The sequence below is a fragment of the Sebastes umbrosus genome, chromosome 10 (genome assembly GCF_015220745.1).
Source record: "Sebastes umbrosus isolate fSebUmb1 chromosome 10, fSebUmb1.pri, whole genome shotgun sequence".
NCBI classification, from domain to species: Eukaryota; Metazoa; Chordata; class Actinopteri; order Perciformes; family Sebastidae; genus Sebastes; species Sebastes umbrosus.
This window is the reverse complement of record NC_051278.1, coordinates 29,013,844-29,133,359: the sequence shown is the minus strand read 5'-3', so window position 1 is coordinate 29,133,359 and position 119,516 is coordinate 29,013,844. Positions and strand designations below refer to the sequence as shown.

The window sequence follows — 119,516 nt, the reverse complement described above, 5'->3', positions numbered from 1 at the left end:
GGTGCTCCCTGCCTCTAGAGGTGCTGGCCCTCAGAAGTATCCAGCTTCTTTAGGCACTGGTCAGGTGCATTCATATAGAGCAGATCACTGTAATCCAATAAAGATGAAAAAAAAAAGTTGCTGAAATCAAATGTTTCCTCGCCTGGAGGGAGAAACAGGATTTGTTTCTAAAAAAAGAACCCCAATTTAATTTTTAGTTTGGAAACCAGGTTTTCAATGTGTGATTTGAAAGACAATTTCTGATCAATAAGGATACCTAAATACTTATATGTTGGGACCATTTCAATATCTAACCAGTAGATAATGAATGACATTAAGGGTGGCTGTGGCTCAGAGGGTAGAGCAGGTTGTCCACCAATCGGAAGGTCGGTGGTTCTATCCCCAGCTGCTCCGGGTCACATGTCGATGTGTCCTTGAGCAAGACACTTAACCCCAAATTGCTCCCGAAGGCATAGCCATCGTATGTGAATGAGTATTTAGATCAGATCCTGATGGGCAAAGTTGGCACCTTAGCAGCCTCTGCCATCAGTGTGTGAATGGGTGAATACTGACATGTAGCGTAAAGCGCTTTGAGTGGTCGGAAGACTAGAAAAGCGCTATATAAATGCAAGTCCATTCATTTACCATTAATAAATGGTAAATCTCTGGTAAACTAAGCTGCGTTGAACACTATACTGAAGGTTATTTACCAGCTGCTGATACAGAATAAACCCGTGATTATGCAGAATGAACATATCTACATTTCTTCACATCTACTGGCTAAACATCTGTTCAAATTCTAAACCGCAGATAAAGGACTCAAGCATGTACAATTATTAAGAGACCTGTTCTTGACCTCTTATATATCTGTCTATCTGTCACCTGTGTGTTTCCCACCGCTATGTGGGCAAATAAAACAGCATCTGGCCGGAGTATTTAAAGTAGTGCTGCATGCGGTGCTAGTGTTGGTGCATTACCTTCTTGTCTGGCCTCAAGGTAAGTACACACAGCATGATCCTGTTCATTTCTTTGCTTCATTTCTCTCTACAACCAAAAATGCTCATGGGACTTTATGTCCACAGATGTCACAGACGTGGACTCTGCTCTGTTTCCTCATCGGCACAACATATGGTAAATTTAGATTTTCATTTATGGATTAACTGAAATGACAAACTAAGTGAGCAATAGAGGTGGAAAAGGTAGTATGTTGTTGTTGTTTTCCAATTGGATTTCAAGTTGCTCATGATTTCCTGTATTTCAGAATTTCAGACCTCTTAACATACAGGTTTCCTCTCTGTTTCTCCTTAAAGAGGGGTAGGCAGAATATTTTTGGCATCATTGTGGTCATTTCAGAGAGAGAGAGAGCATTCCTATTGGCTGTGCTCCAGCTGGTGGGCGGTGCTTGGTATTTCTTCAACAGATCTCAACATGGCTGCCGGGTCACAGACTTCCTCATTTTACAGCTAAACAGTACACTACAAGATGTTTCTGAAAACATCTTAGGAGAGAGCTAGGCATTACAGTAACAGAATATTGATTCATATTTGATCAACGCTGCCTAGTTTGATCGTTTGGTCGGAGTCTGCCAGTGATTGACAGGTGATTGGTTGTTTTCCTCCGGTGTGAGAAATCTTGCAGATGCCGTTAGGAGCACTGGAGGACACCGGAGGACACAGAGGGACATGATTTTTTTCAGATTACCTGTCTCATGTGTCAGGATATAGTGACCGTTTTATAAAAATAACTTTTTTTAATCATATTTGCTCAATTTCTACCCACTGCAGTTTTAAAGGGGACACACACACACACACACACATATATATATATCTATATATATATTTATAGATATATATAGGGTTTCTACTTGAACATGTTTACATGCTTTAATGTTATTAAATATGGTGCACCTTTGCAAAGGTAGTTCTGAAGCTGTGGGTGGTCTATTCTAATGAGCCTGCATGTGACATAAGAAGGGGAGCCCACAAAAACTGACTGAGTCGTCTTATTTCACAGTTTGTGGGTTGGTAGGCACTCCAGATACACAGATGGATGAGAACAAGCACTGAGAAAGACTTTTTCATGATATGTCCCCTTTAAATAGCTTTAGTTTGAAGTGTAGTTGTTCCAGCTCTTCATTGAAGCTATATGACATTTACACTGAGTGAAATATTCAGACCCAAGAGTCCATGTCCTTTATGGATGCACAATTCAATCAAACGGAAATATTCTAAATGTCTTATGGATTATTTTTTACACATTAAGCCTGACATATTATTTGGTATGTTTCTCCTAGAAACCTTCAGATAAGACCAAAATAAACAGTTTATTTTTTTTTGGCAGTGTTCACACTTGGCAGTACAAACCATTTTGATAATGAGATTAGGCATCTGCAGCCAGTTTTTGAAGTTCCCATTTCATTTCTTACCAAAAGGCATTTGTGTGGCACATTTTGAAAACTGAATTAATTGAAAGGATAATATTTTTTATCAAAACTGCTTGAGTGTCATTGTGAAATTTCCTCCATGTGGGAGAGTGAGGGGTTTTATCTTAGTGGTGTGTTCTCCGTGTCCACAGCTGCCGAGGTCTGTTTTAATGAGCTGGGCTGCTTTGGTGACCTGCCTCCCTGGGGGGGCACTACTGAGAGACCAGTCACCGTCCTGCCATGGGACCCCGAGGTCCTCGGCACCCGCTTCCTCCTCTTCACCCCGAGGAACCGCTACTACCAGGCAAGAGAAGCTTTTATTTTCTTTTGCTTGGTTACAGCTAACCAGATTGTGAATATGTGAAAACTCCACTGTGGGGATACAAGTGAATCAATTAAAACTCTATCTTAAAACAAACTCATATGCCCATATGTACATTGAAAGAGTTATTGGTTGCTGAAATTTCTCCAACTGGCCCCAAAAGGATCCCCTTCTCGGATATGTCTACGTAAGTGATAGTGGTCAAGATCCACGGCCCTCCTTCTGTGGCAAAAAATACATTCTTAAGTTCAGATGGAGTCTTTTTAGTATGAAATTCTGCCTTTGTCTGTCATTGATGAGCTGTGGCAGAGGGACAATAAAGCAAAGAAGGACTTTGGTTTCTAAAAAGACCACAACTTTGGAAGACTTTGCTTGTCTAACTCAGACTGTTATAAACTTTAGGATTGTTCTTGTTCAAAATAAGTCAGTGTTGTTGCTTTAAGAAGGAATCCCTTTGCGATATTGTGTTTTTATGATCCTGTATCGATTCTCAAAAACACTGTATCAATTTCTTATTAATGGTTTACATGCAAAGACAAACTCAGTCAACACTTTATTTCATTTGCGAAGACATGCATCCTCTCAGTGTATGTGCCCTCTCAAAGTAGTGCTACACCTTTGATTAGAAAGTATTGAATAAATTCACTAAAATTAATCAAAAATAATCAGTAAAATTCATTTCAGATAGAAAACAGATTTATATTTAGTAAGAATCTGATCAAAAGTAATTTAGATTCACTAATTATCTGAGTGAAATTGATTTATATTTACTGAATATCTGGATGAAATCGATACAAGCTTACTAAATATCTGGATAATTGGATTTAGATTCACTAAATAAAATAAATGATCTTAACTCTGTATCACAGGACTTAAAATGTATTCAATAATATTGAATGTCACTTTGTTGCCATCATTTGACTATGTCTAATCTACTCAATATCATGCCTTCTTGGTGCCACAGTTTACTCTAGTTGGGTAAAAAAAGATCAGCATGCATAAAAAGTACAGCAGGTAAACATTCATTTGAGCATCTTTGTCTAAATTTATATTTATAACATATGGTGCTGTGTTATTTCGCAATATATCGCCTTGCTTACAGTATCGCAATATATTGAATTGTAACCCCTTTATCATGATATCATCAGCGTATCGCCGGATTCTTGCCGATACACAGCCTTAGTTTTAATGTACATATGAGCATGTGAGTATTATATTGAGACAGAGTTATTAAAAAATGCAAACCCATCCTTTAAGCTTTCAATGTACTCATCTTTGCTTTTCTATTGAAACTGTCAGGTCATCAAGGCTGACAAAACCATCGAGGCATCAAACTACAGCGGCTTGAGGAAGACTCGATTTGTCATTCCTGGTTATTTGAAAGAAGGAGATGAGGACTGGCCACAGGAGATGTGCAAGGTAAGAAGGCACACTTTGAAGAAACACTAATGTGAAGAACAAACAATGACAGTTTGAACAAGAGGCTTCATTAAAAGAAAGCTGTGGGTGTGTTAGGTTGACCTTCAGGACCATATTACAGTGACCCGAGGAGGCCCCAGGTCAAAAATGGGGATGAGGTGTATGCCCCTATTGACCCCTCGTCTCTCTAATCAGTTTGTGGTAATCTGATGTAGCACAAATTTGTTTAGTAATAAGCACTGTGCAAGCACAATATACACTACCGTTCAAAAAGTTAGTAATCAGCTCTTCTGTTAATGTTCTTAATCTTTCCTTCATAATAACTACAATAACAGAGACACCAAATGTTTTATTTACATGTGAAATAGTTTTAGAGTGAAATGATTCAAACTTTTATTTGGTCGATGTCCCCACAGTGTTGCATGATGGGAGAATACTGTTGAATTTGGATGTTGAATTAGTTTTTTTAGTGTCAGTGAGCCTCGATCATTATTGAACCACAGCGGGTCAACTGGGCTCTAAATACTGAGTTAGTCCCTCTGCAGTCTACTCAGTGGTTAGACTGAAGAGGGTTATGTTCAGCTGATATTCCAGTAGTGTTAATGTAGCACCCTGAAGCATAGTATTTCAGTTATTTCATATTTCTTGCTGATTTTTATATCAGTGTGTCAAGTTAAAAGAATTTGCTTTAAATAAGCGTTTTAAGTTAATTCAGATTTTGTATTATTACAATGGTTAAAAATATTACTTACCTGTATGCCTTCTTACTGTGAAGGGAGGAAAATAGTTGTACTTACCCTTAAGAACGAGAGCGCTGTCGCTTTAAGAAGGGGAGTCACGGAGACGTGCTGTATGCAGGCTGAAGGAAAATCTGCCTGCTCTGAACTGGGATTTTGTTAATAACAAGTTGTAAAACGAAGATGGACGTGTCTTTTGGCAGTTCATTTTGAGGGCACAGCACTAACCCTAGACTAACCTTCTGTTTCTGCTTTGCTAAAGCAGAAATAATGCTGAAACAGGAAGCTGTTCCTCTTTAAATCTGCACACATTTTGATGTTTATTTTATCATTAACTTGCTGATTTATTGTGTTCTGATTCAACTAGTGCTCAGAGGGATCTTTGTCTCTTACACTCGTCAGTCTGGTTGAACCATTGGACAGCGTTTTGTCTTCCATGTACTAAACTAAATAACATCTATTAGTAAAGAGAACTTTCTACAAGCTAAAAGCATCAAAGAGCATTCAGACGTAGAGTAGTCCTCTCACACATCTTCAAGTTTTTTCCAACTGCGGCTTTTATCCAGGGTTAAGTCCTTTTTATCTTTTAATGATTTTGAAAAGGTAATGCATGCTTTTAACACAACACGTCTTGATTATTGTAATGCACTTTACGTTGGTGTAAGCCGAGCCTCTTTGTCTCGCCTGCAGCTTGTTCAGAACGCGGCCGCTCGTCTTTTAACTGGTACACGTAAAACATGAGCACATCTCCCCTATTCTAGCTTCTCTTCACTCTGTGCGTTTTAGGATTGATTTTAAGATTTTATTATGACCTTTTAAAACCACATCTTTTATCAAGGACACTCAGATCAACTGACCAGTTGCTTCTGACTGTCCCGAGGTCAAAGGTCAAGCTCAGGGGTGACCGAGCCTTTACAGTTGCAGCTCCAAAGCTCTGGAACGCTCTGGAAAGCTCTGCCTTCACATGTTGGGCTGTCCCCCACACTGCCTGTCTTTAAATCAAACCTCAAAACACAAGTTTTACTCCTTGGCTTTTGGCTCGGCATGAGAGTTGCCTTTTTTAATCCTTTTTCCTTTCCTATTGGTCTTAATGCTTTTATAATTTTAATGTCCTGTTGGTTTTAAGTTGGTCTTAGTGTTTTATTGCGTTGCTTTTTTATGTATTTATGTATAATTGTACAGCACTGTGGTCAACTTTTGTTGTTTTTAAATGTGCTTTATAAATAAATTTGGATTGGATTGGATCTGACTGGACACTACCCAGCTTTGTGGCAGTAGACTCCAAACTTTACAAAGTATGTCTATAAAAATAAAGGCCATACAACTCTATTTTAGCTCTGGGTCCCTCTACCAGAAATGCCTTCAAGATGAGGTAACAATGCACAATGCGCTTTAGTGTTGCATACAGTATTAACTGATTCCACTCCTGGAGGGCACCGACGCCCTCAGCCGACTTTACTGTCTTTAGGAGGTACAGCCTCCTAAAGGCTCACTTTTAGAGTGAAGATAGTGGTATCATATGAAACTAGAAACCCTAAGCAATCCATTGGTACCAACCATGTCATGTTAGTTTGTCAGGAAGGAGGTTAGATAACACTAAACATCTAGGCTAAATTCCGGCTAGGAAATCTGGCATCTGGCAAGATATGTGAATGAAAATGGGTTCTATGGGTACCCACGAGTCTCCCCTTTACAGACATGCCCACTTCATTATAATCACATGCAACGGTGTGTTTGAATATTTCTGCATATAGGGGTCCCTTAACAGTCTTGAATTACATAAATTGGGTATCACTGTAAAGCTGAGACTCTTGTGGATCCAATGAGCCCGACTGTATTCATGTGTGATGATGTTAGTCCCCATAGGAGCCATTTCATTGTAGTGAGACCATTTTTTTTTAAACTTGACCTCACTGTATAAAATGACCTGTGGTGGAACTTCCGGTCGATAGGCAGATGGAGTAGACGCACTAGCCGGTGCTCCGGTAAACTTTTCATTTTTATACCATCCAGCCCTCTAACTTCCACGCCAAAACGAAACCTTTTTTTTTATTTATCTAATTTTTCTCCTGACCGACCCTTTTATTTCTCACAATGACTTCAAAAGGAGCCAAGGGGAGCAAAAAAGAAGATGCTAACGTTAGCTTAACACTGGAGGCTATCACCACGCTGCTTGAGCAACACCGTGATGCGCTAGCTACTGAGTTCAGAACATCATTCAGCCAGCTGGACTCAAAACTAGACCAGACACGGCTCACAGTGGAGGACCACGGCCAACGTGTCTCCTCCTTGGAACTAGCTGCAGAAGACCTCAGCCAAAGAGTCGTGGATCTGGAGAACGTGTGCACCACCCTGAGCGAGGATAATGCTAGGCTAAAGGCTAAAGTTACCGACCTGGAGAGCCGAAGCAGGCGCCAGAACATCCGTATCCTGGGTCTCCCGGAATCCATTGAAAGCGGACGCCCCACTGAATTCTTCTCAAATTTGCTGCGCGAGGTGTTCGGTACCGAGACACTGCCATCCCTCCCAGAACTGGACCGGGCCCACCGCTCCCTAGCTGCTAAACCGGCCCCCGGACAGCGACCGGGCCCGGTTATTCTCCGCCTGCACCGGTATCAGGCAAAGGATCTGCTCATCAGAGAGGCACGGCGGAGAGGTAAACTTGAGTTCCGTGGCCAGCCCATCCGTGTTCTGGAGGACTACTGCCCTGAAGTTGTGAACCAGCGGGGGGAATACAGAGACGTGATGGCAGAACTTTATCAACTGGGACAGAAGCCTGCTCTGCTCTACCCAGCCCGGCTCCGGCTGACGCTGTCCAGCGGAGCCAGAAAGTGGATCAGCTCAGTGGACGAGGCACACAAGTACATCAGCAGCCTCCGCAGGTCACCGGAACATTCATAAAGGGACTCTTTAGTAACTATGGACCCACTGGATGAGAGGTAGCACTGTCTAGAGCCCTACCAGTTTACACGTAGTGCGGCGTATGTTAACTGTCACGTAGGTTTGTTTACATCGGTGAACATGTTCATTTATCCAGACTATACACGTGTTTTTGTGCTGCCCTCTTGTTAGGCTACATATACAGACAGTTGCAAACATTTACAAGCAAACATTACTTTATTTAGCCTGGTTCTACACTGGCTCTTTGGAGCTGTTATCACATATGACAGCTTTGCCCTCTCTGAGTGTGATGCCGTTTCAATTAGAATCTGCGCTAGATTTTAAAGGGCCAGTTGAACAGTTAGTTCACATTTCAAGCTGGAATTATCATTTTAAAGACTGGTTATTCTACGTTTGTTAGTACTTAAGTGGGTCTTGTCCTGTACCGTTAATTCAACTATTTAGCTATCTGGTATGGCACAAGTGAATCCATTTTTTTTCCCTCTCTCTTATTTCTGTCTACTTTGAAATCACAATTCCATATGACTGTCTGATTCCTGCTTCTATGGTTTTGGTGAAATTTTGTTTTTAAATTTGATTTCTGATTTCTGAAACTCGTGCTAGAGCTTCCCAGCTTCCACAGTTCATAAAGTTGATTGTTTAAGCCAAAATATTGTTTAAGAGGTGCTTGTAATCTACTTTTGTATGTATACCGGAGCAGCAGTTAATTTAGTTTAAGACAGGAAGAGTTGTTGTTGTTGTGCAATGTTTGTTCTGAAGAGCTTGCTGCTTTCTTTTTTAGCAGTTTTCTTGGTTGGGGAGGGGGGTGGGGGGAAGGGATATGTCACTGCCAGTAACACCTTAGTAACTTACACAAACCTATTACTGTACACTAGTCACTCCTGGTCTCCAATGACCTGCTACAGCTGTATCTTAAAGCAACCACTTGAATACTGTGCTCACGTCCTAACCTTTTTAGTCAAGCTGCATGGATAGGCACTTAATACTACAGAGCTGGAATGTCAAGGGTTTGAACCACCCCATTAAAAGAAAGAAGGTTTTCTCACACCTCAAACAACTTAAAACAGAAATAGCCTTCCTGCAAGAAACCCATATTCGCAGTTCAGACAGTGGTCGCCTTCTGTCAGGCTGGATGGGGCAGAAATTTCACTCCGCTTTTCAAGCCAAAGCCAGAGGGGTTTCAATCCTTATCAGTCAAAGTATTTCCTTCGAACCACACAATGTGATTGCTGACAAGTTCGGTCGATATGTTATTGTATCTGGGAAATTATATGACACACTGGTAGTGCTTGTGAACGTGTATGCCCCTAACTCAGATGATGTAGGTTTTTTCGAACATTTATTTTCTCTGCTGCCAGACCTCAACACATACTCTCTCATACTTGGTGGTGATTTCAATTGTTGGCTAGACCCAGTTTTAGACCGATCTTCCACTAACCCCAGCACAATAAGTAAATCAGCCTCTTTCATTCAAGCCTTTCTCTCTGACTACGGTGTCTGTGATGTGTGGCGCTCTCTACATCCAAACGATAGGGAATACTCGTTTTTCTCGCACGTCCATCATACATACTCCAGGATCGATTATTTTTTTATCGACAACCAACTAGTCCCGCTGGTTCAGTCCTGCACCTATCAGAGTATTGTCATTTCAGACCACGCTCCTATTGGTTTGACCATGTCCCTCCCTGGCCTCCCACAGAGGAGCAGGCACTGGCGGTTTAACTCAACCCTACTGTCTGACGATAATTTTGTGAAACATATGGAGAAAGAGATAGCCTTTTTTCTTACTACTAATATATCCCCTGAAACCTCTAGCCTAATTGTATGGGATGCTCTTAAAGCTTATCTTAGGGGGCAGATCATAGCATACACCGCTCAAGTGAAGAGAAAATCCTATAAAGAGCGCTTGGATCTGGCCCACCAAATTGGAGAGATTGACAAACAATATGCTCAGACTCAAAGTCCAGACCTTTATAAAAAACGATTAGAACTCAAAACCAAATTTGACCTGCTTACAACTCACTCAACTGAACACTTGCTTTTAAAAAACAAGGCCAGGTTTTACATATATGGAGACAAATCTGACAAAATGCTAGCCAACCAACTCAAAGGCTTTAAAGCAAAACAAAATATCTCTAAAATCCGAATGTCAAATGGTCACATAACTTCAGATCATTCACAAATTAATGAGACATTCAGGGATTTTTATTCCCAGCTTTACACCTCAGAGTCTCAGGCCGATTGTAATGTAATTCTTGACTTCCTGCACAGTCTAAATATTCCCCAACTTTCTTTGGACTTCAGGAAGAGACTAGAAGAGCCCATATCTCAGGCAGAAATAGCTTTAGCAATTTCCTCAATGCAGTCAGGTAAGAGTCCGGGACCCGATGGTTTCCCAGCAGAATTTTTTAAAAAGTTCTCCTCGCTACTTTCCCCACAGTTATGTTCAGTCCTATCTGAATCCTGTAGGCAAGGTTCCCTTCCTCAATCATTTACCGAGGCTTGTATCACTCTCATTGCTAAAAAAGGTAAAGACCCAACCGAATGTGCCTCCTACAGGCCTATCTCCCTCTTAAACACAGATGCAAAAATTTTGGCTAAGGTCCTAGCCCGTAGACTGGAGAATGTCATTCCTACAATTATATCCGAAGACCAAACTGGCTTTGTCAGGGGCAGACAATCGTACTTTAACATACGACGACTATTCAATATCATCTACTCTGCCTCTGAGAAAGTCCCTGAGTGTGTTGTGTCTCTCGATGCGGAGAAAGCATTTGACCGTGTTGAATGGAACTACTTATTTGCTGTTCTGGACAAATTTGGTTTCGGCCCGAAATTTACCTCGTGGATTGAGCTACTATATTTGCATCCCTCAGCCTCAATTCGTACTAACTCCCAGCAGTCTAAACCATTCAACTTACATCGTGGAACCCGTCAAGGGTGCCCTCTGAGCCCCATACTTTTTGATTTGGCCATCGAACCGCTTGCCACAGCCTTCCGCAGTTGCAGGGACATATCTGGTATTTGGAGGGGCAACACAGAGCATAGGGTCTCACTTTATGCTGATGACCTCTTGCTCTTTGTCTCAAACCCGGGTACCTCACTACCCCCCGCTCTGTCGTTGCTCAATCAGTTTGGTCAATTTTCGGGATACAAATTAAATCTCAACAAAAGCGAGCTTTTTCCCATCAATGATGAAGCACGAGCCTTAGACCTCACCAACCTGCCTTTCAAAATTGAAAAAAATAAGTTTTCCTATTTGGGCATCTCAATTACTAAAAAGTACAAAGATTTGTTTAAGGAGAATTTTATTGCTCTGTTAAACCAGATTAAACAAACACTGAAACAGTGGTCACCTCTGTCCATGTCTCTCGTGGGTCGTATCAATTCCATCAAAATGACCATCCTACCCAAATTTCTCTACCTCTTTCAGGCCCTACCACTTTTTATCCCCAGATCTTTTTTCAATCAACTTGATTCAATTATTTCCGCCTATATATGGCAGGGTAAGCGTCCCCGTCTTAACAAGGTTCATCTCCAAAAAACCAAGGCTACTGGTGGTCTGGCACTTCCAAATTTCTGTTTCTATTATTGGGCTGCTAACTTGCGATGTCTTGCGTTTTGGTCTTACTTTTACAATCAGCCCGACTGTCCTTACTGGGTAGCAATGGAACTCCACTCAGACGATAACCTGTCTGTTCTTGCATTGCTTGGATCCTCGCTTCCGCTCCCCTCAATGAAATCTATCGGGAACCCGGTAGTTAAACATTCTTTGAGAATATGGGCTCAATTCAGGAAATACTTTGACTTGGACAGCTTCTCTACTCTAAGCCCCATCGCGTCAAATCATCTTTTCAAACCATCTATTCAGGACCCTGTTTTCCAAGAATGGCACAGGAAAGGTATTGTGCGTTTCAAAGATTTATTTGTAGATAATACTTTGGCATCATTCGAGCAGCTAAGCAAAAAATTCAGTCTTCCTAAGTCCAACTTTTTTAGATATCTACAAGCAAGGCGCTTTGTGCTCTCTCAGTTGTCCGGCTCCTCTGCATCGACAGACACGACAATTGTCAATACGATCCTTTCTTTAAATCCATCACACAAAAGACTTATCTCCACTCTCTATGGCATGATATCAGACTTGAAGCGTGCCCCTATGGACAAGCTCAGAGCAGCATGGGAGGAGGACTTAGGCCTCTCTCTATCACCGGATACATGGAATTCCATACTGAAGCAGGTTAATTCATCCTCTCTATGTGCTCGTCACTGCTTACTTCAGTTTAAAGTGGTGCATAGGGCTCATATCTCAAAAGCCAAACTGTCTCGCATGTATCCTGAGATTAGTCCCAACTGTGACAAGTGCAAAAGCAGTGAAGCCTCCCTTATTCACATGTACTGGTCATGCCCTAGTCTTACAAACTATTGGACGGAGATCTTTCAAACTTTATCTCAGGTGTTAAACGTCAAATTAGAACCAAACCCTCTGGTTGCTCTGTTCGGGGTCACCGGAAGTGAGACGCAATTAACTGCAGAAAAACGACGTACCTTATCCTTTGTTTCCCTTCTGGCTCGGCGAGCAATCCTGCTCAGGTGGAAGGGCGCTGCCCTTCCCACTCACACACAATGGTTGGCGGACATCATGTCTTGCTTAAAGCTTGAGAAAATCAGATACTCGCTTCAATATTCACATGGGAAATTCCTGAAAGCATGGGGCCCTTTTTTAGATACATTCCAGACACTGTAAATACTTGATTACCAAGTGCAGCTTGATTACATCACACGGTATTCAATCATTCATCGCAAGTCATTGGCGTGACAGTTAGCTTCCCATATGGCGTGCTGGCAGTGACTGGGGAGGGATTGTTTTATTGTTTGTATAAATCCTTTGTTTTGACTTGTTTATTTGTTGGCATTGGTGCCAGCTGCTAATAATGTATACTAATACCTGTCATTCTTTTTTGGTTACCGAATAGCGCTGTACCTTTGCTATATACTGCAAAAAAAAACAATAAAAAGATCTTGATTTAAAATGACCTGTGGAGACCTCTAGGATAATCACAGCCTCATGAAACTTTACAACCACAAACTAGAGATCTATAGAGCATTCAGAGGATGGATGGCTTTCCTAGCTAGATTGACAATAAGGGGGTTTCTGAGCAGTTTACACAACAGAAGTGCTCGCAATCCAATCGCCAAAAAATGCAATTCTTGCAGAAAGCTCAAAGTTTTTGCCAACCAAATCACAGAATGGCTTTTTCTCTGGTGTTCCTCAAGGTCTTGGTGTCTTAATGTGATATTTTGGAGGGATTATTGATCATTTTTTATCAATTCTCAAGTGATAAAAATAGGGTAAATTTATCAACAAATCTGTGTAACAAATGGTATCAACCCAAAAAATGCTGAATGAGAATGGCCATCATATACTTCCTTCATAATATTCTAAACCCTTATACACGCTCACAATTAATTAATTAATGTTTATTTCTTATTTATGACTAGAACAACTTAACACACGGTGCTGAGCTGCATCTCAAATTAATCTCCAGGTTCCCAGCTTTCAAACAATGTACACCACTTCTATGTGACATCTACTGCTACTTGTTTACTGCTTTAGGTCATGGTGAAGTGGGAGAATGTGAACTGCGTTGCTATGGAGTGGAAGAAAGGTGTGAAGACTCAGTATGCCCAGGCTGCCAATAACGCCAGGGTGCTGGCTGCCCAGGTGGCATCCATGATCACATTCCTCATGGTAAATACAGCAGTGCGTGGCAGAGTGTAGCTATGTCTATACTGTGAGTATTCCTTTTCAAAGGGAAGGAGTGACATTGACACAAGTGTTGATGGGGTTAGGCTAGCAGTTTCCCCTCGCTGCTTCCAGTCTTTGTCCTAAAATAGATTAAAAACATCCTGGACCTATCTCTGTAGTAGACACAATAAGATAAAAGTGATACTTATATTCCATCTGACTCCAAGTAAGACAACATACAAACATATTCTCCTAACTGTTGGCCAGGTTCCTTTAAAGGAGTATTCTAGCAGTTTAGTTTTGTACTTCTGTTAAGAACAGGAGCACAGGATGTATACTAGATACATCCTCATACACAGAATGTTTGTATGTGAAACGTTGTCATATTACTGCCTCCAAACAGCTGCGGCTCAGTGAAATCACAGAACATAAACTTAAAATACAACTGGAAGCTGAGATGGACATACTGCACGTTGTATGTATGAATGATAGTGTGGTAGGTAGATAACAGTATTTGTGAATTTAACAAGCATGTCGCATGACGCAGGGCAACTTCAAGCAAACGGCTGATAAGTTCCATATTATCGGACACAGCCTTGGAGCTCACGCTGCCGGAGACATCGGCAGCAGGGTCGCCGGCCTCGCACGCATCACAGGTAAACCTGCCTTTATTATGTTAGCTGAAGTCACTGCTTTATATGCAGCCCCCCAGGGGGAGCTGAGTTTCTATACAATTCTGTCTGTCCTTGTACATGTTTGATTATTTGATAATGACACTGTTTTTTAGAAATGAGCTCCAGTAACAGGATGAGATAGAATATAGAGGCTTTCCAATAATCTATCTGTGATTTTAATACCTTTCTCTCTCTGCTCAGGACTCGACCCATCTGAACCTTACTTCCAGGGCACCAGTGCCTCTGTCCGCCTGGACACCAGCGACGCCACCTTTGTGGATGTCATTCACACAGATGGACTTCCTTTCAACTCCAAACTTGGTACACGATGACACTGATCACAACGAATGAGATCAAAGTTGGCAGAATGACTTCACGTCTTCTACTTTCTAAAACTCTAGTCCAAATTAGTAGTATATACGTTGTAGTCGTTTTACAATGCTTACAGAACAAAATGCAAAAACAATATTCAGCACTGTACAAAACATTTTACGTCAATTTCAGTTCGCCATATGTATGCTATTTATGAAAGTTGTATAATAGAGTTGAAAATAAGGGAGCTGAGGGTTTATCATCTTCATCAAATTTTGGTCAAGTCTGGGAAAAAAAACATGATTTGTGTTTCCATCCTGTCAGGTCTGGGGATGTCGCAGCCTCTGGGCCACATCGACTTCTACCCCAACGGAGGAGAACTGATGCCCGGCTGCTCCGCCAACAGAGGCCGTCCCTCTGACCTGGATGCCATCTGGCAGGGTGAGTTGAATCGACGCATTTTAATAGACAAAATGGAAACGCAATGATCACAATGGTGATTTTAGTATAGTCACGTTTTTTTCTGCCACACAAACAAGGACTGCAGTCCTTCACACTCTGTCATGTTGGCTCTTTGGCTTTCGTTCCGTTGTTGTGTCTAGTTGTTAGTGCTGGTTCAATAAAACCTGCATAAGCTACTGTCAGAATTCAGACAAATATTTTATCATCTAGCATGTCCATGTGGTGTAGATCTGAACTAACTAAGAGCTGCTATTGGAAGAATTGACTGATTTGAAGAGTTTTGAAATGAAATGATCAGGTCAATGGGTGTTAGTGATGAGTTTACTCAACTCATCGAAGTAAATTTATAAAGCATATTAGCAGACTTCCCAGCACACATGGTTTGAGAGTCAAAAGTCTCCGGAGATTTTATACTTTGAAGAAAACACATGAGTTGGAAACCTGCTGTCTTTAATACATTTTAAGCTAATTCATGTTTGTTTCTTTACATAATAATGAAAACAATACTAACCACGATGAAGGTTAGTATTGAATTCAATCCAGATCACTGAGTGCTGCCTAATGTGCTATTTCTCATAGAAAATTCCCCTCCCTCCAAACAATTGTCAAACAAAGAACTATTTCTGCGATTCAAATTGAAAAAATTAAAATGAACATCAGATCTGACTATAACATATTTATATGTAACTAAACAGCTGTTGATTCCACTGAATATCTTACGTTTATTAGGGCCCGAGTGCCAGGGGCCAACAGTGCACATTTTTGAGGGGCAAATGAAATTGAAATTTTGTGTATCTGTTATTCAGAGTACCCTCACTGATAGAATTACAATTCAGCACCACTAACTACATCCTCCAAAATGATCTCTTAAACATTTTAAAAAACTGAACATTAGAACATCAGAACATTAAGGACTTATTGCAGGTTTTTATTGCAGTCTAATAGTGTCGTATTATGACCGTTGATATACTATTTTGATATGCTCTACTACTACACACACTACACTTCCAGTGTTCTCAAGTCTACGGGCTTCATCAAAGGCACGCTTACTATACATAACTCAATGACTCATGCAGTACATCCTATTTTCTCAACCATGTAACTTACAATGCAGAACCCCCCTGTGGAACATTGGAGTTGTCCCAACGGAAAAAAAAACCCCGTAAAGAAACCCCAGGCAGAGTTATTCCTGCTGGACCTATCTGAGCAAATATTTTCTAATATGGATGACGACGGCTCTCCTTTGACATGTGCCGCTGAGTGGCAAGGCTCAAGTAGCAGCATTGGTGCCATGCCTGGGTCTGGGGTGGGGGTTGGGGGGGTGTTGGCACAGCTGAATCTGCTACTTTTGATCCTATAGATAAGAGAGGGAGAGTGGGAGCCAAGGGCTGCATAGCTGGAGGTCTTGGATCGCCTGCCTTGTGCTGGAAGAGAAAACAACAGAAGCTGTGACCTCTTTCTATATGTATCTGTCTCTCCCCGACGCTGTTCCTCCGTCACGCATTCTTACTCTGACTCTAAGATTATTGTTTTACTGGTGCTGACTTTCAACACTGTAACTAATTCCTAAACTTATTTTCAGTGCTGATTTCATTCCGAATTATAGCAGGACATTTTTATTATACTTGAAAGTAATTCTCTCAGTTGAGAGCTTCTCAGTCCTCTAAATCGTTCTGGTGCTCAGCGATGCATAATGACCCCGATTCTAGAGGGTCACCTAGCTATCCGAAATTTAACACTCAAATCACTGAAAAACACTTTTCAGTTATTCCTCCTCTTCCCCTGTCATTTCCTGTTCCAATCTTTTGCCAGGTACCAAGAAGTTTGATGCCTGCAACCACGTCCGAGCCTACGAGTACTACACCGAGAGCATGGCTAAACCCCAAAGCTTTGTGGGATACGCCTGCTCTGACAAGGACAGTTTTGCTGCCGTAAGTCTTTTTGGTTCAACTAAGAGTACTCCACTTGTGTTCCATTGTTTGCCAGCTTTACATAATGAGATGGACAAATATCTTTGTCGGTTGGTTCATGTTCAGTCTTCTCTAAATAACTGAGTGACCTGGAAGTATATCACTTGTGACCGTGGTAGAATTCACTGAGTGCTCAGAAATATAGCTTCAATTCTTCCTTACTACCTCCTTCAGCCTCAGTAACCTTAATAACCTGTTCTAGGAAATACAAGACCATCCTGTCATAAAACTTAAATCAGTGTTTAATGTTTTTCTCAGTAGTGTGGTTGTCTTCCCTCGATTTCTCTTTTACATTTTGCCTTGACCTTATCCATGGAGGAAGAAGTATTGTAATCCTTTAGTTAATTAAAGTAGAAGTTTACTTCAGTTAAAGGGACTGTTTGTAACTTTTTAAGCGTATAAATGTACCGGGTCGGCACATATGCGCGCTCGCATATGCGCGCTCGCATATGCGCGCTCGCATATGCGCGCTCGCGTGTGGCCACTGTACTCTCCTGCTCTGCCTGCTCGCCTTCACTCAGACAGAGCGCGCGTTCTCGCGTACTCGCTCCACCTCTAGACGTGAACGCGCGCTCACTCCACACTGCAGAAGAGTTAGTTTAGCTCTGAGAATATCTAGTGAATGTACAGTGGACATTTGTGCAGAAATAACTGCTGCAGCTCCTCCAGACCAACAGAGGTTTCCCGTGTCTTGTGAAGTGACGGAGCTCCTCAGCGAGTAACGTTATCGTCTCGTTACCGACCGGGTGCCGGTGTCTTCGGCTGCCGGCTACGGTCTGGAGGCGATAACGTAACTCGTTGAGGAGTCCGCTGTCTCAGCCTGCGCTGAGGCAGGAAAAGCCAACACTAGGATCAGCATTGATTCATGGAGAGACCTCCGTCTGGTCAGCTAACATTACTGCCAAGCAGCTGAAATATAGAGTGATATTGTGGTTTTAGCTGACGTGTGTCGCCTCACTGTTTTGAGCGATGCTCGTTCATGTCTATTTAGAGCGAGCAAGCGCGAGCCCGACGCTGACTTTCATTGATTTCAGGGCCACAGGTGTCGCTGTTAACAAGCATTTCTGAAAGTTACAAATAGTCCCTTTAAGTAGCAGTAACAAAATGTAACAATTCTTCATTACAATCAAAAGTCCTGCATTCACGCACCACTGGTCGTTGCCTCCTGACCCACTGCAGAAACCGTTTCATGAGAGGCTGACCAAAGACCGGTCCTGTCACCAAAACTGTCATGGCAGGAAGAAATGGCTGCTGCATACTGTACAATTTAATAGTGGTATGAGACCAAGCCCTCTATCCATCAAACAGAACAAAAATCGATGGAGATCCCGCTCTTTCTGCCTGTATAGTCTGCAAATAGTCTTGTTGCAATTGTTTACTAGCGGATCTTACCTCTCCAACATGGTGGACACGACATACAGCGGTCCGTGTGGGTGTGTCAGATCGATTCGCACGAGCACAACTCAACTTGGTGAGCAGAGTTACCTGTGAGAGTGTGTCTATCCTCCAGTGCTTGCTAAGCAGACACTCTGGCTGCGGTCGAAAAGGCAAAAAATTACGTCCTAATGTCTTTTCCTGACCACTTTTCCTTTGACCTTCGATGGCAAACGTCATGAGGTCAAGGAAAGAAGTGAAGGAGAATTCAGAAGGACTTAGGAAAAGACAACCGTAGGCTCCGTAATTATGATGCGACGGCGGCGGATGTTAGTGACGTGAAAGAGAGATACTGCAGGTGCTTCTGCTGCTGGAACACTTTACATCAACATATAATAAAAGATTATCTGACCTTAAACCTGGACAACCGGTGAAAAATATCACTTCATTACCGAGACTGTAACTGAAATAAACAAAAGAATATATGATAAATATTGAGTTAATTGTTGGAGTTATGGAGAAGGGGTAGGACCATATATTTCTTCCAACTTCTTTTCGGACATTTAATATTTATTTAAGTTGATTATTTGTTAATTGATTGTTTACTGTTCATTTATTTGTTATTCTTGTTTTGTTTTTTACTGAGGTATTTGTTACAAAATAAATAATTAATTAAAATTAAAGTGAAAGTAAATGGTTGTCACTGTCCACTCATAGTATACATGAATCCCAATTAGTGTATGAGCGTATGAAAATAAAATGCAAGATAAGCATATCGTTTGTTATCAGGATGGCCAAATGGTGCTTCGCTTTAAATGCTGCGGCCGCAAGGAATTGTGGGACGTTATTCTCTCTTTTCCCTTTGTAAAGGATGGACAAGTGTATCCTTAGCTAAAGGAGATAATAAAGGAAGCATTGAAACTCCTGTCCTTAGCATCTAGAGAACTCGAACAGCTCTTATCACAGCTGCTACTGAGATACTTCCGGGTCATTTCACTCCGTTAGGAACCTTCCTAAGTAAAAAGGACTATCTGACCGCAGCCTCGCTCTCGTGTGGCGGCTCCTCTGTGTGCTCGCTGCTTAGTTCTATACATGCAGCAGGTGTCATTCTTTGCCTCTCCCTATGTTGTGTTTCTGGCTTGCAGCAGCCTGTACAACTCTCTGTTGTTGAATCGATCCGTGAGGACTTCTATTGTGCAAGTGGCAGTTAAAGGTCCCATATTGTAAAAAGTGAGATTTTCATGTCTTTTATACTGTAAAGCAGGTTTAAGTGATATATAAATACTGTGAAAGTATCAAAACACTCAATCCATGGAGAAATACATACAGCCCATATTCAGAAACTGTGAGTTTGAAACAAGCCGTCAGGATTTCTGTCCATTTGTGATGTCACAAATCTACAATATTTAGACAATTTCACAGTTTTAAACGTAAACACACTGAATGTGTCCCAGTTTATTTCCTGTTGCAGTGTATGTGAATGAAATCAACAGACAGGAAGTAAACATGGACCCAAGCTGTTTCCTAGCAACGCAATTCCGTCGAAATGCGCTAAAATGGAGCGTTTCAAACAGAGCGTGAATACCGATTTATTCAGACAGACAGTACGAGAAAAATAATGTGTTTTTTGAACATTAAATCATCTAAACTTGTTCTAGTAGAAACCCAAAATACAAACATGAACCTGAAATTAAGCACGATATGGGACCTTTAATATCTGTGCACGTGAAATAATAATATAATTTGCTCATGAGCATGTTTTATTGAACTTGCGACATATGACATAAATCTGATGCCATACTTAGTGCCTGGTCAGACCAGAAAGTGGCACAAGGGAAATTCAGTCATTGTGAAATAGTAGGTGGTCCTGGAAGCATGGCGACGTACATGCAGGGCTACTTGGAGAGCTACTGGCAAGCTAACCAGTAACGGTCAGTGTATTTAAGAGGCCACCGGCTCTTGTCTCATTACTGACGTCAAACCACGCCACATCGTACTCCAACACACGACAGGGTTATGTATCTAACTGGATGGTGCAGCACTGCTAATACGAAAGCTTCTATTTGGTCCCTCTGGTTTTAATTTCTTAAAAGCATGTCAAAGTTCACCACAGTTGTGAAACTGTGAAAGATCTCACCTCCACGAGCGAATCATTAATTAAATGAATTGCAGCGATTCCACTGAAGTGATTGATATATCTGCTGTTATAAATGCTGGCATTATCAGACATTTAGTGAGTGGCGTCGATTTTTGTCACCGGTGACCATACAACACAGCTGAAATTGGATACAGTGGATTCAAACTGTTATCGTACAACAGGACAGTTGTTACAGTTGCAAAAACGTTTTAAAAAAAAGTTTTTTTAAAGAGCCCAGCAAATCGTCTGGTGGTATGGGCCACAGACGAGGCATCTGAGAGGCATCTCGTGTTGTAAATTTAAAAAAGTGACTCAGAAGGAGAAGGGGGCCGTGTCTCCGCCGTCCCAGCATGCGTATGGGACTGCCACCTGTTGCTGTATGACACTGATATGGCTGTGAACCATTTCTTTGGTTTTAGAAGTTGATTCGGCAAGATTGGATTTTTGGTTGCAGCTGAGGGGGCGATGTAAATGGGCTTCCCTCATGTCTTCCACGGGGAGGGCTTGTATCTGCAGCTGTTGGCGTTAATGACAGTTTATCCCTGCTTTGGACACATGTCCCGATCAAAGGAAGGCCGGGGGAGCGCCGAGGCATGACCTCATATGACAGCACCTCCTTGTCGTTCACCTCGTAAACGCTCGCTGGTGTTATTCCTGCAGAACATAGCTGACAGTCACAAAGTCAGCCTGTTCCCACACGGCGCCATTCTCCACTTTCATATTTATAAGGTGGCAATCTGCAACATTTTAAAGGAGTATAGGAGGGGGGTGGAATCTTTTAGGGTTGTCACTTTTCCCTGACTATTCATTGACTCATGCACTCCATCACAGGGTGAGCTCATTTTTCACAACTCACCATGTCCTCCTTGTCTCCACAGGGAAAGTGTTTCCCATGTGTGGACAACAAATGTCCTCTGATGGGCTACGATGCTGACAAGTTCACTTTGACTGACGGCATTTCAAAGACAAAGTACTTCCTCAACACGGGCAGTTCAAAGCCCTTTGGCCGTAAGTAGCCTGTCCTTCCTTGTAAGTGTGACTTACACATAGGCCGTAAGAACTATCTAACACAGTTGAGATCTCACTGTGAAGTACCACTGAAACCACTGTACACTGTACCATTTTCCACTCCGGTAAGCGTATAAAGTCCTTTTCGATCGAATTTGGGCGGAGTCATAAATGTGTTGTGATACATGAAAACAACACAATTCTTGTAACGCTCTCTGGTTTGCATCTCGGAGTGGTGCTGTGAACTGTGAGTGATATGTTGCCTTTGACTGGACCTCTATATCAAACTTCAAGTATTAGGCGTTGCACACTTATGACCAAAAGAGCGCAGGGCACACTTACAGGATGTGCCACGATATTGAGTGAAATCTATGCCACATTACCCTTCCAAAATATTAAGTTGTAGTATATGTATATGAATAGACATGAATGATTTTAACAGTGAGCACATACAGCTACAGTTAGCCCCATGAGGGAAAACGGTGCGCTCACAACCTGCACTGCTTAATGCAAACTAAACTATACAGTATAGTACTCAAGAGAATTTGGAAAAGTGTTCAAGGTTGTAATACTTCCATTTCTACGGAGTCCCCCTAGACCTCTAGGAGAACATTTTTTAACTTGTTCCCTCAAGTTAGTAACTCAAGGAAACGAGTTACTTCATAGTGCACTTCCTCCAATCATTCCTGACAGTCACGTCATTGACTTCGGTAAAGTTGGAAAGATATTGACAGATTCAAACTTCCTGGATCGATCAACTTTTATAAAGTGCAGTGCCACCAAAAGGTCTTCACTTAATTAGTAGTCACATTATGGTTAAACTACAACGCTTATTTTGGAAAAAATGTGATTTTGTGTAATTTTTTTTTTTTTTTTATTGGGAAAAATATTCATTAACTTCACTGTTATAAAGTGTAGTGCCACCAAAATTATGCAAAAATCATATTTTTCCAAACTAAGTGTTGTAGTACAACCATGAGGAGACCACTGATGTGTGAAGTCATTTTGGTGAAGTTATGGAATATTTTTTTAGCATCTCTTTTCGGCGTTGCACTTTGTAGACGGTCCCTGACAACTCATCTCACAGCCGGCTGCACATAGAGACTGATGTGATGTGTCCAGCTATTGAGGACGGCTCGTTGTGATTAAAATCAGGTTGTAGCTCGTTGTCTACCTTACTACGGTTACCTGTAGAAAGAGACGTTGTTTGTGTTTTAACAACGTTTCTGTTATGAGTTATTGATCCAGGAAGTTTGAATCTGTCAATATCTTTCACACTTTACCGAAGTCAAAGACATGACTGTCAGGAATGATTGGAGGAAGTGCACTATGAAGTAACTCTCACTTACTAACTTGAGGGAACGGGTTAATAAAATTTTCTGCTAGAGGTTTAGGGGGGCTCCGTACATTTCCATTGCTGTTTGGTAGATAATTAAATAAATAGTATATTAATGCAGAACTGGCAGGAGAAAGCATAAGAGTTTTGTCAATGTTGGAGAGCAAGGCTGTGGCTATTTCCTGGAATGTGCTAGTACAGACACAGTACATACCAAACTTGAGTTACTTAAGTATCAATACAAAATATTTGTTTGCCAGCAATATGCTGTCGATTTTCAAGGTTTTCACTCCAACCACAATATGTACAGTAGATAGCAGGTGGCCTGAAGATAACCTGTTTTCTCCCTGTGTTCTTTGATAATCCCCACCATGGAAAATGATGCAAATATCAAGCTGTCACTTGTCTACATACTATGTCTTTCCATCTCTAGGTTACAGCTACAGAGTGACTATTACCCTGGATGGTCCCAGCTGGTCTACCCAAGGCTTCATTTATGTGGCACTCGCTGGAAAAAAAGTCAGCACCAAGGAGCACCGGCTTCATAGGTAAGAACATTAGAATATTGTTTTGTGGAACACACCAAAGGTTTTTTTTTTAGTCCATGTGACACCACTGGTTCGGGAAGTTGCTGAGTTGGACCTGCCTCTTTTGTCTGGATGTTGTGTTTCTCTTCGTTGACCAGGCCTGGGAACTTGAACAGCTCTACCTCTACTCTTATCTGACCATGTGACTCCCTGGAATCACAACAGCTCCAGCAGGGGACCCCAAACTTCCCTTCCCCGGGCCACATTAACCAGCTCTGACTGGGGGATCCCGAGGCGTTCCCAGGCCAGTGTGGAGATATAATCTCTCCACCTAGTCCTGGGTCTTCCCCGTGGCCTCCTCCAAGCTGGTCGTGCCTGGAACACCTCACTAGGGAGGCGCCCAGGGGGCATCCTTATCAGGTGCCCGAACCACCTCAGCTGGCTCCTTTCAACGCAAAGGTGCAGCGGCTCTACTCCGAGTCCCTCACTGATGAATGAGCTTCTCACCCTATCTCTAAGGGAGACACCAGCCACCCTCCTGAGAAAACCCATTTCGGCCACTCCAAGCGGAGGCAGTGGCAGTTCATGCTGGGAAGTTGATTTTCCTCAACAAAAAACAATTATCCGCTGAGTCACAGAGGTCTCTTTCCCAATGTAAGTCTATGGGGAAAAATGATGCCATTTTGGGTCCAATGGCATCACGTGACGGACACTGAAGTTGCAGTACTGCCATTTGGCCACTACGAAAATTGGCATCAACGTCTGGCACTCTTCCTGGGGGGCTTGGTTTGGAGAGAGGAGGCATTTAAGACTCCACCAATGGACTGGAAGCCGTTTGCCTCAAGAGATGAGGGCTGACAACCCTAAGATGGCACTGGCCACGTAATGTGTGGGAGGGAGCAGCTGATTGACAAAGCGCTCTGATGCGATTGCTTCTTAAGTTTACGTAAAACAGAGTAATGTAAAAGTATTCAGTTTGTTGTTGAAATCAACTTTGAACATCCCAGAAGTGGAAAACTCTTTATCCAGTTCCACAACTTGACTTTTGCATTTTGTTTCCACAGATCAAATATAAATGAGATGAAATAAGATGAAATAAAAAAAACATGTACATAATATGACAGTTTAGTTGGTGCAAGTCTTTAAATTACTTTTATTAGTGCAACATATTGACTGAGTGTATGTAATGAGTGAACAACACATCACCACCCAGCTCTGTTATAGTAATGGTGCTCAGTTTGATTGAGATGTGTTGTGACATTTCTCCAGGGGGACACTAATGCCTGGACGGACCTATGAGCTGGTGCTTGACGCCGAGGTGGACGTGGGCGATGTGACCGAGGTGAAGTTTCGGTGGAACAACTACATCATTAACCCCTTGAAACCCAAGTACGGTGCATCCCAGGTGATGCTGCAGAGGGGAAAAGACAACAAGATGTAAGTTTGACTTTTCTGGCGGCACCATCCACACGTTAATGTGACACGACGAAGAGTGAAAATCAAGCAGACCTACACAGTAATATCTTGTTAATCATATCAGCCATATTCTCCAAGACAGTTGATGGATATAGGGAGACGGTTTGATGGTACAAGCTGTATATACAGTTAGGGATGCACCGATACCACTTTTTTTCAGACCGAGTACAAGTACAAGTACTTACATTTGGGTACTCGCCAATACCGAGTACCGATACGAGTACTTCTCTGTGCCAAAAGACCCTAGTTAACAGCCAGCTGGAAGGTGTGAGCAACATACGGCAGGCCGGGGAGTCCCGCATACGAGGCGGTGCGCCACGACCGGCTCTAGTTCGGCTTGGAAAGGCTCGGGGCGAAGGTGCAACCCGGGACCGTGGCCAAAGTGCTCGCTGCGCCCTCTCTCCCCGCCGGGGAGGGACGGGGCCCCCTGCTCCCGGTGTGACTGTCGACCGCTGTGTCGTGCCCCCAGGGCGGGGCTCGGCCCACATAAAAGGCGCCAAGGGTCTGCGGCGATGTCTGCAACCCACCCAACCCGTCTTGAAACACGGACCAAGGAGTCTAACACACGCGAGAGTCAGAGGGTGCAAGCAAAACCCCGTGACGCAATGAAAGTGAGGGCCGGCCCGCAACGGCTGAGGTGGGAACCCGGCCCCGCGGGGTCGGGCGCACCAACGGCCCGTCTTGCCCTCACCGTCGGGGAGGTGGAGCGTAAGTGCGTGCAATAGGACCCGAAAGATGGTGACGAGAGGTTAACATCACGCTTTGCGAGTACGAGTACATGAGTACAGTATCGGACCCGATACCCGATACTGGTGTGGGTATCGGTGCATCCTTATATACAGTAACATAATAATAACATATAATGATTGAATTGCAAAATAAGCAGTAGAACAATTGCTCTTGGCATGTGATCTGCTATTTTTTTTTTTTTTAAAGCATGCTCTACAAATCAGTAAAGATGTAATGGTAAAGGTAGTATTGCTGATTGCTGAGATTTCTTTTTTTAACCAAAACTGAATATATATTCATAAAATACAAAGTTTTCTGATCAGAAACTGCCGTCAATATGATACATCTAACATTATTCCATTAGATATTTGTTGAAATTATTATATCTGTTTCATTTTTGGGACATGTATTAGATGTTTACCAATGAAAATACAGTGACAATTCAGTCAATTCGGGATGATGACTGCTAAATGATAACGGTAATAATGAGTCAACAAAGGCGGTGGAACGTGTATACTGTAGCTTTATTTAAGACAGCAGTGATTGGTAGAACACCACAAGAATCCATTGCCCCACTTGTTATTATCATAAAACAATTTGATCGGTGACTGCTGTTAATAACTCACTCTGTCTCTCTCACAGTTGTTTCTCTTTTCTGTCTCTGCCCTCATATTTACTTTGCCTGTATCAGCTGTCAGATCATCAAGTTGGTGCTGACAATACACCTCCTAGTGGTAACATGAAGAGTCACAGGATGGGGATGGGACTGTGTTTTCAAAAATGTTTTGTTGTTTGGGATTCCACACCTACGACGGTGTATTAGGGCCACATTAAGGAAAAAAATCAATCAATCTGAGATTACGAGAATAAAGTCATAAGTTTAAGAGAAAAAACAGTAATAATATTATAAAGTAGTGATTTTCGTGTTATTTTAGAGGGGAAATAGTGTGAAAATGAGGAATGTGGAGCATCTTGTGAAGTTATACTTTAGTTTAGGTTTCACAAATAACCAAATACTTCATCTTTTGGCACATCAGCAGCACATTATCATCAGTATCAGGACCTTGAAAAGATTGTGCAAGAAACTGCGTTTATTCTGATGAAAGAGCCACACGGACCTGATGGGGAAACTGCCTCTTTTGTGGAGGAGGAAATTACTTTTTTTCTCGTAAAGTTATGACTTTATTCTCATAATATTGTCTTTTTTTCTTGTAAAATTTGACTTTATTCTCAGAATATTACGACTTCTTTTCTGGTAAAATTATGACTTTATTCCTGTTATATTACGACTTTCCCCCCCCCCTCAATGTGGCCCTAATACTCCTTCGTACACACCCCCCAACACTGTATCTATAAATATATATGTATATATATATATATATATACATATATATTGATGTCAGAAAAAAAGGAAAAAATTGCTAAATATATATACATATTGTTAATGTTATTATTAATTAATGATGGAGGATTTAAGGGAATCTATAGGCAGAAATGGAATATAATATTATAAGTAAGTTTTCTTTAGTGTGTAATCACCTGATGATACGAATCATGTGTTTTCGTTAGCTTAGAAAGAGTCGTTTATATTTACAGAGGGAGCGGGTCCTCTACACGGAGTCCGCCATGTTTCTACAGTAGCCCAGAACGGACAAACCAACAACTGGCTCTAGAGAGGGCCATTCGCGTTTTTGCGTGTTTTCATGTCGGCCACTGTAGTTCTCCTACACGCTTGGCACACGGGAGAGGCTTCAGTTGGTTGCAATCTGCAACCTCACCGCCATATGCTGCCAAATCCAACACAATGCACCTTTAATATATTTTACATGTTACACTGACCAAGCCGGAACAAATGTACTCTCAGTCTAATGCAGTCCAGTTCTGGGATATAAAGTCTACTTCTATAATGCCTATAATGTGTTTTTGTTGACGCTGTCATAAAGGTGTTGATTCAATTCTGTATGTTTGAGCATTGAGGTCATAGTGGTGGTGTTGTACTGGACTGCATCATATCCAGTGTTTCTAATATTCTGCTCCCCTCAACTATATAATTAGGGTCTCCGAGACCCCAAACAGAAGTCATTTTCTGTTTCTTACAACATGTCATCAGTATAAAATCAAGCTGCAGTACATGTCATAGACCAGCTTTAGCCACTAGAGGGCAGCAAGAGCCTGAGCCTGCCCGTAGGGCTCTCTAGCAGATAAAAGTCCATACTTAAACAAAAATATTCATTCACATTGTCTCCTCCAATGTCTCACTCAGTCTTTTCTTCTGTCACAGCGTCTTATTCTGCGGAGCAGTGAACGTGAAGGAGAATGCGATCCAGCAGGTGCTTCCATGCCCAGTTTAAGCCCTGACCACCGTGTTACTCAGGGTCTTTCAATAAAGATTTTCTCTCATTTGATCCTTTGTGCTGTGCAGAATGTAATAGCTTTATAAATATCAGACAATGAAGCAGATCAACTGGGAGGTCGACAGATTAAAATGGAAACAGAAAAGGAAGGTGCTGATGAACTGATGTAAAACTGCTTTCCTATACGGTATTTTTTTATTTAACCCACCACAATGAGATGCAAAAATGAATACAAAGATACGCCAAATGACTACAAAGAGATGCAAAACATCCACAGGAGACACAAAGCCAAAACCACCTCAACGACATGCAAACCTTCCTGGAAAAGGTGCAAAATGACCACAAAGAGATGTGAAATGACTGCAAAGATGCAAAATGGTTTAAAAGAGACTCAAAACGACCACAAAAACATGCAAAAGTATATGAGGGGCCGTACAAGACATAATTCATTCTTGCACTCACACACACACCACACACATGCATTCCCCTTTCACATACATATATTTTCACCCACACAATAATATATGTATGTGTGAGAAGAATATATGTATGTGTGAGAAGAATATATGTATGTGTAAGAAGAATATAAGTATGTGTGAGAAGAATATATGTATGTGAAAAGAGAATGTATGTGTGTGTGTGTGTGTGTGCAAGTAAAAAATGATCTATGTGAAAGGAGAATATATGTATGTGCGAGTGAAAATATATGTATGTGAAAGGAGAATGCGTGTGTGTGTGTGTGTGTGTGTGTGTGAGTTCAAGAATGAATCATGTCCTGCATGGCCCCTCATAAAAGTACCATAAAGACATGCAAAACGACTACAAAGAGACGCACAACATCCACAGAGAGACACAAAAATGATCTCAAAGAGACTCAAAAGGACCACAAAGGAATGCAGAACTACCACAAAGAGACCCAAAACCAACACAATGAGATGCAAAATGAAAGCCATGACATGTTGTGTCTCTTTCAGTCTTGCTCCTATGTAGGAGGGGTGGGGGGACATTTTACGTCCGTGCCTGTTGCCTCATAATGTGCCCATGCAACACACACACATAGCAAGTCCCTGCAAAGCCACGACACAAACACACGGACTGATAATGTATAATATATCCTACTTATTTACTTAAGTTCGCTAGTCGATTCTCAAAAGAAATCGGAGCCGGGACCAAATCAGGGAGTGCATCTTTAAATGTACAATCTCCATTGATTATTTATAGTACTACTATTACTACTTTGTAGTAGTCTGAGGATGCACATACATTTAGATGACACCTTCCATGACAACTTCATTGCTATTTATAGTCCCCCCCATTACTGCAGTGTTATTACTGTCACTTTACCAGGCTCAACAAGAGCAGCAGTACGGGATACTTCATATGACCAACTGTTAGCGTCCCCTTGTCTTTCTCTCTCTCCACAAAGCTAACAGTTCCTCACTGCCACGGCCTGTCAGGACAAGGAGAGGGTAAATATTACCCTTATTAATGTTGAAAGACATCAGGCTCCATTTGTGAAAACACAAATCAACAGTAAATTACATGGTGAGATCAGTGCTTTCTGCTGCTCATTTGGATACAGAATGGTCCCGGACAAAATCCTGTCTAATGTGTCACATATATCTGTAATTCCAAAAGGCCTCTACGTGTGTGCGTGTGTGCGTGCATGTGTGTGTGTATGTGCGTGCGCAAAGCACTTATTAATCTGTCCACGGCCTTTCGCTGGCTTATGAAGTCCTGATTGTGTGTCATTGTTTTGGCTTCATTTATTTGAACACACACCCCGTAATCACGCTCGCAAATATACGGCTTTAAAAAGGCGAGCTGCCATTTTCATCATGGCACTAACAAAGTGCATTTGAAATGGCTCTGACTTCCCCGGAGCCGAGCCATCAGCGCTCGCACAATACCAATCAGAAGGGAAAAACTCTCGGCTTCACAAAGCTTCAAGCTTGACTACATTAATAATATTAATAAAACAGCAAATTGAATGTGTGGGCTAAGAGGTGGGGGGAGAAAGTGTCTTGAAATCCTCTAAAGACATCCGTCTTTGTCTCTGACTCTTGTTTCTCTTTTCATTATTGGCTCATTGAAAGTGAAGGCTAATGACAAAATAGCGGGCTAATTCCTGTAATTATGTGTGTTTGTCAAAGGAAATTTGCGAATGACAGCGCTTCTTTTTCTGATCTTTAAGCCAGTAGCTTCGGGGGTGGCATTGTTACTAACAAAGCATTTATAGACAGGTCATGAATTAGTGAGGTATAGATGTAGGCGGCAAGAGAAAAATAGCTCCCCTGGGGAAAGCTTGCACAACAAACTTAACCCCTGGCCGTTAGCTGCATTGTATTGTTGTCAAGAACAATTCTGCATGAACAGAGAGGGAAAGAATTCATATGCACGTTGTTGCAAAGTTGAGGGAAAAAAGCAAGAACTGAATGTCCAATAACGAGGACGTAACACAATTGATACATTATGAAAGACAATAGTGAAAGGAGCGGAGAGAAACAGTAAACTGCCAAAAGGCTTTGAGGATTTCAGTTGTTCAGTGTCTGCCTGAAGCTGTCGCATGAAGAAAGGTTAAGTCTATTTCACCTCCATAGTAAAACCATTTTGAATACCACAATATTTTTGACCTTCAGAATAAATTGATTCAGCAGTAATATGAGAGGACACAAAGGAATTTATTATGGTGAGCAGGAAGGAAGGTTGAATAGGGGCTGATCGTTCAGTACCGTGTTATTAAAGGACCAGTGTGTAACGTTTAGGGTGGATCTATTGGCAGGAATGGAATATACTATTAATAAGTATGTTTTTACCTCTGCCAAGGCTGAAGGCCTAGGAAGGAGGTAATGTTTTCACCGGTGTTGGTTTGTTTGTTTGTTGGTTTGTTTGTTTGTTTGCTGGTCCGTTAGCAGGATTACTCCTAAAGTCCGAAATGGATTTCTTTGGAGGGGTGGGGTGTGGCACAATGAACAATCCATTTGATTTTGGTGGCGATCCGAATCATGATCCAGATTCAGGATTTTTTTTCTGTGAAATTACAGTTGAGTTCGACCAAAGATATATTTTTTAAATCCTCCAATTATACGTAGTCATGGAATTCATTTCCACTGTTACGCTGATGATACTCAGCTGTATGTGCCTATAAAGGCGGATGATCGATCCCAAATTATTATTATGATAACTATGTGAGATCGGCAGTTAAGAATCTTGGTGTTCACGTTCGATTCAACTCTTTCAGCAGATTAAAGATATCACCAAAATCACCTTCTTTCACTGACGCAACATTGCTAAAATCAGATGCAGAGATCCTATTTCACGCCTTTCTATCATCCAAACTGGATACCGTTTTGCTATCAGGTCTGCCCCATTCTAGTACTAGAAATCTTCAAATGGGTCAGAACGCTGCAGCAAGAATCTTAACTAAAATATTTGATATTACACCAGTTTTAGCTTCATTGCACTGGCTCTCGATCCATGTCAGATCAGACTTTAAGGTGCTTCTGCTGACCTATAAAATTGAAAATGGACATGCCCCTTTGATCCCCTTAAACCGTATGCTCCAATCAGGACTCTCCGCTCTCAGAATACAGGGCTCCTGTCTGTCCCCAGAGTGAAAAAGAAGTCAGCAGGCCAACGGGGCCTTTTCTTATCGAGCCCACTTCCTCTGGAATAACCCCCCTATAGACATCAGACAGTCTGATTCTGAGGAAGCCTTTAAATTCAAACTCAAAACCCATCTTTTTGCCCTAACTTTCAATTAGTTAGTTAGTGGGTCAGTCTCAGTGTATAATCAAGCCTAGCAGTCCTGCTGACGAGAATATTATTAACTTTAAGCCACTGCCTCTCAATAACCTTCTGTTGTTTGTGACCCACAAGAACTGTGTGAAGTTTTTCCTCATCTGTTGCGAGGGTCGTACTGTAAAGGACAGAGGGGGTCGTATCCTGTACAGATTGTAAAGCCCCCTGAGGCAAATTTATGATTTGTGATGTTGGGCTATACAAAATAAATAAATTGACCTGAAAATTGACTTGACTAATGCTGCCCTATGTGAAAGTATTATTTTCACATACCCATGCAAATATCTATGCACGATGGCTGTGCATGTTTACTGTTTACAAACATGTCTGGTTCCTGGCTAGGTCCTTTCTGTTTAGTTAAGTTAGTTTTAGTATAGCTCTATAGGAACCTGAAAGTCTGCCTGTGACTCACAAGCTTCTCTGACAAGCATAAACACTATTAAATAGACATGAAGTTGCAGTGAGCGTATACACCATATTCAACAGTCTGAGAACACGCCAAAGTTTGTTTGGAGTATACTGCTCTCAGTCTGCCTCATTCAGTCAACACCAGCCTGAATGTGTGAGTGTGTGTGTGTGTGTGTGTGTGTGTGTGTGTGTGTGCATGTTAAGTGTTCAGGTGTAAAGGTACGCCTGAACACTTAAGAAGGTTACACAAATATTCAATTCAAACAAACAAATTTTAATGAACTTACATTCGGTCTGTTTTCAACCAAGTGAAACTTCAACAAGCACAAAGTGTGTCAAGCCCCCTGTTATCGTCCCATGATTTCATTGGTTAGTCATGTAGCTCTGAACCCCGCCATTAACTGGAAGAGAGCGTGCGTGTGGGAGGGCAGCCGAGCCGGCAACTAAAGGGCCACTTGGAGAGTTCGGGTCCCTCCAGATTGCCGTAGCAACTACTCTACTTCATAGCTATTTGAGGGAAATCGGCCACACCTATTCAACCCTCTCACCCTGTCTCCACAGTCCCCTTCCCCTAACCCCGACACACACACACACACACACACATACCACATCCAAGCTAAAAACAACCTTGCCCTGTAAAGGGTTGAGTGGCTCTCTACCGCCACTTCTGTAAGAATAATACACTCACTGCGTAAATGTATTCTGGTTACTGAATAAGTGCCTGTGTTTAGTTTCATATTCCACTGGCTGAATCACTGGTGGGGGTGTTTTAAGGGGAACTAAAAGAAGAAAAAAAAAACTGGGTTTAATGGAAACGTGTTGGGAGGTTTTGTAGAAACAACAAAGGGAGGTTTTTTTTATTATTATTTAGAGGCTTTGCAGTTAAGTCACAAATCTACTTGCAGCCACGTCTGGCACCATCATTAGTAACTCATCCAATAGAGAACTGGCTGAATGATGTCTAATTTAACAAGCAGGTAGGAAAAAACAGAGGACCAGAGAAGGCCTAAGCCTACACGGTAAATTGCTTTTTATTCCAAAATACGTGTCAGATATAGCTTGAATTTTAATCTGAAGTTTAGTCGTTTTTTTTAGGTTCATTTAACACGATGTACTGTAGCTAATGTCCACACACCAGCCATTACTAATGCCAGATTTGCTGTGTAAATAGACTTTCAAAGACTGCCGTCAAGAGACAAAATCATAAAATGATGTATTTAGTTGTGTTGAGATGTTGTACAGATTAGTATGGCAATGCAGTCTCTTGTTTTCTTACTCTTGTTCTACGCATCCGTTGTCCAAAAAGGGAAGCGTTTCCAATATGGCTGCCAACAGGACAACAAAGAAGATCTCCTGGAATTTAATGAAATGACTCTGGAAATTCATCACAGGCATAAATATTATAGACGTTGTCTACTATATGAAACTATGTCAAAAATTACAAAATGTTAAAATTGAACATTTCTTGTTAGCAAGCTACCGCATCAAACTCTTATTCTATTCCAAAAGGAGCAATATCATCTTGTGATAAATACATAATGGATCAGTTATTACGACACTTTGGTAGATGTCGGTGTGCCTAATCTCTCACTAATCTCACTAATATATTGGGTAGATTATATCACTTACATCCATTGAAGGCTTTTGACCCATCTGAGGCCCAATCATAAGACTTTCATCAATTACAAACAAGTATTTTGAAAACTATTTGTGCTCATCTGTGGATCTCATTCCTCATTCGGTCCACTTGGTGGCAGTGTTGCCTCATAAGAATTCAGTCCTACATTAAAGTAAAAATTGAATGATTGTGTAATCCAGGATTAAAAGACATATGATGTCAACATGGAAACTGTGAGGCTTTCTCTTTGGTTTCCAATCCAATCAGATTCAAGACTGGAGAGCTGAAAATGATCCACTTTTTTTTGCATTGTTTCTTAATGACAAAAATGGACCACCATCCTTTCTAGATTTGAGTGTAGCAATTGTTCATGTAAGCAGCACTGTAAATTCCACAGAGTACACTGATGTCATGTCTTTTCTGGGGTTTCAGGTTTTAAGTACATGGAGGAAGTTTAAATTTGGTGTATGTTTTATCCAGTATATACATTTTTTATCCAGTATTTGCGTCTACTGTTTGGCCAACAAACAAATAAAGGATTCATTAATTCCTCGCCAGAATTTAATTCCTGGCAGTCTGCTCCAAATTAACCATTTACAAACCCAATGGATGATCTAAAAATTGCATTCACAAAGCTGAAAATGGGACTGTTTTACTCATAAAAAGTTGTTTTGCAGATGCATAGTTTTTGAGAAAAATGTATATAATATAACTGAGAAGTTAACTGCATAAAAATAAGTTAAAAACCCCCCCAAAAAGATAGTATATTTTGCACTCTGCAGCTCACGTTAACAGCTGCGTCTGTGATGAGGTTGATAAAACCCTGCAAAGTTAAGCGATGTGGTTCCTTGAAAAAAATCCACAATTTTCCCAATTTTTTTTTCTTATAAATTTGTGACTAAATTGTCAGAATATTACCCCTTTCCCCCTGGCCTTTTCCCCCACAATTACCCTAATGGATGACTGCAGTATAAATGTAAAATCCTGGCCGTGGCCATGCATGATCGGATCACTAAATGTTCCTTCTCGCCTAACTCTGTCGGATTAAATGATCAGAAAACACCACACAAAGGACTGTTCTTTGAAATACACATACATTTTTATTGGTGACAGTCGGGACAGTGAATACCTGGCATTGATCAAAATACACCCATTACTGTGTGAAAATTGCAAGAGAACAAGACATTTAAGTAACTCAAGATTTAAAAAAAAAAAAACTGCTTTGCATCGTCAATAAAGAGCTAAAAAGAACCAAGTGTACATTGTGTTGCGTTTCAGAGTGGCTGAGATGATCCTAACTATAAACTCAATCATTCTAGCGGTAACATTTTCGTATATTTTAGATAGTGTTAAGCAGATACTTGTACATGATGCAAGCTGGCTAAAACTGCTACCTCAAATCACATCAACTTGAACCGCTCCACTTCAAGGATGATTGACCGAAAAATTTGACATCTCAGCCGAAATGCCAAAATGCTGCCTGACACACACCGAGAATAGGAGGCTAATGTCAGCTAAACACGTCTTCATATCATTTTTATCATAAAGCTGCTACATAACAGTATCCTGTGCACCGCATAATACTCAAGGTTGCACATTGTAATTACCTAAACCAAAGAAAACAATAGAAACATGGTGTTATTATAAATCCTTCCACTTGATATCCATCCATCTGTGAGTACAGAGATGTGTTAGAAGGAATAAAAGGTTATTAGGTTAGTTTTCAGTAAAGTACGTGAAGTACTGCTCCGCTATGGTAAGTTATGAGCTGCCGTCAGTTAGGATGCATTAGCATCAACTGCATCAGCTCAGAAAGCAGCAGGGTATTACACACACAGCCCAGCCGGTCTCCAGCACTGTGATACGGCTGAGGAGCACACAGGTTATTCCAGAAAACACCATCATCATCATCATCATCAGTGGTAAAACCTTGATTTTTGTGTTATTAGTAATAGCAATCAGACTTCTTGTTGGTTGCTTGTTGTTGATTAGTCATTCCTATGTGAGGCATGCAAAACATGCATTGCAGAAAGAGTGCCGAAGACAGCATCTTGTGCGACTTTGTACATTGACACTGAAAAGCGAGACAAGCCTTGATTCACAGTTCAAAGAAAGAATCGAAGAAAAATGGCTTTAAAAACCGACTGTTAGAATGTGTTGTTAAGATATCAACGAGATCCCGGAAACACTAGAGCACAAAAGTTCTAATCTACCTGTGGGGGGCTGCAAGTCAACAACAATGACTCAAAGATGACCTTTTTCTTGAGCCAAACTAGCAAAACCATCTACACAAGGTTTATTGTTCTTCCAGGATTTATCACGGTGATATGTTGCCTCTTTACTGGATGTTTTAGTGTCGAGCTTCCAGCTAATCGGCGAGCTCAGAGAGTTGAACAACATCTGCCTCCCTGAATTGTGTTAAGATATGGTGACACTCGTGGTCAGGTTGAACTGGAAGTATCCAACTGTACAGCACAGTACTGTAGTGTACTGTCACAGCAGGAGGACGGATGGATGTGCGGCATCCCGTACGAAATCAATTGAACTTTGGAAGCTAACGTGCTGTATAGCCGGTAGCATTTATGTAACAGCACATTTTGGGAACCAAAATCTTTTCATTTCAATGGAATCGGCGCAATCAACGGATTCCCTCGTGGAGGCAAAGTACATTTGCTTGAACTCTGACGGTCTCGGTATGCTTCACACTAAGTGCTTTCTGCATCGTCCAAAAGCAATTTTTGTAACTATCCTAAACAGACAATCATGCCCACTTTACGCAGCAATTAGTAGCGTTGCGACTACTTTGGTCACACCATGAAGGACTTCAGGGAGAGACTGTCGGCTAAGACTGTCCCCCTGAAAGGACAAATTATTGCACCAACTAAAACAAAGTTCTTGGACAGAGTACGAGGACGCTGTGACCTTTGCACCGTGGACAACAGCAGACTGCTTTGACAGTTGTTGACCAAACTGGAGGAAGCTATCGTATTAACTGTCGCACCTTCATGGATGAAACTAACCACAACCAAATGTACCCGCTGCATGATGTGGTCTACTACATCACCAAGCTTGTATTTTTTTTTGTTGTCTACCAATGTTTTTTTCTCCTGGCTGCCAGCAGAGGTCAATTAAGATAACGCACAGCAATGCCCCGTTAATCCAAACCTGTGCAGTATTTTTTTCACGAGGATGTCGGGCGAACACGACGAACATTTAGATGCCGGCAAATGCCTTTAATGAATTCACAATCAGTGCGATGCTCAGTGATTACGTCTGAGGTCACACATCCATAAAGCTAAGCGTATTGTTATGGAGGGTGCATGGAGGAATGCGGTGCACGCTCTGATAGATTAAATGAATCTTGACATCACATTTTTACTCATTCTAGGCACTCTTTTACTTAAGACTTTTCATAATTATCTGGAAATGTGGCTTTTTTTTACTCGTATGATTATTGCTGACTATGCCTCAGTCTTTAACAAAGAAACAACCATTTCTAAATTAAACGGCTTTGCAGTAAGGTGGGATATATATATTTCTTTTACTGAATGTGTAATAAATCATTATGAAATCCCCACAGAACTTACTACTCTACAGTACTGAAGGAGACTGGACACATTTAGATACGGCTACCATTTCAAACTTGAAATGCTTTTTTTTTTTTAAGGACGGAGGTATTCAAGTTTCTTTTGTGACTGCGGAAAAAAAAAAAACGGAGTAACAGGCGACATCCAATCTCTCACTGTGAATGAACGGAGCAATCAAACCTGCCTCGGCCTCTCATGCTACTGTATGGCTGGTGAGAAAAAATGTTGAGATGTCCATGTGGAAAGCACGCATACATAAACCCAATCACACGCTCGCACGCTCGCACGTACGCACGCACGCACGCTCGCACACACACACGCACACACACACACACACACACACACACACTCTTGGTTCTAAAGCTGCAGAATCAATGCTAAAAAATCTGTACAATATTTAAATACTGTATTTACAGAAATAAACATACTTCATCGTTTGTCTCGACTGGCCTGCACCTTTCGTACAGAATCACACCTGGATTCTAAAGATTCAAGCTGGCCGAGTGGCATTTTGTGTCCACCATCTATCTAATAGTCAGAAGCATAAAGAAATAAAGGCAACAGTTAAGCGCATTTTGATGGCTGTACTTCAGATTGAGCTTGCGGCATGTTTCACATTCCTGGATTCAGATTTTAATGTGGATGATCTTAAAGGAACATACTGGTGGTTTTGCACGATTTGTATGTACTTGACATTATTGCCGGTGATTCTCCAAAGAATATTTCCTATCCTTTATGGTACCGACGGTTATGCTTCAGTACTCCGGAAGTACTGGAAAATGGACCGTCATTTCGTAACACGTATCGACACTTTAAAGAAAGGGTCTCCTGAAAGTCAATAGTCAGTTTGCAGTATGTTAACTAGGGATGTTGATAATTAACCGTTTAACCGACATTAAGAATTTTGACCGATTAAATGGTTAAAAGAAATATTAAAAATTAAATAAAAAGCTGAACAAAACTCAGAGGAGCGGCTTGTCACTTAAAGGAGAACAGCTGGTCCACCTTAAAAGGTCAGCCCACCTTAAGTGAGCCTGAGCCGGAGTTTTTGCTGTTAGCTTCGAGGCTAACCCCCTTCTCTTTAATCAGCAGGTGGAACTTGGCTCGGGTCTTGAGGTGTTGTAGCATTTTTTCACTGACAACTAAACTGTACACACACTGCACTGCTACGTTAAAACTATAACGTTACTGATAACTTTACACTCACTACTAAAACCGTGCAGCACCCCTGAATGCAACACACTAATCTTGTCAGTTAATTCAATGATTGGTTAGTGAGGGTCGGCTATCAGTATTCAAAATTAGCATCCCTAATGTTAACCGAATGGACGTATGTTGTTTACAGCTTGTTTCGCTGCCCCCCAACGCCCCCCCCCCCCCCCCCCCCCCCCCGAGTTGCTAAAACTGCCCCACAGTCAACTCTTGCTCCCCTCGTCATCCACAGCCATACAGAGCTTGTTAGGCTCGTAGTTCCTTATTATGAACAAGCTAAAAATGGAAGCTAACTGTATGTTGCCGTTTAGCCTAATTGGCCATGTATCTTTAGGAGTTGGAGTTTTGGACTTAGAGGCTGAGACCAACTAACCTCTCCCCCCTCTATAGGGCTAAATGACGATGCCAGTACCAATGCCAGTCCCCTTAAAGTGATACCGATACCATACCCATCATGTAAATGGAAGCTGTGCATGTGTCCCACTGGCTAGTGTCCCACAGTGCTCATACAGGGGTTAACCGCTGATAACGCCGTCCCCAGACCCACAGAGGCTGGATTGCGTTGTTGCAACACCCACCGGTCCCCCCCTCGGGTAAACACTGTTAGCTCTGTCAGCACTGTTGCCGTTGCTAGCGCTGTCCGTGCCGCTGGTACTGTTAGCTGTTAGCCGCCAACTCAAGACATTTTCGTGTTCAGAGCATAGACTGTATATAAAGTTGGACGTGTCTGCGCGGTAGTGATCAGGCGGTGCGAGCGGCGGTATCGAGGTCAACCGCCCGAACCGATCGTGAGCCGAGCGGCTGTCAATCAGGACGTCTCACCCCCTTTTTTATAGAATTAAATAGCTAATTAAAACCAAATTATCTACTTTAATGAACTACCTACAATGACAGAAACCATCTTTGGGAAAAATGTATTTGACGTGTACTTTTTTTTGCCCATGTCTTATCCACTAACACGGATGAGGCGGGCTTTATGAGCTATAGTGCAGCCAGCCACCAGTGTCAGCTGTCATGTCGTCCATCCTTATATATACAGTCTACGGTTCAGAGCCGTGAGCAGGCCAGCAATCCCGGCCGTACAGGGTGTAGCTGCTGCATAACCACACAAATAGTCTTTTTTTTCTAGATTTGTGCACAAAAAGGATCAATTGCAGGTATCGTTTGACTGGATACCACTTGGTACCGGAAGGTATCGAGTACCTACACCCAGCCCTACCCTTCTACTACTGATACCTGTCGACATAACAGAACTTTGACGAGAAATGAAGCTGACTACATGTTACTACAGTGGATCACTATTAGGCTGCTAAAGGCTTTCTGGAATGAAGCAAATCAATAAAAAGTAAAATAAAATGGTGTGTTTTGGAAAAAAGGCTGGCAGTAGCGTGACAGATTTTACACTACGTTTAACGGGTTGAATCGTGCAAAACCACCGGTATGGCCTTCAGAACTGCGGTGCAGTGGAGCTGATGGCAATTTGTGGAGCACATGAAGAGTATTAAGACCTTCCATCCGAGCTTGATGACATGTTTGTAGTGCAACGGATATACGATGACCTGCTGTAATCTGACAGAAAGAAACTGAAGCATGTAAAGATGCATTCACCATTCATGTTAGTGTTTTGTATGTTATACTGTATGTATATATGTATATATATTTTTCTGGCTTTGAGAGAGCCCTTCCTCTGGAGAGAAGATTTGAAAAGCTGTCCTATAATATAATATGGCTGAGAAGTGAATGAGCCTTTTATCTTTTCCTGTCGGGAGCTCTTCAGCCTGTAGCTGCAGCCTCAGCGTGGGGTAGATGGGATTGTGATGAGGGTGTGAACACAATGGAGCTCCTCAGTAAATACACTACAGGGTCCTAAAACACGCTCAACTCATCCAGACTGTCTTTTTCTTTTTCCTTGTTGTAACATGGATTCTACAGTTGAACGTCAGCCCCAGTTAAAGGTGAAGTTTGGTGAACATTTCATTCAAACCGTCTACGACCCACACTTTAAACTGATTCATTATCATTAACTACTTTCCAGTAAATATCGCCAGCTTCTTGTGTGTGTGTGTGTGTGTGCGTGTGTGTGTGTGTGCGTGTGTGTTTTCCATTGCTTCCAACAATTTTTAGAACATTAGCTCTCTCGTTCCCTTCTTTAATGGCTGAGGAAGTCAATGCTAGCTTTAACGGTGCGTCCGGTGGACACATCCACGGCCATGGCCCGAATCTCCGTGTCGCCGAACTGCATGAGCGTCTGGATCTCGCGACGCGGCGCCGTGCTTTCCGTTCCGCTCACGTCCAAGCGAAGTGTCCCACACTTCCTGACGCCGGGCTCGCTGATGAACCCGGCCTTCTCCTTCTCGGAGCAGTAGACGTGGATGACGATGACCTGCTGGGAGGGCTTGGCCGGCGTGTAGCTCCGCTTCACCAGCTCGCCCAGCGCCACGGATTGGTCGGCGGCGATGAAGGTGTCGAAGACGTCGGTGCACCAGCGCGTGCCCTCCTTCACCAGCAGCTTCTCCTGCGGGTGCTTGCCCTCCACGAAGCGATTGAGGACGCCCACTCCGTAAGTGAGGGGCGAGCGGCGGACTTTGATGATGCTGGGGTCCAGGCCGAACAGCACGGCGCCTTTCAGGATGGTGAGGCCGACGTCGTGGGGGATGATGATGCGGCTGCGGCCCTGGAGCATGTTCTGGACGGCGTGCTGCAGCAGGGGAGACTCGGCGAAACCTCCCACTAGGAACAGGAACTTGATGTCGCTCACCTCCGGCTTCTCAAACAGCTCAGCTGGAGGAGGAAAGCAGAATGTTATGGGATGGAGTACATGTACTCTGAGTGACTATTAGGCCCTGTTCAGACCTGGTATTGGTCCAAACACAAGTGGACAGTACGATTTAATAATATAGCTGCACTGCTGAACCTCTGACAGTCAACGTCACAGCTGGATGGGTCAGGTGAAGTCTGTTGACCTTGTGACCACACACACACACACAAACACACACAGTGTGGAAAAAGCATGTTGCCAGCACTAGCTAGCGGAGTCCAGGATTAAAGCTGAAGTAGGCGAGATTGAAGCAAGTATGATTAAAAAAAGTTATTTTTATAAAACGGCCTCTGTGTCCTCCGGTGCTCCTAACGGCATCTGCAAGATTTCACAGACCGGAGGAAACCAAGCAGTAAGAGCTGATCTGAGGTCTGCTGTCCAGCTGCTGTCTATGAGAGCCGGCTGTCAATCACTCGCGAACTCCGACGTAACGGTCAAACTAGGCAGCGCTGATCAGATATGAATCAATATTCTGTTACTGTAATGCCTATTTCTCTCCTCAAATGTTTTCAGAATCATCTTGTAGTGTACTGTTTAGCTGTAAAATGAGAGAGTTTGTGACGCCGCCGCCATTGTGGAATCTGGTGCCAAGTTCCGGTCACATGACTGGAGCACAGCCAATAGGAACGCTCTCTCAATGAAATGACCTGTGATTGGTCAAAGTCTCCCGTAACGGGACTTTTTAAAAAGCCTGAAAACAGAGCCATGAGGAGGAGCAGAAGTCTAGTTATCTCTCAGAACACTTGAATTATAATATGCTGAAGGGTTATTATGGAATTTTTGCCCAATGATGCCAAAAAAATATACTGCCTACTGACACTTTAACAGACTGGGTGAAGATTTTCTGACAATATAGCAAGAAACGCACGCGGTGACATTTTTAGACGGTTTGTAAACAATCCAACAATTTTGCCAGATTATTTCAACCACTTTGTTAGTGACTCCGGCACCTGAAATGTCACTAATCATCCCTCCGTTTCGGTTAATTTTGCTTTTGAGAACCCAACACCCATTATAGAGATATCACATTCACGAGAATGGGTCGGACGTACAGTACAGATGTACAGACGGACAACCCAAAAACATCATGTATAAAAACGCAAAATTAAGTGAAATACAAGAGACGCTCTGCTGACTCAGTGAGCTTTGGCGCCGCATTTCGAAGCGCTATATATCTATCCAATGGTGGTAAATGTCTTGCCTTTTTTAATTTTCCGTTGGCTTTGCGGAAGTTTGTTGCTGCACTTTGATCAGGTCATCGTTAAAGGTGTTCCGATTGGTCAGCCGCCGATCTTTATCGGACGATATTTGTTCTAAATCATTTGATCAGTGGTCTTTATAAAGGCCGATCAGATGACACATCGATTCTGATTGAAACATTTTAATACTCTCCTCCGTACGGCGCATTTTACACCTAAGGAACCGTAGTACCAATCGCAAACATATTAAACATATGTAGCTTGTGCACATAAATCCTGCTACATGTCTGTTTCACTCCTATTCACTCCTAACAGGTCGAGACATTCAGTACATGTTTTATCAAATCTGACTTCAGTGGTTTAATATTGGTACAATTGGTTCTATTCGCTTGTGGGTTTTACATGGAGTATTTGGGAGTGATTTCTCACTCTAGGGCTTAATGAACTTGAGAAATTGAGAATTTGAGTACATCACATGGTAAACAGTGTATGATATATAGTTTTCCATACTTGCACAACTTAAGAGTGAAGACACAATGACTACTAGTTATAGCTTAACACTGAATGATCAACACCTTTTCATTTGCTGCTACACAAGACTTGTTTGACCACAGAGGTGACAGATGTATGTGTGTGTGTGTGTGTGTATGTTGAGGTGTTGAAACGGAGCTTACTGAGATGCTGGATGATGTGGTCTATGGTGGGCTTGAAGAGGGAATTCATGGCGTCCGGACTCATCCTCAGCATCCCCTGAGACGACCATTTCACAAAATCCACACTAGGATAAGAGGATGCGACAGTATATGAATATATGAACCAGTATAAGAATAAGTTTACCTGCAGTCAGTTCTGATTCTCATGTGCCCATTGTAGGCGCTTTCGGTGGTGGACACGGGTCAGCACGGGGCACCCTGACCGGTCTGCGGCTACGCAGCCCCATACACAACAAACTGCGATGCACTGTGTGTTCTGACACCTTTCTATCGGAGCCAGCATTAACTTTTTCAGCAGTTTGAGCTCCAGTAGCTCTTCTATTGGATCAGACAATACGGGCCAGCCTTCACTCCCCACGTGCATCAATGAGCCTTGGGTCTGACCCTGTCGCTGGTTCACCGGTTTTCCTTCATTGGACCACTTTTGGTAGATCCTGACCACTGCAGACCGGGAACATCCCACAAGAGCTGCAGTTCTGGAGATGCTATCACCCAGTCGTCTAGCCAGCACTATTTGGCCCTTGTCAAAGTCACTCACATCTTTACGCTTGCCCATTTTTTCTGCTTCCAACACAAAGTTCAAAGGTCAAAAATATTCACTTGTTGTCTAATATATCCCCCCCACTGCCAGGTACCATTGTAACAAGATAGTCAATGTTATTCACTTCACCTCTCAGTGGTCTTAATGTTATGGCTGATCAGTGTAGAGAGATAGATTGTTTATTAGCCTCACGACCAAGGGCGGTGGAATTTGGAAAGACACATGAATACAAATACATAAATGGACAGCAGCAGACAGTCATGGTAGTAATGCATGTCAGTGGTGTGTTAGGAGGTGGGAGTTCAGAGTCCTGACGGCTGATGGAAAAAATACTGTTTGTGAAGCGTTTGGTCTCAGAGGACGGTGACCTGTAGGTCTTTTGTAGCTTCCTCTCGGATGCGTTTTTATAGAGGTCGACGCCCAGAAATCTCCCGAACACAGCGACATAAGAAAATCCAGGCAGAGGGCTGCAGAGGTCTCTGCAGATACAGACACCGCCACACACTGCCAGCGGGTCACAGTGATGATTGAGAGGGAATATTTTTATATCAGTCTTTACGTTGTTTTCTAGGAAAATCCTACTCATTCTGTCTTTTACCTTTTTTTTTTACCAGGATAGGGGTCTAATTGAGATTAAAAATCTTTTTTTTCAAGAGAGTCCTAGCCAAGATAGGCGGCAACACAAGATACAACCAAATGCTTTTAAACAGACACAAAACGGAAGAACAGACAATACTACAATATATAACAAAAGTGGAGTAAAAGCCACACATCCAAAATATCCCTTCAAGTACCGACATCCCACGACTGTCTCCAGGTCTTTCAAAATGGATTCAAAAGCGTTTTAAGAAATCAAATCGTGGAGTTTTAAAACATTCTGCAATATATTCCAGTCTGAGGGTGTATAGGAATACCTACCTACGGACAACATATACAGTAAAAGTCCTGTGACAGCACAGAGCACAGTCCAGAACTCTTCACTGGAGGGGCACAGAGATCGGATCGGTTTCTATCTTTTGATTTTAGTACACTAAAACTTGTTAGTTTGAAATACATACGGCACTGCAGCATAATATGAGCAGTAGATGGGACTTGTGTTAGTGTCCAGGACGAGACACTTAAAGGTACTCAACACAGAATCCAGAGCATTTCTATTGCTTCCGCATGGCTCTCAACATGGCTCTCAACATGGCTCTCAACATGGAGACGGCTGAGCTGGTGGCTTGCAGCTAACGTGCAATGTATTGATTCACTATACTAGACATAGTTGTTGGAACGTGTATGGAATAGCCTTGCAAAGCCACACTACAGATTAACACGTGGACACTCAGGAATCTGTGCAGTCTGGACAGATCGATGAGCAACTATTTACGAGAGGTGTTCTTGATGAAGCATGATTGTGCAACTGCGGAGCTTCAGATGTGTTCATAAAGTGAATTTGGTGGATAGATTGAGAGAAATATGGTACTTTCAGATCAGCTACTGCTTGAAAACTAGAGACATACTTGCTCTATATGGAGCAGTGTCAAAGCTATTTCCCTCGGTCCTGTCTCTTGAGGCCATCTCTCTATGCTTGATGCAGTCTGTCTGTCCAATCATTAATCCTGAAAGAATCCATAGTGTCCATTTACTCTGATCCCACGTGTGTGATTCATGTACAGTATGTGCACATGTAAGTGTGTGATAGTGCTAACGACGGCCCCTCCCAAGGTTTTCCAGCACGATGAGACAGACTGAGTAGTTCCAGTTAGGCGTCAGAGGAGCCTGGGGGGGGCTCTGAGGAGCTCCAGTTTCAGCCATATAAATATCTTTTAATGTCCCTCACTGTGGGATTATGAAAATCCACACAGACATGAGACAGGGCCATTAAAATCTAGACTCCATGGTGGTCCCTGACGTCAGTCGTTATGGTACTCTAATGGCAGGAAGTGAAAAGTTATATCACCCTTTATATCTTCTCTGTCTAACACTGGGTTGGTCTAACCGGGCATTAGACCTGTATTCCTGTTCAGGGTGATACAGACACTCTGGTGTACAGACACACTGTTCCCTGGTTTTCTGTATGTACTCACTTGCTTTTGCGCAGGGCGTGCTCCACGCTGTGGCCCCTGAACTTCTTGTAGTAGTCAATGAAGGAGAAGGGCAGGTTAATATTGAGGGGGTTGGTTCTGTCGGGGGCTGCAGCCCTCTTCCGAGACTCAAACGCAATCATCAGGTCCACCCAGGCGGCCGGCCTCTTGATCTTAAACTGGTCGATGAAATCCTGGCCAAAGATCCTACACAGCAGCTTCTCAAATTCATAGTCGATCCCGATAGAGCCGTAGGGACCGCCTGGGAAAAGAAGAGGGGAAGGGGGTTATTGGGATTGTCAGTCAAATAAAAACAAGATGAAACCTCAGCTGCATAAAGCCGTGCCCTTTTTTACCTGAGGCCTTGTACAGCTCCTTTAGATGTCCCTCTGGAAGACGGATCTGATGGACGGTCAGGTCCACTGTCCCTCCGCCACAGTCCACCACCACATAACGGTCACCTGCACAGAGAATACACAGAGCTGGAACACGGTGTGCAGTGAGCTCCGGTGCAATGCTTATCTAACAGCATCCTTCCTGACATGCAGACGCTGCCTCGTATCTACCACTACTCTGTTTTCAGACACATTCTCATGGGAGGCGAGACGTGACTCTTTGTGACACTTCAGCTACTCGAACCAGACCACAGAGAGGACTGCTGACCCACACCTCTGTGTCTGCAGAGTCAGACAGTGATGATGGAAGAAGAGAAACTGGATGAGGGGAAAGACTGGGACTCAGGGTCGGCTTTGACAAAGACAAGATGGTGGACAGCAGCTGACAGTTTGGACATCAGATGATCCGCACAGTGCATTTCTTTAGAACTACATGTCACAGAAGTTAACTTGGGTGTGCAGCTGAAGGTGGCTAATTACGTATTTTACTCCAATAATATCTCTCTTGAAATACAACTGAAAAGTTGACTTAATGGGTTAGGTATGGTAAGGTAGTAAGGTTTTAGTGAAGATGCGTGTGTTTGGGGAGTAATGAGCGTCCGACTGGAGTTTGTAAACGGATGTTTTCATATAGTTTTTGCTGTTGTTCAACGATTCAATTCATCATAAGGATTTACTCCGTTTTTCTGATTCCCCGTTCATCATGGAGGCATGACAGAAATACAATGTTTTCTTCAAGATTCAAGTTAACACACGGTGAGCCATTGATATAAATACGGTCATTTTGGAGGTTGAAGTATGCATAAAGACTAACTTCGGTTTGTTGCAACTTTGAGTCAGAGGTCTGTACTACGAAGCAGGATTTGGGGTTAGCGAGGTAACTTCAGGTTTAACCCTTCAGGGTTTTCAGTCCTACGACAGTGGATCACTTCTTACCAGGGTAGATCGTCACCATGGTAACTTATGCTGAACAGCTAACCCGCTCCGGAGCAGGTTATGTTACAGGAAAAGAGATCAACTCGTATAAAAGCACCGCCTGCTGACCAATCAGAGCTCAGTGCACAGGTCGTATGATAATATTACACAAATACAAAGAAGTTTAACTCATAATCCAGGCTAAAAACAACACAGTTTAAACTGATAGATGCAGGAAGGACATCTGGCTGTATGCTCTGAGTGTTTACCGCCATGAATTATGTTTTTATATTTATTTTTGTACTTGCTCTCAAGTCAGTTTCACACCGCCTGAGGGGGACGCAGCTGAAAGAAGGCTGAAATAGTCCAACACGGCATAACAATACTTAAGAGCGTAATGAAGTATAATCTTTTCATTTATTATATTCTGTAAGCATTTTATACATCACTGCCCCATCTAGACGACTATATCTGACTTTTGAGTATTGTGTTAAATTGATAAATCTTCTAATTTACGCATTCACACATCGTAAATGTTTTCTTTTGCCAGCTGTCCTTCCTGCATTTGGCAGCTTCAACCATGTTATTATTAGTCTGGATTATGTGTTTAACTTCTTCATATTCGCCTAATATTATAGTTTGCTCTTGGTTTGTAAAATCTGCCGCTCTGCTGACAGTAGACTTGTCCATGTTTGTGATTGGTCAGATGCTGCAAACCCCGCCCCTTTCATGTGATCATCATGCTCATAGCCAGATGGAGAAACCCTGGGTTGATTTACCGAGTTGATAACCAGTGTCGTAGGACCGCTTAGCGGGATCATGGTTGTTAGGGTTAGTTAAGCCAGATAAGGAGAAGATACCCTGGGTATGTTGAACTCGCTTCGTAGTACAGGCCTCTGGCCATCAGTTCTATCAGTTATGATAACACTGTACGTTGATCACCACAGTGAAGTCCCACAAGACAATGAACAAGCAGTCAGACGATCAGACAGGCTGTAAATAATCCAACAGTTTATCCAGATTATGTACGACATGAAATGTTGCTTATAATCCTCCATTGCACAGGAAAACTTGTGTGCGCAACTACGTTAAGTCTGTAAACTGTGATGGATGTTTTCAAGCAGTTTGCATAATAATCTAATATTCATCTTCGTTTTCTCTTCCAAATATGTTCGACTAACCTGAGAGCTTGTTTCCAACCTGTCTGATCACCTGCCTGTCGGTGTATCTTGACCTGTATGACCTATTTTTAGCAACATTGCTGTGTTGCCACATCTCAGCAATTACTTGGGTGAGTACAATGTTTTCATAAGTTACAGAACCAATGGCAAGCACTATGACAGTGAATCTGTAATAAACCGTCGTATTCCTTCCAGGACTTTAGAACTAAACTGAAGAATACATACATGGCCTCTGTACATTGAATTTGAGCTAAGCGGAACTACTTTTGGTACAATCAAAATAATTATCATACAATGAAATAAAACATGAAAAATAGGATTAAAAAAATTAAAAAACAACATTTCTCCAAAAATCTAGCATCTAAAGCTAGTAGCTGATATGACAGATTTGCAGCAGAAGGAAACAGCAACAGCATTCCCCCCTAGAGGAAGAGGGAAGGGAAATCATATGAGACGAGTAAAAAGAAGAGAAAGACTCTACCTTCTTCCAGCTCCGACCAAAGCTCCCCTATGACATTTTCCACCAAAAAGGTGCGGCTCTGCCGGTTGCGCCGGACATTCTCCTTGGCTGGTTGTTAACAGAGAGAGAATGTTGTGGTGAGTGTGGTGAAGCCGTGAAGCTCTGCTGTGTGGCTCATATACAGTGGTGTGTGAGTGAGGCAAGCAGCAAGCAGAGATGCACACTATGTATCCACACTATGAGCAAGACTTATATAGAGTGTTATACTTTATACTTATAATAATAACTTATTCAATCTATGATGTGTATTTTCAAGTACAGCTGAATTTATATGGGAAATAGATCATTTGCCTGTGTGGATTGTATCAGCCGATTAGACTGTTGTCAGGCTATTAAATAGGCCTTATCAGTCGCTATAAGCCCCATAGATGTGGGTCACTACACCCACTAGTAGGTTTTTAATCATCTATTCGCATAACCCTAACCCTTTTGTTGCCTAAACCTAAAGAAGTTATTGTTTTGCTGCCTAAACCTAAATAAGTTGTAGTTTTATTGTCTTAACCTAAAGTTGTAGTTGTATTGCCTAAACCTAAAGAAATTGTAGTTTTGTTGCTTAAACTTAAAGAAGTTGTAGTTTTGTTGCTTAAATTTAAAGAAGTTGTATTTTTATTGCCTAAACCTAGACAAGTTGTAGTTTTGTTGCCTAAACCTTAAGAAGGTGTACCTTTGTTGCCTAAATCTAAATAAGTTGTAGTTTTATTGTCTAAACCTAAATAAGTTGTAGTTTTGTTGCTTAAACTTAAAGAAGTTGTATTTTTGTTGCCTAAACCTAAAAATGTTGTAGTTTTGTTGCCTAAACCTAAAGAATTTGTATTTTTGTAGCCTAAACCTAAAGAAGTTGTAGTTTTGTTGCCTAAACCTATAGAAGTTGTAGTTCTGTTGCCTAAACCTAAATAAGTTGTAGTTTTATTGTCTAAACCTAAAGAAGTTGTAGTTTTTATTGCTTAAACTTAAAATTGTATTTTTGTTGCCTAAACCTAAAAATGATGTAGTTTTGTTGCCTAAACATAAAGAAGTTGTATTTTTGTAGCCTAAACCTAAAGAAGTTGTAGTTGTATTGCCTAAACCTAAAGAAGTTGTAGTTTTGTTGCTTAAACTTAAAGAAGTTGTAGTTTTGTTGCTTAAACTTAAAGAAGTTGTATTTTTATTGCCTAAACCTAAAGAAGTTGTAGTTTTGTTGCCTAAACCTTAAGAAGATGTACCTTTGTTGCCTAAATCTAAATAAGTTGCAGTTTTATTGTCTAAACCTAAAGAAGTTGTAGTTTTGTTGCTTAAACTTAAAGAAGTTGTATTTTTGTTGCCTAAACCTAAAAATGTTGTAGCTTTGTTGCCTAAACCTAAAGAAGTTGTATTTTTGCAGCCTAAACCTTAAGAAGTTGTATTTTTGTAGCCTAGACCTAAAGAAGTTGTATTTTTGTAGCCTAGACCTATAGAAGTTGTAGTTCTGTTGCCTAAACCTAAATAAGTTGTAGTTGTATTGCCTAAACCTAACTATTTTTGTTGCCTAAATCTAAAGAAGCGTCTCTGTTCAAGACGTAACGTTTCATTCAGTTTAACATGTTAGAACGTGTTGCTTTTAAGTTTCACTTTCACAACATAGTAGCTGTAGTAGGTCCCTATAGACCCAAATATATGTTGCTTATAGCGAGACTGATAACACCTATTTAATGGACTGACAACAGTCAAATTGGGTGAGTATATACAGTACCAGTAAAGAGATGGACTGTCAAACCAATCATGTTGCTCACAGTGTAAACATGCAGTGAAAGTGACATGTGACTCCATCAACCCCCCCCCCCCCCACACACACACAGAAAAACATGAAATAAAAGTTGAATAAAACTAAACCTATCTTCTCTATAGGTGATCCACTTCAACTGATCCAACATCAACCAATTCTACATTCATGCTCTGGTTTTGATTAACAGGACATTTTCTAAAAAAGACCTTAACATTTCTACAAAAATACATCCCGTCATGTCTTTACATATCTAACAACCACAGCGGTCTGCTAGAGGCTGCTCAACCTGTAGCAGTCAAGCCATGTGACCTGAGGTTGAGTGGGAGTAGCAGGAAGACCTGACAGAAGAAAATGTCAGAGGGACATTTCCTCCTACACAGAGGAAACAATAGCGAGATAGAAAGGACAACTGTGCAACTGTCATTAGCTTTGCAGAGGGCATGAGAGAGGTGGAGAGTTAACATTGCCGCTGTGACTCAGAGGGTAGAGCAGGTCGTCCACCAATCGGAAGGTCGGCGGTTTCGATCCCCGGCTCCTCCGTCCACATGTCGAAGTGTCCTTGAGCAAGACACTTAACCCTAAAATTGCTCCCGAAGGCTGAGCTATTATTACTAAAAGTTCTGTTGAATCTGAATTTGGTAATATTCTAATAATGTGTGTCACTGCTGTAATGGCAATTTTCATATCTGCAGTTTAACACTGTACCTTTAGATAATCTCAGGGCCTCACATGTTCAACTTCGTCACCATAGGACAGTGACCTGACATTTTAGATCTCTGTAACTGCAAACAACAGATTGCTGAAATTCTTGTTATGTCTTGTGATGCTCTGTTGTCTGCTGTGTGCTGACGCATTGATACACTTTCTATCCTTCTCTTCTTTTCTTCTTTGCACTTATCTTCATGTTATGCTTTAAATGTATAAATACTGACTACTCTTTGTATTCGGGGCTCACTTGCCACAGTCCACAACAGGTGGCTGTGCTCGTGAGTCCATCTGCAGTCCATCTGCAGATGTTTTAGTTATTAATGTATGCCTTTTTATTAAATTCACTGAAAGACAAGTTGTTACGTTGGTTTGTGTCTTGTTTTAACAGAAACTGCCACCACACTGTAAATCTATAACTATTTATATATACAGTACAAAGCAATAGGAGACATTAAATGACGATGGAAGATGGAACCTTTGCAGTGAAACATGTCAGCTAGAGGATGGTTTCAGTGGGAATGTCCATCATGGGAAAGTCAAAAGGAAAGCGCAGCAGTAGGTTGAAAGTTGACCGTTCCAATTGTTTTCCCAACAACAGCTGAAAACACTCTCATCATATCCTGATACATTATTAACTATGGACTAAGCTCAGACAGCTCGAACACGTAGCACACAGGATATCCATGTAAAATATGAATCCAATGAATTGAGCTCACTGTTTGTGGACGCTGAAGTTATGTTACATGCTTGCCTTGCGTTATTGGAGCACCAGCAAGTGTCTTTAGACTGACTGCTGGGGTTTTGTGGTGTTGATCGAATTACCTTTTTAATATTTCTTTATTTCTACTAATGGGTTTATTGTGTATATTATAGATATTTTTCTTTGTTTTGTATATTGTTTGGACCCAAACAATGTACTAGCGGTCTCTCCCAACCTTGGGGTCAGATTTAGATCAGGTCCACAAGTTTCATTGAAATGAGAAAATATAAAATTGGGTTAAAAATGAATGAATGATGTTGTAGGACCCCAGAACTTCATGAACCTTGACCTTCAAGAGACTGCATGATGAAGAAACCTGGTGTTCAGCCCAGTTGTATGTTCTGTCTTCCTACGATGCTCAGTAAATTAACCTCTCATCCAAAAGTTTGACTGGGTGACCCGTTCCACTGTGATGCCGTCTCCATGGACCGTCTTGAGGTGCCATGCAATCAAACTTGATAAGGAGTTTTGGATTGGACTAAGATTGGATTACCCAAAGGTTAACACTGCACACACTTTAAAACTAGTCTCAGTGCTCTCATTTGCATCAAAGTACCAGTACCTTGATGAATAAACGCCACAAAAATTGCGAAATATTCGCCTGCCATATTGTATTTGCAGGGCTTTTACTGTGAAGTAAAAACGGAAGGAGTGGATCTGGTCTGTACTGCTTTTGTCAAGGTTGAAAGGAGTAATAAAGTTTGCCGTCTTGGTTCGGACTACGGAGCCTCCGTGTTGTTGTTGTATATTCAGAAATATAGACACAACTCAACCCGTTCAGCTCAACGTGATTGGTCGATGCCTTTATTCTCATTCCGGAAAAAAAAAAATTATGTCACTTTATTCACCGTGTGATATTCATGTTCTGTGTGAAAGTACTCGTGACACAATCAAACTGTTCAAAAAAATATATTGACGTGCACGAAAAAAAACTCCCCCCGGTGTGTAACGACATTTAGGCTTGCAACACACAAATGGAACCATCTCCACGGTGAGTTTAAATGACCATTAGTGTCAACTAGGGGTGTCACGATTTTGATTCTGAATCGGAAAATCGATCGAAATTGGCTTCCGATCTCGCCCATCGAAATAAAAAACAGGACCGACGATTAGTTATCTATTTTCTCCGACCCCGCCTACCTTCGTGCATTAGAAAGAAAATACAGCTGTCCTCAAGAAATGTAACAGCCACTGGGTTGGTTTAAACTATAAACCAGCACTATTTCCATGTTGTTTCCGATGCAAAGGGACATGAGGGCCACTGGAGAGGAGGAAGAGTCTGATACTGGATGTTTTGATCTACGAATATTTGATGCATTTATCTGTAAAACCACAAGTCCTGTGAACTTGGAATAAGAACAATCCAGTTCTATTCCAGCATCAGATTATCTTCACTTGATCAAGAATCAACCTCCTCTGCATCATGACATGTGGTCGCTGGCTAAATTTAACTTGGTCTTGTGTTTCTTCTTCTTTTCCTGATCTGCAATCTGAAGTCTTTATTTATCAGATGAAGGACCAGATCACTTAAAAAATCTAATATTGAATGAGTTAAAAAGGATTCTGAACCTGTTTCTCAACACAAGATGAATGCATCTTACTAAACTCAGGTGTCATTATTAAATGATTAGATATGAACATCTTAATACACCCGTCTAGTCTGTGAGTTCAAACATGTCCATAAGATTCACATAGAAGGAAACACATTCATATCTGATGGAATACAAAAGAAAGCATCGACAAATGGAAACATTAAGCAATATTTTTCTTGTTTGCATGCATGTCAATGGTGTAATGTGATTGTCTTTACAGAGAAGATAAGCGGTTGACTAAAAAACATTTTGTGAATCCCCATTTTTGATGGTGGTGATGAATAAAAAATTAAATAAAAGTGAATATTTGTATTATTTTAAAAAGGGGAAGGAGAGGTGGGTATTTGCTGTTGCTGCTTCATGTTGCCCAAACTGTGTGATATTTAATGTAGTGCCAGAATAATGACCAAATGGCAATGATGTTACGACCAGCAATGTAATGGATTCCCTTAATGTAATAGGGTTTATGAATAACCAGGTAATAAGCTGGAACATGTTAATGTAATACATTTCCAAGTAAATTATACTGTTATTATTATTATTATTGCATTATTAGGTTTCAATGTCCGTTTTTTAAATTTGCAAACAAAGTTCATTTTGACTGTAACCACTCAATGTTTATCAAACAAATACAAACTGTACAATAATGAAAAATACGGAAAAAATCGATTCACCTATGTATCGATTTTTTGAATCAATTTTGAAATAAAAAATGCCAGAACCAATATATTTGCTTCATTTGAGTCTATGCGGAGGTAAAAGGAAGTTACCGCTTTTATTGTTGTAGTCTGAGTAACGTGACGTCATATCCGTTAAAACCAAACCAAACCAAACCGCAGCGAGCCGAAACGAAAAAGCAGAAAAACGGCGGAGGGTCCCCTTGGATACAACCTGCACCCTCACATGTTAAATCCAGCGTGGTAAACACTACACATCCAGTAAAGGATGGAAACACTTTGAGTTTCACACATTGTCAAGAAAAGCAGAGCTAGACATCACATCTAAAGCTGCATGCTAACTCTGTCACGGGCAGGAAACGTTATCGTATTGCGGTAACGAGGCGGTCGAGCCGGCCGTCGCTCTCATCTCCGTGATCAAATGGGCCGACGCTACAACTGTAGAGCACCCAGATACTGACATTTATGTTAAATGCATTCAAACGGCCCCGATGGAGCTGAACATGGATGTATAAAGAGAACGGAGCTGAAGGGAGAGCTAGAGACGCACTTGGAGAAGTTAGAGGAAGTATATACGTGGGACTACGTCTGGTTTTCAAGGTGTTAAGAAAGGGAACTGTATATACAAAATACATATATGGAAATAAGATTGATTGGATTATATTCACCAGAAATATAAAACATTACATGTCCCTTATGATTTAAAAAGAAAATACCACTAATTTGTGAGGGAAGTGTCTTTATTCTTATAAAATAAATTTAATAAATAATACCTGACCATGACTGATATATTTGACTTCAGGACATCTCTGACTACAGTACATATACATACTGAAAATCAAACATTTTTACCGTATTAATTTAGCTATTTTCCAAAGTAAAAGTCAATAGAAGTGTATGATTCAACTTTTTCTCATAGTCTATTGTTAAAAAAGTTAACAGAAATCGCAATAAATCGCAATATTGAATCGCAATACTTAAAAATCGCTACACATATCGAATCGGCACCCAAGTATCGTGATAGTATCGAATCAGGAGATAGGTGAATCATCCCAGCCCTAGTTATTACACTAATACAATGTGTGCACGCTACTCTAATGGTCATGTTTTGTAGGTTATTTGGTAGATGCTGCATTCGTAAGGTGTGATAGCTGACACACTCTGACCTCCTCCCAGCTTACTAGTGGTGACTTGAAACTCAACACAGTTCAGAACATCAAAAGTGAGCTGGGAAGACATTTGGCCTTTTAATAAAGCCAGAGATGTGAATAATTCATCAAGAGAAGTACTTTTTGTACAGGATGGGAATCTTGGAAAAGAAGCAAAAGCAAGTTGAAATGTGATGGTTGGAAAGAAATAAAAAAAAAGTCATGCATTTCCTGTTTGAATTTAAAAAAAGAAAGCATGTTTACCATGACCTGGAGAAACTATGGAAGAAAAAAAGGGTATGTTACTGTAAATACACACACACACACACACACACACACATTCAGAAACATGTCCTCAGATTAATGATGAATGAAGCGTGCGGAGTCACAAGTGATGAATACTGTATGAAAGCAACATTCAGCACCACTTGATGTCAGCGTTGATGAACGTACCTTGGGTCATTCCGCTCCCCACGTTTTCGGTGGGGCTGCAGCCATTCTGGGTGGTGTGGGTGCCCAGGTCCACCATCTGGTGGAGGCGGAGCTTGCGGCAATAGATCGATGCTGCCTCGGGTTCTAAGGCGATGATCAGCTGCTCTGGGTTTTCACGGGACACCAGACCAGACTACACCAGGGCAGAACACAGACAAGGATAAAAAACACATTTAACTTCTTTCTCAAGTATTATTCATAACGGTCATGTGTTCAAAATGCCCAATATACTGACTAGAATACTCAATACTCAAAAATACTCAACAGCATGGTGCTACTACTGCTAAACCTGAGGGAATGCACCCTTTATTTCCCTGATAATGCAACACTGTGAACAACAAATCTGTGTCGATATCAACAGGATGAGAGTTACAAACGTTAGCTGTTAGCAGCCGGTGGGCAGCACAGCCCTGCTTGGTTAAATAATGGAGCTACTAATGTTAACGGAGGTGCCATCGAGTTATTATTATGAGACGTTCAAACTCGGCTTAGGAAAAATTACTATTGGTTGAAGGTGAATTACAACGTTAAGATGATGTAATCTCGTAAAATTAAGTTTTTGGCGAGAAACTTGAATAAATCCAGTTGTTTGAAGGAGATGTTTTCACATCAATATAAAATAAATATTAGAGAGGGAATTATGACTTGTTTAACTTCCTAAAACCTTACCAAGATTTTCATTAATCAAAGCAAATATTTAAATATTCATAATCATTTAAATTGTGTGTTTTTATGCAAACAACCACAATAGATGACAATAACAAAGTACTGTACTGTGTACACTACCCTCCCTCCACAGTTCAATTCGAACACTGTAATTTACTGTGTATATAATATTTTTTGTGTAAAATATATCGAACATTGAATGACATCAGATCTAAAATGTTATTCCTTCATTTAGCGCAGAGATTTAAAAAGGGGCAGATACAATTTCTCAGTGGCAGACAAAATAAAAAATACTTGCCCGCCACAGTGGCAGGAAGTGAAGAAAGTTAATTTCAGACCCTGGTTGTATAGTTTAAAATATTTGACACAACCATGCAATCAAGAGCCAAGAATGTGTCATAAAGGTCACAGACGAATACAAATCATTAGCTGTGATATTCAGTGTTGTGATTAACAGCTGCTAGTGAGGAGTGAGGCTTGTTTCAGAACCACAGACTCATGTTTTTTTCAGTTTCTTCTTTCTTTCTTAGTTTATTGGTAGGCTCCTTTAAAAGTCCAATGAAGCTGCACTGCTTTTACTGATTAAGAAAGAGACAGGAGGCAGAAAAGAAATGGTGCTGGGTGTTAGGGGTGGCTCAAAAGAGAGAAAAAGGCTGAATAAAGTGCCAGAGAAAAGGGCTGTGGGTTGTGTCAAGGCCCCAGGAGAACTAACGGATGATGTGATCAGAGGAGGAGGAGGAGGAAGAGGAGGAGGAGCGGTTGCAGTGGGCTGCTGTTCACTCTCATTCTCCCTCTGTCCTCCGTGAGCAGCCAATCAAACGATCCGCACTGCCTGATGCTGAGTCACTGCAGACGCCCAGCTTTCACTCTGCTCACTTTCTCTCTAGCTCTGTGTTTTACACACATCCTCCCTCCTGTCGACTCATCCCTCCATCCCTGCCTCCAGCCCCACTGCAGAACGCCTAAAAGCTCTCCTCCTTTTCTCTGTTTCTGCCCTCGTCTACAGTCCCCCCCCCACCCCCCGACCCCTCCTCTATTCCTCCTCTATTCCTTCTCTTTTAGCTCGCACACCAGGGATGTGATCAGGACAAAAGGATGATGTCATTGGGGAGGACAGCAGGGAACCAGGAATCTGATTAAGTCCAAAACCAGTGCTCAAAAATCGGAATATGTTGGTGTGGTTTCAGATTTTAAAACAAAATGTCTTAAAGTAAGATTTTTGATGGTACTTTAAAATAATTTTAAGTGCTTATTTGCATTTTTTCCAAGAGATGAGAGGATCAATATCAGTTTTCAAAAAAATATTTAAAAAACACTGTTCCAAAAGAATGCTACTGTTGCTTTGAGTCTACTGGATGTAGATATAGGTCATTGCTTGTTAACAAGGTAGCTCATCAACTCTTACAGTAAGGCCACAACACGTCAAAACGTGTGTGATGTTCCACTTGTTGTTGGATTAGCATGTCACATCTTTACAGAAATGCTGAAATTGGAACTGTCTCGCTATAACACAGTGAGGTTGTCAGGTTTACCATCGAGACCAAAACCAAAACGTATGCTCAAAGACCGTATCTGACAACCCCAGCCATAGCTGAGAAACTGCTGTTTGTCAAAAAATAGTTACACCACATAAAACCACAACTTGTGTTTTGAGTTTCAATTTCTGGCAGTCTTACTAGCCTGAGGAGCTGGGCTTGTCCAGATGTAATAAAATGAGTTTATATGTATTTCATGAAGTTTGCTAATTGCTCGGGGCTGGGACTGGGTTTGTTACTTTATTACAGTTGGAACAGGCAACAGATGAATCCTTTTGCAGGTTTATTTGGAAAATAAAAAAAGGCAACGTTACAAATAGAAAAATGTGCAAACACGCTTTCAAAACAGATGCGCTCACAGCTGGCGGTACCGTGAGGTGGTCATCACAGTGTGTTTCTGTTTCTGTGTAACGTTACTGGGGATGCCTCTCTCAATCGGCAGCTTTGTTATGTTCTTTTAACGTTACGCTACCTTGTCCCTCACCGTCCCAGTCGCTAGATTCATTTCTTCGGCCAGCAGCTCCCGCACCTCGATGTCTCGCCACAAATCCATGTTGTCTGCAGTGACTCAGCTAACAAACCGCCCACAGACTGTCAAGCTTGGACCCCATCTCTCCTCCACCATCACGCTCAGCCCCGGCTCACCACAAGGCTGTTTGCTGAGCCCGACACTGTACTCACTGTACACATATGACTGCACACCAGCCCATTCAACAAATACCGTCATAAAATTCACAGATGACACTACAGTAGTCGGGCTCATATTAGGGGGGAGATGAGTCTGCGTACAAGGACGAGGTCCTGAAACTGGCGAGGTGGTGCTCAGCCAACAATTTGTCTGCTATCTATAGATGGTGAATGTGTGGAAAGGGTTAAAAACTTTAAATTCCATCATACCCACATCTCTGATAACTTCACCTGGTCTGTTAACACCTTGGCTGCTGTGAAAAAGGCTCAGCAGCGCATTCACTTCCTGAGGCTATTAAAAAAGAACGATCTGAATGAACAGCTACTGGTGACGTTCTACCGCTCTTCCATCGAGAGTGTCCTGGTGTGCTGCATCACAGTCTGGTACTCTGGCTGTTCAGCAGCAGACAAGAAGGCTCTGCAGAGGGTAATAAATACAGCTCAAAAAATAATCGGCTGTCCTCTCCCCTCCCTGGAAGAGATTGCTAACACCCGCTACCTCAGCAGAGCCCCAATCATCACCAGAGACTGTACTCGCCCAGGACACCATCTGTTTGACTTATGGCCCTCTGGGAAACGCTACAGATCACTCAAAACCCGGACTAACAGACTCAATCACAGCTTTTTCCCTACAGCAATACGCATCTTGAACGGACACGACTGTCACGACTGAGTGTCCCCATTTGCAACCAAATAGACTTGTCCCGCCCCCGGATGTTAGCGACCCTGGTGCGTGCCGTTCACATTGAAATCGACCCTGGTCCGACCCTGGTCTGACCCACCTCTCAAACCTGGGTCACGAAGCCATGACGGTCACACAATCAACCCCGGTTGAGCCCTCGGTGTGAAAGGGGTATAAAAGGTAGGCTACTAACTCCATTTGTTTTATCTCCGTCTTTTCTCTTTTATCTCTGTCTTGAAGTCTCTGGTATAAATAGATCAGGCTTAGTATAATTTTAGACTCAGACTAAGAGAGAAGATAAAGGTAGAAATGAATGTTCCTAGACTGCCTTATCTGAGTTATGTTCCGAGTATATACACGTTTATTTTATCTTTGTCAATTTTTAATTAAATCTCATTTTCTTACTCATTAATTGTTTTCCAGCTACCTGTTAAGGCCCAGACACACCAAACCCATATGAAAGCACTAGCAGCGACGGAGGCCGACTGTTGCGTCGCCTCACGTCACCTTTGTCTCGGTCAAAAAGTTGCACTCAAACACGCCGCAAAGACTACAGCCAGCGACCAACTACCATGTGCAGTCTGTACCTGCGTGAGAGGAAATAACTCTCCACGCCAGCAGGTATGCTTCTATCATTTTATAGATTCAAATGAGTGATCACATCATTCCTCTTCTAAAGTCTCTGCCCCGGCTTCCAGTTCGATTTAGGATACATTTTAAGATTCTATACTTGTAATATCACAGACTGACCCCTTTCACATTGTTTAAAATGAGTAATATGTGCTACCTTGTAGGTCCTGAGGTTACTTGCAGTATTGCTGGAGGGTTTATTATTGTGTTTTCTATCACTCCCTTCATTCTCTTCTCTCCTTGTGTCTCTATATTGATGGCTGTCTGACTCCCTCCCTACAGTATGTCCTCTACCGCAGCCTGGAGGTCACTGTGTGTGTGTGTGTGTGTGTGTGTGTGTGTGTGTGTCACATATGAGCGAGTCTTGATTACTGTGTAGCACTGCAGCAACCCTGAGCATCCACCTCTCTCTCTCTCTCTCTCTCTCTCTCTCTCTCTCTCTCTCTCTCTACAGTGAATGTTCCAACACGCATCAGGAGTCTGGAAACAAATGTCGAAGTGTTGAAATGTTGAATGAAGCTTCTCTGCCTACCTTATAAGCAGCTTCCCTCATGAACTGCTTCGCGGGCATTTTCCAAATGGCGGGAACGGTGATCACCCATCTCACGTCGTTGTTGTCAAAGTCACCGCCCGTCTGATCGCTCAGCTCCTGCAGGAGGAAAAGTTAAACACGACAGGTTGGAAAACTCATGTCAGGTGTTAGTGTCAAACTATGGGATCAGACCAACATGTCAGACCCCTATATTCAATATGTCACAAAGTACCACATGCACTAGTCATATTAGGTATTTTTAGTATATTGAAAATAAGTAACTGTTACAAAGTGAACATTCGCTTCAGGGTCCGTGCTGGGATTGAGCCCAAATTCAACCAAATGTAGATGTAGAATTATCTAAATAAATAATGCACTGTGTGTGTAATACAACGGAAGATAAGATACACGAGTGCTGAAAGAGGAATTTTACCTTTAGTGCTTGCTCTTTGAAGAAGGCCAATGCGTATGCAAAGATATCCAGAGCTTTCACTCGCTTCCCATTGGCTGCGTGCAGGTCTGTGTCGGTGGACAGATTCTGATTGTGGGTAGAAGACGTCAAAGTTAGTTGAATGAAGGACATGCTCAGTACAGTACAGTATATATATATATATATATATACATATATATATATATAGTGGCAGGGCCTGTTGTTTTAGTTTTGTTGTTTTATCTCAACAGCCAGCAGCCAGACTGACATAAAATATTCATGGTCACCAGATGATGATTCCTAATGGTTTGACCTTTCCTCTACTTGCATCATTAAGCTTAAAGCAGCAGTAGGCAAGATTGGAGCAAATATGAATAATAAAAGCTATTTTTTATAAAACGGTCACTATATCCTGACAGTAGAGCATGAGACAGGTAATCTGAAAAAAAATAAAATCATGTGCCTTTGTGTCCTCTGGTGTCCTCCAATGCTCCTAACGCCATCTGCAGGATTTCACAGACCGGAGGAAAACAACCAGTCAGAGCTAATCTGTAGTCTGCCGACCAGCTGCCATCTTTGAGCCGGCTGTCAATCACTCGCGAACTCTGACCAAACGGTCAAACTAGGCAGCGCTGATCAAATATGGATCAATATCCTGTTACTGTAATGCCTATTTCTCTCCTCAAATGTTTTCAGAAACATCTTGTAGTGTACTGTTTAGCTGTAAAATGAGAAAGTTTGTGACCCGGGAGCCATGTTGAGATCAGTTTAAGAAATACAGGCACCGCCCACCAGCCGGAGCACAGCCAATAGGAACGCTCTCTCTCTGAAATGACCTGTGATTGGTCAAAGTCTCCCGTCACGGGCTAGATTTTCTAAAGCCTGAAAAAACAGAGCCATGAGGAGGTGCAGAAGCCTAGTTATCTCTCAGAACACTTGAATTACAATATGCTGAAAGGTTATTATGAAATTGTTGCCCAATGATGCCAAAAAATATACTGCCTACTGCAGGTTTAAGTCTTGTCTTGTTCTATATTTTTCTTATCGTTAACAAATCCCATGAAGAGACCAAAAGCAAACCACGTGTTACTGCGTCTCTCAATGCTTTCTGACTATTCTGCCCTGTCTGTGGTGACACTCAGCTCCATCCCTACTGGTTCCTACTGAAGATGCAAATCTTTAAAAACATCTCACAAAAACATAGGGGCGGCTGTGACTCAGTCCACTGATTAGAAGGTCGGCGGTTCGATCCCCGGCTCCTCCGGTCCACATGCTGAAGCCATCGGTGTGTGAATGAGTATTTAGATTAGATCCTGATGGGGCAGGTCGGCACCTTGCATTACAGCCTCTGCCATCAGTGTATGAATGTGTGTGAATGGTGAATGCTGACATGTAGTGTAAAGCGCTTTGCGGAATAGTCCACATTTGGTGCTGAAGTGAGTATTTGTGGCAGCAGGAAGGTGTATGCTGGACTGAGTCAAAATAATCTACAGTGTTTACCCCCCAACCACCCTTCACTCCTAAATTGCAGCTTTATGTCTTCTTCACTCACACTGAAGGACTTCCACACTGACAGATATGACACTGCTGAAAATTGTCCGGCTTCGATCGGCTGCTGATTGATGGTTCATCTTTAGTAGGAAGCGTTACATTCATGCATCAGAGGTTTCTATGAGCGGAGCATTTTTTAACGTCAATATCGCAGTTGATCGTGTTCATTTAATTGTGGGGAGCCGAAATCGTGATCGCGATTAATAATCGATTTATTGTGCAGCCCTACAACGTGCCCATCAGGACATCACAAACCGACGGGACAGCCTTCAGGAGCAGTTTGGGCTCCAGTATCTCACGTGGACACTTGTAAGCTACTTACTTGCTCTACCTCTGAGCCACAGCCACATCCATTTTTGCATACCTTACGGCAATTTGCACACTTGTATGCATATGCATGTACTGCTGCTGTGAATTGGAAATTTCCCCCCAGGGATAAATAAAGTATTTATCAATCTATTAAAACACCACAGCAGACAAAGAGGCAGACTGCTGATGGTAACAGCGTCATCCAGATGATTTCCTGCAGAGAATTATGGGCAGTTAATGACCCTGAGCAAACAGCCACTGGCAGAAATGGATCCCACATGGCAAGAAAAAGTCAGCAGTGTGCTGCAGTTTAAGCTCAGGCTCACCAAACTGCATCACAATACATAACATTGGACAAGGTAAAACGCTGCACCCGATTCCATTGTTATCAGGCTATTAAATAGGCATTATCAGGCGCTATAAGCACCATAGTTGTGGATCATTAGGGGCCTACTACACCTACTATTTTGTAAAACCTGTAAAACGGAATGAAACGTCACGTTTGAGCACAAAAAAAAATGCTTCTTTAGGTTTAGGCGAAAAAATAAACAATGAAGTTTCGGCAATAAAACTACAACTTCACTTCTTTAGGTTTAGGCAAAAAAATTACAACTTCACTTTAGGTTTAGGCAACAAAACTACAACTTCCCTTCTTTAGGCTTAGGCAACAAAACTACAACTTCCCTTCTTTAGGCTTAAGCTACAAAACTACAACTTCACTTCTTTAGGTTTAGGCAATAAAACTAAAACTTCACTTTAGGTGTAAGCACAAAACTAAAACTTCTTTAGGTTTAGGCAACAAAACTACAACTTTACTTTAGTTTTAGGAAACACAACTACAACTTCTTTAGGTTTAGGCAACACAACTACAACTTCACTTCTTTAGGTTTAGGCAACAAAACTACAACTTCACTTCTTTAGGTTTAGGCAAAAAAAACACTTAGTTAAGTTCAGAGAAAAACATTGTGTTTTGGGTTAAAATAACTACGAACACAAAAACAACTACATATTGTTGGTTTCACACGGGATGCGAACTCCGGTCTCCTGGGTGCTCCTGTCATAATTACTACGGTCGCTAGAAGTCACTGTCGTGTTCTTTTATACCTTCTTTCAGTGATCTACCATGTGAACAGATGATAAAACCTACTAGTGGGTGTAGTAGGCCCCTATTGACCCAAATCTATGGGAATAATAGCGACTGATAACGCCTATTTAATAGCCTGATAACAGCCTAATCGGCTGGACACTGAGTGAGGAGGATGGAGTGTGCTTGTACCGCTGCTTGGCATGCTTGCAAGAAGAGTACTCTGGAGAACTGTGTGCATGTTTGTATCCTTACTGCAGTTGTGTGGAGCTTCATTTTGAACTTTTCCAAATAGAGCCATTGTTTGGACTCGCTGGGGTCTAGGTCATGGTAGAAGTCACGTGCCGCGTAGCCAAAACTGTGGAACTTCCTGTCTGGAGTCAGCAGGATCGTGGTTGGAGTCTTCTGATTGGACACACCAGGGTCCCCACCTTCCCAACGCCTGGGAGGAAGTAAGTCATCAGTACATGTTCCATAAATCTGTGTTTTTCTGCTTTTATATATTAAACAAATATAAACTTATGGAACTGTTAGCATGTTGAAAATGTCATTGAAATAATCATTTCACAACAAAGACACAGGCCACCCAACTTTTCAGACTTCCCATCCATTGCACATGCAGTGATGCATCTGTTTATTACGAGCTATATGCATAGTGAAAAGTTGGCGCCTTTCAGTTTTTGTAACATTCACAGTTAACTTGTAAACACATTTCTATGAGGTTCAAATCCGTTATTAAAATCTGTCAGAAAAAGCCATATGAACTCCTCTTGTAGGCTAATTGAGGTACGACAGTATTTCTGGATAAATGGAGGTCAGCTATTATTAGTGTTATCTCTGTTCCTTGGGATACATGTATGATGGGATTATGGAGGCCATCTCACAAAGAGCACCTGATGTGAAGAGGAACTAATTTGGGAGATCTGGGAAAAACTGGATGGAACAGCTTTTAGCTGTTTAGAAATAATGGGGTTGGTGGGATATCTCGAACATTTTCATCAGAAAGTACAACAATTCTTATGCTGCTGTTGTCGTGACTGTTGTCTTCTTTACTGTGCTGTTTTGTTAGAGTAATCTGCCTTCAGTTTTCTGTTGGTGAACTGTGTGTTTCTGTAGCCTATGTCCCATTGTTTTTTAGTCTGTTCAGTAAATGTGACTATCACTGCTAACATAAACTATACTGTTCTTTACTTTATTATTTTATATTATTCATTTATATTATTAAAGGTGCTAAATTACAAATTAACAGCATATCTATGATTGAGGGATTGCCTCTCTACACGGCTTTCAACATGGCGACGGTGCTAAAAGCGTTAACAGTGCGAACAACAGCAAAGGTGCTGACAGAGCTAACAGTGTTAGACTGAGGGGAACCGCAGGGTGGATGCTACGCTTCCCTGACGGCACTGTTGGTTGGGACGGCGTTATCAGCTGTAACAGCTGAGAGCAGTGCAGAGCGGCGGCTGTGAGCTAGCCAGTAGGGCACGCTCATGTGCACTAACATGCACTAAAAGCACAGAGAAGCTCTGATTACAACACACACAGAGGGAGAGAGACTTCATTCTCTGCTCAGGTAGACATTACCCCTCTATATATTTACATAGACAATAGTTGATGATATATTAATGCGGTGATATCATAGACTCAGGTAGACATTACCCCTCTACATCTTTACATATACAATAGTTGTTGATGATATATTAATGCGGTGATATCATAGACTCAGGTAGACATTACTCCTCCATGTCTTTACATAGACACTAGTTGATGATATATTAATGCGGTGATATCATAGACTCAGGTAGACATTACTCCTCTATATCTTTACATAGACAATAGTTGTTGATGATATATCAATGCGGTGATAATGCTGTGGTTATTGTATATTTTTTAAATTGTGCCAACTTTGACCACAATGTAATAAAAGGCTTGTATTAACTGCACTACTGGAGCTTCCACATCTACAAGTCACACATTTGAGCACAGAAACCCCATTTGGTAAGATGGAACCATAATGAAATGATTGTAAATTTTGATTTAGCGTTGAAGACGTCGTGAGTCATCAAGGTCTTCCGTCACCATGTCTAACGCTGACAGAGTTTTAAGCAGTGAAAGAAGCTTGACTCCGGCCTCCGAGAGTCCCATGACCTCTCGGGTCAGCTCTGCTGCCCTCAGTGCCAGGCACCACGGGGGTTAACAGCTTCCATCCCACCACAGGCTGACAGGTGTTTAGTAGACCGGATCATACGTGATTTTTCACATTCTTGGCATCGCTCTCAAGAGCTGCATTGCTAGTACTCATCATTAGCTTACAGAGTGAGGAGGCAGGCACCACGTCCAAAGGGGGCAGGCCCGCTGCAGTAGTGACACGCCTCTGAGTAATTGTGGTAGGGTATTAGAGCAACCTGGACAGCATGGCTAGATTTCTGCTGGAGAAACTTGATTTTTCAGCCGTGTATAACCAGGTTTTTCTTTCAAAAGTGCATGTGCAAAACCTTTAGACAGTGAAGTAAAAATCATTATAGTTTAAGATCCTTATATTAATATTTATATTTATATATAATCTCAAATAATTTAATCAAACAAACACAAAGTAGCCTCCATAAGTCTACACACATTGGTTTTCGCAACTGATCAGTTTACTGTTTGTAAAATTCACACACATTACCACCGTGAGAGAAAATACACCAGAAAGTTCACCTCTGCCCCTTAAAGACCCTCAGGAGGCGGCGTCTCTAATCACAATCATGTTTGTATTTCATAAATATATTTTACAAATGTATTCTATTCTCTGGAATACCTTAAAAAGCTGCAGTCGGGAACTTTGAGCAAATATGACAAAAAGTTATTTTTATAAAACTGTCACTATATCCTGACATGAGACAAATAATCGGTGAAAGAAATCACGTTCATTTGTGTCCTCCCAGTGCTCATAATGGCATTTACAAGACTTCAACGCCAGATTCCACCAAATTCTGTTACTGTAATGCCTACTTCTCTCCTGAAATGTTTTCAGAAACATATTTTACTGTTTAGCTGTAAAATGCGAAAGTGTGCTCCTGCTGGTGGACCGTGCTTGCTTTTCTATCGACTTGATCTCAACATGGCTGCCGGGTCACAAACTTTCTCATTTTACAGCTAAACAGTACACTACAAGATGTTTCTGAAAACATTTGAGGAGAGAAATAGGCATTACAGTAACAGAATCTGGATTCATATTTGATCATATTTATAGATTTTTTTTTATCGTATTTGCTCAAAGTTACCAACTACAGCTTTAAAGGTCCAGTGTGTAGGATCTGGTGGTATCTAGCAGTTAGGTGAGCAGATTGCAACCAACTGAAGCCTCTCCCGTGTGCCAAGCGTGTTGGAGAGCGACTGTGGCTGACGTGAAAACGCGGATGGCCCTTTGTAGAGCCAGTTGTTGTTAGAGTATAGCCTAGGTCATTTGGAGCAGAGCCAGTGGGAAGTGAGTGGTGAAGCAAGAGAGAGGGAGCGGCGGCGACGACGGGAGCGAGTAACGTTATCGACTCAGGCCCAAGCAGGAAAAGTTAACAGAAACATGGCGGAGCAACAAGGCGGACTCCGTGGCGAGGACCCGCTCCCCGTGTAGATATAGACGGTTCATTCTAAGCTAACGAAAACACGATTCTTATTATCAGGTGATTATACATCAGAGAAAACATAGTTATTAATATTATTTTTAACTCTGCACAATTTTCCCCTCACACTGGTCATTTCCTCTAACCATCAGATACAATTGAATGAGGTATTTTCAGTAAGTGCTACTCTTGATTTGCAGTGAAAACAGCTCCAGATCCCTCTGATTATTTAGCTTGGGTGAGTCCTCCTCTGTTGGAATTCTTACCCAAACAAAGGCTGGACAGAGGCTGCCTGTGTGGTGTCAGTGAGAAGGTTTTGAGTTTCTAGCGAGGAATTCTTGAAAAGCTGTATCGAAGTTGTGTGTGTGTGACATTCCTCGTCTTATAGACTGGACATTAGCATTCATCAGCTGTCCTCACTTGTTGTAAGGGAAACAAATAGAGCAGAAACCTGATTGCTGGCGTAACAACTCCCCAAACAGAGAAAAACAGTCCGTGGCGTTGACAGCTTTTTAGAGATGGAAGCTACATCCTCGTCTCATCACTTCCAAATCTTCCTCACAGAGATGCTGCTGCAGATGAGGAATACATTCTTATAAATTGCTTTCTACCTCAGTTGGCCCTCTCAGCCGAATCCATTAATTCGCTGTTAAGTCCAGCGCAGTTAAGCGCACGCTTCAGTGAGATTGCTCGGAGGTGATGTGAGGCCAGGCTTTAGTTATGTCTGCTGTCTAGCCCCATCAGGACAGGTAGTCTGGCTTGATGTTGATGTTCTGACTTAAAGGTCCCATATTGTAATAAGTGAGATTTTCATGTCTTTTATGTTTTAAAGCAGGTTTAAGTGCTTTATAAATACTGTTAAACTATCAAAACGCTAAATATACGGAGAAATTCACACAGCCCGTATTCAGAAATTGTGCTTTTGAAACAAGCCGTTGAACAGGATTTCTGTTCATTTGTGATGTCACAAATACACAATATTTAGACCATTACACGGTTTTAAACATAAACATTCTAAATGTGTCCCAGTTTGTTTCCTGTTGCAGTGTATGTAAATAACATCAGCTGACAGGAAGTAAACATGGACCCAAGCTGTTGCCTCGCAAAGCAATTCCGTTGCAATTCCATTGAAATGCACTAAAACGGAGCGTTTAAGACAGAGGGTGAACACAGGTATATTCAGGCAAACAGTATGAGGAAAATAAAGGTTTTTTTTAACATTACAGCATGTAGACATGTTCTAGTAGAAACACGAAATACAAGTAAGAACCTGAAAATTAGCACAATATGGGACCTTTAAAGGATAAAGGCTGGCGTTAATTTATGCTTTTTGTCAACAAATCATAAAAAGACCAAAACCAGAAAGTGGTGTCACAATACATCCAACTTCTCTTTGTCGCTACTATGTTGCAAGTAGATACACAATGTCCAGTGAGTTTAGCCAATGCGTTGCACTAGCATGGTGAGCGAGTGCTCAATAATGGATGACATTACACAAAAATGTAGCTTTAGATTTGGAGCTTTAGTGTAACTGATGACGCGTGACCCCGCCTCCTTCCTTCTTAGAGCAGAGAGATATGTGTGTGGATGTGTGGCGAGACTTCGAGGTGTGGGAGTTGCTGTCCATCCGCGGTGATAAAAGAAAAAAGCGGTAGATGACGGGATGAGAGACAACGTTGTGTAACGTTATACAGACATAACAAGGTATGCTGAATGAGAGAGGCATCCACCGATACGCTACACGGAAACACCTCACGGTACCGCTAGCTGTGAGCTATGATCTATTTTGAAAGTCACGTACCTTGGCGGAGGTCTGTGCTCTCCGAGTGCCATTTTAGTTTATATAATTGTAATTCCCTCTCGATCCCAACTGACTTTACTGTCTTTCAGACGCTCTAGTAAGTTTTAGGGCTATAATGATATCATATGAAGCTAGATTCCCTAAGGAGTCCATTGGTAGCAACCATGTCATGCTACCATTTCTGGATGGAGGCTAAATAGAGTTGGGCTACATTTTAATGAGGAAAAACTGGCATGTGCATTTTCAAAGGGGTTCCTTGACCTCTGACCTCAAGATATGTGGATAAAAATGAGTTCTGTGGCCACGAGTCTCTCCTTCACAGACATGCCCACTTTATGATAGTCACCATCGTTTTTTTTCATGCAGTATAAATGTGTTATTGTCTCCTATTCTAAAATTGTGTATCTGAATATTTCTGCATACTGGGGTCCCTAAACAGTCTTGGAATTAATCATAAATTGGGTATCACTGTAAAGCTGAGACTCTTGTGGAGCCAATGAGCCCAACTGTATTCATGTGTGATGATGTTAGTCCCCATAGTAGCCATTTCATTGTAGTGAGACCAATTCTTGAAACTTGACCTCACTGTATAAAATGACCTGTGGTGACCTCTAGGATAATCACAGCCTCATGAAACTTTACAGCCACAAACTAGAGACCTAGAGCGTTCAGAGAATGGATGGCTTTTCTAGCGAGATTGACGATAAGGCGGTTACTGAGCAGTTTACACAACAGAAGCGCTCGCCATCCAATCACCGAAAAATGTAATTCTTGCAGAAATCTCGAAAAGGTTTTGACACCAAATCACAGCATGGCTTTTTCTATGGTGTTCCTCAAGGTCTTGGTGTCTTAATGTGGGATTTTGGAGGATTATGGGTCATTTTTATCAATTCTGGAGTGGTAAAAAATTGTTAAATTTAGCACCAAATCGTTGTAACGAATGTTATCAACCCAAAAATTGCTGCAGCAACTTATGAAACATAATAGAGCATGGGAATGACCATAATATACTTCTATCATAATGTTCTAAACCCTTATACACTTTTAAAATTAATTTTAAATAATTTATTCATTCATTCATGTTTCTTTCTGATTTATGACTAGCACAACTTGACACACACTGCTGAGCTGCATCTCAAATTAATCTTCAGGTTCCTAACTTCCCAGCTGAGTCTATGATATTAGCATTAATTGATCATCATCAACTATTGTCTATGTAAAGATATAGAGGAGTAATGTCTACCTGAGCAGAGAATGAAGTCTCTCCTTTTGTGTGTGTTGTAATCAGAGCTTCTCTGCTCCCATATGATGGTTACAGCTACCAAATTTTGGTAGCCCACTTCAAACCAGCGGGAAGAGCATCGAGAAATAAAAGAATACATACTATCTCTCAAATAGAAAAAACTGTTGGTGTTTTTATTTGAACAATTCATTCAAAACCTAACGATGTAAAAAAGTAATTTGAGTTGCACATTTTTTTTTTTTTTTCCCACTTTGTTCAAAGAAAGAGGCTACTATCAGGAACCACTACATACATATGCTGATGTATTCCAAACCCACCCCCACACACTCCTCGGCTGTGAGTGTCTGCATTGCAGTGCTGGCCTACCTCATGGTGTGAATGCATTCTGGCTCCTTAGTGAAGGCGTAAGCATAACCGCTGGACGTGGTGCCAAAGTCAATGGCAACCACCACCACGAAGGACGGCCCCGACGGCACCTGGTCTGTGTCGTTCTGCTGTACAGAGAGGGAACACTCAGTTTGACCGGGTGAGGACAAGTGATGACATATGATGACACTGGCTGATTGTCTTCAACAACAGAGATGCACACACACACACACACACACAATTAAGGCTGTAACAAATGCATTAACATTCACAAAAGATGCAGCCAGATCAGTACCATAAAGTAATCGCAAAATAGCAAACTAGCGTACACACAGCAAAGCACGACATTCCTGCCCGCCTGTAGAGAGCTGCATAGTGGCGGAGGAGTCTGTATTTTGTGGCCTGTGTCCCATCACTGTTTGTTGCTGCAGTGACCCAGCGTGGTCCTCTAACATTGTTATGTAAGATACTCGAATGAGGAAGAGGGAACAATGACTAGCCAATGAAAAGAGAAGACAAGATGATGTTTCTTTATGCCAGCATAGAAGAAAAGCAAGTACTTCTGCTGCTGTACTGATACTATACTATAATATGACCCTCTAGAGACAGATATCGTAACAGTTAATAGGTACCTGAACAAAAATATGTTGTCAAAAGATGAACAGATGAATATTGAGGAAGCCATGCGGACAGGAGAAGGCAGATATAATATGATATAATAAGTTTACAAGTAAGTTACGTGGTAAACTAAGCTAAACAGACTACATAGCCTACTGCCCGCTTTTGTTTTAGCTTGTGTAGCCAAGGGTTACGTTGCTCATATACTTTATGAAGATAATAAATTAATAACATGGAGGCTCCGTAGTCCGCACCCTTGTCATTAACACACTGTTATCTCAAATACCGTTATCTCTGGTGGGAGATTTTGGTCGAAAATCAAAGCCACATTTTATGTGGATGTCCGATCCTCAGTGCGCGTCATATTGACAGAGACAGAGTTCGCCTGCTGGTGGAGCTTTGCTGGCAGTGCCTACGTGTACCAGAATGCATTGCGCCTGAGCTATAGACGCCCAGCCAAAACATAGTTTAGCCAAGTTGCGCCGATACAAGGGCTGTCAAAGTTAACGCGATAATAACGCATTAACGCAAATTTGTTTTAACGCCACTAATTTCTTTAACGCATTAACACAACTTGCGATTATTAGGTCGTAGCGGGCTCAGTTTTAAAGCTAGAGCGAAGATACTGGTATCATATGAAACTAGAAAACCTGAGGAATCCATTGGTGAGGAAAACTGGCATGGCCATTTTCAAAGGGGTCCTTTGACCTCTGCAGGTAATAAAATAAAAACATGGAGGCTCTGTAGTCCAAATCAGTGTGAACCAAGATAGCAACAATTCGTTATTATTTTCCACATTTCCTCCCCGTTGCAGCCAAAATATTAAATTAAACTATTTTTAAATCAACACTTCCTGCTTTCATTTAAAAATAAAAGCCCTCAAGTTTTTTTTTCTGTGGACAGAATTCCTTCATTTGTTAGCACGAGGCTTTTATTCTGAAATATTTTCTGGACAGTGTTGTAGAACATGCAGTGACTTACACGGCTCCACGAATGAATAAAGTACGGGGTTTTAATTGTGGATTATTTACTATTATTTACAAATTACCATACGCTTTGTAACCTTTTTCTGTCTAAAATAAATATAAATTACATTTACAATGAAATGAAATCGAGGCGAGGCAGCCGTCACGCACTGCTCACGCGGGCAGTCTGGCCCAAGCGTTATGCATTTGGGTTCACACAGAACGTGACTCCTAAACCGGGGTATGAACCAAACGTCTGTGTGCCGTTACACCTCTAATGTACTCTAGTTTATCACACACAAAGAAAGCATAACAGGTACAGAGTAGCGATAGGTACAGAAGTGAATACATGTGAATGAGAGAGTTGAGCCACCTGAGTATGTGAAGGAGACAGTGGGGTGATTCCAGGGTCACCCATGCTCTTTGCTGGAGAAGGATTAGCCATCGCATCTGTAGAGGAAGACAGAAAGATATTCATGTCATAATCACACACTATACCTTCAATTCTGTGTGTTCCATCATTCATTTATTTAGTTACATGCTTACTTATAATATGTACTGGCCCGAATTTAGGACAATACTTTTTCCTGAAAAATTATGTTTGAAAAAGTGTGGGTCGTACTATATTGATGACTAGTCAATTACAGGTACGTTCCCAAAATCAGATGTTCTTTTTGAATGGAGAGCATACCCGTGTAACACCAGCTGCTACAGAGTGTTGCAAGACAAGTTGTTTGTGACCTTATTGTTGCTATGTCAGCGAGTTTCTGACATTTTTGTGTCACTAAGAAAATAAATTCCTGACGAGTAAAAAGGAGTTAAAAGTGCAAAAAAGATATCAGTGTCACTCAATGCCATGATGAGCAACAGTTGTTAAGAGTTGACACTAGGGGTGTAACAATACGTATCACTTTCCATGGTTCCAATATGATTCAAGGACGATATCTGGCTCATCTAGAGCGATACGATACGATTGAAAGACTTGAAATCGATACAGTAACGTTTTTTTGCCAAAAATTCAGTCAGTATGACTGTGAAATAAATAGCTGATACTGGACAGTGCAGGTTAGGGGTCCCCCAAAGTTTTTCTTGTAAGGGAATCAGGGATAAATTAATTTTGGATATAACCAAGTAAACACAACGATTAATCGCAAATACATACACCTTTTATTTGAAAATAATAAAAAAGTGCAACTTCAGAACCCACTGATTCAGTTCTCAAGATAAAAAGCAGTGCAATATTTAACAAAAGATAAAATACTTCCTTTGAGTGTATGCGGAGGTAGAAGGAAGTAGCCACTGTTATTGTTGTAGTCTGAGTAACGTGACGTCATATCCGTTCCGTATCCGTAAGTAGAAAACGGCGGAGGATCCGCATGGATACAACCTGCACCCTCACATGTTAAATCCGCCGTGGTAAACACTACACATCCAGTAAAGTATGGAAACACTTTGGGTTTCACACATTGACAGGAAAAGCAGAGCTAGACATCACGGCTAAAGCTGCATGCTAACTCTGTCACGGACAGGAAACGTTATCGTATCGCGGTTACATGCAGTCAAATGGCCGTCACTCTCATCTCCGTGGTCGAATCGGCCGACGCTACGACTGTAGAGCACCCATATACTGACATTTATGTTAAATGCATTCAAACAGCCCCGATGGAACTGACCATGGATGGATAAAGAGAACGGAGCTGACGGGAGAGCTAGAGACGGACTTGGAGAAGTTAGAGGAAGTCTACACGTCCGGTTTTCAAAATAAGGTGTTAACAAAGGGAACTGTATATACAAAATAAATATATGGAAATAAGATTGATTGGATTATATTCACCAGAAGTATAAAACATTACATGTCCCTTATAAATTAAAAAAATTTGGGCTTGCTGGAAAAAAATTAATACATAATTCCTGATAAATGACTGATATATTTGACTTTTCTGACTACATGCATGCTGAAAATCAAACATTTTTACTGTATTACTTTAGATATTTTCCAAAGTAAAAGTCCCTAGTGTAGTGACTTAGTGTATGATTCAACTTTTTCCCATGGTCTAGTGTTAAAAAAGTTAACAAAAATCGCAATAATTTAAATACTTGAAGAATCGCAATATTTAAAAATCGCAATACATATAATATAGGTACCCAAGTATCGTGATAGTATCGAATCGGGAGATAGGTGTATCTTCCAGTCCTATTAAGCGGTGATTATAATTAGCTCAAGACTACAAACACACTTTGTAGAAAAACAAATGAAACACATTGCTATCAAAGGCTGATAAGTTGGCAAAAAATATTCTTGGTTTGATCCGCGTAGCTGGCAGGAGGGATTTTCTAAAGAGCCGTGACGATCAAACAGTCCTCCTGGTAACTGAGGAGGCTCAGAAGAACCAGAGGCTCTGCCCCGGCTGCGGAGCTTGACCTCTGGAAAGTCTCAGGCTGTAAATGCCCGAGAAGTGAAAAGATGTCTCCTTTCCTGGTACGGGGCTGCAGACTGACAAACATCTACTCTATTCAAACAGCAGAAAAACGTCTGTTGCACCTGTCTTTAAAACACAATGACATTTCAATTGAGTTGGAGATTGTCTCCCCATTTGCTACCATCATTTTCATTAGTCTGGCTTAATAGCCTTCGCAGAAAGTGTTCTTTGAACGCAACACAATAATAATACTCCCTCGACGTATTGTAAGTGTCTGGCAGAATTGTCTCACGACGGGACATCATGTTATCCATCCTATTTTTCCGCCTCGCTCACCCTTTTCTCTTGTCCACCCCTACGGAGTGGATGAGTGGTCTGAAGACCCATAATACACTTTGCCAGGCAATTACGGTGCAGAATTACAGACCACCTGTGGCTAGACTCCATCTAGCCACCATCCAGCCCGTCTCTCCGCGGCCCCCGGCAGCCCACTCTCAAAAAACACCTTTACAACCTTGAGTTTTTATTCCGAACAATTGCCATAAAAATCAAATCACGATTAGAGAAGTAAAGTGATTGCTCTTTTTAGTAAATAATATCTCAAGTGCTGTATTACTACAGTTTCTTTGTTATTGTGCTAGCTCACTTTGTTTACCTCCACACAATAAAGAATATTCGTTAATGAGTTTCCAAACAGGCAGCTGTTTATTGTGAACGGCGGCTATTTTATCTGCAACTTTGATTCTTTCAATCTTACTTTTAATTCGATACAAAAAGTAACGAGCGATGAAGTCAAACCGATCAATAGTGTGTACAGTCACTTGTTTAAAGCATAGACTGTATTATATATAACAAGTGGACATTTTGGCTGTCGCCATCTTGGTTTTTTTTTGCAACCAGAAGTGACACGAGAGGGCGGAGCTAAGTATAACCAAACACTGAATAAGACAACAACAACTTCCAGACCGGCAGTGATGTGCAGGTCGGGCGGGTTGGGGTGGTTCCGGACCGAGCTTAATAGAAAATGTCACAGGTTCAGGCGGGTAGGTCAAAAAGTGACAAAGCAGCAATCCGAGTAAGTTATTAATAACTTTACCGAAGTTAAATACGTACAGAAACGTCACTAACTAACTGCTAACTCGTCACTACAGGTTACAGCTTGCATCGTAGACTCTGTTAGCAGGGTTTCTGCCAGTGTATTGCAAGCCCGCCGGCCTGCCGGGCTTAATTTGACTCCCTGCTGGGTATATAAGCATCAGGGAATTGTGTATGTTTAAGATGTTTTCTAACTAAAATGTGTTATAAAAATAAGAAACTCTTTTAAGGAATAACTCGGAGCGTAGGTTGTGTGCTTAACGTTAGCAAGGGTTGATGTGTGCGGTCAAGAGAGAGAGAGAGAGAGCGTGTGTGACGGACGATAAGTATGATAATAATGCACTTTGCGTGCCTAGTCTGACAGTCTGTAGATTATGTAGTCTATAGATAAGATATATGTTAGTAAAATACAGTTGTACCGACAGGACACAGAGGCTGTTTCCATGCTGCGAGGCAGACGAGCGTTCATGTCTGTTTACATGAGCAGCGCAGAGACCTCGCGTCAGTTGAGTAGGCGGTCCTTAATGTGGCCCGGGACACATTCACTACACACTGCTAAAAGAATGTGACCATATGTGGTCCAGACCACCTCTGAATGTGGTCTGAAAGATCCGATCTCAATGCGTCTCGAGTGCGTTCACACATGAAGCTTATGCGAAAGTTCAGTCAGGAAGACCCGACCTTTCTGTCTCTCTCATTTCTACTGGTTCTTACTCTATCAGCTGACTGTGGGTGGTTCACTCTTAGGTAAACAAACAGATTCTGCCACTCTCTCTCTGAGCCAATCATATCGTTGCAATCAAATTTTAAAACTGTTCTCCTCTCTGCTGCTGTCAGTTTTCAATTCATTGCGACTCGATGCAACCCGCCTCCACCCCATCACCTCCAGTTTTCATCATATTCTGTGCCCAGGCCTGCTCCACATCCCTTCATTGGATCTTCAGCTACTCCCTTCACCACCACCACCACCACCAGTGTGTAGACTCCAGGGGGGGATGTATCCTAATCTCACCACGGAATCACTACCCCCCTTTGATATACTACGTCACGATGGAGTCTAATCGCCAAAGACTTTGCACTGTTCTTCTTATCATGCACCATGTAATAAATTATTGTTAATTTAATACGGGGTCTCTCCTGATTGAACTGTACTTAGAGCTGTCCACTTGTGATCCGATCACTGAGGACGCATGTTAATACCAGGTCTGAACAGGACCTCAGACACCAAAGGCAAGTCACTCTCTTGGTGAGCTTACTGCCCGGGGGGGGGGGGGGGGACAACCACTTCACACTATGGCCCTGTTCAGACCTGGTATTGACATGCGTACAGCTGATAAAATGCAGATTTTGAGACAAAATTCTGAAATGTACCACCCTACATCTACATCATCATGAACTCAAAATATCATTTATTTTCATGAACATCGGAGCTTTATTCAGCGAGACTTTGCAGTAGCTGTGTACCGTACTGTTTGTACTACAAGGTTTTGATGCACTGTGGGCTCAATTTTCTGATAATTCAAAAATCTGGCTGGATGTTTTTTTCGAGGACAGTCTGAAGATGCAGAGGAGCAAATTTGGTGTCAATTGAGAACAAAATGTGGGAGGAGATACTGGACAAAAAACAAGAGGGACCACGGAGCAGAGCTGCCGGTCCCTAGATATTTCAGTCTGGACCAAAGTGGTGGATCTTTACTTATCTTTGCATTTCTCTACTGCGTGTTCTTGTGGCTTATCGACCGACATCATTTTCTTTCTCATTTAGTTTAAAACATAAAACACTGTTGAATGTCTGTATTCGTTGTAACTTCCAATCATAGAAGCGGGAGCTTACAAAATGAAGACAAAGACTGTAATGGCGCCATGCTTGTGAGACACTGATACAGCATGTTAGTTTAAATGGTTATATGAAAGGACATAAATCTCACTGTGTGATGACAGACATCTTGAGTCTGTGTATTCCTCATGGTCTCTGACCGGTTATGAACCCTATATGCTCTATCTCTATTAAAACATTTTGTACAGTATTCTGATGGCAGTGTTCCAAGATGCACAGCACATAACCACGACGTCGTGGTTCAACTGCAGTCTGGGATCTTTGTTGAATATATCTCTCTATCTGCCCTGTGTTTCTTCTCCGCCTCTCTACTGTTTGGTTAAAGCAAATATGTCTAAAAGCCGTATTTGAAATGGTCTAATCCTCAACATCTGACACGTGAAAGCTGACTGGAAACCACTAAACTTATACTTAACAGCATAGCTGAGGGCATCCCGAGGGCATCCCGATGGACTGGAGAACACCCATGTTCCACAAGTTGGAGAGGCATGAGTAAAACTAAACAGGACATTTTGTCTTCCTTTGAAAGCCTGCTGAACTCAAGTTGACACTGCAGCACTGACTGAAGCAGCTGAAAAGGATGTGAGGACTCTTATTTTCTCTCCTCTCAGCAGGAGCAGTGACTTCCTGGTTGGTCTTGCATTCCATCTATTCCCCAAATGAATAACTGTTACTCAGGGGCCCTGAGCCACGAGAGCACGTTGGTAAAATGATCAGGCACTTCAATTAGAAGATCAAAATGAATCTATTAGTCTGCAGTACAACTGGAAACAGCTTCATTAGAGTTTAAAAGGCTCAAATCAATAAAGAAGGGCAGTCTGATGACATTGTTGCATCCTTTCATCTGTTGGGACTAAAATCACTTTCAACAAACACTGTGGCTCAGGGGTAGAGCGGATCATCCACTAATCAGTAGATTCTTAAATTCATTTATTTTATCGGTTATCGGCCGTTAATCGGTCGATCCCTACTGCCTACACACTCTGGCCACGTGAGGCCGTGCGTTGTCCTGCGCCAGTAGGAACCCAGGTTCCCACTACAACAGCGTTAAGGTCTGACAATCGCTCTGAGGATGTCATCCCGGTACCTAACAGCAGTCAGGGTACCGACGGCTATGACATGGAGGTCTGTGCGACCCATCCAAGGAAATGCCTCCCCAGACCATCACTGACCCAACGCCAAACCAACCGGTCATGCTGGATGATGTTACAGGCAGCATAACGTTCACCGTTTCTGACAGTTTGGTCAGAAACGTGCACACCAGTTGCCTGCCTGAGGTCATTTTGTAGGGCTCTTGGCAGCGCTCCTCTTGTTCCTCCTCGCACAAAGTAGCAGATACCGGTCCTGCTGCTGGGTCGATGTCCTACTACGGCCCCGTCCGGCCCTCCCGGTGTACCGGCCGGTCTCCTGGTATCTCCTCCGTGCTCTTGAGACTGTGCTGGGAGACGTGGCAAACCTTCTTGCGACCACGCACGTATAGATGTGCCATTCTGGAGGAGCTGGACTACCTGTGCAACTTGATTGGGCTGCAGGTACCGCCTCATGCTATATACAAGTAGTGACGAGGACACTAGCAGAACACAAAACTAGAGAAGAATCAGTCAGGAAGGATAAGAAGAGAACAAACTGTCTGTGGCCACCACATGCAAAACCATTCCCTTTTTGGGGGGTTGTCTTGCTGTTGCCTCTCCATCGCACCTGTTGTCTCTTTAATTTGCACCAAAGCAGGTGAAAGTGATTCACAATCACTTGAGCTTCCTAAATGGACACATTGATATCCCTGAAGTTTAACTGACTCAGTGTTATACTGTGGTGATTAAGTGTTCCCTTCATTTTTTTGAGCAGCGTATTTAACTGTCACGTGACTATCCCTGAAATCACACAACCGTCTTGAGTAGTCCGAAGACGTGGACACTTACATGTAATAAACATGGGGAAACCTTCCCATCTGTGCCGTCCGTCCCATATGACGAAACAAATGACAGCAGTCTTTAATACCTTGATTGAACGCGTTTGGCAGGCTAGGCTGGGCTTCCAGCCAGGATTTGTTTTTCATCAATTACTTTGTCTGAATGCATGACTCATTTTTGTGGACGAGTTGTCAAACAGTTGTACAAACTCTGTTCAAAAAGACATTCTACAAGTTGCCCTAAATGTTGCCCCCGAGGCCTGACAGCTATGGCGAGGGCAGCTACTGTATGCTATAATTCAATCAGCAAACTGTGTCTTAGATATTCCGAAATGTCCATAGACTTGTTAATAAAGCCGCAGAGAATCTGGACGGACAATGGAAAGCCTGTTCCGGAAGACAGAGGTGTCTAAGACTGCCTGAAACACAGAGACGGACACAAAGCAAAGCGCCGACTGTCACGTACAATAGCAGAAGAGGAGCCTCATTAAATCCACTACGGCACAAACACAACAATATAGACTATCAAAGAGCCACATTCATGGGGGCGACAGCAAAATGAGTTTGGGGAGAGAATGTGCTGTTTCTTCTTCCCATGTGAGGTCCCATTCATTCAGGCCATGCAGCGAGAGAGACTACCCCCTCCCACTTCTCTCTCCCCGGCTGACTGCATCCACTTGGCCATCAGCCCAGACACAGTGCAGAGAAACAGCCTGACAACAGCTGCAGCCACTACACACACACACAAACAAATCCACATGCACTGTGGCACAGCTAGAGATCTGCACAAGCACACTATAATAGTGAGAGGAGTTTTGGAGGATGAGTGGCATTTTTTTTTAGAATGACGCTGCTAAAAGCTTGCAGTTACTCAATACCTTATATCCAATCATTTTAACGTCAAACATTCTTTATTGCTGTCACGGCATGCAGAAAACACATCTCCTGGCACTATGAGTTATTGACGATCAAAAGTTTATCAATCACAATCATGAGTGAATAGTAACTGACAAACAGGCCACTATTTAGCAGTGAGACCGGTCAAAGCTAAATAATGTTTTCTCAGGCATCTGGCATAACGCCACATCCGTTCGACCAATCAAAAATGGCATCACTGCCACTAACCCCTGAAAGTATCTGGAGCTTACATTAAGGCTGTATTTGAAACCGCATACTATACTAGTAGTACGTACTGATTTGGCCAAAATGTAGTATGCAGTATGCGAACAAAAAGCAAAATCTCCAGTACGCCAAAAATACCCGGATGTCGTACTGATTTGGAAAAAAATCTCCAGTATGCATCGGACCAGTCTACCTCTCCTACTGTATCCCACAATGCAAAGCGCTGGACCGCTACAGGCTATGGTTACAACAACAGCAGCCAAAAACGGCTTGTTTTTCTTTTTACATTTTTTGTAGCTATTTCATCACTAAATTCACTTCTGAAAGTTTTTGAGGCGAGAAATCAACCGTGTAGATTTTTAATATCGGCAGTTTTACGATATCAGATGGCGAAAACGAACATTTGTTCCACCGTTGTCGGAGTTTAGAAGCTCCACAAAAATGCCGTGACAGGTAGCTAGCGCCTGCCGGATTCGCTGACAGCCAGCCGGGCGGTCACGCTTAGAGACCGCTATGAGCTGGCTGGAGCTCTGTAGAGACCGGTCTGTAGACAAGAGGCTTTTATTTCAGGAACCTGTGGTTATCTGCCTTTTTGGAGTTGAAAAGCTCCACCATCGCCTGCGGGCGTAGCTCACTGGAGAGCCGGCCACAGAGCAGCAGAGTGGCGATGGAAGAGGAGAGGGAAAGAGCCTCCTCTGATGGGGCAGAGAGATTCCTGCTGAGACAACATGACCCCTTTTAACATTTCTCTAATATCTGGATGGAGATCAGTCTACTGTTTAGTTGCAGTAACTGAAAAAGCAGTTTGAGTAAACGTTGTGGATCAATGTTTTATATTTCCCGTCTCTCCTCGTTGATGATCCTGTTTGTCTAACTTCACTATGAGCTGTTAGAATAAATAGTTTAAACCTGCAGTATCTTATAAAGTAAACAAATGTAACATAAACACCAAAATCAAAGTTGTATTTTTCGATAATATTGCAATAGTGGTAAGAGTTTGTTTTTTTGTCCAGTACTTTAAGAGCTGGATTAAAGGCTAAAGTCTGGTCTAGCATAATGCTAAATACAACGCTTTAACCGTCACATACTGCATACTACTGAGGAACGCAGTATGCAGTATTTACTGTATACTGCATACTGCGTTCCTCAGTAGTATGTAGTAGGCGGTTTCGAATACAGCCTTGGTATCACTCTCTGAACGCGCTGAAATTCAGCTCCAAGACCTCGCCTCCAGGGGGGCAGAGAAAGAACAGTGGGATCAAAAGCAGAGGGGTTAGTTGCATTCTGGGTTGGTAGCTGTGCACACATGGGAGGAGCTGCTAATACAATGAAAAACAGTGCTTTTAACTATGCAAATTCAAATTACCCTAAACCCTAAAGCTAGACAAAATTGGGTTATCTTCCTCAAATTCATATTTTGTTTTTTTACCAGAGCTCCTTCTTTACCGGCCAACAGCTTAGACTCCTGCCTGTTCAGACATACCAATAGTTTCATTCATGACTGCCTACTATAGAGCTGATACAATTAGTCCATTAATTAATAATTGGCAACTAGTTTGATGATCAATTAATCCCTTCAGTCATTTTTTACAAGCAACTAAATATTTTGGGGTATTTGGTGTTTGGGTATGGACTTTTGGTCGAACAAAACAAGATTTTTGAACACGTTACGTTTGGCTCTGTGAAGTTGTGGCGGCCTTTTTTGACATTTTTTTGATGCAAATAATGATTATTTTTATTTAGATAATTAAAATATTCAGTATTTGCTAAGGAGGGGACAATACACCTATCTCCCGATTCGATACTATCACTACATTTGGGTGCTGATTCGATAGGTGTTGCGATTCGATATTACGATTTATTGCGATTTTTGTTAACGTTTTTAACACTAGACTATGGGAAAAAGTTGAATCATACACTTTTAGGGACTTTAATTTTGGAAAATATCTAAATTAATCCAGTAAAAATGTTTGATTTTCAGCATGTATGTAGTCAGAGATGTCCTGAAGTCAAATATATCAGTTATTGTCAGGAATTATTTATAATAAATATTATATAATGTCCCTCACAAATTAGTGGTACTTTCTTTTTAATTTATAAGGGACATGTAATGTTTTATACTTCTGGTGAATATAATCCAATCAATCTTATTTCCATCTATGTATTTTGTATATACAGTTCCCTTTGTTAACACCTTATCTTTGAAAACTGGACGTGTATACTTCATCTATATTCTCCAAGTCTGTCACTAGCTCTCCCGTCAGCTCCGTTCTCTTTATCCATCCATGGTCAGCTCCATCGGGGCCGTTTGAATGCATTTAACATAAATGTCAGTATATGGGTGCTCTACAGTTGTAGCGTCGGCCCATTTGACCACGGAGATGAGAGCGTCGGCCGGCTTGACCACACATTACGATAACTTTTCCTGTCCGTGACAGAGTTAGCATGCAGCTTTAGCCGTGATGTCTAGCTCTGCTTTTCCTGTCAATGTGTGAAACCCAAAGTGTTTCCATACTTTACTGGATGTGTAGTGTTTACCACGCTGGATTTAACATGTGAGGGTGCAGGTCATATCCACGCAGACCCTCCGGCTCGCTGCGGTTTATTTTGGTTGACAGATACGGAACGGATATGACTTCACGTTACTCAGACTACAACATAAAAGCGGTAACTTCCTTCTACCTCCACATAGACTCAAAGGAAGCAAATATATTGATTCTGGCATTAAAAAATTTCAAAATCTTAATAAGAAATATCGCGATACATAGGTGAATCGATTTTCTTTCCCACCCCTAGTATTTGCAGCCTACTGGGCTTTTGAACCATTCATTTCCTCATACCAACTAGCTTCAAATTAGCTTCACATTACACATCAAGGTAGCCAGCCAGAGAGTTATTTTTAGTGAAACGTGTTAAAAACACCAAGTGGTGTGTTGTTCATTACAACAAAGACCTTTATATAAAACAATGAACAGAGACGCCTGACAGAAAGACAGAGCTCAGAGTTCCTGGACAGGGCAGAGCGTTGTGGTCACAATGAGGAAATGCTTTAAAACTCTCTGCTGAACAATGGCTTTCCTTCCTGCCTGTCTGAAATGGAAAAACTGATAAAAGCAAAAAGCTCCGCTCAAACAGTCCCTGATTCCTGAAGACAATTCTCTTAACCCAAATTGGACAAAAATAGATGGCCATTGTGCTGACATCCACGTCAACACGTCATTATCTGTAGTAATCTTTGACGACACACGGAGTAAACTGATTTTTGGTGTTTGGCGTGTCCGGTGTTGTCTCATTGCATCACGCGCCTTCACGTTTCATATGTGATACTGCAGCCGTGCTTTTTTTGGGATGTGTGCATATTTGAACAGCGTATGAATTATTCAGCAGTGAGGAAGGATTCTCAGCTCAGCAGTGCAGCTTCATAATTTTAAGGATACATATCTGCCTAAGCTGACTTGCAATGAACTAAAATAAAGCATTTAATTCTGTGTCATATTCACTAATAAGTCATCAGGGGGACTGCTGCTCTTTCCTGTGCTGTGCACAGTATATCAACAGAAACCGACTACAGATTCTACAGAGGAATATATTGTACTGAGAGTTAAAGCTGCAGTAGGCAGTATATTTTTGGCATCATTGGGCAAAAATCTCATAATAACCTTTCAGCATATTGTAATTCAAGTGTTCTGAGAGAAAACTAGACCTCTGCTCCTCCTCATGGCTCTGTTTTCAGGCTTTAGAAAATCTAGCCCGTGATGGGAGACTTTGACCAATCACAGGTCATTTCATTGAGAGAGCATTCCTATTGGCTGTGCTCCGGTCACATGTGACCGGAACTTGGCGATTCTGATTCTGAAAACATTTGAGGAGAGAAATAGGCATTAACGTAACAGAATATTGATTCATATTTGCTCAGCGCTGCCTAGTTTGACTGTTTGGTCAGAGTTCGCGAGTGATTGACAGCCGGTTCTCATGGATGGCAGATGGACAGCAGACCTCAGATCAGCTCTTACTGCTTGTTTTCCTCCGGTCTGTGAAATCTTGCAGATACCGTTAGGAGCACCGGAGGACACCGGAGAATACCGGAGGACACCGGAGGACACAGAGGAGCATGACTTTTTTCAGGTTACCTGTTTGTTCTACTAGTGTCAGGATATAGCGACCGTTTTATAAAAATAACTTTTTTTCATCATATTTGCTCCAATCTCACCCTACTTCAGCTTTAAGCAAATATTAGTGGACGATCAAGACATTTTCTACCTGTTATCCAGCCGTGGTTTTGCATCTTCAAAGTTATTTTGTGATCCTACAGATATATATACTGTCTGTCTGTAATGATAAAATGATGTTTAATTCCAACATTTCCACAGACTGAGACACTCCACTGTGTTCTTCTTCTGTGCCTGCCTATGAAAATATTGGCTTTATTATATTTGCCACTTGTAAATCTTTTTTTTTTCCATTCCTGGCAGACGGGAGACATCTGTGAGATCACAGAGAGTACCTTACTCATGTTGGCCATTAGCCTGATGAAGACCCAGTAAGGTCGAAATGTTGCCTTTTTCAGTCTAATAAAACATTTTTGGGAGTAATAATCCAGTGTGTGAATCTACTTTTATCCTTAATCACACAGTAACATTACTGATGTACAAACTGGGGCTTTAGGAACTAAAGACTGTCCACATTCAACAAATCAATGCGTAAGAAATGACACAAGTAGAAACATACAGTATATAGCCTATATAAGGGAATGCACAACTTTGTTTCTTTACTACAAAGCAAATACCACGGCTACACTAGTCCACCACATCTGCAGAGAGAATCTGAGAAATGTGTCACAGTACAGGCCTCTTAACGTTGTTTTCATTTTCCAAATGAGTGCTGTTTCCTCCCTTCCCTCCCTCTTTACCAGCTCCTATATCTGATGGCCTGTGAGTAGCACCTCCCCCATCCTGTAACTCCCATTCCTCCACAGATCACCACCTCCTCCTCCACATGGGCTCATGTCTGAGACATGACACAATGCTGAAACAGCCCCATTTTCCCTCAACATTCGGAGCCATATCCTGATCCTGTTGCAGTTTGTTTTGGACAGCTGGGGGGGGGAGGGGGGGGGGGGGGGGGCAATGGTTAGACCATCATGACATATTGTCTTTTGTATGGAAGCATAGGTGGTGTTATGGTGGTGATTTTTGTTTTTCATGTAAATATGTATTTGTAAGGTTTAGCTGAAATTTCCAAGAAATTACCAAAAGCCTTTCATAGCTCATTACACCTTTTCCTGACGTACTGCATTGTGTGGGTGAGCAAACTGTGGATTGAGACAAAATAGAAAATAACAGCGAGCACGTCGGGTGCCAGGTAGTGGTGAGAACAGAAGTAACAAATCACCGGCACTCACAGATGAAGACTCTTTTTTTTGGTTTATTTTGGGCAAACAAACGAACGCGTATCAGCTATAAGCCTTCATCAGCGTGATCACTCAAGACATAATGCCAGTTTTAAATATTTTAGGTGAGGCACACACACCAGTCAGGAAAGAGACTACATGATTACATAATAGGAATCATCTGCGGATGCAGTGCCAGGACACATCCTCTCACAAAAACAGAGGTGTGGCCAAAACAGTCAGAAACAACCAGCAATACAATGAAAGAAATATATATATAAATATAAAATAAATCTATGCTTACAAACTGTAAAATATAACCTCATGAATGCTCAGTGTCTCGTGGGAAGAAAATACCTAGCACTAAAAAAAGAGCACAGAAAATAAATTCCAAAAATAGAGGGAATTAATCACATGTAAAGTATAATTAAGAGCTATGACCCCCATAAGGCAGTAAAAACTTTTTCCAAAGTGTACAGTAAAAATGCCATAGAAAAATAAATCATAGAAAAATAGGAAATATAGTAGAAAAAAATGTGTTAAGATATAAAGAAAGATATGTAGAAAAATAGATATGTAGAAAAATATATGCTAAGATATCATAGAAAAATGTCATCAAGAAATATACCAATATATCATAGAAAAATATCAGCGAAAAATAGCATGGGAAAATATATTGAAAAATATTATCAAAGAATGTACTGAGATATCATGGAAAAATATAAAAAAGAACCCAAACTGTGGATTGGCAGTGGAGAGATCATCTCGGTTCCATTTTATACTACAGTGGGCTATCACTCGGGGTGTAAGAAAGATTAATCACAAATGAATCACACATTTTTTTATCAGTTCAAAATGTAACTTAAAGGGAGATTTGTCAAGTATTTAATACTCTTATCAACATGGGAGTGGACAAATATGCTGCTTTATGTAAATGTATGTATATATGTATTATTAGAAATCAATTAACAACACAAAATAATAACAAATATTGTCCAGGAACCCTCACAGGTACTGCATTTAGCATAAAAAAAATATGCTCAAATCATAACATGGCAAAGTGAAGCACAACAGGCAACAACAGCTGTCAGTGTGTCAGTGTGCTGACTGGACTATGACTTGCACCAAACTGCATGTGATCATCATAAAGTGGGCATGTCTGTAAAGGGGAGACTCGTGGGTACCCATAGAACCATTTTCATTCACATATCTGGAGGTCAGAGGTCAAGGGAATCCCTTCGGAAATGGACATGCCAGTTTTTCCTCGCCAAAACTCAGTGTAAGTTTGGAGCGTTATTTAACCTCCTTCACAACAAGCTAGTATGACATGGTTGGTACCGATGGATTCATTAGGTTTTCTAGTTTAATATGATGCCAGTATCTTCATAGAGAATAGCATTAATCTGTAAAAATTGTTAATGTCAGTTTACGGTTAAACGGTTCATTATTAACATCCCTAATCTCAATGCGTCCTCAATGCGTCTTGAGTGTCTTCACACCTGTACTTAAGGCTGTCCACTTGTGATCGGATCACTGAGGACGCATGTTGATACCAGGTCTGAACAGGGCTTTGAAGTCAACAGTAAACACTTCAAATCCAATAAGTACAGAGCCACAAGACCGACCTGTCTGAATACTGTTCAGCTGCCACACACAGGATGTGTGAGTGAAAGTGGTATGAGCTGATCTGGGAGAAGTGAATGGAACAGGGTGTTAAATCACCCAACCCCCCCTCAACACCCACCACCAACACAAGCCCTGTGTGACACCCTCCCCTTCCCCCCCCCCACACAATTCACAGACATATGTCAACAACATGCAGAAGCCACTTCATTTACTGAACAGTGATGTAAATGAAGTACCTTTTGCTTTTCTATCCCACGCGTTCAGACTGAGAGCTACGACTCTTTTAGTTGCGGCTGAACTTGATTTGCAGCAGCAGAGTAATCTAGATATTTTCACCCTGACAGGAAGTCAGAGTTTGACTGATACAAAGTGGAACGTCATGACAAAAATTGCTCAATTAAAAAAAAAATGTTATTGTGAGCATTACATCGGTGCATCACTGTTATCTGATTCTGTTCCTATGAAACCAACAGCTCAAGCGACAGACTGCATGTATTGGTGCTAAGGATGCTAATTTTGAAAAAAATTCTTAACCGATAACTATAATAATGTGATAATTGTATTTCAGAGGAAATTTGAATTTCATTTGTGTGAATAATTGGTCAAACTTAATAATAAAGAATACATTTCCAAAGACCAATCTGACTTCAAAATGACAGTACACCACCTCTGAGTGTCAACTTCCTGTTTCCACAGACATTTCCCCTTCAGAATAATAACAGCAGACCACCTCAGAGTGTCACTCAGACAATATCAGGATATTCTGATGTGGAATTTCAAACTTAAAGCCCTCTAAAATGTCTATACGAGCTGTGTTGCATCTAAATTCAGATTAGTTTACTTGAATGATCACACTGGTATGATCATATGCATCAAAGGGTTAAATCAAACAGTTATGCTATTTTAGAGAAAATATGAAAATATCGAGATATATATGACATATCGAGGCATAGCCTAAAACTATCTTTACATTATTTATAAGCCAGCCCAGCCCTACCTTTGGACCACTGTTCAGAAAGGATGTCCAGAACTGTCTGAGTTCTCCTATAACCTCCTTCACATCCTGCTGTATTTTTCTCTCTGACATCTCCTTTTGTTCCTCTTGTAGTGAGTGTTCCTGTTTGGCCTGATGCTGACATCATCCTTGATTTTGAATTAAAGTATCCGGTCTGCACTGCAGTTACGACAGTGTTGTGTTTTTGGTGTGTGGATCTAGTTCTGATATGCCTGAGTCATTGAACCAGCACATGCAGTCAAACACTTGATTAGCCAAAGATTAGCTCATGTTAAGAATATGTTCTTTACGGTTTGGTAATCAGTTGAGTGGTGTTCCGATTGATGTTGATTTACCGTGTTTACTCCCTGTGGGATCAGAAAACCAAATCAATAATCTGAGAAGGACTAGTGACTAAAGGGAAAATGCTTTCTCAGCTAAGAGCCCCACCTTAAGGTCCAGACACACCAAGCCGACATCAAAGAACTAGCGGCAACGAAGGTCGATCTTTGAGTCGCATCACGTCGCCTTTGTCTTGGCCAGCAAGTTGCACTCGAACACACCGCAAAGACTACAGCCGACTGCCAATTACCACGTACGTTCTGCGCCCGCGTGAGAGGAAATAACTCTCCACACCAGCAGGCGGCGGTAGTCTGTATTCGTCATTCAAAAAGGGAAACAGGAAGACCGAGGACGGCGGATATACAAGCCGTTGTTATGATACGTGCATGAAACAAAGCGCCGTTTTACCGACCATTTTCACATCACTCTCACTCACCACTTAGCTTCATTCCAGATGTTTTATATCATGATCAGATGAGATGAAGATGAAACATGAGAAGAGCCTCCTGTGTTTGTCCTCTTGACTTTACTCGTTGGCTTGCTTTCCTCACGTCCCTTTCTCTTCTCGTGCACTGATTCATTTAAAGGTCCCATATTGGAAAAGGTGAGATTTTCATGTCTTTTATATTACGAAGCAGGTTTAAGTGCTGTATAAATACTGTTAAAGTATCAAAACGCTCAATCCACAGAGAAACACCCTCAGTCCGTATTCAGAAACTGAGCCTTTGGAACCAATTTGTCAGGATTTATGTCCATTTGTGATGTCACAAATATACAATATTTGGACCATTTCACAGTTTTAAACAGAAACATTAAATAAATGTGTCCCAATTTATTTCCCCCCGCAGTGTATGTGAATGACATCAGCTGACAGGAAGTAAACATGAACCCAGACTGTTGCCTTAACGCAATTCCATTGCAGTTCCATTGAAATGCGCTAAAACGGAGTGTTACAGTAAATACAGGTATATTCAGGCAGACTATATGAAGAACGTAACAGGTTTTTGAACATAACAGCATGTAAACACGTTCTAGTAGGAATATAAAATACAAGTATGAACCTGAAAATAAGCACAATATGGGACCTTTAAGCTGAACAGCCAATCAGAGTGATTTCAAAATGCTTGCAAAATGTCACTGGACATTGTGGACAGTTGTCTAACAAGGCAAAAGTGAGCATGGCTCACATACCCCTGCTCACTGCTTGACCCCTACTTAAGTAGGGCCAAAGGTTTTGCCCTTTAGGAACTAATGGAATAAGTCTATTGAGCACAATTAGCTCACCTTCCTCAAGTCCAGGGTGCCCAAAATTTTCAAAAATTTTGGGCACCCTGGACTTCTAACCCTCAAAAGGCAAAACTAGACCACACTGTCAACCATCATACCAAATTTGAAGTTCCTAAGTTAAATAGTTTCCAAGTTCTGCCCCGGAAACGAAAGTGTGACACGCGAACGGAAGGACGGACGGAAGGACGGAAGGACGGAAGGACGGACGGAAGGAAGGACGGACGGAAGGACGGAAGGACGGAATGACGGACGGACACGCGGAGCGCTATATACCCCCGACTACGTTATCGCGGGGGTATAAAAAGCAGATGTTGCAATTTGACTCTACCTTCACTGCAGTTAGTAGAAAGACAGGGACATGACTCAGCAGTCACATGTTACTCTGATCTGATCATAACATATATATATATATATGGTTATATCTTTTTGCATGAGTCATATACGTGATCAAACTTTCCCTTACTATTCTGTCAGCGTCATCATTCAACAACATAAAAGGAAGGTGTGGAAGTTGTATTACTATGGCAACAAGCACTGAGCAACTGTCCTTGGCATCACATACAAACAACTCCATTGTACATGATATTGAAATGTATAGCCTGCAACATTTTATCAGCTGAAATCATGAGCATCATTTCTATCAAGAGACCACTGCAGAAAATGTTGAGTTTAAGTGTCCCTCGACAATGAGACCCGTCCTTTGCTTTTACAGAATGCACGAGCACAGAGAAGGAGGACAAACAGAAGAGTTAAAGCCCACCTACACACACCTACAGGCGTCTCCATCACATCTCCATCACTCCGCAGTCTGTTCCAACACATGTCATTATGTCATAAAACTACTAGGCTGCTATAGCGGTTAGCACTCGAGGTCCACTTTACTACCATTTTTTCTACTATGTGAATTAATGTGCCGTTTAGTGGGCAGGTGAAGTAAGGGGATTGTGGGAGAGGAAACAATGAAGGAAGTAGATCCAGGGCACTGATCTGGTTGGTGGCCTAAAACAGTGTCCAGTGCTTTGAACCAACTTGTGGAACCTCGCCCTTGGCAAGAGAGCACATGGAGGTCTTTCCCAACATGTCAGACTATTTCTTTAAAAGTATCGGCTGCCCTGATCTACACTGATGCAGGAGTAAAATTGTGGTTACTGTGTTTGCTGTAGTCGTGCCTCGTCTGCCTGCAACCCCTGAAAGTACCGCAACTTTGATCTACTATCACCTACACCGACTACAGAAATCTTTTTCAGTGGACCAAAAAAAAACACCTTATTTATTTGACCCGTGTCATGCTCCTCTGACATGGCCCCACAGAGGGTTAAGCCAGCATAGCAATTTGAACAAATCATGAACACAAGGACTCCTTTATCCTCCAAAGTGCTGCTGTGAAAGTACAAGACAAACACAAATTAAGATGCTGACTGGCTGCCCAAGTAAATAATAGACTCAGCCATACTGGCCTTAGAGATGTAAAGCCTGATGTGGTCAGTCAAGCTCAGTGTCTACCCCCCTCACCCCCCTCCCATAGCATGCGACACGTGGGTATTGTCATTTATCATGATTGTGCAACATCCTGCTGCAAGTTAATGCAGTTTGGTTTCACTGCAGGGGAGATGGGCTAGGCTACAGTGGGGGATCAGCAGAGTGATGCTGCATTCAAGCACCGTGAGAATAATCCCAATCACTCAAAGAAAACGCATTTTAAGAAGGTGCAAAGTCACTGAGCATCACACAATTATCTTCAGAATATAAACTACTTCTTCTATCACACACACACATGGCACCTGTGCAGTGTGATGATCTCTTATTTTACACCATGTACAGTATAAAGCTCTGTCTTCACAATTAAGTGATCATAAAATCCAGTTAACAATATCAATATCTCAGGTATGAACCAACCATTCTTTAGCTCAAGTAGAGGTCAAGTTACACAATGTCTGGTATTAAGCTCTCTTCCCTGCAGGACACCATCAGGGTGCAGTTACATCAAGCTACATAATACTTAGTAATATTGAGAGGAAATAACTTCAAACCAAACTCCATTTATTTTTTTGCGAAATGTAAAGCTTGTTCTCTAAAGCTCTAACTAACGGTATGATGTCAAATGACTAAACTACTGAAATTATAAGCACATGTACAATTTATTATTGTACTTATTATAATTATTTATATTACTTATTGTAATTATTGAGTCTCCGCCGAATTGTACGGTACGGTATATGCAAAGGATATTACACACTATGGCAAGCCGTTTTAACATTTAATAGCTAAGCTATCTGGAAATAACATTAGAGATAACCAGAATTCTTATTCCAGATATCTATAACGTCATTGTGATTAGTCAAAACGACAGTTAGAGATATCTATAATTCAGTTCTGACGATCCTAAATAACAGTTTCAGATATCTCAAACCTCATTATGACTAGTCAGAGTTGTTGTCATGATGTTGCTCATCAAGGCATATCCCATTGGATATCAGCCCAACAAAGCATCTGAACAGCGTCAGCAGAAGCTTTTGCTAACTCGGATAGTTCGGTAAAGTTGGAAAAGATATTCACAGATTCAAACTTCCCGGATCAATAACTCATAAGTTGTTAAAACACCAACGAGGGCTCTTTCTAACCGTAGTGAGGTAGACAACAAGCTACAACCTCATTTTAATCACAACGAGTCGTCCTCCAAGCCTCTATGTACAGCTGGCTGTGAGACAAGCGGTCAGGGACCGCTGTGGATCAGATAGTTAGAAAATGACATGAAATAGAAAGAGCTCATCATCGAGGAACCTGTGGCCAATGAGAGCTTTGATCACTAGAGAGTTGTGGTAGAAATGTACAGAATATTGTAGATTGATTGTCTCCAGACACACTTTATATAAACCCATGCAGCTGCAGTGCAGCACCACAGTATCGGTGCCTTCAAATGCGGTCGTGTTTACGAGTTGGGCCCATATGAACGCCCCCCTCATGTTGTATTCATGACCTCGGAAGTGGAAAGTTTCTGAAATTTATTATTTTTAAGTTATTTTTTCGGTGCATAATAAGTTAATATGTTGTCATTTAAGCCGTATATTTTTTTTCTTCCTACTTTTATAATATGTCTGAGGGAAATGTTGGTATTTCCAATGGCCTCATCTTTCTCCTCTGTCATTATGTCTTTGCATTTACTGCATTATGTTACCCACTTGCTAAATTGTTAGCCTCTGCGGCTTCTAGACGCCGACAGTAACGTTAATATTGCCGTTGCTTAGCAGCGGCGTTCTCACGACTTAAAGGTCCCATATTATAAAAAAGTTAGATTTTCATGTTTTTTTTTTATTATAAAGCAGGCTTAAGTCCTATATCAATACTGTGAAAGTATCAAAACGCTCAGTCCACAGGGAAATAAACACAGCCCGTATTCAGAAACGGTGCCTTTGAAACAAGCTGTCAGGATTTCTGTCTATTTGTGATGTCACAAATATACAATATTTAGACCCTTTACACAGATTTAAACGTAAACATTCTTAATGTGTCCCAGTTTATTCCTGGTTGCAGTGTATGTGAACATCACCAGCTGACAGGAAGTACACATGGACCCAAGCTGTTGCCTAACAACGCAATTCTGTTGGCTTTCATCGCAATTCCATCGAAATGCGCTAAAACGGAGCGTTTCAGACAGAGGGTAAATACAGGCATATTCAGGCCGACAGTATGAGGAAAATAAAGTTGTTTTTTTTTAACATTACAGCATGTAAACATGTTCTAGTAGAAACACAAAATACAATATGATCCTGAAAATGAGCATGATATGGGACCTTTACCCACTTGAACGCCGAGCATATTGTGTACACGACTTCCCAAGTTGTAAACACGACCTCCCAAGTTTCATTTGAAAGCACCATCATGTTTCAATAGCTTCTGTCTCCTGTCCCCCCTTCTGACGTAATTACAGATATCTGCAGCGTCATTTCACATATAGTCAAAACTCTAATCCTACATATCTGTTATTACAGTTTGACTATCTCTAACTCCAATTAGAGTTATATCTACAACGTCATTCTGACTAGTCAGAATTTATTTTAGATATCTAAAACTGAGAGATATCTTCAATTGAGGGGAAGTGAAGATATCTGAAACTGGAATCTGACTAGTCATAATTCAGTTGCAGATATCCTGTCTATTTATTAAATGTTAAAATGCTATATATATACTGATGAGGTATTACTATATTCCTGTTTGTGCTATCAGACGAGCGAGTAACAAAATAATGAGAGCCATCCAACGTTGCTCGTCATTACAGTACAGTATGTACCTATATGACAGAAGAAACTTATCTTCCATCTGTTATATCGAGCAGATAAAAACACCCGACTTCATAAAACCATGTCTCGGTGAATCCCAGAGCACACACCCCGGTCTGGGTCTGGGTCTGGGTCTGGGTCTGGGGCGGTGCTGGACGCTGCGTTACCTGAGAGGAGGACATGGTGCTGTAAGGACATGGTGGTGGTGCAGACTTCTTTTGCTGCATTGAGTCACAACTCCGGTGGGACGGGGGTCACGTGACCAAACTCTGCTGCACCGTTATGGAGGACCGAGCTGAGCTCTGCATCTGTCCTCTCTCGGTCTCAACTATGAACGCCCCTGAGACACCCTGAGCTCAGTCAGGAAAACCACACACACAGCAGCCAGAGTAATAAACGTATTAATAATATCGACATGTTGTTAGGGTGCAGCAGCTCTGTGCGGGCTGAGAGTAGGCGAGGTCCTGGAGGAGGCTGCGGCTGCGGCTGTCCTTGGGAGGCAGAGCTCCATAGCTCGGACACATTCTAGAATTCACACCGTAAATTCAACAACATTCTTTACCAAACCTCAGAAATCTCACCGGGGCAGCAGCATGTGAACGCGTCGCAACACACACACACTGCATACGTGCGCGCGCAACGACTAGCTATAAGAGATGGTTAAAACCCCACTACCATAAAGCAGTTAGTCAGCTCGTTTACCTGTTATGATCTTCTCCGCCGCCGTCTCTTTCTCCGTCATCATTTCCCGCAGTTTCACCTCTCCTCGAGCCTTCTCACCGATGCAGCTACACCAGGCAATCTTCCTGCTTTACTGGGAACACCGGGACGAAAGAGAAAAAAACAAAAACTTCTACTAAAAAGAGCGTCCACGCTGTTAACTCGATGTCCCCTTCAGTTCAGTTTCACTTGGCCTCGCCGCTTCCTGCTCCTCTAGGGGGGAAAGGGCGTTAAAACGCACATGGAGGAGAAGATTTGGGGGTCTGGAGGTTTTTTGAAGTAGGTGGGGGTGGAGGTGGAGGGGGGTTGGTGAGGATGTTGGTGGACCCCAGACTGCTGCTGCTGCTGCTCTGCTCTGTCCGCCCCTCCCACCACATTCACGGCTCGTCCTGGCCAGGAATCCTGCCGGTGCCCAGTCTGCTGCAGCAGCTCTGCTCCAGACAGCCGGTAGGGATGCTGTGTGCACCTCCTCCAGCCATCATCATCATCACTGAGTCCACATCTCAATGTTTGAAGGACAAACTTTATTTGGAAAATGTATGTAAAGATACAATCACATCAGAGTCCAAATATTTTCTTTCTGTCCTGATTAACATCATTCACATTTATTGTGTTTCTTATGAATAGTGTAAAATTTGACCAAAGCCAGGGTCTGTTTTAAAGCCACACCCACACCTCTATGTTAATTAACATTAATGAACTAAACCACATACTGTATACACCGATCAGCCATCACATCAGGACAACTGACAGGTTGAGTGAATAACACTGATTATCTTGTTACAATGGCACCTGGCAGTGGGGGAGGGGGGGGGGGGAGGGGGGGGATATATTAGACAGCAAGTGAACATTTTGAACTTGTTGGAAGCAGAAAAAATGGGCAAGCATAATGGTACGTGTCCAGAGGGGCATTTTTTTATCGCGAGGGGACGATAAAGTAGACTAGCCCTCAACTTTATGCAAATGAGGAGCAAGTGTCGTGACGCTCCGTTTCTCGAATCGCACCGCCACGCTACCAGAATACATTGCATGGCTGCTTACGTAGACAATAAATGGGGAGCGTGGAAAGGACGGAGCCTGTGGACACGTACCTTAAGGATGTGAGCGACTTTGACAAAGGCCAAATAGTGCTGGCTAGACGACTGGGTGAGAGCATCTCCAGAATTGCAGCTCTTGTGGGATGTTCCCGGTCTGCAGGGGTCAGGACCTACCAAAAGTGGTCCAAGGAAGGAAAACCGGTGAACCGGCGACGGGGTCAGACCCGAGGTTCATTGATGCACGTGGGGAGCGATGGCTGGTTAATGCTGATTCCGATAGAAAGGTGTCAGAACACACAGTGCATCTCAGTTTGTTGTGTGTGGGGCTGCGTAGCCGCAGACCGGTCAGGGTGACCGTGCTGACCTAATGTTATGGCTGATCGGTGTATAAAGCCTTATGCAGGACAGGGTGGTGAAACATTATCAATAACATTGACTATGCTAGTGGGGCATAGTGATGATTGAGAGGGAATATTTTTGGATCAGTCTATACATTGTTTTTTTTAGGAAATTCTTGCATATTATACCTTTAATTTAAGAAATCCTAGAACTGTAAATTGGATTCTTCAATCGGCACTCGTTCTGTCATGCCTGTGTCTGGAATGTACACAAGAGTGCCTGTATCTTTGATAAGAATGTACCGCTAGGCTACATGAGATGGACATATTTTTGCCACGAGGAGTTGGAGGCACTAATTATTAATTAATTCAATAATTCATTAATTGTCTTGGCAATTGATACCAATTACATGGTCTGGGAAATTCAAATCTTCATCATACGGTTTGAGTAGCCTTTCAATCATTATTTGTCGGTGTTCATGTTGTTCTCCATCTTCATTCTTCATCTTCATCTTCCTATTACAGAGGCAACTCCTAAACTCATGTCCTATCCTATCTCAGCCCTCCTATCTTATCCTAACTTAAGAAATCATAACTAGAACTGTTTTGATCCTTCAATTGGCACTAGTCATGTCATGCCTGTAACTGTAAACTGCTTGAGATGGACAATCCAAAAAAGCTAACTTAGGAAATTCCTAAATTAGGACACTTCTGTAACAGCTAAATTTCTATCCTAAGATGAGATTGGATTTTTCCTGAATGCAGTCCGGAAATATTTTTTTGTAATACCAACAATGCTAAATGTCATCCTATCATTTTTACAGATCTTTTAGTTGAAGGAGCAGCAGCTCTCTAGATTACCAGGAGACGCAGACAGGGGGAAACGAGCAGGAACGCTCATTAAACTGCGACGGCGGGGATACATCTGGTGAACGTCCGCTCTCCAGCCAACAATATGAACAAGCTGCCGCTTCTCAACAGAGCAAACACAGACTTTTGCAAATCCGCCGCCCTGTGGTTCACGACAAGCTCGCTGAGCACATCCCGGACACTTCATATACATCTGCCGGGCATTCGACTCCACCGAGTGGACCGCGTTAACAGAGCTTTCGGGGAAAACGAGAGGAGGCAGAATCTGCTTTAACATAAATGAGTTTGTTCTGGTCGGTGTTTACACCCCACCTCAGGCCTGTGTTAGTGAGGCGTTACAACACCTGGCCGACCAGATTACTAATGTGGAGAAAAATCCTCTAGACTCCTACACTACATTAAAGGACGCCTATCGCTCTGTTCCCCGTGCAGCTTTGGGACTCTCTGATCATTGTCTGGCTCATCTTCTCCCTACTGACAGGCAGAATCTAAAATCTGCTCAGCCTGCAGCACTCTCATCCTGAATTAGTCGACTTTACTAGAAAATTGCATTGAAACCCGTTGCCCTAAACCAATGAAGTTTTTACACAAGGTGAAACTAAACAGGTCAAGTTGTATTAACTTAGAACCTTAATTGCACACAGTAGACATCATTATTATTTCACAGCAATGACCCGCTGTACATTATCCCGCTTATTACATTAAGAAATCAATAATTTGACACAAAAACGGTCCACCAGAGTCCGACGACAGAACTCAGCCATAGCAGCGGTATATTAAATTGTCAAAATTACAATTATTAAACATGTCAAATTACTGGGACTAACTATAGACAGTCAATTGTCATGGGTAGAGCACACTGACACAATTGTCAGGAAAATGTGAAATGGCATCTCCACGGCAAGAAAACGCCTTTCTTACGTTTCAGCACACATTCTGGGGCAGGTAGTTCAATCTTTAAATATAAGCCACCTGGACTATTGCTCACCTGTATGGTCTTCGGCATCAAAAAGTGTACTGAGGAAATTACAAATTGCCCAAAACAGAGCTGCAAGACTAGTCTTACATTGCCCCATAAAAACGAACACGGACAGCATGCATCATAAACTCTCATGGTTCATGGTTACCAGTAGAGAAAAGACTCGCCTTAAGCACAGTAACATTCTTTAGTAGTAACATTTATTCCACTAAACCTGAGTCTTTATACAGTCAAATTACCAACTGCAGGGACGTCCACAGTCATTTCACTAGAACAGCAGTCATCATGTTACCTCACCCAAAATCGAATGCCTTAAAAAAGACATTTATCGTGCCATCAATCATTGGAATAGCTGCCCTCTTTATATCCGTCAATCCTCTAACAAATCCTCATTCAGATTCCATCTAGGAATACATTACTTCAGCTGCTGATCGGTAGTGGTTGTGGATGATGTGAATGCATGTGAAATTTATATATGTTTGGAAAATTTGAATGTTATTAGCGTAATGCAAATATGATGTTGTAGAGTATATAGTACGTATGTGATAAATGTAATGTATTTGATTTCGGAAGACTAGCTGGTGCCATTGGTATCAGCTAATGGGGATCCTTTTTTAAATAAATATATAAAATAAATAAGTGAAACACAGCAACGGTCCGCTATGAAGAAATCGAGTACTCAACAAAGCTGTGTAATAAAGCAAATGAAGTGAGCACTAATATGCAAGTCCTGAGCACACACTTCTACATCCTGTAAAACACAAGTGGCTGGATATTCCTGTCCCTCATTGAACTTGAATCACTTCTTATAATACAAAATAACAAGCACCGGTTTGTTCCCTCTATCATTGTTGAAATGAAACCATTTGAGGCTTTTGTGTTGCATTTATCAAACTTGCAAAGGTTTAGAGGGGCTATTGGGGTCAAAGAGGAGACGATAACAACATGGTGAACGCAGAGGCACGAGGTTGTAGTGAAGATCTTCCCTGCCTCACTGTAGACAAGTGGGATGGTGACATGTCATCATGGCGATGCAGACGGACCGCACCAGAGGGCCGAGAATGCTGATGTCAGCGGTCACAAGTGTCTGTGTATGCATTTGTGCTTTAAAATGTGACACTCACGTGCTGGCAGACCCCCGAGGTTGAGCTGACTCTGCATCTAAGACCTAAACATCATATACAAGCATACATATTGTACATATAGCGCTCACATATTGATTATGCTACAGAACTTTTATCCTCATAACAATAGACACACACCACAATGTAAATATTTGTACTCAGACAGATACAGGTAGACACTTTGAGACCACCTCACATATACTGACCTATATTCAACCCCTGACTGCGGCTGAATGGCACGCCATTGGCACGGAAAAAAAAAAAAAGCAGCCATGGCTTCTCACAGTAGACTTAAAGGAACTATTTGTAACTTTCAGAAATGCTTCTTAACAGCGACACCTGTGGCCGTGAAATCAACGAAAGTCAGCGTCGGGCTCGCGCTTGCTCGCTCTCAATATACCTGAACGAGCATCACTCAAAACAGTGAGGCGACACACGTCAGCTAAAACCACAATATCACTCTATATTTCACCTGCTTGGCAGTAATGTTAGCTGACCAGACGAAGGTCTCTCCATGAACATGATTTAGATCTGATCCTAGCGTTGGCTTTTCCTGCCTCAGTGCAGGCTGAATCAGTGGGGCTCTGCAGCGTGTCTTCCTAACTCTCTGCAGAGCCCTGTTACTTCACAATACACGGAAAACCTCTGTTGGTCTGGAGGAGCTGCAGCATTTATTTCTGCCCAACAGCCACTGTACATTCACTAGATATTCTCAGAGCTACTAACTCTTCTGCAGTGTGAAGTGAGCGCTCGTTCACGTCTAGAGGTGGAGCGAGCTGAGCGAGAATGCGCGCTCTGTCTGAGTGAAGGCGAGCAGGCAGAGGAGGAGAGACAGCGGCTACACGCGAACGCGCATATGCGAGCGCGCATGTGTCCCGACCCGGTACATTTATACGCTTAAAAAGTTACAAACAGTCCCTTTAACATAGCATTTCTTTACATTGCAAGCTGGTTCTTCAAGGTTTGTAGTAGTGGTTTTAGTTCACGGTGACCCAATGTGAGAAGTACCTGTTGGATGAAACTGGAATGTGAGCTTCATAGACTTAAAACAGACATAAACAGCAGGCACATATAGCTTTTGGAAGGTCTTTAAATTTTTCCATCATGACTTCCCCCTCAATGATGATCTTCAACGAGGCTGTGGACTGAGATGCGGGAGAGATGAGAGTGCATCACCTTCAGGCTCAACCAGGAGGATCCCAATGTCAACGTGGCAGAATGAGTCCTCATCATTAGAGTCCTTAAGGAACGATATAAACATAAGAGCACAATCATGACATTGTTCATTTAATAGCCATCAATTGTATTGGGGTGAACTATCAAATAATGGTGAAAATTCAAGATACCAGTCATGGTCCTGGTCCTTTTATGAGAACGTAAGAGGTTACTTACAAAGCCTGCTCTGTAGAAGTCTGTGGGGTTGTCACTAACTAAAATGACAACACATGTTACATGTTAATGGTTTATAAGAAAGTAGAGATGCCTTGCCGTTTTCGATTGTCTTTCTAAGAACTATAATTGACAGCACTTTTTTCACCACCGACCCGGACAGAACCGTCCCAAAAAATAACTTCAACCGTCCCAAAGTCAGTGTAAACCATCAGCAATTCTAAATGTTATATCCTTTCCTTTGTTATTGTCATCTATAGTGGCTATTTGCATAAAAACACACATTTTTAAATGATTAGGAAACAAATAATTGCATTTTTATTTAAATATTTGCTTTGATTAAAAATAATTATTGGCATTAGTTTTAATTCTATATTATAAGCTGCTTGGAGAAGTTAAACGGGTCACAATTCCCTCTCTATTATCTATTTTATATTGCTGTGAAAACATCTCCTTTAAAACAACTGGATTTATTCAAGTTTCTCATTACATTTATACACGTGTTCAACTAATACAGTAGCACTTTCTGTGACATGTTGTCATTACATAAGCTGTGAAAAACAATGCATAATGAGTAATGAATATTTCACTGTTGTGAAAGCTGTGTCAACAGCTGCCCGACGTTCCCACTCTTAGATCAAAATATCTCAGTAAGACTGTGCCGATCGATGTTTTCGTAGAATTCCTGCTTGAGGTTCTTGCCAACAATCCTGTTGAACTCCACGCACACCTGAAAAATACAGAGAATGTGGTAGTATTACATTTCAAGAGAAATAACACTGTGGCTGGGGGGGCACCAGCGTGAGTTGAGAAATCAAAATTGATCACACTTACAGGAGCACTAAGCGATTCCTGCTCAAGCTGTTTCCTTTTGTAGTCTACCTGCATCTCTACTGCCCCTGAGTGTCCTTTTGCATTTGAAATATTCAGTCTTTCAGTCCAATAATTAGCCTCCTTGTTCCATCCCCAACCAACTACAACAGACCCAATATCCTGCCCGCTATACCTTCTCTTATGGGCTTGAAACAATAAATGAGCAATGGAATAAATTAAGAAATGACAAATGGATATCCAGAGACATCAAATGATGACATAAAAATAGATAAGCAAAAACATTTGCATTATAGATCTCTCTTGAACATACCTGATCCTTAGTAAAAAAAAGAGCAGGCCAGCGTTCCACCATCTTTGCTACAGAAGTGGGGACAAACTCCTGTACAACCAGGCCATGAACACACTGACAAAGGAGATCAGGGTAGCAAAGAAGAGCTATACTCTACAAGTTTTCAGCCAACCACCCTGCATCAGTGTGGAGAGGCCTGCAGGACATCACTAACTACAGGAGACCTTCTCCCCCCACCACACTGTAGAGACCCATCAACTGGCTGACGACCTGAATGTGTTTTACTGTAGGTTTGATAAGCCCACTTTCACACCCCTCACCCGCTCTGACATCAAACAACCACCTACACCCCCTTCCCACTGACCCCCCACCTGCACTCAGGATCTGTGAAGAGGACGTGTGTCAGCTCTTTAACAGACAGAAGATCAGGAAGGCTCACATGATATTGATCTTGCCCAGTTATGTTGGCTTTTTTAAAGTTTTCTTTATTTCTTTATTTTTTTTTTCATTAATTTATTTATTTTATCCATTTTTTTATTTTTTTATTTTTCTCTCCATTTTGTTTTATCCATATTTCATTTTATTTTATTTTGTTATAAAGAAAAAAAAAGAAAAAAAAGATATATATAACAAAAAAAGCAAAAAAAAAAAAACCCTCCTCAACTGGCCGGGCATGGGCCATGATGCCTGAGCTATCAACCAGCCTCACAAATTTACGATATGGAGGCTCCAGGCCCAGATGGCGTGTCTCCCTCCTGTCTGAAAGTCTGTGCTGATCAGCTGACCCCCATCTTCACTCAGATCTTCAACAGATCACTGGAGCTGTGTGAAGTCCCCTCCTGCTTCAAACCCTCCACAATCATCCCGGTCCCCAAGAAACCCTCCATCACAGGACTAGATGACTACAGGCCCGTTGCCATGACATTTGTGGTCATGACATCACAGGACCCCTTCTGGACCCCCTGCAGTTTGCCTACAGGGCAAACAGGTCAGTGGATGATGCAGTCAACATGAGAGTGCACTACATCCTACAACACCTCGACTCCTCAGGTACATATGCAAGGATACTGTTTGTGGACTTCAGCTCGGTGTTCAACACCATCATCCCAGACGTCCTCTGCTCCAAACTCACCCAGCTCACGGTCCCAGCCCCCTCCTGTAAGTGGATCACTTCCTGACAGACCGGCGGCAGCAGCAGGTGAAGCCGGGAAAAATCACATGCAGCACCCGGACCATCAGCACTGGCGTTCCCCAGGGATGTGTGCTCTCCCCACTGCTCTTCTCCCTCTAACACCAACGACTGCACCTCAGGAGACCCGTCTGTTAAACTCCTGAAATTTCCAGACGTCAAAACGGTCATCGTCTTCATCCGGGGACGGTGACGAGTCTGCATACAGATGGTAGGTTGACCAGCTGGCCCTCTGGTGTGGTCGGAAGAACCTGGAGCAGAACGCTCTTAAAACTGTGGAGATGACTGTAGACTTCAGGAGGAGCCCGGCTTCACTACCCCCCCATCATCATTCTGAACAACACTGTGTCTACTGCAGAAGGTTTCTGGGATCCACCATCTCCCAGGACCTCAGTTGGACTGCCAACTTAGACACCATCAGGAAAAAAAAGGCCCAGCGGGGGATGTACTTCCTACGCCAGCTCAGGATGTTCAACCTGCCTCAGGAGCTGCTGATACAATTCTACACTGCAATAATCCAGTCTGTTCTCTGCACGTCCATCACTTTGAGGTTTGGGTCGCCCACCAAACAGGACAGGAACAGATTACAATGGACAGTCAGGACTGCAGAGAAAACCATCGTTGTCAGCCTGCCCTCCACCCAGGACTTCTACACCTCTAGAGTCAAGGACTGGGCAGGAGGCATCACAGCAGCAGTTGAGTCAGGAGATTCACAGAAATGCTTTAATTATTTGCACAAAGGCACTGTGTAATGTTAACTTGTAATATTTATCATTAGAGAATGTGGTTGTGGAAACTGTTGATGCCAAAGTAGCGATATCACTCTTTGTTGTACATTCAAATGTTCGTTGAAACATGATGAAGAATTAAACGTTTGGACTTTAAACTAATTTATAATGAACTACAGAGTGAAAGTCTGACCGAGTTAAGCAGACCTTTAATGTGCCTTGAAAACCATTAACGTTAGGCCTTGTTATGCTGTGTTCGGATCAAGAACGAAGAACATTTTTGTGTCACTTCACTCGTGCAAGTTGGACCGCGGGTATCATTTGTGTTCATTCGTGCGAGACGCACCAGAAAGGAGAAGGAGCTTGTCTCCATAGATACCAACAATGTTTCTTTCTGCCATTTTTGCCATCAACCATGGAAGAAATAACCACTGTTGTGGCTTTGTACATGTTGTGGGAGTCCCAGATATGTTGGAAAACCAAACGTCGTTGTGTCTGGGTTCATGACTTCGCCTGGTGGCCAGCTGTATTCACATTCAGTGAAATTGGACTGACTATCTAGCAAGCCACACGTCGCTACAGCGGTATGAACCCAAAATAACAGATTGTGCTGTGATTAAACAACAATAAACAGATCACAAATATGCCGAAATAAGTACATATTAATGCCGATTTGTAAAAAGTCTGAATTCATGCTTTGTCGGGTCTGTCCGCAAGACGACAAGCCAACAACTTTTAAATTGCTTGTTTTCTGAATGGAGTTTGGATCGATCAGTGCCAGGCTATGCTAACATTGTAGCTGCTCCATGAACACTCAACATAACGCCATCAAGGCATAAATACAGTAGCAACGTTGTCGTCTGAATTCATGCTTTGTCAGGTCTGTCTGCAAGAAGACAAACAACTTTTAAATTGCTTGTTTTCTGAATGGAGTTCGGATGGATCAGTGCCAGGCTATGCAGTTGCTCCATCAACACTCAACATCTAGGCATAAATACGGCAGCGACGTTGTTATTTCTACCATAGACAGTCTGTGGTTTATACACATACATTTATACACAGAGTTTCATCTGGTCTCTTTACAAATATGATGTAGGCCTACTATCGTGGCTCTGGGGGCCCGCAGACAGCTACAATATCTTTTTCCTCCATTTCATATTTATATTCATTTATTTATACACTGATAATCTACCATAAATTATATAAATGATATAACACTTATCGTCAATATCATTTATGATATAAATAATCTGATTCTGATAAATGATGAAATATGCATCTCATGCATGCTTTTGATTTCCCTGCTGTTTCAGTTCCCCCGATTCCCCTCTTGCTTTATTGCCTGATCTTGAGGACCTGTCTTGAAGAGGGAACGTGTGTGAAATTCCAGTTTCAAAACTTTCCGTTTCAAATTTTATGTTGCATATTTCTAACACTAATTTGTGTTTAATTAAACCTGGAGCTTAAAAAAAAACAGACAGTGGGACGCATCGAGGGGGCTGATAGGGCTTTCCACATACAACATATACAGATGGGTGACAAATTAGAGTATGACATAAGTTCTGTTTGTAAGGTGTTGTTCCACTAAGAGCCTCCAGAACAGCTTCAGGGCTCCTCTGTCATAGACTGTCTAACTGAGTGGATCTCTTCTGGAGGGATGATGTTTCAATGATGATGGTGGAGAGCACAACACGTCTCCAGGGTTTATCCTGGCTAAATAAAGGTTAAATAAAAATAATAAAAAATATTTCCCACTGGTGTTAAGTTGGGTTGAGATCTGATGAGGTGTGAAGGTCACAGTATGTGGTTCACATCATTTTCATATACTCATCAAACCATTCAGTGAGCTGTCATGCCATGCACAGAAGCATCGTATTCAGGGTTTTCTTTTAAGTTGCCACCTTAAACCACTTGAAACCAGCACCGACAGTAAATCATTGCATTAATATCAATATAATGAATCTGGAATATAATGAATCTTGGCATTTGGTGAGGATGTAGGGTCATTTTGTGTCAGCATCTTACTCCATCTAGTGGTCTTTCAGTATCAGGCCTTTCCCACTGCTGCTTATCATCCATGTACCGATAGAAACACACACATATATAAAACATAACATAACATTTTTTGTGCTGTTACACTCCCATAATACATCCTCAATTATGATGCAATACCTTAAAAACAAGGCAGGACTCATAAGGAAACCAATAGCCGTGTTTTAATTTATCCCATGACTCTCTGGAGAACATGTTGAGTCCCTTCTTGTGCAGCCTTCCACACATGGTTCAGTTCCATCATCATCTCTCTCTATAAAAATGGTCCGAAAATGTATTTTTCTGTCATTTTACAATAGGAAAAAAAAATGGATTCACAATGACAGATGAGTAACATTTAATTTTTAATTTTTTAATGTACTTTTATTTGATAATTAAAGTCATGGAAAATTGTTAAAATGCAAATGTTTGCCTTGAGGTAACATCATACCGTTATGACATATTTTGTTATTGTGTATTTAGATTTATATACTGTTACAAAAAGCATAACAGTCATCATAATTTTCTCTTCATCTCTACGAATGAACCTAGATCAATTTGATGATGTTAGTTGTAATAAAGCTCAGGTTATTACATTGTTATAGTCTACTATAGCGATGCACTTTGTGAGTCACCTCTGCGGTGCATATGCTTAGATTTTACACACATTTTCTTCCATTTACAGAATGAACTCATTATTCCACATCTCTTCAAAGAAGAAGAAGGTAGAATTAGCCCTCCCGGTTGATGTTAGTGAGGATGAATGTAGAATTTAGTATTGAGGAAGACAATGAGCTGATAACCAATTTTAACCTATTCTTTTCATATAACATATATCTATTCAATATTTCCCCATGAGTATTGTTATTCATTTTATTCAAATTTTAAAATAATAACTCTTTTTTCATTCCTTACCACCACCGGTATACTGTGTTGCTTTAAGGTAACAAACCCTAAAATGTTGCCCCAAAAAAATATTTCTTGAAAATTTCTTTACATTATGTTTATTTAGTCTACTTTATGCCGAAATATATACAGTATATATATTCAGATATTTGAGTATTTTGAGTATGAGCATGTGTCTTTACATTTTTTTCTTGTAATTTAGCCTTAAGCGAAAAACGAGGAAATATATTTATTATAATAAAAAAATAAATATATCTGCAAGTTTAACTCACGTCTTAATATTTTCATTTGACACTCAATAATTATTTTACTGTGTTCCGGGTTCTTGATTCAGATGTTTGATATATTTCACTCAAAGTTTCAAGTTTCAATTCATTATTTTGGGAAGATGCGCGCACAGGTTTTCAGATATTTCCATATACTTATTTTCCATATTGGTAAAATAAGTATCAACCGCTGTACGCTCGCACACTACGCTAGAACTGGGTAGACAGCGTCATTTCCATGCTGCATGATGCAGATGTCTTTAGGCTATACTCTTGACTTTGTTGGCTTGGAAGCTCCAGTTAAGGTTCAGTTTGACCGATAGAAGTGGAACTGATTTTTTAACACCTATTAAGCTTGTCATGAAAGTGTATGATTTAAAGAACCCCACGACTAATTTGTACACATGAAGTTCGGTTCGGTAGCTGTGGGGAGTGAAAACAGTTCTTCTGAGGCTCTGGAGGAGCTTTGCAAAGCAAGAGAAAATAACCACGATTATGTTGTGATGTCATCAACACATGTCTAAAACAGAGGGCCTCTGTTTAAGAGACACTGGTGTTTACAAGGCAGAGAGGGTGTAAGGGAAACATTCTAGTTAGTTGCATTATGGGAAAAGTCGGATCCGGTGTTTTAGAGCTCGACACAAAGGGACTCCCTGACCGTTCTTCTTTTAATCTGTCTTTTGCAAGTCTCACAATTTTATGCAAATGCAACACTAAATTGGTGAAGTACATACTGAAGGTGTGACGACCCCAGGGCCTCTTCCAGGGCGGGTATGCTGTGCTGTGCTGTGCTGTGCCTGTGTGTTGCAGTGTTCCTGGTCCCTGGCTGCTTGGATCTGGAGGTGAAGGTGCTGATCAAGTGATTGGAGACAGCTGGCCACTGTTTTTCTGCTCTATAAGACCCCCTTTAAACATTCCTTAAGTTATCCTGGCAGCATGTGTTTTCTGTTTTTCATCTTTATGTTGCCTTTGTTAACATAATTCAACTTTTTGTTAAATAAATCTCTTTGTTTGTAGTTACTCCCTCGCCATTTTTGCTTCCTTATTTGTTATGGTCCCGCAGAGAAGAATGAAAATGTGCCTCAATTCAGCTTAGTTTGTGTTGTTTAGTTACTATAAGGAGAGCTCAAATCTTCTTTCTTGCACTACACTTTGAACCTGAGGATGCTCTGCAAAATTCTGTGATGGAAATGATACTGCAGTACACACTGTGCATCACTAGAGGGTAGTACAAGTGTAGAAAGTGGAGGCAGACTGCAGGCCTGCTGGCTTCCATCATGGAAGTATTAGATCACGGGCTCGGACAAAGAGATGCCGACAGGCTGAATTAGCTGCCCGGTTGGCTGTTAAAGTTACTAATCAAACAGAAATAGTAACAAATACGCAGGAGTGTTCAGTCCTGAGGTTTTTAGGTTCTTTAAAGAACTGCCTTTCTACAATAGAATGTTTTAATTGTGAGGACTGCATGATCTGTAATTAAATATTATAATAATGAAATACCATAAAATCAGTGGTGATTTGTAAAGATGAATTATGGTTACTATATTGTATGCAGTCTGACATTTGACTGGTAACATTTAATATTAATAATAATAATAATAATAATAATAATAAGTATTTCAGATCATACGCCATTTTCTGTTAGAAGTAATGTTTTGAAGTTTCAACAAATAGAGCCAAAATACATGTATGTACTGTACAGCATATTTCTGCTGCATCATATAAATCACATTTAAGTTCCTTCAGCAAAATCTGTGATGCAATAAAACGTTTATATTAATGTCAAGCCACTTTTTGAGTTTTCACCCAGAAACAATGGCATATATTTTACAAATAAAACAATGTAAGAATATTTCCAAATGAGATCCTAACAGATGTGGAATATTTCATCTGACACAAACAGACATTTAATTAACAGTTTGCTCAAGAATATGAATACAAATGTGGCACTGTATGTAAGAAGAAGGTTGTAAGTGTTACTCTACACTACACACTAACACTTCTAAAATCAGAAAATTTGTGTTTTTGTACGCCACACTCCTAAAAGACCAAAAGGATGCTGGGAAAGGGTATACACCGACAAGCCGGCCAAAGATCCATCTACGACTGAAAACACCGCTGAGCTACTGATTATCTGATCTGCCCCTCAGCTCGTTCTGCACCAAACACTGCACTAACTTAACAGCACCAACAAGCCTTTTTCTACACGCAGATGTCGACACAAGTATCACCAGAGAATAGAATGCACTCATCATTTTAAGGCTTGATATGAATCTTTAATGACTCCAGTTTATCATCCTCATCTCACTAAGCAGTGTCACCCAAGTTTGTGTTAAAGATTTTAAAATCCAATGTCCTCAGTTCGAGGGATTTTATTGCAGCTCAAGCTCATGAAAACAAAGCAAATGTGTGTAAATCTGTTAAAAAGACACACAAACACCGAGCCATGGTCAAATGTACACATTTATAATAGGACATGGATTTTGATGGATGGAAAACTTAATTAAAACTAAATTAATTTAAGTGGTATTCGGTTAATTTTCTTCTTTTTTAAGCTGAATAAGTATTTTAATACCCAATGGATTATCCAGAGAAAACATTGTCACAACAACAAAGCTGATTTCTTTACTCATGAAAAGTTTCCCATTTTGGCTGTACACAAACATTTACTCTGGTTTTATTCTCTTTTTATTCACAATATCACTGGTAATGTTTTGGTGACTGATTCAGAGTCTTTTATGATAAACCAGTCTGTGCTACCAATAACCAGACCACACACACACACACACACACACACACGCACACACGCGCACACACACACACACACACACACACACACACACACACACACACACACACACACACACACACACAGCAGTAGCACGCTCTCTGTATCACCATCACAAGCGATTCTTCTGCAGATACCAGTCTGAATCCAGACTTTTTAAAGCCAACCAATGCTCCCATTCAAACCACACCTGTTCAAGTTTGAAAACATGACCAGGGGATTTTAATTAGACGCAATTAGAGGTGGCGACCATGCGGAGAGCTTGGATGCGCCCCCTGCTTTTTTAAGACTGGAGGAAAAAAGATGCTCTAATTAGGCCGGAGGCTACTTTCATTCATGTGACCTGTTGAAGCCCAGCGCAAGCTGTTTAACGTCACCGCTCCGTCTATTAAAATGGGAATTCATTTGAATGAGCCGTGCATGTTGACATAAACAGACACCATTGCATTCAGTGCAGTGGGATGAGTTGTGTATGAGCCTTGAATGGCCGGGGTGAATGAATAAACAGCAACAGGTGAGCAGCAGAGAAGGAGGTGGATAGAAGCACCGTGCAGCTCTCGTATTATCGATCAATACGAAGCCAGTGAGCCACGTTTGTTAAGATTTTGTGTGACAGAATTTTTTCTGTTCCATATTCCTTGACACATTATTGCAGTGAGTATTTTTATCTTTAAAAAGACACCATAATTTGGCCTCTGGGCAAAACTTCCATTCTCTGTTCAAACTTCTTGGGAAAAAGGGATATAACAGTGTCCTTATTTTGGCGGGGGATCCAACGAAGCCCCTTTAGAGGACCTCCAGAACCTCCTCAAGGACTCCCATTGGACCCCCACAATGGGCACCAGCGCTTTAAAAAAAGGCATTCAGAGTTCTTCCTGTGACAAATTAGCTATCAACACTTTTCATACAGCCCAATTTCATATGCCATTTGTGTCACTTAGACCAAACTGGCCATCACACATGAATCATTCACACATGAATAATTTTCTTGGCAGCTGCTGCAGTTTTTTTTTCTTTTTTTTAAAAAGCCTGTAGGCACCCTGCTGTTGTAGCCTACCATCCTCTGGAGGAAAAAAACAACAAAAAGGATGGAATGATGGCCCTATTATAGCCTCAGATGAGTGAGAGAGAGTGTCCAGGAGGAGGCTGGGCTCAGCTTCACTGGCTGAAAGCTGCACCTTTTTAGGATTTAGCGTCTTAAAATGTGTCCCTTTTTGACCGGTCGGAATGGGGTTTTACCTTCTTTTAATATGTTGCTTGAGGCTTCGGCTCAAACTGCATGCTGCTCTGGTAGGTAAGGCCTGTACCATCGAGGGGTTTCATGGGAATATAGTTGGTTTAGTTTGTGATTGTTGTATTTTCTGTGTTTTGTGAGTTTGGCTGATGGGTTTAGCCAACAGACAGGAGACCCAGGTAACAAAGGGACGGTTCCCCTCTGCATCCAGGTGGTGACGGCAGGAACTCTCAGAGTGTGACCTGACCTAACCTACAGTAACGGTAATGTGGATGGACACACAAGATTAGTCTACATGTTAAAGCATAAATGTTTAAAGCATAATGGTGATAGGATACTTGTAGGCAAATGGAAGAAAAAAAAAACATATTCTGTCATCATGTCTTTTGTATTTTTGTCCAGATAAGCCTAAATATTTATTTATTTTATCAATCAAAATGAAGCTTGCCTATCAAGGTTATTCATTATCATGTATCTCATTGGAAATAAATTTGCTAATTTTGTAATGGAGTTTTGAGAGGATATCTTTCAGGATCTGAAATTTAATTTATTTTGCATTTTAAGGTGGTATTTTGGTGTTATAGTTAAATATAGGCTACTTGTTTATCACTCTGAGTGGCCTAAATAATTCTGTGGAGGCCTATATCCTCAACTGTTGTCAATAGAAATGTGTGATGATGCTTGCATGAGCAGATTTTAAACATTTTTGGAAGTTAAATGGCTTGGGACTGGGTTTCTATACAGGAAGTGAGGATGGGCAGGTTTGGACGAAAAGTATTAATGTGCGGTGACATCAAACACGGCTGTGAAAACCTCTACACGGTGCCGGAGCCATGAGGATAAAGACTCTCCATAATGCTCTGTTTCCTGTATACGCTCCACGCGCCTGCTTGACTTCCTGTCTTGGAGCACGGTGACCCCTCTGGTTGACCCCGGCCTGGCCTGGCCCAGGGGGATCACTAGCACAGCCAGACCTTGACACATGAAAAAAGCTGTTATATTATTTGACTGGATCTCTATTATAATACTTAAAATATACAGTTGTAGTGTTGCTTTGTAATATGCACATGCTCCATTTTAATTTACATCCCCCCCTCCCTCCCCAATACATTTTTGTATTAATTTTCAATTTCCTTTTGTCTGAATGTGTATAACAGAATATAGAAACATAAGGTTTCATTATAATGAATGAATATTAATAATTAAGGACACCATTAGGCCGAAGCAACATTCTAATGTAGGTGTGACAAATATAAAGGCTGGACACGGTGGGATTCATTTAAATTGGCTAAACTGATTTCAATGAACATACTTTTAAAAGTAATTTTCTATGAGGCCAAAGGGGATTTGTTGGGATATTAAAATCACACTGGAAAAAAACAAAACAATGTGCCAGAATGCGCCAGACTGACTGTTAATAAAAAGGGAGGATTAAATCAGCAGATTCTAAAGTCATGATGACTGGATCTCTAGTTCTGAGTCTGTTGTGAGTTCAGCCATAAACCTTTATTGTGTCTCCGTGAAGGAGCTCCTTGACTCGCTGCTCCCGGGTTACATCCCGGGTTATCTGGTGAACACATCCGCGCTGCTCTGCCTTCTCCATGCTGCTGTACTGTACTCAGTCAGCTGCAGCCCGACGACCTGCTGCAGACACACGCACTATATACTATACACGCTATGCATGTTAGCGCTATGGATATAAAGGACTTGTCCAAGCTTCACTAGGACGAATTAAAAGGATGAATACAAATATCATAAATCACCATCAAAGAAAAAAAAAACAGAAGCCAGTTCAATTTTTCAACCAATCAGCAAAAATTCCTCTCAGACAAACTAATCGACATTTTTTATGAAATCAAACAGGGTCCTTTTCAAAGTAAAAGCTTTAATTTTTAGAGATAAAAAAAAATGGTTAATAAATAAATTAATTAATTAATTAATGAAAATAAATAAATAAATTAGTACTAAATGAATTTCATTTATTCTAAATTAAAAAAAAAATGTGCACGAGCCCACTGGAATGGGCCTGAAACAACAAACCGGTGTGCGTGTGTGTGAGTGTGTGTGTGTGAGCCATCCTGCTGCCGCTGGTTGTTTGGGGCTTAAATAAGTGAAAGTGTGTGTGAGAGAGAATTGTCCATTATCTGTCCAATAGGATCGTAAAGTGTGTAACGGCCTCCCGTGGGTGATTAAGGGCACAAACAGTTCAAGGGCTCAGGTCGTGGATTTCCATCCACAGCAGCCTGCGTGTGTTGCTGAATCAGGCAGGACCGCTCGGAGGAAATTACTACATATACATATACATATATATATATACATATATATATATATGTATATATATATATGCTCTACTGGAAGGACATTTAAACGATACCGTTTTTGGTTGCACTGTCTCGCAATTTTTTTTTCTGTGGCTTAAAAACCTTCTGCTGGGGGAAAACGTCTTTATTCAAAATTATTCTTTTTTATCATTATAATAATAATAATAATAATAATAATATTTTAATATATAATATAATATAATATAATAATTATTATTATTATTCTCCTTGTGCCTCGTAGTGCCTGCCCTTTCAAAATAAAGAGCAGCGCATTGTATTAGCTACAAAAGGGGAGAAAAAAACCGAAAAAGATTTGCAGAACCTAACTTTCTCGTGCATGGTAGCCTGCATGTTCTTTAATTTGTTCTTGCCTATTTTTATTGACAAATACTTGGGAAAGTTGGGAATGCCGCCGGGCCGCATGGCCTTGTGGGTATCAGTGGTGAGATTGAAAGTGTGTGTGTCCAATTCCAGCCCGGTAATAACTTGACACTCACCGGAATGAAACACGCGGGGTTAAGGCCTTCTCCATAATAATAATGCAACCTCCGGTGAATGCGTGTGCGTGTAGAGGAGGCTTGGCTCGTGGACAATCAATAGGCTTTGATTGCCGATACTTGTGTTGGTGTGTTGCTATATATACAGCTGAGGAGCAGAGGGATGAGTTCCAACATTTATAGGCTATTAGGTCGCTGTCACTGAATGCACCATCTCAGGTCAGTAAAGATGACCAGTGAAAAGAAGGATCTCCAGTTTAACAATCATGAAAGGAGCATTTAGTGTCAGCAAAAATGTACAGGAGGTCCTTAAATAAAGGTAAACAGACAACTGAACAATAATTAATAAAATATAGAAAAACACACCATGTGCCTTATCTCACAGTAACATCTGTTTTCCTGCTGTAGAGGGAAACTTCCATCACATCTGGACAGTGACTGGTTAATAAAATCATCAGCCAGTTATCAGCCTGATAAAGAGCATCACAGATCACCCATTTAGTCCCACATAGCACTTATTAGCTAAATGAATTTGTGACGGTTTTCAAATATATGTTTCTTGTTTTAGTTTTTTTAACATGGGTAGTTTTTGTTTTCTTTATTGTTTATTATTTAAACAAACAGAACGAAATTAAAAACAAGAGGACAGATTCAGACTACAGCATCGACCCAAAAAGAAAGTTAAAAAAGTAAGAGAGAAAAGAAAAAACAGTTAACAAACTATTCCCCACGCCCGCACCCACTTTACTGCTATCCCATACCTTCTGTCAAGGATAAAGAGGTAGTATGAGGCAGTCATTTATAAGCAGGGATCTTCTCATACACTGTATATTTTTAGAAATGCTGTACACTTTCAAGGGAATTCCTGTTGTTTCCCCCCCCAGTAACTCTACATTAGACCTACAGGCTGCTTGTTTTGTGTACAGGAGAACTGTAGTTGTTATCTCAGTGTGCCAGTGTCCATTCTTTTATTGTTGAAGAGTGGGATGTTTCCAGCAAGCAGACCATCGTGCTTTCGGGCTGCAGAGACCAGCTATAGAGGAAGACGCCTGAAGTAGCCTTTCATTGAGAAGTAGCACTGCTTGTGATACAGGCAGAGGTCAGTCTCATCAACAGGCTGCACATACACTTTCAATGTTTAAATTCTGGGCAGACCCAAACTAATTAATTCATTTTCAATGTTTTGACCTCATTAGAATATGTGTGTGTGTATGTGTGGTTCTCTATTTCTTTATTTTTTTTACTATATAGACTACTTTTTTTTGGGGATATGTTTCTCCCGCCCAGGCAGCTTGTTTCATACACATCACAGCCACAAACACACACAGGCCCACAGTTTGGTTGGTTAAACATCATCATTCACTGTTGATAATTAAATAGCCTAATTGATTTTTTTACTTTGCAGTGGGTCACAGAGGTCATCAGGACATTCCACAACGTGCATGGTCAATAAACACATGTACATTGAACGCATAGAGGCATTATCCATTCTAAATATCCAGTTTTTAATTCATGAGATGGCAAATAAATACGGAAGCAGCGTCACTCTGATTTCCTGCGCTCCCTGCTGTCACTTGAATGGGTTGTTTCCATGGTAACAGACAACACACAAAGGCTTGCAGAGGACAGCGGTGCCACCTGGTCAATATGTCTTACCGAGGGTTAGTGAGCCGTGTTCCTCAGGACGAGCAGCAGAACTACGACGCTCAGCACGCCGCGGCGGAGTTCTACCGGCTGAACGGAGTCCCGCAGCAGATAGAGACAGCTCTGAACCAGCTGCTCCTCCACCGGCCCGCCGACCTGCACGGTTACCTGGTAACGGGAGCGCTTTGTTTACGGAAACAGCTGCGAGGAAAGTTATGCTAACGCTAACGTTAGCTATCTACATTTATGGACAGCAACAGTTAACTGGCTACTTTGCTAACCACGTGTCCTGATGCACTCCTATAGGATAGCTGTTTACCTGCTCTTTACCAGGAGCCTATAGGCGCGAGTGCTGCGTTCAAGTGCTTCAAGAATGTCTGTATTTTGACAGAAATGCATGAACCACCCATAGATAGGTTCTGTTTTACCCCGCCAACATCTGTATGTGGAGCCCATGTGGGCAGTAAATTGGCTGAAAAATGGGCCCTATATGGGATTGTTCGCAGGTTCCATAATGGCCTCATGCCAATTGCCCTTGTGGGTTTCATGCAGGATTACAATGGGTGTTTTATGGGCCCAATCTGGGCAACATAAACCAAAACCCATCACGGCCCCAGGTTTAAGTTCTATGTGGGAACTACATGGGGACTACATGGCCTGAAATATGGGTTGTAAGCGGGTTTGTCCACAGTTTCCATGTTGGCCCCATGCACTAATTTCCCAGTAGTGACCCAACTAGGACCCACATGGGTAGCCCACATGGGGAGCCCATGTGGGACCAACTTAGTTGACTCAAGTGGGCGCCATTTGTGTTGCCCATTCTGAGCCCATGCACTAATTTCCCATTAGTGACCAACCTATAACCCACTTGGGTAGCCCACATGGGGAGCCCGTACTTAGTTGATCCAAGTGGGCCCCAGATAAGATGCCCATTTTGGGCTCATACCCACTTGGTACCCAGGTACCCCCAGCATTACCCATGTGGGGCCCACATAACCATGTTGGCTGGGTATAAATAACATAAAACAATATACCACCATGGACACAGAATATAGCCTAGCCTATGTTCCAGCCTACTTCAACCTACACTCCACCAGTTGATTTAACCAGCCAGGTTAGCTTAATTAAATCTTCAGGGGATAGAAATGTAGCAAATATGATTGAGAAAAGTTATTCTTATATAACGGTCACTGCTGGCTGTCAATCACTCAGCAAACTCCGACCAAACGAAGTTACTGTAATGCCTATTTCTCTCCTCAAATGTTTTCAGAAACATCTTTTAGTGTACTGTTTAGCTGTAAAATGAGACAGTTTGTGACCCGGCAGCCATAGGAACGCTCTCTCTCTCTCACTGAAATTACCTGTGATTGGCCAAAGTCAAGGGCTAGATTTTTTAAAGCCTGAAAACAGAGCCAAGAGGAGGTGCAGAAGTCTAGTTTTCTCTCAGAACACTTGAATTACAATATGCTGAAAGGTTATTATGGAATTTTTTGCCCAATGATGCCAAAAACGTTCTGCCTACTGCACGTTTAAATGGTAAATGGACTTGCATTTATATAGCGTCTTCCAATCACTCAAAGTGCTTTACACTATATGTCAACATTCACCCATTCATACACTGATGGCAGAGGCTGCTGCTGAGGCTAAGTTGGCAAGGTTGCCCATCAGAATCTAATCCAAATACTCATTCACACACCGATGGCTATGCCTTCGGGAGCAATTTGGGGTTAAGTGTCTTGCTCAAGGACAAATTGACATGTGACCTGGAGCAGCCGGGGATCAAACCACCGACCTTCCGATCGATAGAACCTGCTCTACCCTCTGAGCCACAGCTGCCCCCATTGCAGTTTTAGCGAGACATTGAACCGCAAGTTGCTCCCCGGGCGCTTTATAGCAGCCCACTGCTCCTACATGCTTAGCAAGGGTTAAATGCAGAGGTCAAATTTCATGTATGTGACAATTCAAATTTAAGTTAAAAAAACAAAAACAACAAGAGATATGAAGCAAATAGGAAAATGTAACCCTCTGTCTTTACAACTTTTTTTATCAGATATATTAAATGTTTAATTGTTATATTATATATTGTTATTCAAAACTTCCTTCCACATGTCAGCCATGGCTGGTTGCTAGCCAGTGTGTAGCTTTACAGAATGCTACCTGGCATTAATGAATGTGACATTAAGAATACTTCCTGATAGCAGTCTCTTGTGTTTCCTTGGACAGTGCTTCCTAATGAGACCTTCAAGCTGCTTCATTTTTTACCTTCTCACACTATTGTTTCTGGGTCAGAAAGGACAGGACAAGCCGGGAAGGGAAGGAAGGATGTTTTTTAAGGGGAAACATTACATAGGCTACTCAGGAAAAGTGAATGAATGAATCAGCTGTATAGTGCAAGGTTAGATTAAAAATCTACACACATATTGATCTTAAGAGCACATCGTTTAAGAGGCTGCAATTCTGTGATACCAGAGTTTCTGTAATGGGATATTCAGGTCTTAAAAATTAATAAAATAGAATAGAATTGAGTCCAAAAGCTCTGTCATGTCAAGTCATCAATGACTTCTAATCAGTCTAATCATAATCGTATGACACATATTAATAGTTTGGTAATCAATATTTTAAGCAAAATGGAAAAGAAATCTACTTTTATTGTGATTTTGACCTCTTGTAAGAGTTTCCTTCATTTTTGAGGAAGGTTTTTTTTGGGGGGCTGTTTACTTTAAATGCAACACAGATCACCCAAGCAGCAATCAGTTGTATGAGAATATGTGTGTGTGTGTGTGTGTGTGTGTGTGTGTGTGTGTGTGTGTGTGTGTGTGTGTGTGTGTGTGTTAAAGTGGCAGTAGACAGTATTTTTTTGGCATCATTCAGTAAAAAAAATTCCATATTAATCAAGTGTTCTGAGAGCAAACTAGACTTCTGCACCTCCTCATGGCTCTGTTTTCAGGCTTTAAAAAATCCAGCCTGTGACTGAAGACTTTGACCAATCACAGGTCATTTCAGAGAGAGAGAGCGTTCCTATTGGCTGTGCTCCGGCTGGTGGGCGGTGCCTGGTATTTCCTCAACAAATCTCAACATGGCTGCCGGGTCACAAACTTTCTCATTTTACAGCTAAACAGTACACTACAAGATGTTTCTGAAAACATTTGAGGAGAGAAATAGGCATTACAGTAACAGAATATTGATTCATATTTGATCATTGTGCCTAGTTTGACCATTTTGGTCGGAGTTCGTGAGTGATTGACAGCCGGCTCCGCTGGACGGCAGACTCCAGATCACCTCTGACTGGTTGTTTTCCTCCGGTCAGTGAAATCTTGCAGATGCCGTTAGGACCACCGGAGGACACAGAGGCA

The 119,516-nt window shown here is 41.6% G+C and overlaps 3 protein-coding genes across 10 annotated transcripts in view; 2 read left to right on the top strand and 1 right to left on the bottom strand.

The window, feature by feature from the left end:
• The first annotated feature begins 885 nt into the window (after window positions 1-885).
• Window positions 886-27,936, top strand: LOC119496227 (inactive pancreatic lipase-related protein 1-like). The gene is made up of 13 exons (XM_037783390.1): window positions 886-975; window positions 1,062-1,110; window positions 2,554-2,705; window positions 4,023-4,142; window positions 13,395-13,529; window positions 14,074-14,182; window positions 14,402-14,521; window positions 14,837-14,953; window positions 16,787-16,905; window positions 21,334-21,463; window positions 23,233-23,347; window positions 24,596-24,763; window positions 27,813-27,936. The coding sequence occupies exons 2-13, from the start codon at window positions 1,062-1,064 to the stop codon at window positions 27,880-27,882; spliced, it is 1,404 nt and encodes a 467-aa protein (XP_037639318.1). The 5' UTR covers window positions 886-975; the 3' UTR covers window positions 27,883-27,936.
• A 12,182-nt stretch (window positions 27,937-40,118) lies between these two features.
• hspa12a (heat shock protein 12A) lies at window positions 40,119-96,028 on the bottom strand. 5 transcript variants are annotated; one of them, XM_037783366.1, is made up of 13 exons: window positions 95,682-96,028; window positions 73,055-73,131; window positions 71,099-71,223; window positions 64,342-64,528; window positions 61,146-61,250; window positions 60,713-60,829; window positions 55,942-56,113; window positions 55,753-55,767; window positions 48,824-48,910; window positions 46,208-46,312; window positions 45,855-46,113; window positions 43,203-43,306; window positions 40,119-41,292 (listed from the first exon to the last, which is right to left on the bottom strand). In XM_037783366.1, the coding sequence occupies exons 1-13, from the start codon at window positions 95,722-95,724 to the stop codon at window positions 40,661-40,663; spliced, it is 2,028 nt and encodes a 675-aa protein (XP_037639294.1). In that variant the 5' UTR covers window positions 95,725-96,028; the 3' UTR covers window positions 40,119-40,660. The 5 variants fall into 5 exon arrangements, with proteins under 5 accessions (XP_037639294.1, XP_037639293.1, XP_037639296.1 ...); XM_037783365.1 differs by having other exon boundaries at window positions 71,099-71,226; window positions 95,682-96,025; XM_037783368.1 differs by lacking the exon at window positions 55,753-55,767 and having other exon boundaries at window positions 95,682-96,024.
• Window positions 96,029-116,099: 20,071 nt separating this feature from the next.
• Window positions 116,100-119,516, top strand: part of eno4 (enolase 4) — an 18,922-nt gene continuing 15,505 nt past the window's right edge. For 2 of the 4 annotated variants that reach the window (XM_037783374.1, XM_037783370.1), the window contains exon 1: window positions 116,101-116,334. In XM_037783374.1, coding sequence (XP_037639302.1) covers window positions 116,167-116,334 — 168 coding nt within the window. In that variant the 5' untranslated portion in view covers window positions 116,101-116,166. Of the gene's footprint in view, window positions 116,335-119,516 lie in introns of all 4 variants that reach the window. The other 2 variants (XM_037783372.1, XM_037783371.1) reach the window with 2 other exon arrangements.

What these genes read in the sequence shown, in the direction of transcription:
- hspa12a (XM_037783365.1), bottom strand. Translation starts at nt 95,724, where the DNA reads ATGATGACGGAGAAAGAGACGGCGGCGGAGAAGATCATAACAG. An exon ending in GGCGGAGAAGATCATAACAG is followed by an intron (nt 73,132 to 95,681) that starts GTAAACGAGCTG and finishes CTTCCTCTACAG; the next exon opens with ATGCGATGGCTAATCCTTCT. An exon ending in GAATGCATTCACACCATGAG is followed by an intron (nt 64,529 to 71,098) that starts GTAGGCCAGCAC and finishes ACTTCCTCCCAG; the next exon opens with GCGTTGGGAAGGTGGGGACC.
- LOC119496227 (XM_037783390.1), top strand. Translation starts at nt 1,062, where the DNA reads ATGTCACAGACGTGGACTCTGCTCTGTTTCCTCATCGGCACAACATAT. An exon ending in TCCTTTCAACTCCAAACTTG is followed by an intron (nt 14,522 to 14,836) that starts GTACACGATGAC and finishes CCATCCTGTCAG; the next exon opens with GTCTGGGGATGTCGCAGCCT. An exon ending in CAGTTCAAAGCCCTTTGGCC is followed by an intron (nt 21,464 to 23,232) that starts GTAAGTAGCCTG and finishes TTCCATCTCTAG; the next exon opens with GTTACAGCTACAGAGTGACT.